This window comes from Mus musculus, chromosome 5 (genome assembly GCF_000001635.26).
Source record: "Mus musculus strain C57BL/6J chromosome 5, GRCm38.p6 C57BL/6J".
NCBI lineage: Eukaryota > Metazoa > Chordata > Mammalia > Rodentia > Muridae > Mus > Mus musculus.
Genome location: NC_000071.6, coordinates 145,191,631 through 145,334,623, shown reverse-complemented (window position 1 = coordinate 145,334,623; position 142,993 = coordinate 145,191,631). Strand labels below are relative to the sequence as shown.

General features: G+C 44.7%; 4 protein-coding genes, 1 long non-coding RNA gene, 1 other non-coding gene and 1 pseudogene across 27 annotated transcripts; 4 read left to right on the top strand and 3 right to left on the bottom strand.

Annotated features, from left to right (window-relative positions):
- Window positions 1-42,383: 42,383 nt before the first annotated feature.
- Zscan25 (zinc finger and SCAN domain containing 25) lies at window positions 42,384-54,173 on the bottom strand. 5 transcript variants are annotated; one of them, NM_001384205.1, is made up of 6 exons: window positions 53,997-54,153; window positions 50,840-51,272; window positions 48,115-48,316; window positions 47,225-47,316; window positions 46,207-46,330; window positions 42,384-44,294 (listed from the first exon to the last, which is right to left on the bottom strand). In NM_001384205.1, the coding sequence occupies exons 4-6, from the start codon at window positions 47,255-47,257 to the stop codon at window positions 43,465-43,467; spliced, it is 987 nt and encodes a 328-aa protein (NP_001371134.1). In that variant the 5' UTR covers window positions 47,258-47,316; window positions 48,115-48,316; window positions 50,840-51,272; window positions 53,997-54,153; the 3' UTR covers window positions 42,384-43,464. The 5 variants fall into 5 exon arrangements, with proteins under 5 accessions (NP_001371134.1, NP_001074900.1, NP_001371136.1 ...); NM_001081431.2 differs by having other exon boundaries at window positions 50,844-51,272; NM_001384207.1 differs by having other exon boundaries at window positions 50,840-51,245.
- Window positions 53,575-55,118, top strand: Gm38740. The gene is made up of 2 exons (XR_868692.2): window positions 53,575-54,235; window positions 55,038-55,118. It is a non-coding gene; the product is annotated as a predicted gene, 38740 (long non-coding RNA).
- Window positions 55,119-67,070: 11,952 nt separating this feature from the next.
- Gm9710 lies at window positions 67,071-68,754 on the top strand (annotated as a pseudogene).
- Window positions 68,755-87,317: 18,563 nt separating this feature from the next.
- On the bottom strand, window positions 87,318-103,029 carry Zfp655 (zinc finger protein 655). 8 transcript variants are annotated; one of them, NM_001363451.1, is made up of 5 exons: window positions 102,793-102,882; window positions 101,022-101,183; window positions 99,233-99,318; window positions 91,600-91,704; window positions 87,318-91,049 (listed from the first exon to the last, which is right to left on the bottom strand). In NM_001363451.1, exon 5 carries the CDS (start codon window positions 90,706-90,708, stop codon window positions 89,665-89,667), a length of 1,044 nt encoding a protein of 347 aa, NP_001350380.1. In that variant the 5' UTR covers window positions 90,709-91,049; window positions 91,600-91,704; window positions 99,233-99,318; window positions 101,022-101,183; window positions 102,793-102,882; the 3' UTR covers window positions 87,318-89,664. The 8 variants fall into 8 exon arrangements, with proteins under 8 accessions (NP_001350380.1, XP_017176603.1, NP_082574.1 ...); NM_001083958.2 differs by lacking the exons at window positions 87,318-91,049; window positions 91,600-91,704 and adding exons at window positions 96,302-97,574; window positions 98,761-98,887; XM_030254832.1 differs by lacking the exons at window positions 87,318-91,049; window positions 91,600-91,704; window positions 102,793-102,882 and adding exons at window positions 96,776-97,574; window positions 98,761-98,887; window positions 102,507-102,786.
- Gm6287 lies at window positions 101,042-104,105 on the top strand. The gene is made up of 2 exons (XR_003955840.1): window positions 101,042-101,190; window positions 102,323-104,105. It is a non-coding gene; the product is annotated as a predicted gene 6287 (transcript).
- An 8,766-nt stretch (window positions 104,106-112,871) lies between these two features.
- Window positions 112,872-130,065, bottom strand: Zkscan5 (zinc finger with KRAB and SCAN domains 5). 10 transcript variants are annotated; one of them, NM_001359188.1, is made up of 6 exons: window positions 128,916-130,065; window positions 126,916-127,061; window positions 122,796-122,878; window positions 121,984-122,119; window positions 115,741-116,337; window positions 112,874-114,571 (listed from the first exon to the last, which is right to left on the bottom strand). In NM_001359188.1, the coding sequence occupies exons 2-6, from the start codon at window positions 127,013-127,015 to the stop codon at window positions 113,475-113,477; spliced, it is 2,013 nt and encodes a 670-aa protein (NP_001346117.1). In that variant the 5' UTR covers window positions 127,016-127,061; window positions 128,916-130,065; the 3' UTR covers window positions 112,874-113,474. The 10 variants fall into 10 exon arrangements, with proteins under 10 accessions (XP_006504885.1, XP_011239312.1, NP_001346117.1 ...); NM_001359189.1 differs by having other exon boundaries at window positions 122,796-122,861; NM_016683.2 differs by having other exon boundaries at window positions 126,916-127,048.
- A 394-nt stretch (window positions 130,066-130,459) lies between these two features.
- On the top strand, window positions 130,460-139,678 carry Zkscan14 (zinc finger with KRAB and SCAN domains 14). Of its 2 annotated transcripts, none has more exons than XM_011241012.3 (3): window positions 130,460-130,716; window positions 135,824-135,947; window positions 138,425-139,664. In XM_011241012.3, exons 2-3 carry the CDS (start codon window positions 135,830-135,832, stop codon window positions 139,468-139,470), a joined length of 1,164 nt encoding a protein of 387 aa, XP_011239314.1. In that variant the 5' UTR covers window positions 130,460-130,716; window positions 135,824-135,829; the 3' UTR covers window positions 139,471-139,664. The 2 variants fall into 2 exon arrangements, with proteins under 2 accessions (XP_011239314.1, NP_075811.2); NM_023322.2 differs by lacking the exon at window positions 130,460-130,716 and adding an exon at window positions 132,742-133,344 and having other exon boundaries at window positions 138,425-139,678.
- The last annotated feature ends 3,315 nt before the right edge of the window (window positions 139,679-142,993 follow it).

Here is a 142,993-nt window from a genome sequence, read left to right as displayed (position 1 = left end):
CTGACACAATATTAAGGGGTTCTAAAAAGGTTTTTAAAACTTCTAAGACCACTAAACATTCTACCACTTGCGGTGAATTTTCATTATATTGTTTGGATACCACTTTACCATTAGCCACATAGGCACCTATGCCAGTTTTTGATCCATCAGTATATACCACAATCCCATTTTTAAGTGGGTTTCTTACTGTTATTTGTGGAAACACAACAGATTGATTTTGGGCAAACTGTAAGATTGGATGCTTTGGATAATGGTTATCTATTTTTCCTGAAAAGGAGGTAACTAAAACTGCCCAATCATTAGATGTGGCTGCCAAGGTTTGAACCTGTGCAGCGGTATAAGGTACAATTAAAAGATATGGACTTTGCCCAAAGTGGGTGATTGCTGCTTTTAGGCCTTTAAGGGCAAGCTGTGCAATTGCATCAGGATACCAATCTATTATTTTAGCTGGGGATACGTTTGGATGGATCCACAACAATGGCCCATTCTGCCACAAAACTGCAGTTGGCAATTGTGCTGTCTTAAAGACACACAAACTGAAAGGCTGCGAATCCTCAATACGTTGTAATTGTGCATTCTGTAAGGCCTTTTCCACTTTTTGTAAGGCCTGGTTAGCAGCTAGAGTAAGAGTCCTAGGGGAGGAGATATGAGGATCTCCTTCTAAAATACTAAACAAAGGCCTTAACTCAGCGGAAGGAATCTTTAAAAAAGGTCTGAGCCAATTAATATCTCCCAACAGCTTTTGAAAATCATTTAAGGTATGGAGGTGATCTCTTCTTATCTCTACCTTTTGGGGCACAATCTTATCTGGGGACACCACAGAGCCCAAGAATTGTCCTGTATCAGAAATTTGGACTTTTTCTGTGGCTATCTGTAAACCCCACTGACTTAAAGTTTTAAGTAGAAAAGGATATGCCTTTTGTAGCATGGTAAGGTCTTTATGGCACAGGAGGATGTCATCCATGTAAAGGAGCAAAATTAAAGAGGGGAATTGTTCCCTCACTGGCAAAAGAGCTTCTTGTACATAAAGTTGACACATAGTAGGACTATTGGACATTCCCTGTGGTAAGACCTTCCATTGATACCTCTTATCAGGTTCCATGTGATTAATAGAGGGGATGGTAAAGGCAAATCTGGGCCTATCCCTTGGACACAAAGGTATAGAAAAGAAACAATCTTTAATATCTATAATGATTAAATTCCAGCCACGTGGTAAGGCGGAAAGTACAGGGAGACCCCTCTGTACTGGGCCAAATAAGTTCATTTGCTCATTAATGGCTCTGAGGTCATGGAGCAGTCTCCACTTTCCTGACTTTTTCTTAATTACAAAAATTGGAGTATTCCAAGGTGAGGTAGAGGGTTCAATATGGCCTAGTTTTAATTGTTCCTCTACCAGTTGAATCACAGCTTCTAGTTTTTCAGAGGATAGGTGCCATTGAGGAACCCACACTGGGTCCCCTGTTTTCCATGGTATGGGTCGTGCTGCCCCAATGGCCGCTAAGGAAAACCCAGACCCTGTCTGTCTTGGTTTCCATTAGGTGAGATGGGCTCTATCCTTCCCTGTTCTTGATGTCCTAACCCTTTTCCTTCTTTATAACCCATCTTTGCCATGATATTTTTTGCTTTAGCTGAATACCCTCCTGATGGGGCGTTTTCATTGGACAAAATAAGGCCCAAATGCTGCATAATATCCCTTCCCCAGAGGTTAACCGGGAGTGGGAGCACATAAGGTATGAATTTCCCTTGCTGCCCTTCAGAGGATTCCCACGTCAAGGCAACGGAGCTTATAGTGGGACATGATTGATATCCTAGGCCCTGTAATGAATGAGATGACTCTGTGGTGGGCCATGCTTTGGGCCACCAATGTGTAGAAATTATACTTTTATCTGCTCCGGTATCAAGGATGCCTTCAAACTCTTTTCCATTAATCTTAAGGCGGAGCTTAGGTCTATCATTTAAAGATACAACCAAATAGGCAGAATCATTTCCTGAGGAGCCCATTTTCTTTATCTCAGGTCCTGCAGATTTCTCCCTGGTATTATCAGGGAGGAGCAGCAGCTGAGCTATCCTATCTCCTTTACTAATAGAAAAAACGCCTTTAGGGCTTGAGCACAGGACCTGTATTTCAGGGGAATGTTGACAATCCATAACTCCAGGGTGGACTACTAAGCCCTGCAAGGTGAGTGAACCTCGGCCGAGAATAAGGCCCATGGTTCCCGGGGGCAAGGATGGTATAGGCTCCACCGGCACCGGCTGAATACTCATTTGAGGCATTAATAGGAAGTCGGAGGCGGCACGCAGGTCCACCCTTGTGGGTCTTCCTGGGTCGTCTCTCTGACTGCTTCCTGGGTCCTGACAAACCGGTTCCCATATCTTTGAGGGCCCTGGGACCGAGGGCCCGATGACCCGTTTTTTGGCACATCAGTTGATTGACTATCAGGTGGGGGAAGAATTCTGCCCTTTATATCCCTCACAGAGCGACACTGGTCAGCTCTATGATAACCCTTGCCACACTTGGAGCAAAGAGTGAGAGTCCCTCCCTGTTTATCTGGAGCTCTGCAATCTTTCTTAAAATGCCCAGGCTTTCCGCAGTTAAAACATGTCCTCTGATCATTTCTGCCCATGGAGCGGTTTTGGGATTGAAGGATGGCAGCCGCTAAACCTGCATTGCTGAGAGGTCCCCCAAGCTCTCGACAGACCCTGAGCCAGTCTTGTAAGCCTTTGTTCTTTCTTGGGGCTATGGCCGCTCGGCACTCCTTTGTGGCTTGCTCGTAGATTAGCTGTTCTATGAGAGGCGCAGCTTGCTCTGACTCTCCAAAAATACGCTCTGCTGCCTCTGTCATTCTGGCCACAAAATCTGAGAAAGATTCCTGAGGTCCCTGGATTATCTTTGTTAACTGACCAGTGGTTTCACCTGCTCGAGAGAGCGCCTTCCAGGCCCTAATAGCCGTGGAAGAAATCTGGGCATAAGCTCCCCAATGGTAGTTTGTCTGATCAGCAGAATAAGCTCCCTGACCCGTTAACAAGTCAAAAGTCCAATCTCTCTGCTCTGGAGTCAAAGCAGCTGCATTTGCTCGGGCCTGCGCCTGTGCAGCTTCGTGCCAAAGCGCTTTCCATTCCATATATTTGCCCATACTAGGGAGAGCGGCTTTTACAACCGTCTGCCAATCAGCAGGCGTTAGTGCCATGCCAGCGAGCCTGTCTAACTGCGCCAAGGTAAAATTAGCATTGGTTCCGTATTTACGAACCGACTCGGCAATTTCCTTAATCTGTACGTATTCTACCGGAGCGTGGACACGCCCACCCTCGGCTCCTTCAAAGACTGGAAATGCCTGTTGTATTTTCTTTTGTTCCTCTCGGGGAATGAATGAGTCTGCGCACTGCCTCTCTGCGCACTGCCTCTCTGCGCACTGCCTCTCTGCGCATTGCTGACGCACTACGGGCTGACGCACTACGCAGGGCGGGGACTCCGCATAGGGCGGGAGTGCACCTGGTAGCCGATTGCCCTGAGGCCAATTAGCAAACTGGCTTTCGCCAGCCGCTTTTGGCTTTTTTCTTGACCAATTAGCTGGCTGGTAATGGGCTGCTTCTTCCTCCCAGTCTGTTTCCTCAGAGGAGGATTCTTCACTTGCTTCAGAGTTACTAAGAGCTGGCTTCCTGAGCTCATCTAGTGACGAGTATCTCCTAGAGACCTCCGCTAATCGATCTTTTTTCTTCTCCCTTTTTCCTCTTTTTCTTCTAATCTCTCTCCAGGTATTCCTACCTAACCTTAACTTTTCCTCGGGTTCAAGACCCTTGGAAAGGCCTGTATACTTATTTTGTGTACCATACTTCCTCTTTGTTCCTACTCTCTCTTCCCGCTTTACTTCTGATAGCTTGTCCTGAATTTCCTCTAGAATTTTCAGCCCTATCTTAATCACTTGATAACATGTGAAAAAGAACAAAAGGGCTCCTAACACCAGAAAAAATTCAAGGCCAAACATACTCACTGGTACTCTCGTTCCCCAGCTGAAAAGTTCTGAATTCATACAGTTGAATCCTTCTTAACAGTCTGCTTTACGGGAACCTTTATCACCGTCGTTCCCCAGCTGATGAGTTCTGAATTCGGCAGTTGAATCCTTCTCAACAGTCTGTGTTACGGGAACCTTTATAAACGTGATCCGCAGTTCTGGTTCCGGAATGAGGGATCTTCCCTGCGCCAGTCCCGAGTTTTTTTCTCGTCCCGGGTTTCGGCACCAATTGTTATTCGACGCGTTCTCACGACCGGCCAGGAAGAACACAACAACCAGAATCTTCTACGGCAAAGCTTTATTGCTTACATCTTATGGGGCCAGAGTGTAAGAAGCAAGAGAGAGCGAAGCAAGAGAGAGAGAAAACGAAACCCCTTTCCTCTTTAAAGAGAACAACAATTGCCTAGGACGCATCACTCCCTGATTGGCTGCAGCCCATGGCCGAGCTGACGTTCACGGGAAAAACAGAGTACAAGTAGTCGTAAATACCCTTGGCTCATGCGCAGACTATTTGTTTACCAACTTAGAACACAGGATGTCAGCGCCATCTTGTGACGGCGAATGTGGGGGCGGCTTCCCACAGTGCCCCCAAGGAATGATTTGACAAATAGCCAAGTTAGATTGAACATTGTTTCCTGGCCTCCACTGGTGTCCCAACATTCTAGTCAATTGTTGAGCCAACCTTGAGCTTTGAATTTCATAAAAATGTTACTTATTCAGATGAAATGCCTCCAGTGGTCATAGAGAGATAGTGAAAGAAATCAGGCATTGCAGTTTACTGGATAAGAGTTAGAAATCTCAGGGCAAGTTCAACAAAGTAAACTTAGAATTTTCATTACAGTCATGTATGGCAGACTACATTAAATAATAGAAAAAAGAAAGTGGGTTGTGATTTAAGAAAGAACTAGGGTAAATACTTAGAATAACAGCTGAGTCACTCCCATATAAAGGAATTTACAATGGCCTAGAAAGAAGGTGGGTTATACAATAGACTAGAATTGGAACTATGGCTAGGGCATGAAGCCGTTGCCCCAGGCTTCTAAGAATGAGCTGATTTTAGATAGGGCTGCTTTTATCTCAGTTGTAAGCACTGCAAAAGTCCCATCTGCACCTTCCTTTCAGCAATTAGCCCCCTGACTTCTTTATTGACAAGTCAAGAACCAATTGGGAACAAGACCTTAGAGACAGGACTTCCCCTTACATCTGTCTATGAAATCTGTTCTTCTAAATGGGCTGCATTGTCCGTTCTCATTGGAAGAATAGCACCTAGCCATGCAGAGCTTTGATATACCAGGGTAGAGGAATAACAGGGGAACCTCCACCCTCTCAGAAAGAAAGGGGAGGAGGAATGGGGGAGTGATTGTAGTGGGGAACTAGGAGGGGGCATCAACCAGGATATAAAGTGAATTCATAAATTAATTAATGGGGGGGGACAAAAGAAGCACCACTACCACCCAGAGCTTCATAGCTACTTTTAACCCTAACTTTAGTGGATCCCTTTTCTGACTTCTTCAGGCAACACACAAACACACACACACACACAAACTGAGCCTTTAAAAAAAGAAAAAGTCATGTCTTCCCAGAAGTCTGGACATAATATTATAGGGAAAACTATTTGTTTATAAAAATGTAAACCTATTATATTTCATCAACCTAACAAAATATTCTCCAAAAATATAAAGCAAACATTCACTTTCTTTTTTTATATTTCTTGAGAATGATATACAAATGTACTATATTTACATCATTTGCACCATTCTCTGTCCCCTCTCCAACTTCCCACGTTACGCCAACCCCTCTCTACTACATACACATACACATACACATACACACATACATACATACATACATACATACATACATACATACATACATACACATATACATATATATGCCAAGTCCATTTAGTGCTGCTTGTGTATACATCAGCTTAGGGATGACCACTTGCAGGTTGTCAACTCTCAGCCCACAAGCCACATGCACTCAGAGTCACTCTGAATGCAGCCCAACACAAAACAATCAACTAATTTAAAACATTTTAAGCTCAGGAGTTGGCGGGGGGATCCAATTTCTTATTACTCAGTTTGTGGTCTCTGGCATGAGTTTTGTAGATGACAACACTGTGTCACAAAGTCAGTCAACTCAACTGTGTGACAGTTTCACCATTAGCACATCCAACTTTTTTCTCTGGACCTATCTCACCCCCAAAACCTTACAAAAATAACACATTATTTTAGAACAGAGTCCCTCAGTTGGCATTTTCCTGTTGACACTTGTCTTCCTTTCATAAGACCCACTTGTGCACTCTACGGTAATAAGGAGGCAAAGTTTGAAGATAACTGTAGAAAATAAATATTTGTTCAAACTCCCCATCGAACTTAATGAATGTTAGTGGTAGCAAGGGGTGCGAAATGAGTGTATGCAAAGGTTCATTTACCAGGATCAAGTGAGTTCACAAGTTAGAGCTCTAGAACATTGACTAAGGGCTTCCTCGATCACAGAATGAATCTGCTGCTAAATGTCGGTAAACACCAATCACTTTGTGTATTTTCTTTACTAACACTTATTGTGCATTGGAAGGGTATGCCATGGTGTGGGTGAGGAGGTCAGAGGGCACTGTTGAGGAGCTAGTTCTTGAAACAAGTGTCTATGGTGTCTACTATTCTCTGTGACTTTTTTTCAAGGGGTTCTGCCAGCCTAGATCAGTTCCTGATACACTAGTCTTATCTCACACTTTTCCCTAGAATCCTGAGACTCTTCTATTTGTCCAAACTGAGTCTCCAATTGCCCTGGATTTGGATACATCTGTCAGAGACCAAGCAGCGAGACGATGTGTGAAAAAGACCACAAAGAGACACTAGGCCAGGGATAGTGATGTAAGAATTTAAGCCCAAAGAGGCAAAGGTAAATGGATCTCTGTGAGTTAAAGGACAGCCTGGTCTACATAGTAAGTTTCAGGATAGCCAGAGATACATAATACAGAGACCCTTTCCTAAAGGGTTGGTTGGGGGGGAAATCAGTGAGAGCCACTGGGTATATAACCCACTGAAAGATGTCTTCAGAGGCACCAAGAGCTTAGGGAAGGTACAAAACATCTGAGGTGCCTGAAAGTGTCAGGGCTCACCAACATGTCCCTCCACATGCTCTACCATAAAATACTAGGGCAGAAGATCAAAGAAAAAGGCATTCCAAGGCTATGAAACAGCCCAGTTTAATTACAACTACTGTCTTGGTTCATTCTGTGTTGATGTCACAAGTTCACTGAGACTGGTGCTTTATTTATCAAGAATAGACAGTGTTAGTGACTGTCACCAAAATGTGATAATGACACAGTGGGTGTGGCAGACACTCAGGAGAGCACAGAGGGAGGTGAGAGCATACAAAAAAAAAGAAGACATGAGACACCTAGGTGAACTGACACAAGGATATTCCAGTTACCACTGGGCAGTGGAGCAGAGTGGGGGCAGAAACTTGACAAAAGAAGAGGAGAGATTGAGAAGGGGGAAGGACTTAAGGGCATATTCATTGTGGCTCATGGGAGAAAACAGTGTTTGTTCCTCTTGAGATTGAAGGAGGAAAAAGAGAATAGACAAGGAAAATGTTCTTTGTTGTAAAAACTGATGTCCTCACAAAGTTCTGTCACCATGGTTTCAGAAGCAGGGTCCTCTCGATGTTACTTTTGTCCTTGGTTTGTTTGAGGGAACTTTGTGTTGTTTTCATTTTTATGCTTCATTTTTTTTATTGTTGAGGTGGGTGGTTTTGCATAATATGTTTATGGGAGGGGCATACACATTCACACAGGTTCACATATGCTACATAGCACAGCACATGTATATGGAGGCCAGTGGCTGTTGTCAGGTGTCTCTCTCCATAGTTCCCCACTACATCTAGGATTTCATCATGAGCCTTGAGCTCAAGAGCCTATCTATTTCATTATGAGCTCTTGCACGCTCCCTGACTCGCCAGCAAGAACAATGCTGCAACAGGATCCTTCCGCACACGTTTATTGGGAGAGCTTGATTACAGAGGCGAAGTGACCCCAAGCCCAGAACTGGTGCTGCTTATATAGGCCTAGGAGAGGCATGTCTCACACCCGGATTGGTTGTGCATAGGTTATGCTTACCACCTCATTTGCATGCCTACATCTGATTGGTTAACTTTTCTCTCATCTGATTGGTTAACTTCTCTCTCATCTGATTGGTTAATTTTGGTTAATTCTCAAAACTTCATCTTGGCAGAAAAAAACTTTACTACCTATGTATGCATGGTGGTCAGTGGTGGACAGCGCCACCCTGCAAAAAATGACTAACATTAGACTGCTGTACTTTTTCTGGTGCAATAATCAAGCCATTATTTTTTAAAGTTTCATTAAGCAAGCCATAAGCTTGCTGTATACTTTCTTCTTCAGGTCCACAAATCACAATATCATCCATGTAATGACAAATTTTTAAGGAGGGGAAACCATCCTTAACTGGTTGCAAAGCTTTCCCTACCTATAACTGACATATGGTAGGGCTATTTGCCATTTCTTGGGGTAATACCTGCCATTGATACCTTTTATCAAGCTCCATATGATTAATAGAAGGCAGGGTAAATGCAAATCTAGGTTTATCTTTCTTATTTAATGGAATGGAAAAGAAACAACCCTTAATATCTACTACTATAATTCTCCAATCCTTAGGTAGAGCTGAGAGTAGGGGGAGTCCTCTTTGTACAGGACCCATAACTTGCATTTGTGAGTTAATGGCTCTTAGGTCATGTAACAATCTCCATTTACCTGACTTCTTTTTTACAACAAAAATAGAGGTATTCCAGGGTAATTGCGTGGGTTCCACATGCCCCAGGTCTAATTGTTCTTGTACTAATTCTTTAGCTGCTTTTAACTTCTCAGAGGGTAAAGGCCACTGAGGCACCCACACCGTGTTCTTCATACACCATGGAATGGGCAAAGGCTCCTCAGCGGCCCCTAGAAAAAACCCAGCCCTTTCTTGTCTGTTTCTTCTGTGGCTTTAACTGGTGAAATTCTATCTTGTAAATTTTTTCCAAGACCTAGTCCAGGTATATATCCCATTCCTTTCATCATTTCTTTGCTTTTCTGAGAGTAATCATTAGTCAGTATAAAGTTCATGGCTGACAACACATCTCTTCCCCATAAGTTTACAGGTAAAGGGAGTACATAAGGTTGAAAAAGCCCTGTCCTTCCTTCTTTATCTTTCCATTGTAAGGATTTTGCACGTATAGTTGGGGTAGCCTCATATCCTAATCCTTGTAAGCTATGTGACGATTGATTAACAGGCCAAGAAGCGGGCCACCAATTACTGGATATAATGCTTTTATCTGCTCCTGTATCCATTATACCTTGAAAGGTTTTTCCTTCTATTTGTAATTGTAAAGTGGGATGATTATCCAAATATAAAGATATGTACTTTCTTTTTAAACCTACTCTTTCTACCCTTTGTACGCTGCTTTTGCATATGACCTGTTTTCTTGGGTTCGTTCATGTTGTTTAGAATGACTCCAACCCTGAGTTTCCAATTTTAAGCTAACTTTCTGTTACAAGCAAAAGGCTGCCTGCCCCTTTAAGAGCCCCATTTGCAATCGGCCCTCAGCAGGGCTTTTTCAGCTGTACTTGACTCCCAGCCACCATGCATCTAACTTATCAGTGTCTGCTGTGCAGACTGAAACTGCTTTTTATATTTTTCAACATGAAACACAGAACAACAATCATTCAATCATCCAAACAAAAACAAACATGAATTGACAGACATATAGACAATTTGGTGCACCACAAACAGACAATAGACAGACCGGGAATAGAACTTGATGTCTCAAAGGGACACAGATATCCTATCCGGAGCTAAAAATATCTCCATAGGAGCCAGAGAGGAAGCAGGACGTCTCCCGTTTTCCTTCTGTCCCTAGGAGGGCTCTGAAATAGCTTATTTTCATTTTTTCTCCTTCTTCTAGGAATTCTGCACAGTGACTGCTTCTAATAGTTACTTCTCTTTCCCTGAGAGCTATCTTTAAGCCTTTGATGAAGGCTGCCTCTTTAGTCAAAGTCCTCGAGAGGAGGGTAACGACTTAATTTTCTGTTCTTCATTTTTATATTATCCTTTGTATCTTTATATTTTATATTATCTTTTGTATCTTTATATTTTAGCTTCCTTTCTTTTTCTCTTTTTATATTTCTTAAGTTACTTATTTTTCCGCGCGCGTCTTCTTTTTCAGTTCTCTCTGTTTCTGATATGCCTTCTTGGTACTCCTGCAAGTTGCTGCCCTTCCTTAACAGCTGGTTCACATTTCTTTTCCTGGATAGACTGACTAGTCTCAGGACAAGCAACACAACCCCAGCAACAATTACCGGACCTACTGTGTAGGAAAGCATACCTCTCAGAGACTCACATTAATTTCTTTATACTTTCAGGTACCACCGTTCCCCAGCTGAAGAGTTCTGAATCCACACAGTCGAATCCTTCTCAACAGTCTGTTTTGCAGGAACACTTTATTACTACCACTCCCCAGCTGAAGAGTTCTGAATCCACACTGGATCCTTCTCAGCAGTCTGTTTTATGGGAACACTTTATTAACTGCTCCTTCCCCGCTATGCAGTTCTCAATCCTCCCTTTAGCAGGGGGTCCTCGCTTGTGCCTGAAGATGTTTCTTTTCCCAGGTTTTCAGCACCACTTCTTGCACGTGCCCTGACTTGCCAGCAAGAACGACGCTGCAACAGGATTCTTCTGCACACGTTTATTGGGAGAGCTTGATTGCAGAGGCGAAGTGACCCCAAGCCCAGAACTGGTGTTGCTTATATAGACCTAAGAGAGGCGTGTCTCACATCCGGATTGGTTGTGCATGGGTTATGCTTACCACCTCATTTGCATGCCTACATCTGATTGGTTAACTTCTCTCTCATCTGATTGGTTAACTTCTCTCTCATCTGATTGGTTAACTTCTCTCTCATCTGATTGGTTAACTTCTCTCTCATCTGATTGGTTAATTTTGGTTAATTCTCAAAACCTCATCTTGGTAGAAAAAACTTTACTGCCTATGTATGTGTGGTGGCCAGTGGTGGCCAGCACCACCCTGCAATGGCACATGTGGCTTCCCACAATGAGCCTTGAGCTCAAGAGCCTATCTAGACTCACTAGCCGTTCTTAACACAGGAATCCTTTCAGGTTCTACCAAATAACTGTAGTATATGAATGGCCTTTTTAGGGGGTCTGGGGTTCTGAATCTTGATCCTCAGGCTCCCACAGTGTGCATTATCCACTGACTCTAGTCCACCTCTTCAGTGGCTGGGTGGCTAGTTGGTACTTGTTTGGCTTTTCATTGGCCAAGGTTTACCATAACTTCAACAACTGTCTTGGGGGGGGAGGGGGTACTGCTGATCTTTAAAATGATATTTATTTGCTCTTGGCTCTTGGGAAAAAAATATATATTACACTATATATATATATATATATATATATATATATCACTCAAGATTACAGTTGAGGCCACAACATCTGCCCTAATACGGTGTAACTGGAACCCCTGTAATCCAAGGACACAGGAACCCCTGACCACCTAGAGGCAGTTTCCTTCCAGTTAGAACCAGTGCCGGGAGCAGACCATGGACACAGGCTCACCAACCACACCTACAACACCCAGAGGAAGCTTGACTCCCAGGTGCTCTGACACACCCAGGATTACAAGTGAGGCCACAACATCTTCCCCAACACCCAGCATAACTGAGATCCCTGGGATGCTGGGATGTAGGAACCCCACCAGCTAGAGGTATGGGTTCCTTCCAATTTGAACCAGTGTCCAGAGCAAACCCAGGGCACAGGCTCACCATCCACTCCTACAACACCCAGAAGAAGCTCAACTCCTAGGTGCTCTGAGACACTCAGGACCACAGAGGAAGCTCCCAGGAGATCTGAAACACCCGGGATCACTGGAGTTCTGACACACGCAAGATCGAGTTGAGGCCACAACATCTGCCCCAACACCCAGTGTAACTGGGACTCCCTCTCCCCCAGGAATAAAGGAAGCAGGAATCCTTGCCCAACCAGTATCATGGGTAATTTCTAGCTTACACATATACCCAGGGCTCTGGCTCCTCCCCCCAACTCCTGTAACACCCAAAGGCAGCTTGACTCCCAGAAGTTCTGACACCTCAGGGTCTCAGGGTCTCAGGGTCTCAGGATCACAGGATCCCAGAATCACAGGATCATAGAGACAGTTGGACTCCCAGGAGTTCTGACACAACCAGGATCACAGGAGGGACAGGCACCAGTCAGAGACAGCAAGGGCAGTTACCACTAGAGATAAGTAGATGGCAAGAGGCAAGTGCAAGACCATAAGCAACAGAAACTAATGCTACTCGACAACATCAGAACCCAATTCTCCCACCACACCAAGCTGTGAATACCCCCAACGCACCTAAAAAGCAAGATTCAGATCTAAAATCCCAGCTCATGAATATGATAGAGGAATTTTAAAAGGATATATATAACTCCATTAAAGAAATACAGGAGGAACACAGGTAAACAAGTAGAAGCCCTTAAAGAGGAAACACATAAATTTCTTAAAGAAATACAGGAAAATAAAATCAAACAGGTGAAGGAGTTGAACAGAACCATCCAGATCTAAAAATGGAAATAGAAACATTAAAGAAAACACAAAGAGAGACAACCCTGGAGTTGGAAAACCTAGGAAAGAGATCCAGTCACAAATCACCAACAGAATACAAGAGATAGAGGAATCTCAGGTAAAGAAGATACGATAGAACACACTGACAGAACAGTGAAAGAAAATACAAAGAGCAAAAAGCTCCTAACTCAAAACATTCAAGAAATCCAGGACACAATGAATAGACTGAACCTAAGAACACTGGGTATAGAAGAAAGTGAAGATTCCTAACTCCAAGGACCAGCAAACATCTTCAACAAAATTATAGAATAGACCTTCCCTAACCTAAAGAAAGAAATGTCCATAAACATACAAGAAGCCTACAGAACACCAAACACATGGGACCAGAAAAGAAATTTCTCCCATCACATAATAATTAAAAACACCAGATGCAAAGGAAAAAGAAAGAATCTTTGGGAAAAGATTCAAGTAAGGGAAAAAAGGTCAAGTAACAGATAAAGGGAAAACCATTAGAATTACACCAGACTTTCAACAGAGACTCTAAAAGCCAGAAGACCTTGGATAGATGTCATACAGACCCTAAGAGAAAAAAAAAATGTCAGCCCAGACTACTACACCAAAACACTCAATAACCATAACCATAGAGGAAGAAACCAAGATATTCCAGGACAAAACAAAATGTAATAATATCTCTCCACCAATTCAGCCTTACAAAGATTAATAGAAAGAAAACCATCAACACAGTGAGGGAAAATACACCCAAGAAAAAGCAAGAAATTAATCTTCTCACAACAAACCCAAAGCAAGAGGACTAAACAAACATAATTCCACCTCTAAAAATAACAGGAAGCAACAATCATAATTAATATCTTAATATCTCTCAATCCTTAATATCTCTCAACATCAATGGACTCAATTCCCCAATAAAAAGACATAAACAAACAGGCTAGACACATAAATAGGACCCAGAGTTTGCTGCATACAAGAAACACATCTCAGTTGCAAAGAAAGTCACTACCTCAAAGTAAAAGGCTAGAAAATTTTTTTTCAAGCAAATGGACCCAAAAAACAAACTGGAATAGCATTCAAGTATCCAATTAAATAGACTTTCAACCAAACCTTATCAAAAAGGATAGAGAAAGACACTACATACTCATCAAAGGAAAAATCTACCAAGAGGAACTCTCAATTGTGAACATCTATGCTCCAAATGTAAGGGCACCCACATTTGTAAAAGAAACATTACTGAATCTCAAAGCACACATTGAACCTTACACAATAATAGTAGGAGACTTTAAACACCAGTCTCAGCAATGAAAAGATCATGGAAACAGAAACTAAACAGGGACAGTGAACCTAATGACTTATGAACCAAATGGATTTCACAGATACCTACAGAACATTTCACCCTAAAACAAAAGAATATAAATTATTCTCAGCACCTCATGGTACCTTCTCCAAAACTGACCATATAAATGACACAAAACAGACCTCAAAAGATATAAGAAGATTGAAATAATCCCATGCATCCTATCAGATCACCACAGACTAAGGCTGGTCTTCAACAACAACAAAAACAACAGAAAGCCCATGAAAGACACATGGACGCTTAACCACTATCTACTCAAAGACAACTTTGTCGGGGGGAAGGTGAAAAAGAAATTAAAGATGTTTTAGAATTTAATGAAAATGAAGGCACAATATACCCAAACTTGTGGGACACAATGAAAGCAGTGCTAAGATAAAAACTCACAGCTCTGAGTGCTACCATAAAGAAATTGGAGACAGTATACACAAGCAGAATAAAAGCACATCTGAAAGTTCTAGAAGAAAAAAAAGCAAATAACCCAAGAAGAGTAGACAGCAGGAAATAATCAAACTCATGGCTGAAATCAATCAAGTAGAAACAAAAAGAATTGTACAAAGAATCCAACAAAACCAGGAACTGGTTCTTTGAGAAAATCAACAAGATAGATAAACCATTAGCCAAACTAACCAGAGGTCACAGAAACAGTATCCAAATTAACAAAATCAGAAATAAAAATGGATACATAACAACAGAAACTGAAGAAATTTTTTAAATTATTAGATCCTGTTACAAAAGCCCATACTCAGCAAAACTAGAAAATATAGATGAAATGTATGATTTTCTAAACAGATACCAGGTACCAACGTTAAATCAGGATCAGATAAACCATCTAAATAGTCCCATAACCCCTAAGTAAATAGAAGCAGTCATTAAAAGTCTACCACCCAAAAAATCCCCAGGACCAGATGGCTTTAGTGCAGAATTCTATCAGATCTTCAAAGAAGACCTAATACCAATACTTCTCAAACTATTTCATAAAATACAAACAGAAGGAACACTACACATACATTCTATGAAGTCACAATTACACTGATACCTAAACCACACAAAGACTGACCCAACAAAGATAGAGAACTTTGGACCAATTTCCCTGATGAATATCAATGCAAAAATACTAAATAAAATTCTTACAAACCGAATCCAAGACAGCAATTCAAATATATGGAGCACAATGAAGGCATCCTACAAACACACAAATATACGCAACACAATGAGGGCATCATATGAACAGGGTTTACAGCACTAAGTGCCTACATCAATACACTGAAGACATCTCATATTAACAACTTAATGAGGGACTTGAAGTCCCTGAAAAAATAAAAACAAACAGGATCCAAGAACCAAGAACCATAGACAGAAAGAGATCATCAAAATCAGGGCGGGACTTAATGAAATAGGAATACATGTGCACAAACTAGAAGTTTAGAATAGAAAGTTGCTAGTAGCCAACCTTGTCTGCAGGGCCATGCACTTGAGATGCTTTAATAAAGAGAAAGTAAAACATAGAGATGAACCCTCACACAGCCTTTATGAGAAAAAGACAAATGTAGACATAGAAAAATGCTAAGACTGAGGTGGTAGGATATGTCCGTAATCCCAGGACTCAGGAGCTAGGGACTGATAGACCTTAGTGAGTTCAAAGCCAACCTAGTTTTCATAACAAGTTGTAGGCCAAGCAGGGCTACACGAGATCTTGTCTTAGAGAGAAAGAGGGGCAGTGGGGATGTATTGAGATTTATAAACCATTTTCTGTGCTCACTCAGGTTACCTAGCACTCTGCGAAGATTTATAAAAATAAACTGCCTCACTTTCATGTCTCTAAGTCACCAGTACTCATATTGCGAAGCAAGGATCATGATTTATCACATGCACTTACAGCCTTTTGAAGGATTGTTAGAAAAAAAAAGAAATTATACATGTTATATATTGAAACTTAAAGTCGTATAATTTGGTTGTACCATGAGATTTGCTGTATGGGAAGTTTAATCCCAAATCTGATGATATAAAGAGATAGTGTGACCTTGAAAGTGGGAGAGCCTGTGGAGAAGCGATTTCTGGACATCCCTGAGCTCTGGCCTCCTATCTTACTCAGGGGACATCCTGAGATTCAGCTCCCTGCTTTCCAGCTGATCAATCCTCAGCCTCAATCACAGTTCCCATCGACTCAAGCATAGTTGGCATGGGTGGCAGACTAAGGCATCTACATGGGGTTTGCTTTTTCTGACTCACAGATCAGGAGTGATGGAGTTGTGGGGGCTTCCATAGAGATTTCCAGGAAAGCCTGCAAGGTCAGACAAATGTTTGCTGCAGAGTTGGATCCCCTAAGGAGAGCCCCAAATAGATGGTGTCTGTGAAAGATATGCAAATAAGGCCAAGGTTGGTACCTAAGAAGAGGCAGGGTGACCTGTAATGTAACATGCCCACCTAGGAAAGCTGCAGTCTGTGTAGCAATCAAGTAAGCAACCATGAAGCCTCTGACAAGCTATGTCATTGAGGCAGAGCTGTCCAGAGCCTTGTGGCTCTGCTGAGGTATGCACAGAGTGTCATTCTTGGAGCCTTAGGATTTAATGCTTTCATTAATAGGTTTCAATCTTGATTCTGACCAATTTCTCCAATCTCTTTTTCTTTTTTTCTTCTTTTTTTAATGTATATGGGGGGAGGTTGTTTGTTTGATTTTCAAAACAGGGTTTGTCGGTGTGCCTTTGACTGTCCTGAAACTCATTCTGCAGACCAGGCTGGCCTTGAACTGAGATCCACCTACTTCCAAGTGATGGGAGTAAAGGAATAAGTATGTCACCACTGCCCAGCAATTTCTCCATTCTCTCAGCCAGCTTCTTCTTTTTATTTATTTTTCATTTTTTTTTATTTATTTATTTATTAATTTATTTATTTATTTATTTTAGTTAGGTAGGTAGGTAGGTAGGTAGTTCGTACATTCTTTTGTTCGTTCATTAGTTAAGTTAGTTTTTCAAAACAGGGTTTCTCTGTGTACCTCTGGCTATCCTGGAACTCTCTCTATAAACCAGACCAGCATTGAACTCAAGATCTGTCTGCCTCTACCCGCCAAGTACTGGGATTAAAGGCATGCACCACCACTGCCTGCTCTATTTCTCCCTTTTTGAATAGGAATGTAACCTACATGTCTGTCCTCTCATTGTCCCTTAAAATATGCCACAACTTGTTTTTCAGATTTCTGTTTGACAGTCAGGCTGTTTGACCCAAGTTTCAGAGGAGACTTTGAACTTAGACGTTTTGAGTAATGTTGCAATGAGACAAGATTTTGGCACAATTGGCAAGAAATGAATGTAGCCCATGTTCTGATATCACATGGACTATAAGGACCAAGGGCAGAATGCTGTGGTTTAGAAGTGGTTTGTTCCTCTGAGAGCCCAGCTCCAGTGTCCCAATGTTAAGAAATAGTGGGACCATTAAGAGATAGAACCTACTGGGCCTAAATTGGACATCTGTATCGATCTCCTCAAAGACTCTGGGAACATCGAAGAAGAGGGGGTACAAAGGTTGCAAAAGCCAGAGGGTAGGAAGGAATGCTATATATGAAATTCCATATTCTGGGCCTGATGAGGCCATTGCACTCATGACATCACAGCGGTTATGATAACCTGTCCAAAACCTGACAGGGCCCATGCACATCCCATCATGGAGAAGGTGGGCTGGGTCTCAGGAGGCCCCACTATTCCCTAAGGGCAGATAGTGGTGGCTGGAGGAGGAGGAGTCACTTTCTTCAGTGCCATTGTAACTAGTAAGTTGCAGTTGCTCCAATAAATATCCTTCCACCCACATTCAGGCAAGAAACTAACCAAACTCAGTGGGTACCACACACAGAAAACAGACACGGAAGTGGGAATCGACTAGTGAGGAAGAAGTGGTTTAGCAGGAGAGGATGAAAGAGGTTAATCAGAGGAATAGGTGACTACAATAAATTACATGCGTGTATGAAATTATCAAGGAACAAAATAGAGATAGATAATATTTTTAAGTATGTTATTGGATCTAATATACATACATGCATATGTTTTCTCACTTATTTTTTTATTTTTGGTGAATTCATGCATTACTACTGTGTTCATATCATTTCTACCCCTTCTTGTCTCTCCTCCAATTATTTCCATGTGTCTTAGTCAGGGTTTCTATTCTTGCACAACATCATGACCAAGAAGTAAGTTGGGGAGGAAAGGGTTTATTCAGCTTACAATTCCATACTGCTGTTCATCACCAAGGAAGTCAGGACTGGAACTCAAGCAGGTCAGGAAGCAGAAGCTGATACAGAGGCCATAGAGGGATGTTCTTTACTGGCTTGCTTCCCTTGGCTTGCTCAGCCTGCTCTCTTATAGAACCAAGACTACCAGCCCAGAGATGGTCCCACCCATAAGGGGCCTTTCCCCCTTGATCACTAATTAAGAAAATGCCTTACAGTTTGATCTCATGGAGGCATTTCCTCAACTGAAGTTCCTTTCTCTGTGATAATTCCAGCTGTGTCAAGTTGACACACAAAACCAGCCAGTACAATTGAACCCTTGTCAACTTGACACACAAACACATCACTATTAAGCCTCAACCCTTACATTCTTATTCATCCCCAAGATCTAAATAACTTTAAAAGTCCCACAGTCTTTACAAATTTTTAAAATTTCAATCTCTCTTAAAATCCAAAGTCTTTTAAAATTCAAAGTCTCTTAACTGTGCGCTCCACTAAAGTAGTTTCTTCCTTCAAGAGGGAAAAATATCAGGGCACAGTCACAATCAAAAGCAAAAATTAAACTCCAACTGTCCAAAGTCTGGGATCCAACTCACGATCTTCTGGGCTCCTCCAAGGGCTTGGGTCACTTCTCCAGCCCTGTTTATTGTAGCACACAGCTTTTCCTCTAGGCTCCTCTAGGCCCATACTCCACTGCTGCTGCTCTTGGTGGTCATCTCATGGTACTGGCATCTCCAAAACACTGCATGAGCCCTTCAGTCCTGGGCCATCAATTGCAACTGAGGCTGCACCTTCACCAATGGCTTTCCATGGCCTCTCACAGTGCTGTTTCTTCAGCCCCAGCTAACCAGAACCACAGAATTTTCCCAATCAAAATAGCAATGGCCCTGAAAAGAGTCTTTCATTTTCCCTCTGAAATTTCACAAGCCAGACCTCCATCTTCTGCACTGTTCTCAACATTATCTTCCAAGCTCCTACACAACATCTGACAGAGCTCTTAACAACGAATGGATCTTCAAGCCCAAAATTCTAAAGTTCTTCCACAGTCCTCCCCAAAACATGGTCAGGTTGTCACAGGAATACCCCACTCCTGGTACCAATTTGTCTTAGTCAGGGTTTCTATTCCTGCACAAACATGACCAAGAAGCAAGTTGGGGAGGAAAGGGTTTATTCAGCTTACAATTACAATTTATCAATTACAATTTATCAATTACAATTGCAGTTTATCACCAAGGAAGTCAGGACTGGAACTCAAACAGGTCAGGAAGCAGAAGCTGATACAGAGGCCATAGAGGGATGTTCTTTACTGGCTTGCTCAGCCTGCTCTCTTATAGAACCAAGACTACCAGCCCAGAGATGGTCCCACCCACAAGGGCCTTTCCCCCTTGATCACCAATTGAGAAAATGCCTTACAGTTGGATCTCTTGGAGGTATTTCCTCAACTGAAGCTCCTTTCTCTGTGATAATTCCAGCTGTGTCAAGTTGACACACAAAACCACCCAGTACACTATGTCCCCCCACAACTCTCTCTCTCAAGTTCATGACCCTGTTTCTCTACAATTATTACACACACACACACACACACACACACACACATATGTCCTACTAAGTCCATGTAGAGTTGCTGGGGTGGATATGTGGTTATGGATGACCACTTCCTATTGGATGACTTATCAATGGGCTCAACCTTGAAGAAGGCTGATTCTTCCTCTCTCAGCAGCCATTGATGGCCTGTAGCTCTTCCTCCAGGTGTGGCCCTTGTGCAACTTCCCCTATCCCTATTGGCAATGTTAGTTGGTCAAATGGGTCTTGTTTAAGCAGTCACACTGTAGTGCATCAACACTATCTAGCGTCAGTCATCCTTGTCCTCTGGCTCTTAAATCTTCCTGCTGCTTCTTCTTCTGCGTTGTTTCCTGAGCCTTAAGTTTAGAGGTTGCATTATGAACATCCAAATTAGGGTTGGGAAATCTGGGGTCACTTACTCTGTGTTTTGACCAGTTGTGGCTCTCTGTAGTGGCCTCCATCTGCTGCAAAAGGAAGTTTCATTGAAGAGGGGTGAAAGCTACACTTAGCTATGGATATAAGCATGCTTACATGATTTGGTGTGATTTGCAATACCACCCTTAGAACATCATCAGTACTGGGAAATGAAAGGATTGGGAGGACAAATAAGTTCCATTTCCAGGATGCCTAAGAACTTCTGCTATGGTTAGTTAAGCTGTGAGGCAACCACAGCTCTTAGAGACTCTGACTTGTCAGCTCCAGAGAAACCAATGTTGCAGACACATAAGCTTAAGCAGGGATGGGGAAAAAAGGTAGGGGCATAGGTTAGATAAATAGTATGGTGACTCATGGGTCCTAAGAGTAAACAAAGGACCAGAGATGGGAAAGCCCCAGGAAGTTAGGCAAGCATGAGACATCAGTGTACTTGCTGTGCCCTACTCCTGCCATGTGAAAGTTTTAGTGGGAATAGAACACCTGACCCAGAAACTCAAGGCAGAATACTTCAGTCTATAGGAAAACAGTCTTTCCTTATTGAAACTCAAATCTAGTTTATTGGCCAGAGAAGTGGTTGAGTGGGTAAAGGAGCTTGATGCTGAGTTTTGATGACCTGAGTTTGATCCCTGAGAACTCACATAGTAGAAAGATTGAAAATATGCCCCCAAGTTGTCCTCTGACCTCTACAGGCATCCCATGGTATTCATGTACATTCTGCATGTTGTAAGCAAGAAACCACTGAAAAGTTTAATAATAATAATAATAATAATACAATAAGCCAGGCAGTTGTGGTCCAAGGCATTATCACAACACTTAGGAGGTGGTAGCAAGCAGATCTCTGTGAATTCCAGGCCAGCCTGGTCTACAGAGTTAGTTAGTTCCAGGACAGCCAGGCCTACATAGAGAAACCCTGCCTCAAAGTAAAATAAAATAAAATAAACCACAACAACAACCACTGTCTTTCTGGCTACCTGCGACAGTAGAGAACAGCACCCATTACAGAAGCTTATTGGATTTTATATGGATGGATGAAGGAGATGGGGCTCAGAAGGTGAAACAGCCGGGTGGTTAGCTAGGGTTTTCACACAGAGGATATGCTTACCAGTGGTGAGGAGTGTTCAGCCAGCTTCTAAGGGCTTCTGAGAAACACTTTAGGCTTCTGCTTCATGAGAAAAACCAGCACAAGTGGGGGGAAAGACATCTCCACAAGCATTACCACTATGGATCCTAATTTGGGAACCTAGTACATGCATGTCTGTGCCCCATGTGCATGCCTGGTGCCCATAAGGGTCAGAATCAGGCATGGAGCCCCAAAACTTAACTTACAGATAACTGTGAACCGCCATGTAGGTTCTTGCAACTGGACCTGAGTCCTCTGCAAGAGCAGCAACTGCTCTTAACCTCTGAGTCATCTCTCAGGCTCCTTAATAAATATTGTATTAGATACTTGTCTGGGGGGGGGGGCTGGTGATGGCTCAGTGGTTAAGAGCACTGACTGCTCTTCCAAAGGTCTTGAGTTCAATTCCCAGCAGTCACATGGTGGCTCACAACCACCTGTAAGGAAATCTGATGGCCTCTTCTGGAGTGTCTGAAGATAGGTACAGTGTACATACATATAATAAATAAATAAATATTTTTTTAAAAAGGATACTTGTCTCATCTCTGTGACAGTGTACCTGTCAGAAGCTACCTGAGGAAGATGTTTGCCTGGTTCGCAATTCCAAAAGGTATAGTTCATAATGGTGGGAAAGCATGGCCACTAGAACAACTTAGTCCATAGTGACAGGAGTCTGTGGCTGGTCACCCAATGGAGGCAGTCAGGAAGCAGAGAGCTAGCCCAGAAACAGAACTGGCTACAACATTCAAGGCCATCTCTTAGTGCCCTATTTCTACCTGCTAACCTCTACATCCCATTGGTTCCTTGACCTCCCAAGATAGCACCACAAACTGAAGACCAAGTGTTTAAATGTGTGTGCCTGAGGATGATGGTTCAGTTGCAGACCATATCATCCAGATAGAAAAACAAATGAATCGTGGTCTCAGGAGAATAGCTTAGTGGGAAAACGTTTGCTGCACAATCACGAAGAGCTGAGTTTAGAGCCCCAGAGCTCATGTAAAAATGGGCATGGTTGTGAAGTGAGATAGAAGGGCCCCTACAGTGAGATAGAAGGCAAAGACAAGAGAACCCCTGGACACTTGTGTGCTGGTTATCCTGGTGTATGCAGTGGTAACAAAGAGTCCTGCCCCCTAAAAACAGGGGGGAAGGTGTGGACCAACACCAGAGATTGGCATCTTCATGTACACTACAGCATTTGTACACCTGCACACATGTACATACACATAATACACATGTGCATGCACACACACAAGTAAAGAATCATTCAGACATGGTGATGCAAGTCTGTAATTCCCAGCATCCAGGAAGGTGAGACAGGAGTATTGTGAGTTCAATTCTGTCTAGACTACATAGTGAATTATGGGATATCTTAGGCTATTGTAGACAATATACAGTATACACATGCCAGTTTGTTGGTCTTAAGAGTTCTTGATTGTACTGAACTTTCAGTAGCAAGAATGTGCTATGAAGGGTTAACATAATCTGGACTATCCAAAATCCAACATCACTTCATGATAAAAGTCATGGAAAGATCAGGAATTCAAGGCCCATACCAGTAGCCAACATCAGAGTAAGTGGAGAGAAGCTGGAAGCAATCCCACTAAAATCAGGGACTAGACAAGGTTGCCCACTTTCTCCCTACCTATTCAATATAGTACTTGAAGGACTAGTCAGAGCAATTCAACAACAAAAGGAGATCAAGGGGATACAAACTGGAAAGGAAGAAGTCAAAATATCACTGTTTGCAGATGATATGATAGTATATATAAGTGACCCTAAAAATTCCACCAGAGAACTCCTAAACCTGATAAACAGCTTCAGCGTAGTGGCTGGATATAAAATTAACTCGAACAAATCAATGGCCTTTCTCTACAGAAAGAATAAATAGGATGAGAAAGAAATTTGGGAAACAACACCTTTCACAATAGTGACAAATAATATAAAATACCTTGGTGTGACTCTAACTAAGGAAGTGAAAGATATGTATAACAAGAACTACAAGTCTCTGAAGAAAGAATTTGAGGAAGATCTCAGAAGATGGAAAGATCTCCCATGTTCATGGATTGGCAGGATTAACATAGTAAAAATGGCTATCCTGCTGAAAGCAATCTACAGATTCAATGCAATCCCCATCAAAATTCCAACTCGATTCTTCACTGAGTTAGAAAGGGCAATTTGCAAATTCATCTGGAATAACAAAAATACCTAGGATAGCAAAAACTATTCTCAACAATAAAAGAACCTCTGGGGGAATCACCATGCCTGACCTCAAGCTGTACTACAGAGCAATTGTGATTTAAAAAAAAAAAAAAACTGCATGGTACTAGTACAGCAACAGACAGGAAGATCAATGGAATAGAATTGAAGACCCAGAAATGAACCCACACACCTATGGTCACTTATTCTTTGACAAGGGAGCTAAAACCATCCAGTGGAAAAAAGACAGCATTTTCAACAAATGGTGCTGGCACAACTGGCGGTTATCATGTAGAAGAATGAGAATTGATCCATTCTTATCTCCTTGTACAAAACTCAAGTCTAAGTGGATCAAAGAACTCCACATAAAACCAGAGACAGTGAAATTTATAAAGGAGAAAGTGGGTTAAACCCTTGAAGATATGGGCACAGGGGAAAAATTCCTAAACAGAACAACAATGCCCTGTGCTGTAAGATCAAGAATCGACAAATGGAACCTCATAAAATTGCAAAGCTTCTGTAAGGCAAAAGATACTGTCAATAAGACAAAAAGGCCACAAACAGATTGGGAAAGAATTTTTTACCAATCTTAAATCTGATAGGGAACTAATATCCAATATATACAAAGAGCCCAAGAAGCTGAACTCCAGAAATTCAAATAACCCCATTAAAAAATGGGGCTCAGAGCTAAACAAAAAATTCTCAACTGAGGAATACCAAAGGGCTGAGATGCACTTGAAAAAAATGTTCAACATCCTTAATCATCAGGGAAATGCAAATCAAAACAACCCTAAGATTCCACCTCACACCAGTCAGAATGGCTAGGATCAAAAATTCAGGTGACAACAGATACTGGTGAGGATGTGGAGAAAGAGGAACACTCCTCCATTTCAGGTGGGATTGCAAGCTTGTTCAACCACTCTGGAAATCAGTCTGACAGTTCCTCAGAAAACTGGACATAGTGCTACCGCTAGATCCAGCAATACCTCTCCTGGGCCTATACCCAGAAGATGTTCCAACTGGTAATAAGGACACATGCTCCACTATGTTCATAGCAGCCCTATTTTTAATAGCCAGAAGCTGGAAACAATTCAGATGTCCCTCAACGAAGGAATGGATACAGAAAATGTGGTACATTTATACAATGGAATACTACTCAGCTATTAAAAACAATGAATTTATGAAATTCTTGGGCAAATGGATGTATCTGGAGGACATCTTCCTGAGTGAAGTAACCGAATCACAAAAGAAGTCACTTGATATGCACTCACTGATAGGTGGATATTAGCCCAGAAACCTAGAATACCCAAGATACAACTTCTAAAACAAGAAAATCAAAAAGGAAGATCAACGTGTGGATACTTCATTCCTCCCTAGAATAGGGAATAAAATATCCATGAAAGGAGTTGCAGAGACAAAGTTTGGAGCTAAGACTAAAGGATGGACCATGCAGAGACTGCCCCACCCGGGGGTCCATTCCATAATCAGCCACCAAACGTGGACACTATTGCATACGCCAGCAAGATTTTGCTGAAGGGACCCTGATATGGATGCCTCCCGTGAGGCTTTGCCAGTGCCTGGAATATACAGAAGTGGATGCTCACAGTCATCTATAGGATGGAACACAGGGCCCCCAATATAGGAGCTAAAGAAAGTACCCAAGAGCTGAAGGGGTCTGCAACCCTATAGATGGAACAACAATATGAACTAATCAGTATCCCAAGAGCTCGTGTCTCTAGCTGCATATGTAGCAGAAGGTGGCCTAGTTGGCCATCATAGGGAAGAGAGGCCCCTTGGTCTTGCAAACTTTATATGCCCCAGTACAGGGGAACGCCAGGGCCAAGAAGTGGGAGTGGGTGGGTAGGGGAACAGGGTGGGGGAGGGTATAGGACACTTTTGGGATAGCATTTGAAATGTAAATGAAGAAAATATCTAATTTTAAAAAGTGGGGGAAAAAACTGGACTGTCCAAGCCCTTCATACTCCAAAGAAATGACTAGAAACTGAGTAAGCAAAATCAGACAAGTGTGTACTCCATATGACGTAGTGCCATAAGTCTCAGGCACTTGAATACAAGATCTTCAGTTGGTGGCTGTTTGGAGAAGATTATTAGATATGGCCTTCTTGGGGAAAATATGCTACTGGAGACAAGCTTTGTGGGTCTCAAGCAATGTGTACCATTGGTCATTCCAGGCTGTTGAGGATTGCTTAGATGCTTTGTCTTAATTCAACTCCCAAAATCACATGGGAATCTACATGTCCAGACACTGAGGGTCCCTGTCCCAAATTGGTCTTTGACTGACAAATAAAGAGCCAGGGTTCAATGGCTGAGCAAGGTGAAAGAGGTGGAGCTTTTAGCATTCCCAGGCAAGAAACGCGGGGAGAAGAATAGGGGATTCGGCCATGAGAGGAGCATAGGATGGACCATGCACCGTGAAGGAACAGGAGGGTGAGACCAGCTGAAATATAGGTGCAAAGGGAATACAACCCCATGGGAGGGTTGCCCTAAAGGAAACAGGACAGCAAAGATAAAATATAGATTTAGAAAGTGTTAACTCAGGAATACCAGAGCGGGGTGTGTGTTAGCCACAGGGAAGTGTCAAAGTGCCCAACCATTGAACTAGTCAAGACATATCAAAATATAAAGGTCGTACGCACACGTGTGTGTGTGTGTGTGTGTGTGTGTGTGTGTGTGTGTGTGTGTGTGTGTGTGTGTGTGTGTGTCTTTCATTCAGGAATCCAGAGAACACCTGCCAGGAGCTCAGAGAAGATTAGCTATTTACCACTACAAAAGCTAAGCTCTCTCTGCTTACTGGCTTGTGGATGGAGATGTGAACTCTCAGCTGCTGCTATAGTGCCATGCCTGCCTGACTGCCTGCTGCCATGTTCCCTTTGATGGTGATAGACTCCTATTCCTCTGGAATCATGAGCTCCAAATAAACCCTTCTTTCTTAAGTTGCCTTTGTCATGATGTGTAGCCTCCCCCAGCCTGAAGCAGGCTGATGCAAACCTTGCTGCCACTGAGGATGAGACCACCTGGGGTGGAGCCTTTTGACCTAGATGGCTCTATTGTTCTGTCACCTGCAGCTGCTCTTCTCCAAGACACTGCTACCTGCTGAGAGGCCCCTGAGATATTCCAGAGGCACATCCTACCCTGCACATCACCTACAAGCTGGCTCCAAACACCAAGAATGGACGGTAGGAATGGGCCTTCCCCCTTTATAAGCACAGTCTCTTAGTAAACTCGCGGGCCTTGATCAGAATGTTGTCTTGGCTTCATTATCTTTTCTCACCGTCTAAGTCTCTTTCAGCCCCGGCCTGCCTTCCAGAAACACCCGGTTCATGTAGGCCGAAGGCCAGCTTACAACAGATTGGTGCCCTGAACCAGGGACCTGGAAATGGCGGGAAAACACTGAGGGAATCGCTGTCTTGTGTGGAGCTCCACGAGAAGGAAAAAAAAAAGATAGTATCGGACACAGTGAGCAACAAGTATTTATGCTAGCGCTGGTTTTAAACTTCATTTTTTAAAGTGTTGCTGGAGGTGCGGTAGGATACGGACTAAGTTGGAACAGTGCTGACCCGGCGCTGATTCCACTTAGGGTGTTGACAGTGAAATATGTGTGGGACTAGAAACTTCAAATCAGGCGGTTGTCCTCAGCTTTTAAGAGCTGCTTCAGGTGAGAGGAATAGGGCTTAAAATACTAAAACAGGCGGTTGTCTGAATAGGGCTTAAAATACTAAAACAGGCTGTTGTCCGCCGTCAAGAACTGCATCAGGCTAGAGGAATAGGGTTTAAAATAATAAAATAAAATAAAATAAAATAAAATAAAATAAAATAAAATAAAATAAAGTGAAATAATGGATTTTGAAATTCTCCCAGAGACAGAGAGAAATCGGGGGATGCCCTGTGTTATTTTCTTGGCCCCTACAGCAGAAGTTCTCTGCCCTCTAGTGTTGTCTAATATCTGGTGCACCAATCCGTTCAGTGTCAATTCATGTGTGTTTTGTCTCATTGTCTGAATGACTGAATGTTCTGTGTTTCATGTTGGAAAATAAAAATGGCTAAGACTTTATCTGCTGGTTCAGCAAAGCAGAGTGACCCACACTTTAGCCAAGAATCAAGCACAGCAAGGGAGCCACTGCTGGAAAAACTGCTTTTAAAGAAAAGGAGCAACCTCTTGGTTCTAAGGCAAATAAGCTGATAGTTTTTTCCTAGAAAATTCTCTGCAATCGTAATTATTGTGTTTAGCAAGTGACAAAGTGCCTTTTTGTCTTATAACTATAGCTAGAAAAAGTAAAATTCTTTGACTGGTCTAAATTTATAAGATTCCTATAACCACTTAATTTGGGTTTTTACTGGTCTTAAAGGTGTAATATGCTCCGCATGTCTTCATCATAGAATATTAGCTTATAAGTTATTGGGTATGATTTAAAAGGTGTTACATTGGTAGCAAGACAGCTTTAAATTGGTAACTCAGGGTTGGAGTCTTTCAAACATGTGGCATAAAGCAGGCCAAAAAACTAGGCCTCTAAGGATACTTCTAGTTGAGATAATATTTAATGTGATTCTTATCCTAAAAGGTAGACTTAAAGATAAGATTTAAAACAATGACTCTTTTATGAAGCATTAAAATTTGCACTGTCATGCATTCATAGGTATAAATTAGCAGCTAAACTTCGTAACATGATAGTGATGTTTTGCTACACACTCCGGTTGAGTCAGCTTGACAGGCTGTGAAGCCTAAAATCCACTCACGAGGCAGAGAGTTTCAAGGAAGCTTACCTCCTGGAGTTTATCCATATACTCATACTCTATTCCCGAGTTAGTCTGGTGTATGGATCTACGAGCTCTCTTTTAATATTTTATTATAAATGCTTTTTAAGATTAAATTCTGTTATAGTTAGTCTCCTCAGTGTTCCAAGATCCCAGAAGCCACCAAGCTTAGAATCCTGCGAGAAGGCAGTAAGGAAGTTAACCTATTCAGTAACTAATTAAGCATTACAATAGACAGAGACAGTGGCTCAACTGGTCTGCAGAAAGAGCCAGGGAATCTCACTGAGATAGAAATCTTCAGTACAGGCTACATTGCATATTAGAAGCAAGTTAGTTGGTAAATTCTTCTGACAAATGGAGATTCTTCAGTTACTTAATAGTTACACTCATTTAAGAATTTAGCAAGGCCTAGAAATTAAGAGGGTTGTGATATTGCATTATTCATGAGGCCTGCAAAGAGCAGAACCCCCTGGTGCTGGCCTTCACAAGGTTCAAAGGTATAACACTGGAGTGTGAAACCCTTGCCTGTCACTAAGCTGACCCTAGGCAGGACTGCTTTATCTTTACTGTAAACATTTACCTGGTTCCTGTAAATCCTTTTGAAGTCATTCCTTTGTTTTGTACCTGGTAACTTCAATGTACCTTGCCTGCTGTGACTTCCGACCCTTGTATTTTCTGTACTATAAAAAGTTTGATGCTCAACCTGACAAATACATTCATTCAGATTCTACACAACCTCTCCTGTGTGCATCTGTCTGTCATCTCATCCAACGCTTTGCCCACCTGCGACTAGAGACCCGTTCCATGCAGACATAGGGACCCAGAGGGTCTGCAGCAATGTTTCTAATATTGATTATAAAGATAATACATTGTTTTAAGATTGGGTTTGCTTTCCCAAAGTTGTAGTTATAGTCTAATATTGCAAAAGAAACTTAAAAATTCTAAAATCTGTCCTCACAGCAAGAGTAACAAAGCTCAGAGCAGCCTCTGTAGGGTTTATATGTCTTTCTTTTGTGTTGCAATCAGTGCCTAGAGAAGTTCTTGCCTGCCCTCAGGGGAATTTCTTGTTAGTTAAAAGAACACTGTTGCAGATCTATCCAGATGTTGTTCTAAATAAAGTTCAAATTCAAAATTTATAAGAGGTCAATCAGGCTGTAGAACTTATGAAGGCATTATAATCTGGCTTGCCTACTTCATGTAAAGTTATTATAGATTTAAAGGTTTGTTTTTCCTTTGCATGGTGATAATTGTAAAGGGTTTGCTTCTAGTGAACTGGTGATCTCTGGAAAAGTTTGCCTCTAGGTATGGCTAATATAGCTTTACATTATGTAAGAAAAAATTTTATTGTCTCTGCTACAATACAAGAAGCTAAGAGTTTGAATCTTTCAGTGTAGAAAATATTTTATTAGCTAATGCCTCTCAAGGGAAATTTACTTCAAATCTTTGCTCTCACACAATGAGCTTTAAAGTTCTGAGGAGTAGCTGTTGCTCCAGAAAAGATTCAGAGGCAATATCTTTATAATATTTAGGGTTTTTACTATAAAGTTGTGGTACAGAAAATCTAAGAACGAAAAATTGATTTGCTTCAAATTTATATTTTCAAAAGCTTCCAGGAGATGTTAATTGGCTAAGACCTCACCTTAAAGTCTTAAAGTGTCTTAAACCTTTGTCGGATGTTATCTTGAGAGACACAAATTAACTGGTAAAGAACAAAAGGCTTTGCAGAAAATAAAGGAAGCTTTTATAATTGTTATCAATTATAATGAATGGTAATTAATTATTAGCTGCTTATTTTAGTTATGGTTATTAAATGTGCCCAAGCAATTCTTTGGCAAGAGAAAACATTAATGTAAAATCATCTTTCTTTGTCTCAAAGCAAAGTTTTAACATCCTATTAGGGCTACTGTGGTGCTAATAAAGAATTGTAAGATAAATTCGTATATTTTAGAAAAACTATTGTGTCTTAAGAACCTGACAAAGTGTCTGTTCCTTGTTCCAAACAGCAATTAAATTAGTTATTGCAGAATATTGGTATTTGACCTATTGCATACCATCATTTTAAATAAAATTGATAATTATTATCCTAAAGATAAGTTGAAAATTTTTTATGCATGCTTTTGAATCTTCTATAAATTCATTCATGCATGCATCCCATTTACTGTGTTTAAAAACAGCCCTTCTATGGGAGAAAAGTATATGTAAATTGGATCACATGCTTATTCTTTTGAGTTTCCTCCTGCTTCAGCACAGATAATTAAATTGTGTGCTGTAGATGGTGTTTTAAAATGTTGAATAATCAAGCTTTAATTTGTATATTTATCAATATATATCTCAGAGCTTACAATTGCTTAAAATTGTTCGTCCCTCAGATACTATAAATTCTCAAATTTGCAATGGTTTATGCATATACAACTCATAAGAAAAAAACGCTGTTCTTTTTAGAAGACTGTTTTATGACATTTAATAAATTGTTCTAGATTGCCTGGACAAGACCCCTTAAGGCAATGCCATGCTAGATTTATATCTCAGGCAAATTACAGCCTTACATAAGAATGATTGGCTATATAATCTCGTTCTTTTTATATTCAAAACATTAATGGCTTGGGATAATATTTTGGTATTTTTAGAGAATGTGCATGTCAAATTGAAAAAAAAATTTTGTTCTTGGTGTCCTCAGATTCTACCTGTTTCCACATAATGGTGTTAATTCTTGAGGACTTATACTTAATCAATTGCTGCAAATGAATGCTCTTATTTCTGATTAATAAATAAATTATGCACATGTGACTATTAACTTTTCAAGCCTTCTAGTTACAACCACTCTTCAAGAGAAACAACTGAAAGTGTAGTCACTGCCCATGTTATATTAAAACAGACTATAACAGTCAAGTATTTGAGATGTTTTGTCAACAATTTAATAATTCTCAAAGACAAGGTATTAAACTATAGCTTCTTTAAAAAACAAAGAAGGGGAGGAATTATCTCCCCATGCACATTATTTAAATCATATTCTTATTTCAAGAAATTTGAAATTTGGATGTCAAAGAATTAACAAATGCCTTATAGTATCTTAAAACTAGACATAATCATGTCTAGGTGAGATGAAAAGGATCTACTTATTGGCATATGGCTTGATCCTGAACAGCTACCCTATTTGGGAAAGGGGAAAGCTTAGGTTCTCTCCACAGAATGCTGCAGAAGCATGACAACTGTCAGAATGATTCGTGTGACAAGCCGACCTATGAGTTCACTGAGTTCCCTGACTGTGGTGACAAGAAAGCTGAATTGGGTATTTGTTTTTGACCCACCTTGCTTGCCTTTGTCCCATATTGGACAAGCTAAGGTGCCTTGCTTCAAGCTTTTTAACCTTATGGGACATAGAACATTAGAGACCGTGGGATCTGACTTAGAAAGATTAATCATAAGAAAGAGTTATAATGATTCTTCTCTTTCCTTCAATGTGACCAGTTATTATAACTCAATCTTGGACTGGTCTAGTAATAATTCCAATATTAGAGATTCCTATTGAAGATAGCTAAAAATCTTAACTACCTAGCAAAATTAACTTGGAGCTTATCCTATCTACATGAGAAACAGCCTTTCTGCTAATTCTCAAAGTCAGCTCCCCCACACCAGGAGGTCAGAGTCTGAGCTTGATTGTTGCTAATTTGCAACTGAATATAGTACCTGTTCTTCCCCAAAGAAGCTTTTATCCTGTTGCTTTTCACTGTCTCGATTTGTTTTACAAGCAGGTCAGTCAACACCTTGCAGCCTGATTTCAGCAAGTGTGCAGCCTCACCTCCAGCAAGCAAGGGTGGCAGAAATTCATCAATATGAAGAAGCATATTCAGTATATATTGTGTCTTTGGTATGATTTGGGAATAAGGTGTGCTATGAGGGCCGGACAGTCAATGATGGGCAACCAGATTTCGGAGCCATATTAATCTAAGACAGAAGTATATGCCAAGAGGCCGTGGTTTGTTAATAATACACCACAGAGCCATGTTTGTGCAAAATAAACACAAACAAGCTGAATATATTCTCCTTGACGGATAAGAATGGCTTGGGAAAGTCTGAGATTTCCTAAAACAGGAGCAGCCACCAGCCACCATAACTCCCAGGCAGGACTATGGAGCATAAATAAATTTTATGTCTTGGTCCAGCTATTTTTATTATATAATCAGGGAGGAAATTGTAGCCTCCCCCAGCCTGAAGCAGGCTGATGCAAACCTTGTTGCCACTGAGAATGAGACCACCTGGGGTGGAGCCTTTTGATCTAGATGGCTCTATTGTTCTGTCACCTGCAGCTGCTCTTCTCCAAGACACTGCTACCTGCTGAGAGGCCCCTGAGATATTGAGGAACATCCTATCCTGCACGTGCCTACAGGCTAGCCTTCCCCCTTTATAAGCACAGTCTCTTAGTAAACTCGCGGGCCTTGATCAGAATGTTGTCTTGGCTTCATTATCTTTTCTCACCGTCTAAGTCTTTTTCAGCCCCAGCCTGCCTTCCAGAAATACCCGGTTCGTGTAGGCCGTGGGCCAGCTTATAACAATAATGTTCATTCACAGCAATAGAGAAGTAACTAAGACACTGTGCCTACATGATACACAACCAATAAGATTCCTGGACACCAAAGTTAAGATGTCAGATTCTGCTGTAGATGTAAATGTCTTCTCCAGTGGACGTGAACCAAGTGTTTCCTTTCTGATGGTCTGTGTTCACTGGAGTATATTTTTACAAACTCCATATGAAAATGAATTTTGTAAGTGAGAAGCTGAAAAGTGGGGGCTGGAGAGATGTCTCAGCAGTTAAGAGCACTTGTGCTCTGCCAGGGACCTGAATTTAGTTCTTAGCATCCATGTTGGTCTACACACATCTGTCTGTAACTTCAGCTCCAGGGCATCTGTCACCCTCTTCTGGCTTCTGTGAGCACCTACATTTCTCTGTGTATACACACACATGAGAGAGAGGGGGGGGGGAGAGAGAGAGAGAGAGAGAGAGAGAGAGAGAGAGAGAGAGAGAGAGAAGAAGAAGGAGGAGGAGGAGGAGGAAGAAGAGGAAGAAGAAGAAGAAGAAGAAGAAGAAGGGAAGGAAGGGAGGGGAGGGGAGAAGAGAGAAGAGAGAGAAGAGAAGAGAAGAGAAGAGAAGAGAAGAGAAGAGAAGAGAAGAGAAGAGAAGAGAAGAGAAGAGAAGAGAAGAGAAATGTTTTGTAAAAAAGCTGAAAGGTTTTTGTTTTGGTGTTTGGCTTGGTTTGGTTTGGTTGGCTTGGTTTGGTTTAGTTTAGTTTGGTTTGGTTTGGTTTGGTTTGGTTTTCTTTTGCTTGGTTCTGAAACAGGGTCTCCTACCTGCACTGGCTTTTAAAAATCACATGTTAAAGGGAATAACCTTGAACTTCTGATTCTCCTGCCTCTACCTCCTGGGTGCTCGGATTCAAGGCATGCACCACCACACCCCAGCTTATGCAGTGCTGAAGATGAAACTTAGACCTTCTCATGGTTCCTAAACATTTTATCAACTGAGCCCCATCTCCAGCTCCTAACATAATCCTTTTCATTTCTCCATGCACTGTGCCTACTGAGAGATCCTTGGGAGGAAGTGCTAAGATAATTGGATGTCAGTGTGTTATTTTCAGGCTCAGTGGGACTGTACAGCCTTCCAGTTGCCTGTGTTACCTCACCTACAGACCTAGATCTTTCTGCAAGCTGTTGCCTTAGACATAAAGGTCCCACTATGGACTCCAGGACACTCTTGGGAGGTATACTCCTCCAGGAAAAAACAGGCAGAGTTGTCAAGTAGGAAGAGAGAGCCTTGTTTAGCTCTAGGGACATGAAATCACAAGGAACAGAAAGTAGTTTACAGGAACCTCCAACATCAGCTGAAGGATACTCTGCCCTTCTTCATCAGCTCTTTGCAGAGGCATGATGCTATTCTAGTTTCACTCTGTTGCTGTATAGAAACATTCTAACCAGAAGCAACTTGGGGAGTAAACGGTTTGGCTTAACACTTCCAGGTCACAATTCATCACTGAAGAAAGTCAGAGCAGGAACCTTGGAGGAACACTGCTTGCTGGCTTGCTCTCTGGCTTGCTTGTTCACAGGATCTCACTTATCTAGTCCTCTTATATTGCCCAAGACCACCTGAATAGGATTGGCACTGCCCAAAGTGGACTACATACTCCTGCATCCACTAGTATCCAAGACAATCTCCCACAGACAAACCCAGAGACCAATCTAATCTAGGCAATTCCTCAACTGAAGCTTTCCTCCCAGATGACTCTACTATGTTTCAAGATGACAATTAAAGCTAACAAGGCCAAATGGGTTTCAGAAGATGGTGCCACATGGTTAAGACACAGGCCACCATTAGTTTCATCCAAAACATATCTGTACAATTAGACTATACATTTGCTCTGTGAATAGTCTCAAGATTCACAGAGGGTCTATGAGTGTAACTTTTCTGAAGAAATGTTGTGGTAAATCTCCAACCCAAATATGCCTCAGCAATGAAAACACAACTCAGTTAATATGAATACATGCTGTGCACCTAGATTGGGCAGATCTACCACTACACTACCATCTTCCACATCTAAGAGACCCCTTAGAACTTGTGGTTTCTCCAGGCCATGTGCTTCTGCTCTGCTTTTCTTCTTCCTCCTCCTCTGCATCCTCTCCCTCTCCATCTTCTGCTCCACTTTCCCTTTTATCTGCCCAATCATCAGCTCTCTTTGTTTTACAAATTAAGGTGGGAAGCAGGTTTACAGGAAATCCCCTGAGTGCTGACTCATTCCTTGTTCCCAGGCCCTCACAGAACAGAATTATCAAATATAATTAGCTCCAGGGCTATCCCCAATAAAGAAAACTTTGAAAAGGACAGGGAGACAGGCAGTGGTGGTGAACACCTTTAACACCAGCGCTCAAAAGGCAGAGACAAGAAGATCTCTGCGTCCAAAGCCTGTGTGGTTTACAGAGTAAGTTCCAGGACAGCCAAGGCTACACACAGAAACCCTGTCTCAAAAAAATGAACAAAAAGAGAGAGAGAAAGGGAAAGTCAAGGAATGGCATGTCAGACTGCACATGCCATGTAGAGAAAATGAAGGGGCAGTTGTAACAGGGTTGTTGGGAAGAAATCATAGCAGATGATCAGTCCAGAACCCATGATACCACTCCAGATCCATCACTCACTCTTTAAAGGACTTTTTTTATTATGTGTATCAGTCTCTGTATGTATTTGTGTGTATATGTGTATGTATATATGCATTGGTATTGTAATATCCAAAATAAATTCAAGACTACCCAGTACCTTTCCTTCAAAAGAACTTTCCAAACTGTACTAGCAGGCCAAGTACAGAGCCAGATAAAAAAGCTGGCTCACTAAACAAATATAACTTAGTGCCTATATCCGGCCCTTACAAATGTATAAAAAGTATGTTATTTCTTTGTTCTGGGTCTCTCCTCTGGCCTGCATGCTGAGAGGGGGTTCCCCAACATGTTAGATAAGTAAAATCCTCATGCATTTTGCAACGATGGTGGTCTCTGTGATCTTTGTGAGTGAGGGTCTTTTGACAAGCTACAACAGTATATGTAAGCATATGTGTGTATGTGTACATATATGTGTGTATTTTTGTGTGTATATGCATGTGTATGTATATATGTGCATGTGTATGTATATGTGCATGCACATGTATTTGTGTGTTTGTGTATGTGTGTGTGTATAGCTGAAATTACAGGCAGTTGTGAGCGATGGGAAGTTGATGCTGGGAACTAAACATGGGGCCTCTGGAAGAGCAGCCAGGACTCTTAAAGAGTGAACTATTGCCCAAGTCCCTTGTCTCTCATTCACATGATTATGAAAGCCACTTGCATTCTTGGTTACCTGGCCTGGGCCTCAGAACTACATATTCTTGGTTTGCATATCCTAGGATTCTGTGAGCCAAACAAAAACTCCAAGATTGCTGACACAGAGGAGACTAAAGGCAGAGCTAGTGACTGATTGACAAGAACAAATGAACTAGCGATGCCACACATGTAGTGCTTCCCCACAGTCTGGCTTGTTAAATATCAGCTAACAGAAACTTGTCACACTTTAGGAATAACACACTGTTAGGAAGAATCCTCAGACCTGTCACATACAGCTGACATTTCTTGAATGGGTTCTGTTTTCTCATAACATGGCTGCCAAAATAGCCATTCCTTTCAAGCCAAGGAAGGCATACCTGTTCCCAGCCTTGCTCCCCAGTTCAGGGGAGCCAATACCTTCAGATATCCTGAGGTACCAGGCACATACATGGACATACACAAAGGCAGGCAAAACATATATATGCACATAAAATAAATAAATTTTAAAATAGATCTTTGTTCAACAAGATAGGGACATCAAGATGCCTTGGTCAAGCCTTGAAGACCTGGATTTGATCCTTAGGATTTAAATGGTGGAAGGGGAGAACCAACTCCTTCAGGTTATTCTCTGACCTACACACGCACGCATGCACGCACGCACACACGCACGCACGTGCGCAAAATAAGTAAGTAAATGCATGTTTTATTTTTTTAATATCTTTTAGATCCACTCCATATTTTATTCCTGCCACACACACACCCATCCACTCTCCAACTGCTCCACACCCCATACCTCCTCCCCAACCCCCTGTCTCCACATGGATGCCCCCACCACCCTCCCCACCTGACCTCTAAACTCCCTCAGCCCTCCAGTTTCTTGAGGGTCAGGTGCATCATCTCTGAATGAACACAGACCTGGCAGTCCTCTGCTGTATATGTTGGGGGCCTCATATCAGCTAGTATATGCTGCCTTTTTGGTAGTCCAGTGTTTGAGAGGTCTCGTGGGTCCAGATTGAGGCTCCTACAGGGTCACCCTTCTCCTCAGCTTCTTTCAGCCTTTCCCTAATTCAACAACAATGGTGTGTACTCACTAATAAGTGGATATTAGCCAAAAAAAAAAAAAAGTACAGAACATCCAAGATACAGTCCACAGAACTCAAAAAGGTCAACAAGCTGAAGTGCCCAAGGGAGGATGCCTCAATCCCACTTGGGAGGGAGAAGAAAGCAATCATAAGTGGGGAGGGAGAGAGGAAGGGAGGGAGGGAGGGAGGGAGGGAGGGAGGGAGGGAGGGAGGAAGGAAGGGAGGGACGGACAGACGGACGGAGAGACCTGGGAGGGACCTGGGAGGAACCTGGGAGGAACCTGGGAGGGAAAGTGGATGGGGGTAGAGCTTGGGGGAAGGGGAACCTGATCTGGTATTGGGTGAGGGAAAAGGACTGAAGCCCTGAGGGCCAGCAGAAAGAATGGAAACAGGCAACCTCGGGAGGTAGAACATTGTGGAGACCCTCCAGAATGCACCAGAGACCTCGGAAGTGAGAGACTCTCAGGACTCAAAGGGAGGGACCTTAAATGAAATGCCTGACAGTAGGGAGAGGAAACTTATAGAGCCTACCTCCAGCAGAAAGTCAGGGCATCAAATGAGGGAGGAGGGCATCCCACAGTCACAACTCTAACCCACAATTGTTTCTGTCTGAAAGAATTACAGGGATGGAAATGGAGAGGAGCTTGAGTAAAAGAAGGTTCAGCAGCAGGCCCAAAGTGGGGTCCAGCTCAAGGGGAAGTCCCAAGGCCTGACACTAAGGCTATGGAATACTCACAAAAAGCGACCTAGCATGCCGAACTCTGGAAGACCCAACAAGCCGCTGACAGTCAGATGCAGATATTTGCACCCAACCAATGGACAGATGTTGTTTTTAACAGCTGAGTAATAGTCCATTGTGTAAATGTACCACACTTCCTTTATACATTCTTGGGCTGAAGGAGATCTAGCTTGTTTCAAGTTTCTGGTTATTACAAATAAAGCTGCCATGAACATAGCTGACTTCCTGTGATTGGATGGAGTGTCCTTTGATTGTATGCCCAGGAGTGACATAGCTGGATCTGGAGGTAGACAAAGTCCCAAATTTTTGAGGAATAGACATACTAATTTCCACAGTAGAGGAGGATTCCCTTGCTCAACATCCTCTCCACCCTGTGCTGTCACTTGTGGTTTTGGTCTTAGCCATTCTGACAGGAGTAAGATGGACTCTCAGAGTCGTTTTGATTCGTTCCCTGATGGCTAAGGATGCTGGCTGTTTTAAGTGCGTCTTGGTCACTGGAGATGCCTCTGTGAGAATTCTGTTTAGATCTGTACTCATTTTTTTATTATTATTATTATTAGATTAGCTTGTTGATACCTAGGTTTGTTTTTTGGTTTGGTTTTTTGTCTTTTTGTTTGTTTGTTTGTTGGTCTGGTTGGTTGGTTGGTTGGTTGGTTGGTTGGTTGGTTTTTGAGACAGGGTTCCTCTGTGCAACAGCGCTAGCTGTAATGGAACTTACTTTATAGGCCAGGCTAACCTCAATGTCTAATTTCAATTCTTTTTTATTTTGGATAGTATCCCTTTGTCAGATGCAGAGTGGGCGAAGACCTTTTCCCATTCTGTAGGCTACCTTTTTGTCCAATTGCTGGTGTCCTTTTCCTTAAAGCTTTTCAGTTTCATGAAGTTCCGTTTATTAATTGCTAATTCCAGTACCTCTGCTATTGGTGTTCTGTTTAGAAAGTTGTCTCCTGTGCCAATGGGTTCAAGGCAATTCCCCACTTTCCCTTTTATCAGGTCCAGTGTATCTAGTTTTATGTTGAGGTATCTGATCCACTTGGATTTGAGTTTTGTTCATGGTGATAGATAATGGATCTAGTCTTCTCCATACCAACATCCAGTTAGATCAGCAACATTTGTTGAAGATGCTTTCTTTTTTTCCATTGTATATTTTTGGCTTATCAAAAATCAGGTGTAGATTTATGTCTGGGTCTTTGGGTTCCATTGATCAATTTATCTGTTTTTATGCAATAGAACAGCTTGAGATCAGGGATGGTGTTACCTCTGGAAATTGGCAGGCAGCCATAGTATTTATTTATTTATTTATTTATTTATTTATTTATTTATTTATTTATTTATTTGAGATAGGTTTTCCTAAATAAATACTATGGCTGCCTGCCAAAAAAATGGAAAATAAAGCCACATTTCAAAGTGAATCAAGTAATATAACTGTTAGCCATTAACACTTTTCTTTGTTGTGTGTACACGTACACACGTTCATGTGTATAGGGATGCAGGTGCATATGTGTATGGGGGCCAGAGATTAGCCTCGGGCGTCATTCCTTATAGAATCCACCTAGTATTTTAAGACAGCAGATCTCATCAGCTTTGAATTCCCTAGCCTGAGAGTCACATGGGTTCTGAGAATTGAATCCAGGTCTCCATACTTGCACAGCAAATACTTTAATGACTTAGCCATCTTCCTCGCCCCTACTTATCTCATTTACAAAACAAACTGGAAAAACAAGTCTCAGTAAAAAGATATCAGGAGGTACCCTGAGGGAAAAAAAACACAGCTTGAAATTGTAACAGCACACCTTGACAAGACACTTCCCCAGCAGCCCACGTTCAAAGCCATGGCACAAGGAATATCCATGCCATTTATAGTTCACACATGTTTGAACAGCAAGGGCCAGAAAAACAGCTCAGCAGGTAGAGGTGCTTGCCACCAAGCCTAATGATCAATAAGTTCTGGGTATTGAACTCACTCTGATTCCTGAAAACTGTCCTCTGACCACTACTCTTACATCCTGGTAAACATTTATGTGCGCGAGCACACACATACACATACACACACACACACACACACACACACACACACACACGCGCGTAAAAATAAAATTCAAATAATTTAACAGCAGCAAAATCCTTTCCTACCAGTAGGTTAATTTGCATATGTTTGTGGTGTCTGGGTGTTCTTTCACCTGTGTGCATGTGGAGACCCAAGGTTGATATTGGATGTCTTCCTCTCTCTATTCACATTACATACCAAGGAGGACCTCTTGATAAACCCAGAGCTAGCTATCTTAATCTGGCTAGCCAGATTGCTCTGGAGACCCAACCTAAGTTCCCACCTCCCACAAACTGGGATAAGAGGCAGAGCAGCCATGCCCAATGGGCTCTTATGTAGGGTGCTAGGGGTCTGAACCCCAATCTCCAAGCCTGCACAGCAAACATTTTCCCTGCTGGGCCACATTCTTAGCCCCAGATTATCATTTTTAAAGAAATCTGTTTTTAATGCTGTAATAAACAGCATTTTACACAGGTATCTTAATTTTCCTAGCCCTCACACACATGGCCTTTGTGAGTACCTGATAGGATGCATGAGCACACATGTATACACAAACACACACACAATTTTTACAAATCTTAATAAAGAGTAGGCATCAGGTCTGCTGTAGTTAGAGGTCATTGTGAGCCACTCACCATGGAGCTGGGACCCAAACTGCCTGTGAGCAGCTCCTCCTGTGACTGCCCCAGAGTAACTGACTGTGACCTGGAGCTATGAGCTAAAATAAATCCTTTTTCCCTTAAGGTTTTTTTTTTTTTTTTTTTTTTTTTTTTTTTTTTTTTCCTGGTCAAGTCATTTGAGCACAGAAACAGAAATGAAACTAGAATGGCTGGTATTCAGGTCCCTGAATGTCTCAGATGACAAGAGTCCAAAATCAGTATTGTAAGATGGGTGGTAAATATAACTCAGGGCAAGAAGCTGACAGGGCTTAAACCCCAACCTTAATCCCAGCACTTGGGGAGCAAAGGTGGGTAGATCTCTGAGATAGAGGCAAGTCTGGGCTACATAGTAAGACCCTATCTTAAAAATACAACAAACAAATGAAAACCCCTCAGACTTAGAGGAATCTGAAGATCAAGTTCATTCACTAAGATGTGACTCCTACAAGCTCAGGGATTTCTTTAAAATGTTATTTACATGTACGCATGTCTCTCCCTGGGTATGCATTTGTGTGCAGAGGAAAGAAGAGCGTGTCTGATCCCCTAGAGCTGGAGTTACAGAAGTTTTAAGTCATTCGGTGTGGGAGCAGGGAATCAAACTCAGGTCTTCTGCAAGAACAATGTCCAGTCATAATGGCCGAACTCTCCAGCCTGCAACACTTTTTGCTCATGTTCATATTTATAAGAGGTTTGTGTATAGGTGAGTGAAGGTGACCAAAGGGGCCAGAAGACAGAAGCCTAGAAGAGTGTGTCAGATCCCCTGGAGGTGCAGTTACAACCTGGTGTGAGCTGCCACCACCTAACCTGTGGGAAGCCACATGTGCCTTTGCACAGTGGCACTGACTACTGCTGGCCACCATGCATAAGTTTGGACAAAAAACCAATGTGTACATATGCAGTAAAGTTTTTTGCAAAGACACTGCCTGGCTCGGGCATGATAATGAGGCTTTGGGAGTATAACCAATCAGATGTGAGACATGCAAATAAGGTATGATAATGAGGCTCTGTGAGGTACAAAGAGAGTAGCCAATCAGATGAGGAACATGCAAATGAGGCTTAGTGCATAACCAATCCGGGTGTGAGACACGCCTCTCCTAGGCCTATATAAGCAGCACCAGTTCTGGGCTCGGGGTCTCTTCGCCTCTGCAATCAAGCTCTCCCAATAAACGTGTGCAGAAGGATCCTGTTGCAGCGTCGTTACTGCTGGAACAGAAACTCTCTTAACCACTAAGCTGTCTTCCCAGCCCTAAGCCCAGGGACAGTCCCTGTTTGATTCACTGGTTCGTCTGCCTTAAGCTTACAGAGCTCCTAGCACACAGTGGGATCTCAATAAACCGAGGATGAATGAGATGAGAATAAAGGTTAGCCAGGCCTGGTGGTGCAGATGTGGAGTTCCAGCCACTCCACAGGATGAAGCAGGAGGGTTCAAGGCCTGAGTGGGCCAAAACGCAACTCCAAGGCCAGCCTGAGCAAAATATCAAGACCTTGCCTCAAAATAAACATTTTTGTGGGGGAAAGGATAGAGCTGGGAATAAAACTCCCATAACATGACTTAGGCCATAGGTTCAAGAGCCTGTGCCCACCCACACACATCCTCACTCTTTCCCTCAGAGGTAGTACATACACTAAAGTTCCGTTAAATATAGAGGATTCATATTAGTTTCTCTTTCAGGTTAATTCACCAGGAATTTACAGGAAAGTTACTAATTGTCTTAAAATATTTTCACGTTTATTCAGTGATCAGTAGCAAAATATTAATTTCCTAGTGGCTGTGGTTAGTGCAAGGAATAATGAGATGGGAAGGCTTTACAGATGAGAGTAGAATGTTCCAGTCCATGACAATAAGGCTGCCAAGAAAGTGACATAAACGAGGCTTTATGAGAGAAGTCCCCTCCTGAGGTGGAGAGTATGTGAGGGCCCACACAGGACAGGCTGGCCCAGGACGGAGTGTGCAGAAGTTCTGGTGTGGCACTTGCAACAACACGTGCTTTGGGATACTTACAAGCTCTGTTCCAGCTTTGCTCACACACTCCACGGTATCATTGGTTCCATTCCCAAGGCATTCTGAGAGCCAGGAGCACAGTAGATGTTTAATAAATATTTGTAAATGAAAGACAGCTGGAGGGAGGGTTGCCTGGGCTAATGATCTCACAGACAAGAAGAGCTTCAAGGCTGGGAACATCCCTCAGTCAGTAGAGTACCTCACCTAGCATGCACAAACCCTGGATTTCATCTCCAACATAACATAAACCAGGCATGGTGGCACATTCCTGCAATCACAGCACTGGGACGGTGGAAACAGGAGAATCAGGCGTTCAAGATCATCTTTAGCTACACAGGTAGTCTGAAACAAGCTTAGATAATATGAGACCTTAGCTCAAAAAAAAAGAGAAAAAACGGAAAAGGGAGAGAGAGGGAAGGAAGAAGGGAGAGAGGGAGGGAGGGAGGGGGGAGGGAGGGGGAGGGAGGGGGAGGGAGGGGAAAGAAAGAAGAAAACAAGCTTCAAGCTGCCTATTTGCAATAAAATTCTGCCTTTTCCTCTAAACTTGCTCAGGAGGTGGGTTCACATCCCCACTGTGGGAGGAAGGATAAGAAAACCTGAAGCTCAGGATAGTGTTTCCCTGTAAGAGGTGAGGGAAACTGTGGGCCTTCTGCCAGCTTCCCCTACATACTCCAGGCTCTGCCCTCCTCCTACTTGAGCACGTTCTGCTGTCCCTCACTGGGCACTGCCCAGACCACTCGGTGCAACACAAGTCGCTCCTATGGCAGAGCTGTTCCCTTAGTAGGCTCACTGCACCGGAGGCTCCTGGCGATGCTGGGTCTTCTGATGACGGTTGAGGATGGACCTCTGGTTGAAGCTGCGGCCGCAGGCTGGGCAGTGATAGGGCTTCTCACCAGTGTGGATCCTCTGGTGTCGCACCAGTCGCTCCCCCTTGCTGAAGCGCTTGCCGCACACCTGGCAGCCATAGGGCTTCTCCCCAGTATGGGCACGCCGGTGCACTGCCAGGTTGGCGTTCCGGCTGAAACTCTTGCCACACTCGCAGGTGTAGGGCTTCTCCCCTGTGTGCGTCCTGCGATGCACCAGCAGATGCTGCCTCCGGCTGAAGCCCTTCCAGCAGTCTGAGCACTTGTAGGGCTTCTCCCCAGTGTGGCTACGCTGGTGCACCTCCAGGTGATGCCTCTGGCTGAAGGTCTTCCAGCACTCGCCACACACATAGGGCCTCTTGCCCAGGTGGGTCCTCTGATGCTTGGTGAGGTATTCCCTCAGGGTGAAACCTTTCCCACACTCCACACAGCCAAAGGATTTTTCTTCTTCATGGGTCCGCTGGTGCCTAACAAGGTTGGAGCTCCGACTAAAGCCTTTTCCACACTCAGGGCACTGGAAAGGCTTCCAGAAAGAATTGTGGGTGTTGAGGGTGTCAGGCAGGGGTACCCCATGCTGAGGAGCAGGAAGCCCAGGCAGACTGGTCCCAGAGCTCCCAGGCTCCTGCTCACAGGTGCCCCCTGGTCCAGGAATCTGGATGTCGGCTTCTCCAAAGCCATCGGAAGTCAACCCAACAAATGCTCTCTTCAGGTCTTCCTGCTGGGGCTTAGCCTCCTTCTCCTTGCTCCCAGCACCTGTGTGACAAAGCAGGTTAACACTGTGGTGATGTCCCATCACACCTCCAATTGCTGCTCTTCATGCCCAGAAACCAGGCACCACCCCAGTCTGTACCTGTTTCTCTGCCAGCTCTGGGACAGTGGTTCTCAACCTTCCTACTGCTGTGCCCTTTAACCCAGTTCCTAATGTATGGTGACCCCTAGCCACAAACTTATTTCATTGATCCTTCAGAACTGTAATTTTGCTGTTACAAATCGTAATGTAAATAAATATCTGATATGAAGGATATCTGATTCTCAACTTCAAACCCACAAGTTGAGGACCACCACTCTAGAGCACTGTCTGACCTTATAGCCCCTAATTCTCTCCCACTTGCAGATGTGAGCAAGCCTAACTCCTTCCACAGGCATGGAGGCAGGTAGAACCAAAGTCCTCTTATTAACCCTTACCCAGGGCTTCCTGCATGTCAGGGACCATGTGAACTAGGTTAGGCTAGGAGGCACAATATAAACTTACCACCACATCCCCAAAACCTTCATAAAACAGAAAGTGACTTCTTTCTGGGGATCTGAAAGACCTATCGGCTGCTATCTCTCCTCTCAAGACCTTCAGGCTGCCTATGGTTATGATACGACCTACACTTCACTAGTATGCTATCTATGGCTCCTTTAATGCCACCCCCCCCCCCTCTAAAGGTGCACTCTCCCACTGGGACACTGTGGTCCTGCTAGCAGAGCATGTCTGAAAACCAGCTCCTCTCTTTCTATCACTGGCCACCTAAGGAACTTGTTGTCCTAGGACTTTGCCTACAAATGCATCCCTTTATCTTGGTGGTGGTGGTGGGATCTTGGCTTTTAGGAATAGAGTCTCACTCTGTAAACCAGGCTGCCCTCAGACTCATGCAATCCTGAATGAGGCCTATATAATCATACCCAGCTTCTTAGTATGTCCCATCAATGGCGCCTCTTCTTTTCCTTTGGTTAACAACCTCAACACCTTTGACTTCCATGAGCCCTGAACGCTGACCTTTCTTTACTCTCACCACCTCCCTGTCCTGATGCTGAACGGCATGACAGATTTTCATACCATCCCACTGAATGTCCTGCTAATTCAGACTTTTACTTCCTTCAAAATCTAACTCAGTAGGGCTGGAGAGATGGCTCAGTGGTTAAGAGCACTTGTGCAACCACCAGACCTGAGTTCAGATCCCGGCATGCACAGATCAAGCCTAGTGTGGTCTCACGCATGACTTTAACACCAGCACTGTGGGTGGTGGAGACAGAAAGATCACTAGGACTGTCAGAGAGCTCCTGCCTCAAAGGAATGAGGCCAAGTGACAAAGGGAAATGCCTGATACCCTCTTCTTTCCTCTGGGCGTGAGCACAGATGTGTGCAGCCATATATGTGTGTGCACAGACAACACACATACACAAATGCAACTTGGTGATTTCTATCCAGATCATCTCCTTACTAACCCTCTGACATCATCAGTCAGCCCTCACTCACTCTACCTACAGTTGTCCACACACGTGCAGGCACACACGTGCAGGCACACTGCATTCTCCCATCCAGCACAGCCACACTCCCACCCTGTCCCAAAGCAAAGCTGCTCCTTCGGGCCTGCATGCAGGGATGCCCAGATCCACACTCCTCTTCTGCTCCTTCCTTTCTCTGCAGCCCTCCATGCCCTTCAGCCATGGGCACACAGCCACTGCCTTGGCATCAACAACCTGCCTGTCACCGCCAGTCACCGCCTTGTGTTTGCTTGCTCCATCCTACTTCCTGTGGTTAGGCCATGTACAAACCAAGCCAGCTTCTCCAAGACTCCACATGCCCACCCTGTTCTGTCAGCAGCACCACGGCTAGGGCAAGACTCTTAAGCTGCAGCTACCAAACTCCTCTCCCTCACCTTGGCCAGCAAAGTCTTACCTGGAAGGACCCCACAATCCTGTGAGTCCACGTATTCTCCAAAGCAGTCAATCTGAGCTGGGGCTACATGCCTCCATTCCTCCTCAGGAAAACCCAAAGTCATGTCTTTAAATGGCCCCAGACCCTGAAACAACAGGAGATTGCTGTCAAGAAAGAGCCCTGGGAGCTAGAGATGGCTCAGCCACTAAGAGCACTCACCACTCTTGTAGAGGACCCATGTTCAGCTCCCACCACACACACACACACACACACACACACACACACACACACACACACACACAGGGCAGCTAATAACTGCCTATAACTCCAGTTCCAGGGGATCCAATGCCATTGTCTGGATAATTGAGTGCACCAGGCAAACATGTGGTACACATACATACATACATGCAGACAAAACATTCATACACATAAAAAATAAAAATAAATTAAAAGAAAAAAGTAAGAATCCTAGGGTTGGTGAAATGGCTCAGTTAAAGGACTAAACTACTTGCTGCTAAGCCAGATGACCCCAGTGCAATCCCTAGAAACAAAATGGTATAAGGAGAGAACTAACTCCAGCCAACTGTCCTCTGACCTCTGCGAGAGCACTGTGGAATACCCCACCTCACATACACTAAATACATTTTCAAAGCAAGGTGGGATAATCTACCAGTAGCATCAAAGAGAGGCTCAGGCAAAGCAAAGACAGAAGGAACTGGACCCTGGATGAGCTGGGAGCACAACTGCCATCTCCCAACAGCTTTAACGCAGGTGACTGACATGCTCAGACCATGAGACTATGGTTCTGCTAGCCCCCACCACCTCAGCATCCAAATGTCACCTGCACTCCCTCCTCAAGCCCCACCTTTAGGCTGTAGGTAAAGCCTGACAATCCAGGCTCTATTCCCCAGAACACACATAAAGGCAGAAGCAGAGAAACAATCACACAGAGCTGCCCTGACTCCCACATATGCAGTGGCTGAACACATGCAAATCCAAAATAAATAAATAAAATCTCCAAACAGGTATGTCAGCTCACCTGGGACGTGGCTGCAAGGAATCCAGCAGCCATCTCTTGGTCTCTGGCACTCACAGAGGGAAGCCCTGGACCCACATGAAGAATGGGCAATGCTGGGCGGAAACAAAACCCACAGAGGGATCAGGGCAGTTGTCTGGCAGCTCAAAGGCACCCCACTCAGACACACCACCTTAGGACCCACAGACCACAGAGAAATACATCAGTACCACAGTGACCCACAGCCAGGAGTTCTGCCTAAGACTGTCCCAGCCCTGTCCCCTCAGAGTTAGGCACACTCCTGAGTCTCTCATAATGACAGTTCTCGTTCTCTTAGGCACACTCCTGAGTCTCTCATAATGACAGTTCTCGTTCTCGCTCTCTCTCTCTCTCTCTCTCTCTCTCTCTCTGGTGGGTGTGGTTTGTTTTCCCATTTAATAGATAAATCTCCCTATCACCAGCACAGTGCCTAGAGGCTCTAGAAGGATGTGAGGAGAAGGAAGAAGAAATGATAGGAGAACACGGTTCTAGACATACCCCAGAAAACTGGTCAAGGTGTAAGAAAGAAAAAAAAAAAAAAATAGCTGGGTGTGGTGGCGCATACCTTTAATCCCAGCACTCAGGAGGCAGAGACAGGAGGATTTCTGAGTTCGAGGCCAGCCTGGTCTACAAAGTGAGTTCCAGGACAACCAGGGCTATACAGAGAAACCCTGTCTCGAAAAATAAAAACAAAAACAAACAAACAAACAAACAAAAACCTTCATCTGCTTTCTACTGGGGCAGAGGAGGTAGCCCATAAAACTCAGAATTGATTGCATCTTGCCCATAACTACTTAGCCCAGCAGTGAGTTTCTGAAAGAATGGTGGGTGGAAGAGACCCACATCTTCACACATCTTCATTCTCTGAGTCTTACCTTGTTCCTGGAAGGCCTGTGTCCCATCTCCAGGGCCCTGGCTCAGCTGTTCTGTGGTGCTTGGGCCTAGGCTCTGAACTCCTTCCCCCTGGGGTATCCCCCACTCAGGTTTGACTTCTACCGGCCCCAGGTGGATGCCTGATTGCCACGATGCTCCGCCAAGGGCTGTGACCAGCTGCTCTCCCTGGGCATGGCATGGAACCTAAGGAGAATCCCCATACCAATTAGAATGAGACCTGCTGGAGGCTATTAAAAAGAGAGCTGAATGAAAACTGAAAAGAAAGCAAGGCTGGGGGTGGGACTCAGTTGGTAGAGCGCTTGCCTAGCATGCATGAAGCCCTGGAGCCCTGGGTTCCAGCCCAGTGCCACGTAAACCCAGTGTGGTGGTCCAAGCCTGTAATCCTAGCACCCAGTAGGGGCAGCAGGATCTTTCGGAGTTCAAAACCAGCCTGGCCTAATTAGTGAGCTACTGTCCAAGCAGGACTACAATAGTAGATCCCCTTTCCAAAAAAAGGATAGAAAAAGGAAGACAGGGAGAGAAAGGGAGGGAGGAGAGAAGAAGGAAAAGCTAAGCTTGCTCTCTCTCTTTTTTTTTTTAAGATGTATTTATTTTATATATATGAGTACACGGTAGCAGTCTTCAGACACACCAGAAGAGGGCGTTAGATCCTATTACAGATGGTTGTGAGCCACCATGTGGTTGCTGGGATTTGAACTCAGGACCTCTGGAAGAGCAGTCAGAGCTCTTAACCACTGAGCCATCTCTCCAGCCCATTAAGCTCTCCCTTTACAAGGCCCTGAGCAACTTTTGTACCAGTCCATGCCATGGGACAACCATCCCTCCACCAGCCTCAACATCTCCAAGTCCAGTGAACAGTATCCCAGGGTTCTTTAGCAACTCACTGCTGGAAAGCACCTTCAGTTACAGAAGCCCAAAGTAAAAGCCGCAAACCCCAAAATGAACTAGCTAATGAGAAATAGCTGCTCCACAGAAAGTGGGATTTTGCTGCCAGTTTCATATTTAAGGGCTAAAGAGATAGCTCAGTGTTAAGAGCACTGGTTGCTCTTTCAGAGGTCCCTGGCTCAATTCCCAGCACCCAGATGGCAGTTAATAACTACCTATAACTCCAGTTCCAGGGGCTCTGGACTCCAGAGGCACTGTATACACATACTACACAGATCTACATACAGGCAAAACACCCATACACATCATTTTTTAAGAAATTAAAAAGATTTTTTTTTCTTTGTTAAGAGACAAATCTTGTCTGTGTAGTCCTGGCTGTTCCAAAACTCAGTCTGTAGACCATGCTGGCCTCTAACTCAGAGATCAGTCTGCCTTTACAAACTCCTAAGCGCTGAGATTAAAGGCGTGCGCCACCATTTTGTAGCTTTAAAAAAAAATTAGAATGTCTGTTTGTTTGTTGTTTTTTCGAGACAGGGTTTCTCTGTGTAGCTCTGGCTGTCCTGGAACTCACTGTGTAGACCAGGGTGGCCTCGAACTCAGAAATCCGCCTGCCTCTGCCTCCCAAGTGCTGGGATTAAAGGTGTCTTTTTTTGTATGTGCGCATGTATGCACTACCTATGCATGCTGCATGCATGTTCACATCCGCGTGGGTGCACATGCATGCACATGTCGCGCACAATGTGTGAAGCCAGTGTGTTCCCTATTGGTCTGCACCTTGTATATTTAGGCAAGGCCTGTCCTGGCATTTCTAACTGGCTGACTTCACCCAGCTGTCTAGGCAGCTCCCTCAGCGGATGCCAACTCAGCTTCCGGAGTGCTGGGATTACAGGTGGACCACGCACCCACCCCCACCCGGTGTTTACACGGGGACTGGGAAACCAAACTCTAGTTCTCATGCGTCTCACCCACTGAACTAGCTCCCCAGCCCTAAAAATACATGTCTTTGATACACCCCACTCTGCTCCTCAACTCCTTTCTGCAACCGCTGAAGCCACAAACTGCTTCTGCCTAAGTGGAGGTCCCTAAGGGTAAGTAAGGAACAGCCTGGTTGCGCCTGACTCCCAGCAGCCTCTGGCAGAAGCACGCATTTTTAGCCTCTTCCCCAAGAGCCTGCAGCGCTTATAGGGGGCCTGGAGACAAGCACGACTGCCTTCACTGGATTTGCAGCGCACTCCAGGTCCCCGATGCCCAAACCACAGTATCAGGCTTTGCTGCCCAGAGACATCGTTCCTAGAGATGGCTTTCTTTAACTTAAGTGTGTATATGGTGGGTGTGAGAGTGTGTGTTTATGCAGGTGTGTGTGCATGTGAGTACATGTGAGTACATGTGAGTACATGTGCCACTGAGCATGTGAGGAAGTCAGAGGACAACTTCCAGTGTTGGTTCTCATCTTCCACCTTATGGTGACCACACTGCTGAGTATGCCTGGCTCCCTGGCCGGCAAGTTTCCAGGGCTCTCCTCTCTCTGCCGCTGGTCTCACTGCTGGGACCACACGTGCATACTACCTTATGTGCCCTGTCTATAGGTCCTGGAGATTTAATCCCAAAGCCTCATGCTTGTACAGGAAGTGCTTACCCACTGAGCCTCTCCTCAACTCCTGAATCTTCTTGCTAAAATGCAGCTACTCTCCAGGAAAGGACCTCTGGGAACTGGGGGACAATGGAGGAGGTCCCATGTCTCATCTATTCCCACCACTTTCTTAACCTCTTCATCTCTGATTCCCACACCAACCGAGGAAGGCCTGGACACCCTCTTCTCACCCACCGCCTTGGCCTCCGTGCTCCCCATCAGCTCCTCCACCATGGCCACCAGAGCCTTGCCGCTGTCTGGGCTGTGTTCCCGGATCCAGGTGTAGAACTCTCGGGGCAGGATGGTGAGGAACTGCTCCAGCACCAGCAGCTCCAGGATCTGCTCTTTGGTGTGCAGCTCCGGCCTCAGCCACCGGCGACAGAGCTCTTGGAGCTCCCTGAGGGCTTCCTGGGGACCAGCAGCCTCTTGGTAGCGGAACTGCCGAAACCTCAACCGAAATGCCTCGGGACTCGAGTCCTCCCCTCCCCTGCCCCATGGCAGCTCCTTCTCCAGTTTGACCACTGGAGCACCCATCTGCTGCTGAGGATCTCCTGCCATCTCCAGACGCTCTTTCAGCATCTTCAAGCTCCGGCAAGGCTGAGGATGACAACAAGGGTGACCCGTCTGAGAAGAGAAGATGCACGGAAGGTCAGCCCATCCATTTCCGGGTCTACACCAGTGACTGTCTGAGAATTCTGACATCTATCATGAAAACCCTATCAACTGGCTTGGGCTTAGATCAGTCAGGGTGGTGACAGTAGAGCAGACAAAATCAAGACAAATTTTTAAGGTTGAAACCAACAAATACACTAGTGGCTTGACTATGACAGTGTCCTCAGGGTAAATACCATGCCATACAGGTTACTGCACTGCTCTTGATTGCCCATCGTAACGAGATGGTAAAACCCTGCAGAAGACACAATACATTTGGACACAGGAAAAAAAAAAAAATCAAGCTGGAGTTGACCTGGCATTTCCTCCATGTTAACTGGTTTTCATAGTGCTGGAAGGCGCTGCACAGGCCACTGGAGGAGAAAAGCCATCACTTTTGGGTACTTCCCAGCAGTGACACTTGTGTGCTCCAGTAAGGAATGGCCTGACAGACAAGACATGCCCACGGAGGGAATTCATACCTGGGATTGTAAACCTGCTCAAAAGCCCATAGCCAGGGAGATTATGAGCCTAAGGGAGAACCTACTACTGCGGTATTTCTAAAACAGACATGATGTCAAGCCACCTTCTAAATATTTATGTCTACACCTATAGATTGGTGCTGCTCTCAGCCTTGGCCAGGGAAGCCTCTGTCTACTTGCAGCTAATGCAGAGACTCAAAACTGGTCAAAGTGCTGAGAATGAGTGATTGTTGAGAGCTCAGCCCTTAATGGGACATCTGTTATCAACACCCCACACAAAGCAAAGGCTCGGGAAACATAGTGCAAGGGGGGACAGAAAGAACCCAGGAGTCAGAAGATGGCAAAAAGAGTTCAGTGAGATGCTATCTTCTGGACACGGCACAGCCATGGCACTTGTGAACTGACTGCAGCCACGCCATTTACACAAGACCCACATAGGATCAACCAGTAAAATCAGCCCTCAGACCAAGAAAAAAGAGGTCGTGAAAATGGGAGGAGATGTTTGAGTGTCCCTTGGAGGGGTGTGAGAGGAGAGTTAGGGCATATATACTCAAGACATAGCATATGCATGTACAAAAATGTCAGACACTGGAAGCTGGAAGAACAGGAAAGGAAAAGAGGATGGAGGGAGGAGAAAGGGAAGAAGGAATGACAGAAAGGAAGCAAATATTACACCAGAAGAAAAAGAGGCGGCAATGCAAACCGTAAAATCAGTCTCGTTTACTTCCAGGGCAGGCAGGCTGTCAAAACAGGCCCCAAGCCCATAGGAAAAAAAAGAGACAGAAAGAATATGCAGGCAGCTATAGCTGACTCCCTCCCAAAACATTGGGGTCTAAAAAGAAAGGTGAGGCTGGAGAGACAGCTCAGCAATTAAAGAGCACTTGCTGTCCTTGCAGAGGACCCAGGTTCACTTCCCAGCACACACATGGTGCTTCACCATGTGTGTGCTTACAGACTGGAGTCTGTAACTCCAGTTCCAGAAAATCTATTGCATCTTCTGGACTCCAGGCATACAGTACACAGACATACATGCAGTAAGGAAAAAAAAAAAAAAAAAACTCATCACATAAAAATAAAAATATGGGCTGAAGAGATGGCTCAGCAGGTAAGAGCACTGACTGCTCTTCCAGAGGTCCTGAGTTCAAATCCCAGCAGCCACATGGTGGCTCACAACCATCTGTAATTAGATCTGATACCCTCTTCTGGCGTGTCTAAAGACAGCTACAGTGTACTTATATATAGTAAATAAACAAATTTAAAAAAAAAAGTTGTGGGCCACTATACTCAGCTATATACATATACGTACACATACACACACACACACACACACACATATATTATACACATGTACGTACACACACACACACATATACATATATCAAAAAAAAAAGGACGAAAGAAAAAGTTGAGTGTACTGGTGCACACCTTTAATTTCAACATTGGGAATAAGAGGCAGGCCGATCTCTATGGGTTTGAAGCCAACCTGCTCTACATTGTGAGTTCCAGGGCAGTCAGAGATACATAGTGAAAACCTGTCTAGAAAAAAAGAAAGATGTAACAGGCCTGTCGTTAGTGGCCTGAGAGGCCAAGGCAGGAGGATGGCGAGATCCAAGCCAACCTGGGTACGATGAAACTGGAAAAGAGGGAGAGCAGAAGAGGATGGAAGGAGGAAAGAGAAAGGGAGGAAAGAATGACAGGTGAGTAGCAAACATAACACCCTAGGAAAAAGAGGCTGCGATGCAGACCGTAAAAAAAAAAAAAAAAACCAGAATCAGTCTTGTTTACTTCCGGGGCAGGCGGGCTGACAAAACAGGCCCCAAGCCCAAAGCAGTAAGGCGCTGTGCTCATTAGCGCAACTAGGGTGCGGCAGGCCACGTCCTTATGTTACATATGGTATTTCTCTGTCCGCCTGTGAAACTGATTCCTCATCTTTCCACCTCTAACACTCATCGTTCTGCTTCATCCAGCTTTCTCGAACGTCCCTGCTACTGTCTAGCTCGGTCCGCCAGTGCCCTGGGGCAAGCGGCCCCCGTGGATCTTCCAGGCCTCTGGCAGACAGAAGGCGCCGCGTGGCTATTCTTCCCATCCCTGTCTTGCATCTGCGTCTAAAAACGCTTAGCGTCCCTTTTCGGAGTCCCAGGGTCAAGGTCTTCCTGCGGGTCCTGGACACCTTAGGCCCCCAGCCTGGCCCGACCGCGACCCGCATGGATCTTACCTGAGATCACCGCTGTGCGTGGAGCCTACGACCCCTGGCCCGCTGCTGCCCCGCCGAGCAGCAGCTTGCTCCGTCCAGCCCCGCCCCGACCCGGCCTGCCCGGGGCCTTGACTGCGCGCTTAGCACCTGCCCAGGCCTGCGCGGACCGGAAGTGGGTGGCGGATGCTGTCAAGCAGGTGCCCTATGGAAAGGGCTGACGTCCGGTTCCTCTCTAGGAAGCTCGGAGGTCCGAGAAGGAGGTATGTCTCTATGGTCGGTCATGGCCACTCCAGGTTCCCATCTCCTGGCTCTATTGCACTTCCATATATATATGGAATAAATAAATAAATATATATTTATTTATTTATTTATTCCATATATATATATTTTAATGAGTCTCTACAAAAAGTAGTTTTTCTGCCCTAGTCTGAGAGATGGATTAGTCTATGTGTAGAAACATAAATATTTTAACATTTGTCTAGGTTTATTTAGTGTGTGTCAGAGGACAACCTGTGGAGTGGGTTCTCTCCTTCCACCACATAGGTCCCAGGAATAGAACTCACACATCGGGCTTGGGGGCATGCACTTTGACCCAATGAGCCATCGCACTGTCCCCAAACATAAATATTTAGAAGGCAATTGGACAATATGTTCTTTTAAGAAAGGTAATAGTTTTAACTGTACCTTGACAATCTAGGATCATCTAGGAAGAGTCTTTTTTTTTTGGGGGGGGGGGGGTCGAGACATGGTTTCTCTGTGTAGCCCTGGCTGTCCTGGAACTCACTCTGTAGACCAGGCTGGCCTCGAACTCAGAAATGCGCCTGCCTCTGCCTCCCGAGTGCTGGAATTAAAGGTGTGTGCCACCACGCCCGACTGGAAGAGTCTTAATAAAGTGTTAGACAATCCCTCCGGGACAGGGTGGCCTGTGGGCATGATGCAGGAAGAGCCAGTCTACTATGGGTGGGTTTGGGTCTTGGACTGTATAAGAAGGGAGATAAACAGTAAGCATACAGATACTAATTCATTTCTCCCTGCTTTTGACTGTGGATACGATGTGACCAGCTTCTTCAAGTTTCTGCTGCCTTGACACCCCTACAATGAGGACTGTAATCTGGAATTGTGAGCCAAAATAAACGGTCTCCCCAAAGCTGTTTCTGCTTGTTTCTTGGTATGTTTGCTTGCTTGCTTGCTTGCTTGCTTGTTTTGTTTGAGACAAGGTCTCTCTATGTAGTTCTGGCTGTTCAGAAACTTGCTGTATAGGTCAGGTTGGCCTTGAACTCAGAGAGATCTGCCTCTGCTTCCCAAATGCTGGGATTAAAATACTGTCAGTACCATGCCTGCCTAATGACTGTATGCTTTTAACTTTCTCATTTTAGTGTACTAACTATTGCAGAATTCCTACAAAACACATGTATACTGGCTTCTCTGGGAAAACAAAGAAACATCTTGTGATAGGAGGGTTGTTTTAGAGCAGCTGACATTTTAGTTAGGCTTAGACATGATTTCCTCTTTCAGGGAAAGACAGGAAACGGTGTTGGAACTAGAGACTGGTGCTCAGGCCAAATATGGTAGTGCATATCATTACTATTAGCACCAAGGAGGCAGAGGCAGGCAGATCCCTATGAGTTCCAGGCCAGCCTGCTCTACAGAGTTCTGGAACAGCCAAAGCTACATAGTAAGACCCAAAATGAAGTAAATTTTTCATTTTGCTTTGGTTTGGGTTTTTGCTCTGCATTTGTTTGTTTGTTTGTTTGTTTGTTTGTTTGTTTTGAAACAAGATTTCTCTGTGTAGCCCTGGATGTTCTGGTTCACTCTGTAGACCAGGCTGGCCTCGAACTCAGAGACCTGCCTGCCTCTGCCTCCTGAGTTAGCCCTGAGGGGTTAAAGGGATGTACCACCATGCCCATTTTAGCGCATAACTCTTTAATATCATTAATTCAAATACCTATTGTGATTATGTTCTTTTTTTAAAAATTCAGTCATTTGAATATTGTAATACATTCTCTCCCATTGACCTCCAGGTTTGGATTTTGAAGAATAGTTCAACATAGTGGTTATTATTATTATAATATTATTATTATTATATATTATTATATATTATAATATCATATATATTATAATATTATAATATAATATTATTATTATTTTAAGAAACTGAAAAAATTTAAAAGGAGAAAAGATAAAAAGAAAATCCTTGAGTAGGCAGCAGTTCAAGGAATTTTGATAGGATCGTATTCCAGTTTCGTTCAGGCAGAATCACGGCCAATACAAAGGAGTGGAGGATTAGCCAAACTTCATGAACCAAAGGCAGCAAAGACCATCAAGGACGGGGAGGTATGCTTAGGAATACTCACACAGATGGAGGAAGAGCAGAGCACGGGTCTTCTGGGGTGATGTTACTGATCCTTCAAGAAACAGGAGGGGTTGGAGAGATGGCTCAGGGGTTAAGAGCACTGACTGCTCTTCCAGAGGTCCTGTGTTCAGTTGGCAGCAACCACACGGTAGCTCATTACCATCTGTAATGGGATTCAATGCCCCTTCTGGTGTGCATGAAGAGGTCAACAGTGTACTCACATACATAAAATAAATAAATAATTTTTTATTTTAAAAAAGGGGGGCTGGAGAGATGGCTCAGCAGTTAAGAGCACTGACTGCTCTTCCAGAGGTTCAGAGTTCAAATCCCAGCAACCACATGGTGGCTCACAACCATCTGTAATGAGATCTGATGCCCTCTTCTGGTGTGTCTGAAGACAGCTACAGTGTACTTATATATAATAAATAAATCTTTAAAAAATAAAATAAACAGCACTCAGGAGGTAGAGGTAGGCAGATTTCTGAGTTCGAGGCCAGCCTGGTCTACAGAGTGAGTTCCAGGACAACCATGGCTACACAAAGAAACCCTGTCTCACAGACTTAGGAGGCAGAAGCAGGTAGATCTCTGTGAGTTTGAGACCAACCTGGTCTACATAGCAAGGACCTTCCTAAAGTAAACAAGCAAGCAAACCAAAGCAAGTACTGTGCCCGACAGCACTCAAAGGGAGACAGGAGGATCAGAAACTCACTCTTGGCTCTATAGCAAGTTAAAGAGCAGCCTGGGCTACATGAGAAATACCCTCCCCAAAAAAAAAAATTTTTTTAAATGGCTCAAGTACCTTCACCATTTTCTAAGTTCAGTGTATTTGCATTACCTCTTAAGTGTTCCCAGGCCTGAGCACATTATCTGCAAGGCACTACCCACAGTTGGTTAGGGCCAAAGTCCACCCTGCTTTGACAGTCAGGATCTCCCCTTAGCTGAGGCTGTGTCTATGCATGTGGGTGCTGAGGGTCCCCTTTGGGTGCTAGGAACTTCAGCCTCACAGAGCAAAACCCTCCTTCACCCCTGCATTGAGCTCTCCTAACTTAGAAATTCTGTGCCTACAACTGTTCCCATCCCACCAACCTAACTGATAATAATTAGCCTCCTCCTAGCTTCCTATTTTCCTCTCATCCCAAGAGAGTAGAGACTCAGAAAATGTCCTTATGGGACCAGCAAGATGATTCTTCAGGTAAAGACACTGACACCAACCCTGATCCTGGGGAGAGCCCATATGATGGACATAGACAACTAATTTCTAAAAGTTATCCTCTGACTTTCAAATGCATGCAACAGTATGTATGCATGAACACGCATGCATGCCGTCATGTAAATATACACACAAGTAAATAAATAGATTCAATTAAAACTTGTAGCCAGTCTGTGATGGCATGCGCTTTTAATCACATCTCTGTGAGTTCCAGATTGCCTAGTCTATAGAGTGAGTTCCAGGACAGTCAGTTCTACACAGAGAGACCCTATCCTGTCTTTAAAAACCACACTGTGGCAGTGAGTTTTGGCTACACGCCTTTGTGCTCCCGGCAGATCACAAGCATACACCAGCCCAGGAGCTATCTTTGGATCCTCAAATGAAAGACACATGCACATTAGCTTATTTTTAAAATGTCTCAGCTACCTCAAAGGCTGGGCACTGCTGAACCTTTCCCTGCTACCCAAGGCCCAATCAGGGAAGTGGCCAGTGGCCACTTACCTGAAATCTCACATGACTGGTTGGCTTTGTCTCCTGCTGCTCCTGTATCCCATCCTTCTTTCCTGAGTCATGGTGGTCTTCCTCTCTGCATCCTACCCAAGAGACTCGAAGGGTCCCAACTTGTGCCCAACAATTAACCACTGGCATCTTTATTGATTGATCAAAAACTGGTTAGGGACAAGGACCTTCAGTGTCTGGGCATGCAGATTCCTTATTGAATCAAGGACATAGAACCAATCTCCAACACCACAAAAAAAAAATTTTTTTTCTTAAAGAAATGTCATTGTAGTCTTGTTAAGTTTTGTTCTCTACCCTCAACTTCTTCTGTCTTGCCTCCTTCCCCATGCCCCAGCCCCTGCATTGCCCTATCTCCCTTCCCTCCCTTCCCAGGTTGCTCCTTACTGGATATGATGCTTCCAACATCTGATATGGGAGCAGTTTCCAAAAAGACCACTAAAAAATACTTCTAGGTCTCCTGGTTCATGAGCCGTACCCAGGAGGGAAAATGGAAAGCAGTGCAAGTAATGCATTTGCAGAGAACCCATGGAGGTCAAGGCCACAGCGATGGCCCACGTGAATCCCCTCATAGCCCTGATGTCTGCAATCAGCACCAACTGTACAAGGGAAATGTGATGGCAGAGTGGGCCAGCCCCAGAGCAAAGAGGATGCCTCTGTGTACCACACAAGCACAGCTCGATCAGTTCATTTTATCATCTCCAGGCCTCTGCAACTGACCTACAACATTCGAGAAATGCCATCTACTGATAGCTCACTGGGGCGTTGTTAGGTATGGTGAGTGGCTTCTCTAAGCACCAATTTCCTCATCTAGAAAAACTGAGAGGCTGGCCAAGGCCCTTCTCACAGCCTCAAATGCACTGCCACTTTAAGTCTTTAGCTCTGTTGCCAGCATGGTGTCTCCTCGCTGCCCTTCTGTGTCAGCTGTTTGCCTTTTGGTTGTAGAACAAGGACCTAGGGGAGACAATGACAGTGAGGTCTCAGGGGCATAGCCAGAGGAAGTTGGAGTTCAAGTGGGGAGGACCCATTGGTCTAAGATGAACCTTTGGCTGAACAGGAGCAGGATTGGAAGGAGGTGTGGAGCAGTGCACCATGTCACCAGACAGTAAACCTGGTAAGGACAAGTGGACTCAGGAACCCCAGCAATTCTCATAATTGAGAATGGTAGGCTTTCAAATCTACACCCGACCAGGTTCCTGTCCTGGAACATGTGCTCACAACACCCATTGAGAGGAATGTGACAATCAGTCATGTACGGCAAGACCAAAGCCCCCCATGTGCAGGTAAGGCATCCCTAACATCTCAAACCTAGCCATACAGAGCATCTGCCTTTAGACCCCAGCCCACCCCAGCCAATAGAGAACATCTGCCTTTAGACCCCCAGCCCACCCTGATATGTTTATAAGTTAAAGTAAGGGCATTAATTGGCAAAGAATGGGATCCTATAACTTGGGATGGAAATATGAGGAGGGACCCTGCTGAAGCTGAAATTTTTGAATCTTCAGATTCTCAAGGGTTTACCTCACCTGAGGAAGTAGTATCCTCAGCCCCAACCCTTGAATTAATGCCTTTTTCACATGAGGAAATTAATCCCTCAGAGTCTGATAAACCAGCAATGACTTTCTCTGAAGAAAAGGCCAGATAAGACAATATTGATGTTTCTCAAGGCCTACCAATAGTTTCTTCTAGACCTATAACCAGACTCAAGGCAAAGCAGGCCCCTAGAGGGGAGGTAGAAAGTGTAGTCCATGAGGAAATGTGCTACACTACTAAGGAGGTTAATGAGTTTGCTAATTCATTCAAGCAGAAGTCTGGGGAATATGTGTGGGACTTGATTTTAAGGGTGTGGGCTCCAAGGTAACAAAGGCCAGGTGGCAGCATTGAATTGCCAAAGACAAGGTGATCATAGTTATTATAATGGACAATGTAGACAAAACAATGTTTATAATGACATAGCCATATAATAACAGCACAGGAGATGTGAAATTTATAATGGCATGACTCATTCAGGCCTTTGGTGGCTAATCAGTCATGGTGTTTCCAGGCATGAAATAGATAGGAAGCCTACTGCATATCTGTTTGATCTGTATAAGCAGAAAATGTCTCAAATATATGAAAGAAAGGCTACCCTGGATCATGACAAAAGGCAGTCTTGGCCAGTGAATCAGTTTCCAGATTGAGCCAGTTTGCAGACCCAGAACCCCTTCAATGGAGGGGTGGCCAGGTTCCCCGGAGGAAGGATCTTGATAAGACACATAAAAGTTTAGATGTTAGCCTTTCTCCAATTCTTTCCCAGAGGGATCTACAACCATTTACAAGGATAACTGTACACTGGGGGAAAGGAAATAATCAGACTTTCCGGGGTCTATTGGATACTAGTTCTGAATTGATGCCATCCCAGAAGATCTCAAGGAACATTGTGGCCCTCCAGTTAAAGTAGGGGCTTATGAAGGACATGTGATTAATGGAGTTTTGACTGATGTCTGACTCACAGCAGGTCCAGTAGGCCCCCGAACACATCCTGTGGTCATTTCCCCAGTTCCAGAATGTATAATTGGGATATACTCAGAAATTGGCAGAATTCTCATATTGGTTCCCTGAACTGTGGAGTGAGGACTATTATGGTTGAAAAGGCTAAATGGAAGCCTTTAGAGTTGCCTCTGCCAAAGAAAAATAGTGAATCAAAAATAGTATCGTATTCCTGGAGTAATTGCAGATATTACTGCCACTATCAAGGACTTGAAAGATGCAGGGGTGGTGGTTCCCACCACATCTCCCTTTAACTCTCCTATCTGGCCAGTGCAGAAAACAGATGGATCATGGAGAATGACAGTTGATTATCGAAAACTAAATCAGGTAGTAACTGCAATTGCAGCTGCTATACCAGATGTAGTTTCATTACTTGGGCAAATTAATACATCTCCTGGTACCTAGTATGCAGTTATTGCTCTAGTAAATGCCTTCTTCTCAGTACCTGTCCATAAGGACCACCAGAAGCAATTTGCTTTCAGTTGGCAAGGCCAACAGTATACCTTCACAGTTTTGCCTCAAGGATAGATTAACTCTCCTGCCCTGTGTCATAACTTAGTTATAAGGGATCTTGATCATTTGTCTCTTCCATAAAATATCACATTGGTGCACTATGTTGATGACATTATGCTGATTGGACCAAGTAAGCAGGAAGTAGCAACCACTTTGGACTCATTGGTAGCACATATGCATATCAGAAGATGGGAAATAAATCCAACCAAAATTCAAGGACCATCTACCTCAGTGACAGTCTTAGGAGTCCAGTGGTGTGGGCTTGCAGAGATTCTACTTCTAAGGTGAAAGATAAGTTATTGCACCCAGCCCCTCCCACCACCAAGAAAGAAACACAGTATTCATTGGGCCTATTTGGATTCTGGAGACAACACATTCCCCACTTGGGTGTGTTACTCAGGCCCATTTACCAAAGCTGCTATATTTGTGTGGGGCCTGTAAGAGGAGAAGGTTCTTCAACAGGTCCAGGCTGCCCTACCACTTGGATCAGCCAAGTGGACCTATCACTATGATCCAGCAGAGCCAATAGTACTTGAGGTGGCAGTGGCAGAGAGAGATGCTGTTTGGAGCTTCTGACAAGGACCTGTAGGTGAATCACAGAAAAGACCTTTGGAACAAAGGTCTATAGACAACTATTCTCCCTTTGAAAAACAGCTCTTGACCTGCTATTGGGCCTTAGTGGAAACTGAACATTTGACAATAGGACACCAAGTTACCTGAACTGCCCATCACGAGCTGGGTGTTATCAGACCCTCCAAGTCATAAAGTAGGACATGCCCAGCAGCAGTCTATTATCAAATTAAAGTGGTATATACGTGATTGGGCCCGAGCAGGTTCTGAAGGAACAAGCAAGTTACATGAAGAAGTTGTTCAAATGCCTATGGTTTCTACTCCTGTTACAATGCCATCTGCTGCCAAGCATGCACCTATAACCTTATGGGGTGTTCCCTATGATTAGCTGACTGAAGAGGAGAAGACTAGGACCTGGTTTGCTGATGGCTCTGCACGTTATGCAGGCACCACGCAGAAGTGGACAGCTGCAGCATTACAACCTCATTCCGGGACAACCCAGAAAGATACAGGTAAAGGAAAACCTTCACAGTGGGCAGAACTTTGGGCAGTACACATGGTATCACAGTTTGTTTGGAAGAAGAAATGGCCATATATATGGTTGCTCACTGACTCATCGGCTGTAGCCAATGGATTGGCTGGATCATCAGGGAATTGGAAAGATCACGATTGGAAAATTGGTGAGAAAGACATCTGGGAAAGAAATATATGGATAGATCACTCCAAATGGGCAAAGGAGGAAAAGATATTTGTGTCCCATGTAAATGCTCACCAAAAGGTTGTGGGAAGCCACATGTGCCGTTGCAGGGTGCCACTGGCTACCGCTGGCCACCATTCATACAAAGGCAGTAAAATTTTTTGCCAAGATGAGGTTTTGAGAATATAACCAATCAGATGAGAGATATGTTAACCAATCCGGGTGTGAGACAGCCTCTCCTAGGCCTATATAAGCAGCACCAGTTCTGGGCTTGGGGCTCTTCGCCTCTGCAATCAAGCTCTCCCAATAAACGTGTGCAGAAGGATCCTGTTGCAGCGTCGTTCTTGCTGGTAGGTCGGGCATGCACAAGAAAAGGTGACTACAGCTGAGGAGAAGTTCAATAATCAATGATTATCAATGTAGATAATATGGCCCATTCTGTGGACAGTCAGTCTCTTTCCCCAGCCATCCCTGTCACTGTTCAATGAGCACAAAAATAAAGTGGCAAAGGTGGACGAGATGGAGGTTATGCTTGGGCTCAGCAACACGGACTTCCACTCACCGAGGTTGACCTGGCTACAGCTGCCGCTGAATGCTAGATCTGCCAACAGCAGAGACAAACACTAAGACCCAGATATGGCACCATTCATCAAGGTGACCAGCCAGAAACCTCATGGCAGGTTGACTACATTGAACCACTTCATCTGTGGAGAAAACATTTTGTTCCTACTGGAGTAGATACTTATTCTGATTGTGTATTTGCCTTTCCTGCAGGTAATGATCCTGCCAAAACCACCATCCTTAGACTTACAGGATGCCTTATCCATCGTCATGGTATTCCACACAGTATTGCTTCTGAACAAGGAGATCGTTTCACAGCCACAGAAGTTCGATAGTGGGCCCACCATCATGGAATCCGCTTGTCTTACTATGTTCCCCATCATTCTGAAGTAGATGGTCTAATAGAAGGATGAAATTGCCTTTTAGGATTTATTTATTTTATTTTATTTTATATGCGTATACTGTCTCTCTCTTCAGAGACACCAGAAGAGGACATCGGATCCCATTACAGATGGTTGTGAGACACCATGTGGTTGCTGGGAATTGAACTTAGGACATCTAGAAGAGCAGACAGTACTCTTAACCCATGAGCCATCCCTCCAGTCCCTGGAATTTCCTTTTGAAGATGCAGTTACAGTGCCAATTAGATGACAGCAGCAAGGACGACTGGGGCAGAGTTCTTCAGAAGGCAGTATATGCTTTAAATCAGCATCTGATATATGGTACAATTTCTCCCATAGCCAGGATCCATGAATCCAGGAATCAAGAGGTAGAAAAAGGAAAAGTTCTACTCACTATCACTCCTAGGGACCCTCTAGAAAATTTTTTGCTTCCTGTCCCCACAACTCTAGGTTCTGCTGCTCTAGACATTTTGGTTCCAGAGGGGGGAGTGCTCCTACCATAAAAAGCCACAACAAACGTTCCATTGAACTGGGATCACAGACCTCCCCCTGTCATTTTGGACTTCTAATGGCCTTAAACCAACAAGCAAAAAAAGAAATAACAGTGTTAGGAGGGATGATAGATCGAGATTACCATGGGGAAATTGGACTGCCTCTCCACAATGGAGGTAAGATGGATTCTGTATGGAATGTAGGAGATCCCTTAGGACGTCTCTTAGTACTACTATGTCCTGTGATTAAAGTCAATGGGAAACTACAACAGCCTAATCCAAGAGAGATGACAAAGAAAGCAGAACCATCAGGAATGAAGTTATGGGTCATTCTTTGTCTTACTTGGGGTTTTACTGCTGTGAACAGACACCATAATCAAGGCAAGTTTTATAAAGGGCAACATTTAATTGAGCTGCTTGTAAGTTCAGAGATTCATTCCATCATCATCATCAAGGTGGGAGCAGGGCAGCATCTAGGCAGGCATTATGCAGGCTGGGCTGAGAGTTCTACATCTACATCTGAAGGTGGCTAGTGGAAGACTGGCTTCCAGGCAGCTATGAGTAGAGTCTTACTGCCCACACCCACAGAGACATACCTTCTCCAAATAGTGCCACATCCTGAGCCAAGCATATACAAACCAACACATTCCATTCCCTGGCCCACCATACACTTGTCCAAACATCTGAGTCTATGGCAGCCATACCTAATCATAGCATAATGCAAAATATGTTTAGTCCAACTTCAAAAGTCTGCATAGTTTATAACAGTCTCAACAATGTTAAAAGTCCAAAGTTCAAAGTCTCTTCTGAGATTCATCCAATCACTTTACTCTAATCCCCAAAGCAAGACAGGAAAGCAGTTGGGCAAACTCCAAACTCTGCATCTTCCTGCCTGAGGTCAAAGCAGTCTTCAGATCTCCAACTTTTTCATCTTTATTGACAGTAACAAACTGCATTCTCCTGGGTTGGTTCCACTTCCTATTAGCAGCTCACCTGGGAGGATACCCCACAGCTCTGGCATCTGAAATGTTTGTTTATCTTGTGGTCTAGAAGGCAAATTCAATGTCCCAGCTTCTCGTTCCAGTGTCTTGGATTCACACATGATCTTTTGTGCTTCTCCAAAGGGCTTATGCCTCTTCTTCAGCTCTGCTCAGGGTGATCCACTCTACTGCCGCTGCTGTTCTTGGGGATCATCCCATACTACTGGCATCTCCAATACACTACGGTCCTCTGCTGCAACTAGGCTTCACTAATAGCCTCTCATAGGCTCTCTTCATGGGGCCAAGCCTCCAATCTTTGCATGACCCCTTCAGTCCTGGTCCATCAACTGTAACTGAGGCTGCACTTTCACCAATGGCTTTCCATGGCCTCTCACAGTGCCAAGCCTCAGCTGCTCTTCAGATGCCTTCATGCCGTCAAAACCAGTACCAACTGGATGACTCTTACACATCACCAAGTACAGCTGCAGCATGAGGTACAACCTTGGCTATCTCTGGAACACAGCCATTTTGTGCTCTCAGAACTTCCCAGAAGATTTCACCTCAGTAATGGTCTCTTCTTTTTTTGTTGTTTTTTGTTTGTTTGTTTGTTTGCTTGCTTGCTTGCTTGCTTGCTTTTGTTTTGTTTTGTTTTTGAGACAAGGTTTCTCTGTGTAGCCCTGGTTGTCCTGGAACTCACTCTGTAGACCAGGCTGGCCTTGAACTCAGAAATCCACCTGCCTCTGCCTCCCAAGTGCTGGGATTAAAGGTGTGTGCCTCTTCTTAATCATCACTAATTTCTTAGCTGCAGCTAACCAGCATCAATTTTCCCAGTAGTCCCTTCAAGTCATAGCCACGGGGCCAAAGCTGCCAAGTTCTGCTGCTTGCTGGGGCTGGAACATGGCCCCGTTGTTCTATGACATTATCACCAGCAAGGCAAGAAAATGATCACTAAGTCATTATGATCACTAAGGCAAGAAAATCTCTTGAGTTCAAAGTCATCTGGGACAAAGCAAGTCCCAGATCCAGGCACGGTAGCACACACCTTTAATCTGGAACACACCTTCTGCTGGAAACCTACATAAGGGCATAGGAAGAAGGAAGATCTACTATCTCTTCTTCATTTGCTTGCCTTGTGGGAATGAGCAACTGCTAGATCCTTGGACTTCCATTCACATCTGCTGCTGACCATTGTTGGGAATTGGACTGCAGACTGGAAGTCATCAACAAATCCCCTTACTATATAGAGACTACGCATAAGTTCTGTAACTCTGGAGAACCCTGACTGATACAGTGGGTGTTTCTATTTTATTTCCCCACGTTCTTGCAAATGCCTACCCTCAAGGCCAGGCATAGAGGTCAACATGCCACCTCACTGCAAACCATCCTTTCAACCAGGATCAGGGGACATCTTTGACCTCTGTGGGCCTGGAGGTAGAGGTTCTGGGATGTGTCCCTTCTGCACCCCACATCCAGATATGCTACTCAATGTGCTTGGGCACAAAAGCACTTTCCTCAGACCTGGGAATAGTCTAATATCCTTGCCCCCTCCCACACTCCTCTGCTATCTGCTCTCCAGCCCAGACTCCTGTCAACTTTGGGTCCTCCAATTCCTTGCCTCTACAAGGATAATAAGGTCGGTCCAGAGCCTGAGGAGTCTAATCCTCTACTAGATGGACTTGTAAGCCACATCTTGGCCCTTCCTGCTGACAACATACACTGGCCATATCCTTTGATAGCTGGCCCTTATGTGTCTGCCCAACTTCATCTATCTAAATACAACCTCAATACTTTCCTGCTTCTGTCCTTTTGCTTACATTGGCTGGAGCCTTGGGCTGACACTCACATCCCCCTGCCCCCCAACACACATCAATTTCATCCCATGAACCTACCTTTCCTTTCATAAAGTTCTTCAAGCACTACCCAGTGGTGGTGGCACACACTTTTAATCCCAGCCCTTGGGAGACACAGGCAGGCAGATCTCTGTGAGTTTGAGGCCTAGCCTGCTTTACAGAACTAGTTCCAGGACAGCCAGAACTACACAGAAAAACCCTGTCTTGAAAAACCTAAGGGGAAAAAAAAACCCTCCAAGACTCCACAGTTCCTATCCCCAGTCCCATGTGCCTCTCTGCACACATGGAATACCTCCACCATCTCCCAGTACTCCAAATCGCTATGTCTTGGTTCCTTTTCAGGGATCTCTCTCCGTGCCTCAAATCATACCTCTGCCTGGATGGTTTTAACCACTCTAAAGAACTGGGCTCTGGGGCTGGTGAGATGGCTCAGTGGGTAAGAGCACCCGACTGCTCTTCCGAAGGTCCGGAGTTCAAATCCCAGCAACCACATGGTGGCTCACAACCATCTGTAACAAGATCTGATGCCCTCTTCTGGAGTGTCTGAAGACAGCTACAATGTACTTACATATAATAAATAAATAAATCTAAAAAAAAAAAAAAAAAAAAAAGAACTGGGCTCTGGGTGAAAACAAGAGACATCTAGTCCTGGGATGGGGTGGGTTTTAGCCACAGGAAGCCCCACACTGGGCTGGATACAAGGCAGTCTTTTCTCTGGTTACACTCTACAGTGGATGCAATTATCATTCTGGGTGGAGGTGGTATTTTTGTATATTGCTCTATACTGCATTCTCCCTCTCCTTCTCCCTCTTCCTCTCCCTCTCCCATATGGGGTGGGGGAACTATAGTAGTTTCAGCCTAGGCCTTGTGAAATGCCCCTGACCTTTTTCAACTTTTTTTCTTCCTCGTTTTTAGAACATGGTCACAAAAAGTTGCTCTGGCAAGCTGTGACCTTGGGACCCTCCTACTACTGCCTTCCAAGCAAATAACATTACAGGCTGGAGCAACCAGGTCCAACCAGACTTCCTTCCTTTTAAAAATTACATTTTAACAGAGAGCCCAGAGAGAAGCAAGATGGCAGACGTGCTGGTGAAAGAAAATTAAAATTCAAGGTCCATGACTCACGTGGCTTGCTAGTTAGGAGGGCTTTTTGGGCCTAGAGCAAAGAACAAAGGCTGTAAAATCATCCCAGGAACCAACTAGCCATTGAGATAAGAAAGGCACACAAAGACAATCTCCAGACAAGCTCAGATGAGTAATGGGCCACCTGCTGATATGGTTTGAGCTTAGCCAGATGCCCTGCCAACCAAGATAAACACCCTCCCTTTAGAGTTACTGTCACATACTGCTCACTGATGTTTAAACTGCCCAATTGTGTGAAGCTGTGCCAATTCTTCCCCTACCCCCACTCTTTTCCTATATAAACCCCTAACTTTTGAGCCTCGTGAACGACACCCCTGTCTCCTGCGTGAGATACGTGTCGGCCCGGAACTCTGTCATTAAACTACCTTGTGTGTTTACATCAAGACGGTCTCTCGTGATTCTTTGGGTGCGCTCCGACTTGGGACTCGAGTGGGGGTTTCCCCACTAGGTGCTTTCACTGGATCTTCACAAATCAGGGGGTGAGGAGTTCTCCATGGATGAGGATGGAGATGAAAGCATCCACAAGCTAAAAGAAAAAGCAAAGAAACGGAAGGGCCGCAGCTTTGGCTCCAAAGAGGGGTCCCGAGCACACATGCAGGAGAACTATGACAGTATGGGGCAGGAGGGCGGTGAACCTGGACCACAGTGCTCTCTTGAAGATTGAATTCTCTTTGTCACTGGAGTCCACGAAGAACCCACTGAAGAAGATATCCATGACAAATTCGCTGAACATGTGGAAATAAAAAGCATCCGCCTTAATTTGGACAGGCACGTGAGATACTGGTAGGAGGATATCTAGTTGAGTATGAAACATACAAAGAGTCTCAGGTTGCCATGGAGGGACTAACTGGCCAAGATTTGATGGGACAGTCAATGTCAACTCATGTTTTGTTTGTAGTCCACCAATGTGCAAGAGGAGAGGAGATGAAAGAATATACAATAGTCCAGACCGGAAACTCCATTGATAAATCATCTGTTTACCAGGTAGTCTCTCTACCAGTCAATTTGGTTATGCTGCCTTGGGTAAACAGGGCTAGGACTGACCTTGTATTTATATTTCATTTCTTACCCTATCTACTTAGTCTTGCCTTTGAGTTTAAGAAAAAATAAATGTTCCATTTTGTTTTCTACAAAAAAAAATTACATTTCAGTGTGTGTGTGAGCATGTGTGTGTGAGTGTATGAGGGTATGTGTGTGAGTATTAGGGTTGTATGTCTGTCTGTCTCTGTGTGTGTGTGTGTGTGTGTGTGTGTGTGTGTGTGTGTGTGTGATGTCATAAAGTACATGTGGTGCATGTGGAGGACAACATAGAGGATTTGATTCTCTTTGACTACAGTGTGGCTCCCAGAAATCAAACTCATGTTGTCAGGCCTGGCATATTGCATGCCTTTATCTACTAAACTGTCTTGCCAGGCTACTGTTTTGCATTAGTGCATATTAACTGTACAAAATGGGTCTCCCTATGACCCTCTCATCTATGTGAATGAGATTGTCAATGAACGTTGACAATTTTCACTTTCTGTCACTTTGTGTTTGAGACAGGGATTCTCTGTGTAGCTCTGGCTGTCCTGAAACTCACTCTGTGGACCAGGCTGGCCTTGAACTCAGAGATCTGCCTGCCCCTTCCTCCCAAGTACTGGAATTAAAGGCGTGTGCCACCACTACTTGGCTACTGTTACCCTCTTTTTTCTTTTTCTTCCCTTCTGTAGGTTTCTGCACTGTTCAAATCTATGTTCGTGTTGTATTTTCTTCAAATCCATCTTCCACATCAAAGAAACAGTTTCATGCCTCTCTTCCAGAGTCTGGCTCATGTTGTATCAAATGCTCACCAGATCCATCCATTTTCCTACATAGCACATGATTTTCTTTCTCTTTCTCTCTTGGTCACTGTTCTACTGCTGTGATTATACACCATAACCAAGACAATTCTTGTTTGTTTGGTTTTTTTAAAGTATTTATTTAATTGGTGGCTGGCTTACAGTTTCAGAGCTTAGTCTATTACCAACATGGTGGGAAGCCTGGCAGGCATGGTACTAGAGCAGTAGTTGACCGCTACATGTTGATCCACATGCAGAGAATGTGAGCCCAGACCTGACACGGTTTTTTGAAATATCAAAGAGTACACTCAGTGACACAGTCCCTCCAACAAGGCCATACATCCCAATCCTTCTAAACCTTTCAAAGAGCTCCCAGGGGACCAGATACTTCTGGACTTCATAGTTGCCTCCATTCCTATGCAGATACCCACTCCCTAGAGTCTAAGCAAGCATTCAGATAACTGAGTTCTTAGGGGCCATCCTTATTCAAACCTCCACAATCTCCATAAGTAACCCATAAAGTTGGGGGGTGTTGTTGTTGTTTGTTTGTTTGTTTGTTTGTTTGTTTGTTTGTTTGTTTTTCAAGACAGGGTTTCTCTGTGTAGCCCTGGTTGTCCTGGAATTCACTTTGTAGACCAGTCTGGCCTTGAACTCAGAAATCCACCTGCCTCTGCCTCCCAAGTGCTGGGATTAAGGCGTGCACCACCACCACCTGGATAAGTTGTTCTTTGTTGTTGTTGTTGTTGTTATTTTAGTTTGTGACAAGGTTCTCTGTGTAGCCCTGGCTAGCCTGGAACTTGCTGTGTTGATCAGGCTGGCCTCTACCTCCTGAGTGCTGGAATCAAAGGCATGCACCGCCACATCCAATATAACTAGTAAGATGTGAAATGCCAGTATCATGGAGCTGGGGCTAAGTTGGAAAAAAGGCTTACCTATATGTATAAGGCCCTAGGTTCAATCTCTAGCACCTCACAGACCATGCACGGTTACAAATACCTTAATCCTTAGGAGATAAAGACCGGAGGATCAGAAATTTAAGGTTACCTAATGTTATGTAGTAAATTAGAGGCCAGCCTGTACTACATGAGATCCTGTTTCAAAAAAAAAAAAAAAAAAGCCCCAGGGCTAGAGATGTGGTTTACTCCCTTTCAGGGCCTGAGAGCTGGGTTCCAAGCCCTCATGACATACAGCACACAACTGCCTATAACTCCAGCTCCGAGGGGACCTGTGACTTCTGGCCTTTACAGGTGCCTCTATTCCTGTGCAGATACCCACCTATACATATTTAAAACAATAAAACGATTTTTAAAAATCTCTTAATAAAACCTGAGGCAGGGCCAGGCAAGGTGGTGCATGCCTTTAATCCCAGGACTTGGGAGACAGAGGGAGGTGGATGTCTGAGTTCGAGGCCAGCCTGGTCTACACTACAGAGTGAGTTCCAGGACAGCCAGGGCTACACAGAGAAACCCTGTCCAAAAAAAAAAAAACAAAAACAAAAACAAAAACAAAAAAACCTTGAGGCAGGATCTGGCTGGACATCTCGCCCTCCCCAAAGAACCAAAGAAGAGGTAGTGTGAATGGACCATAATCGACAGGATGGTCTGTCATCTGTCTGTCTGTCGGTCAAAAGTATACAGCAGGCCTCATCAGTGCATCTGACTTAGCTCAGGCAGTCCAGGTCTTCATTAATGAGATCCCACGATCCCAGAAGGGTTATCTACCCACTTTTGGGTCTCAACTCCCTGAATGTCATCAGCCTCCAGACTCATGCCCTAAGCCTTAGCCACTCTAAGGAAAACAATTTCTTCCTTACCCCCATATCAGCCCACATTCAGAATCTCCCAGGGAAACATTCTGATTGGCCCAGCTAGGGTCACAGTCTCATTTCACTCTGGCTAAGGAGATTAGCAGTGACCCAAGTGGATGATATAAGTAACAGTCCTGTGCCCAGGTGGCTAGGTTCACCTAGGAAGCCAGCACTTCAAACCTTCAATGGATGTGCATGCCCTGGGTGTGCATGCTCAGTGAGTCTTTACACTCATGCAGAGGTCTTCCTTGGTAATCATCACCGTTATTTGAGACAGAATATCTCCCATCATGTAGGCCAATTTGGCCTCAAATTCATAGGGTCTGCTTTCTGTGTACTAGGATTAAAGGTACAGCAAGGGCTTTAACCACTAGGCAATATACCTGAGCCCGGCTCCAATTTTTTTTAACAGTTTTTAAAAACACTTGAGGCCAGGTATGATAGCACTGCTAAAATTAAAGCTCTTGGAAGGTGAATGCAGGAGGATCAGGAGTTGGAGGTCATCCTTGGCCACATAGTGAGGTCCTATCTCAAAACAAACAAAAAATTAAAAGGAAACAGGTTATCCCTCCAAGATACATACATAAATAAATACATTGCAATTAGTTGGTCTTAATTCTGTGTATACGTATGTGTCTACTTGTGGGATGAGGGCATCTGGAGCTGGAACTGTGAGCTGCCAGATGTGGGTTCTGTGGGGTCTGAGAACTGAATCTGGGTCTTCTACAAGAGCAGTCATCAGTCTTATCCACTGAGCCATCTCTCCAGGCTCCTTAGAATAACTGTAATGACACTGCCCAAAACAAGTACTTTCAGAAATTTTGTCCTTCTTTATTTAAATTTACAATGTATAATTTATTTTTTTTCATTTTCTTTTTTTTATATTTTTTATTACATATTTTCCTCAATTACATTTCCAATGCCATCCCAAAAGTCCCCCATACCCCCCCCCACTTCCCTACACACCCATTCCCATTTTTTTGGCCCTGGTGTTCCCCTGTACTGGGGCATATACAGTTTGCATGTCCAATGGGCCTCTCTTTCCAGTGATGGCTGACTAGGCCATCTTTTGATACATATGCAGCTAGAGTCAAGACCTCCGGGGTACTGGTTAGTTCATAATATTGTTCCACCTATAGGGTTGCAGATCCCTTTAGCTCCTTGGGTACTTTCTCTAGCTCCTCCATTGGGAGCCCTGTGATCCATCCAATAGCTGACTGTGAGCATCCACTTCTGTGTTTTCTAGAACCCGGCATAGTCTCACAAGAGGCAGCTACATCTGGGTTCTTTCGATAAAATCTTGCTAGTGTATGCAATGGTGTCAGCGTTTGGAAGCTGATTATGGGGTGGATCCCTGGATATGGCAGTCTCTAGATGGTCCATCCTTTCGTCTCAGCTCCAAACTTTGTCTCTGTAACTCCTTCCATGGGTGTTTTGTTCCCAATTCTAAGGAGGGGCATAGTGTCCACACTTCAGTCTTCTTTCTTCTTGAGTTTCATGTGTTTAGCAAATTGTATCTTATATCTTGGGTATCCTAGGTTTTGGGCTAATATCCACTTATCAGTGAGTACATATTGTGTAAGTTCCTTTGTGAATGTGTTACCTCACTCAGGATGATGCCCTCCAGGTCCATCCATTTGCCTAGGAATTTCATAAATTCATTCCTTTTAATAGCTGAGTAGTACTCCATTGTGTAAATGTACCACATTTTTTTGTATCCATTCCTCTGTTAAGGGGCACCATTTGGAGGTGTGGCCTTGTTGGAATAGGTGTGACCTGGTTGGAGTAGGTGTGTCACTGTGGGTGTGAGCTTAAGACTCTCACCCCAGTTGCCTGGAAGTCAGTCTTCCACTAGCAGCCTTTGGATGAAGATGTAGAACTCTCAGCTCTGCCTGCACCATGCTTGACTAGATACTGCCATGCTCCCACCTTGATGATAAATGGACTGAACCTCTGAACCTGTAAGCCAGCCCCAATTAAATATTGTTTTTTTATACGACTTGCCTTGGTCATGGTGTCTGTTCACAGCAGTAAAACCCTAACTAAGTCACTGTGTGTCTGCCAATGTTCTGACCATTCCTTGAACCCATGTGTGTGCCCACTGATGAAGCCCACTGCCAGGTGTTTGTAATATTGGTTGCTGGGGAAGAGTTGGAAAATCTCCCCAGCAACCACAGCCGGGGCCAATCGGATTTGCTGCACCTGCACCAGACTCTTTCCTTATACCCCTCCCATACCCATTTCTTGAGAAATCACTTTAGAATAGACATTGTTTAGATCTGGAAATCCCCTACTTCCCCCTTCTCCTTTCCCCCCCGAGGGCCTATAAAAACTGGGACCCCTTTCCCCTCGGGATCAACTCCTCTACCCCTGCATGAGATACGAGTCGTCCCCAGAGCTCTGGCTTTCCCCAAATAAAGCCTCGTGTGGTTTGCATCAAGTTTGGACTCTCGTGAGTTCTTGGGGGTCCACTATTATCCCGAGACTTGAATGAGGGTCTCCCTTTGGGGGTCTTTCATTGGGGGCTTGTCCCAGGATTGGCGCGACCACCCACATCTCCGAAGACCCACTTGGAGGTGAGATTTGTTGTCTAAAAATATTTCTGTGAGCCGGCGATGTTCGGTGCTGAAATTTGCAGCCGTGATGTTTCATGAGAAATGGAGACCCGCGCCTCGGGGTGAGGCATGGAGTGCGAACAGCAGATGTGCTGGAATCACCGGCTGCCACTCCTGGGGGATGCCCCGGAGCGAGGGGAAGGACTCCAGGAGTCCATCTGGAGTGGGGAGTGAAGAGTCGGTAGTCTTCCTAGATTGGAGGACTTACGTACTTTCCTGACCTTTTGCATTTCTGAGTTGGTTTTGTCTGTCCATTAGAAGATGGGCATTTGTCAGTGTGTGTGTGTGTGTTTGTGTCTGTTTGGGGCATTTGTCAGTGTGTGTGTGTCTGTGTGTGTGTGTGTGTGTGTGTGTGTGTGTGTTTTGTGTCTATTTTGTGTTTTCTGTGATTTGGACAATGGGACAGACTGTAACAAGCCCCCCCTAAGTTTGACCTTAGACCACTGGACTGAAGTTAGGTCAAGGGCCCATAATCTTTCAGTAGAAATTAAGAAAGGACCTTGGTAGATTTTTGCACCTCCTAGTGGCCGGCTTTTGATGTAGGATAGCCACCAGAGGGGACTTTTAATTTGACTCTTATCTTTGAAGTTAAAGCCATTGTTTTTCAGAGTGGACCTGGGTCCCACCCGGATCAACAGCCTTATATTACTGTCTGGCAGGACCTTGTCCAGAATCCAACATCATGGATCAAACCATGGATTCCCCAGCGTAGGTCAGGCTCCTGAGCCCTGACTCTTCATGAAACAAGAGCAAAACCAAAGATTCCACCTGAAATGGAGCCTCCTCTTCAACCCACAGTTCCCCCCAAGATCTATCCTAATATTGAGGGGCCTCCTGAGTGGCCAGAATCTCCTCCCCATCTGCCCTATCTTCTACCCCCACTGGGTCCCATTCCTGCACAGGTCTCTGCACCCGGCCTTGGGACCGCTGGTGGCCCAGCTGGAGGACCAGCGGCCGGGACCTGGAGCCCAGAGTCCCCCAGCAGATGGAGCTCCTGACACCACTTCTGCTTTTCCTTGGTGAGCTGTGGGCGACCTGCCCATGGACCCACTATCTCTGCAGACCCTACAATATTGGCCTTTTTCATCGGCTGATTTGTAAAATTGCAAAGCTAACCATGCCTCCTTTTCCGAGAATCTGGCCAGCCTGACTGGGCTGATAGAGTCTCTTATGTTTTCTTAATAACCCACTTGAGATGATTGTCAGCAGCTCCTCCAGGTTCTGTTTACCACTGAAGTTAAAGAGCACATTCTCCTGGAGGCTTGGAAAAATGTTCCCAGAGTGAATAGGGTCTCAACCAACCTACCTAATGAGATTAATGCTGGGTTCCTTCTGAACCAGCCAGATTGGAACTACAACATGGCTCAAGGTAGTGAGAAGTTGGCAGTTTACCGCTGGGCTCTGGTCGCGGGTTTAAAGGGAGCACGAGATGCCCCACCAATTTGGCTAAGGTAAGAGGTGATGCAGGGCCCTACCGAGCCCCTGTCTATTTTTCTGGAAAGATTGATGGAAGCTTATAGGCGCTATACTCCTTTTGACCCGACCTCTGAGGGTCAACAAGCCATGGTTGCTATGGCTTTTATAGGGCAATCAGCATCAGATATTAAGAGAAAGTTACAGAGACTAGAAGGATTACATGCCATGGTTTTACAAGATTTAGTCAAGGAGGCAGAAAAGGTGTATCACAAGAGAGAGACAGAGGAATAGAAGAAAGAGAGGGAAAAGCGCAAAGAAGAAGAGAGGGAGAATAAAAGGGATAGAAGACAGGAGAGGAACTTAAGCAGGATATTGGTCGCAGTAGTAGGAGAGCACAGGCCTGAGAATAGACAGACAGCGTACCTGGGCAACAGGGAACCTAGACCTGGAGGAAGAAGATCCGTCCAGAAGACTGTTTTGTTTTTTTGTTTTCTTTTCTTTTCTTTTGGTTTTGTTGTTTGGTTTTTTGTTTTGTTTTGTTTTGTTTTGTTTTTGTTTTGGGGTTTTTTGTTTGGTTTTTTTGTTTTGTTTTTCGAGACAGGGCTTCTCTGTGTAGCCCTGGCTGTCCTAGAACTCACTTTGTAAACCAGGCTGGCCTCGAACTCAGAAATCCGCCTGCCTCTGCCTCCCGAGTGCTGGGATTAAAGGCGTGCACCACCACGCCTGGCTCCAGAAGACTTTAGAGAAGGACCAATGTGCCTATTGCAAAGAAAAAGGACTGTGACTCAAATAACGGCACAGGCTACTCTAAGACAGGTAAAAGAATCTTGGGCACCACTGGGTTCTGCAGACTTTGGATACCTGGGTTTGCAACACTGGCTGCCCCTTGTACCCCCTGACCAAGGAAAGTGGAGAATTCAGATGGACATCAGAATATCTGAGAGGCTTTGAAAATATTAAAGAGGCACTGTTGACTGTGCCAGATCTAACCAAACCCTTCATCCTCTATGTTGATAAGAGGGCAGGGGTGGCCAGAGGAGTTCTTACTCAGGCTCTAGGGTCGTGGAAGAGGCCCGTGGCATATTTGTCTAAGAAGCTGGACCCAGTGGCCAGCGGATGGCCCACATGTTTAAAGGCCATTGCTGCAGTAGCCTTACTCGTTAAATATGCCGACAAGTTAACTTTGAGACAACAAATAACTGTGGTAGCCTCCCACTCTCTTGAAGCATTATCTGCCAGCCCACAGACCAATGCGTGACAAACGCCTGAATGACCCACTACTAGAGTCTGTTGCTGACTGAATGGGTCGTGTTTGCTCCTCCTGCTATCCTTAATCCTGCTACCCTCCGGCCTGAAATGGACAATTCCTCACCCGTTCACTGCTGTGCAGACATCCTTGCGGAAGAAACTGGGATCCATAGTGATCTACGCGACCAGCCGTGGCCAGGCGTTCCAAACTGGTACACAGAAGCAGCTTCCTAGTAGAAGGCCCTTCAGAAGGCTGTTAGGCCCATCAACATCTACACAAATAGCAGTTCTTATAGATACCTTTTCAGGATGGGTGGAGGCCAACCCAACGAAAAAAGAAACTGCCAATGTTGTGGTTAAGAAGATCCTAGAAGAAATTTTTCCACGGTTCAGAATACCTAAGGTAATAGGGTCTGACAATGGACCCGCCTTTGTTGCACAGGTAAGCCAGGAACTGGCCATCCAACTGGGGATTGATTGGAAATTAAATTGTGCTTATAGACCCCAGAGTTCAGGACAGGTAGAAAGGATGAATAGAACTCTAAGAGAGACCTTGACTAAATTGACCTTAGAGACCGGCGGGAATAACTGGACAGCTCTCTTTCCCTTTGCCTTGTTCCCCATCAGGAACACACTGGGAAAATTTAAGCTCACTCCATATGAAATCCTGTACGGGGGGGCCTCTCCCACTCAATGAAGTGGGGAGAGTGTTAGATCCTCTAGAATTTAACCCTGGTCCTCCACTGTTTACACGCATGAAAGCCCTAGAAGTGGTCAGAAACACCACCTGGGAGCAGTTCGAGGCCTACGAACCAGAATTAATGGTACCATACCAGTTCCAGGTGGGAGACGCAGTTCTCATCTGACGACACCGAGCTGGGAATCTAGAACCTCATTGGAAAGGCCCTTACATCGTGCTGCTGACCACCCCCACTGCTGTCAAAGTAGAAGGCATCTCTGCTTAGATTCATGCCTCTCACGTAAAGCGAGCTCCTGAAGAATAAATCTCCTTGGTTGACCACCCTCATCTCTACTCTGATGGGCCCTCTAATAATTTTGCTCTTACTGCTGACATGTGGCCCACTAATTCTTAACAAATTGGTGACCTTTGTTAGAGAAAGGATTGGTGCTGTCCAGCTGTTAGTACTAAGACAACAATACCAGTCTCTGCAGAACCTTGAAGAAGAGATTGCAGTTTAGTTCTAAGATTAGAACTAGTAACTAGAAGAAGCGGGGAATGAAAGATCCTGACAGAATGTAAAAGGTCACAGAAGCCCTGAAATTGGCAAAATAGATTTCATTGTTAGCAGAACTAGCTTCACTGATTTAGAAAAATAGAGGTGCATAATGCTCTAGCCACTCCTTGAACCCGTGTGTGATGGTTTATATATTCTTGGACCAATGGAGGTGGCACCATTTGGAGGTGTGGCCTTGTTGGAATAGGTGTGACCTGGTTGGAGTAGGTGTGTCACTGTGAAGACTCTCACCCCAGTTGCCTGGAAGTTAGTCTTCCACTAGCTGCCTTTGGATGAAGATGTAGAACTCTCAGCTCTGCCTGCACCATGCTTGACTGGATACTGCCATGCTCCCACCTTGATGATAATGGACTGAACCTCTGAACGTGTAAGCCAGCCCCAATTAAATGTTGTTGTTGTTTTGTTTTTTTTTTAATAAGACTTGCCTTGGTCATGGGGTCTGTTCACAGCAGTAAAACCCTAAGTCAGAAGTTGGTACCAGGGACTTGGGTATTGCTGTGATAAACCTGACCATGCTTTTATTTGAAAAAAATGTGGATTTTTGGACATGGATTTGGAACTCAGTGGAATGCTTTAAATGGGGCTTAATGGGTCATTCTAGTAGGAATATGGAAGACTTTGTTGCTGGGAGTAATTTGAACTGTGTTGACTTGGCCCAAGAGATTTCAAAGGAGAATTTCAGTATGTGACATAGACTGTTTTCCTGGTATTTTGGTATTTTGGTATTTTGGGCTACTTTTTTGCCCTTGTCTGAAAAGTCTGCCTGACGGTAAGGTGAAGAGACTTGGATTAATTGCATTAATTGCACTGACAAAGGAAGTTTCAAAAAAGCCCAGCAGAGACTTTGTTCTCTGGTTAAGTCTCACAAAGAGAAGTTTGAACAAGCATAGCAAGCTTAGAAAGGCAAAATATAAAATATATGGTTTGAGTATTAAAGGCATACCAGGAAGTGAAATGGAGCAAAATCCTATGTTCTAGGGAATAACAGATTAAGGGAGTGGGACCATGGGACAAGATTCTACCCAGCTGAATTTAGATCCAGGCATGGTGGTACACACCTTTAACCCCATGAGACAGGCATTCAAGGTCAATCTACAGAGCAAGAACTAGGATAGCCAAGCTTAGGCAGTGAAGGATTTGGAAAACATAAAGCCAGTCATAATGTACTAGTACAAGGGGATCATGTTCTAGTTCCTGTAAGCAGCAGAACTCGGCAGCTTCAGCCATTGGCTCTAGAGTTAGGAATGGAAGGAACTACTGGGAAAATTGATGCTGGTTAGCTGGGTCTAAGAAACTAGCAGTGATTAAGAAGAGACCAGCATCACTGAGTTGAAATCTGGGAGTTGTTTTCTGGGAGCACAAAGAAGCTGTCTTCCAGAGATAGCCAAGGTTGTACCTTGTGCTGCAGCTGAACTTGGTAATGTGTAAGAGCCACCCAGGTGGTACTGGTTTTGAAGGCATGAAGGTGTCATGAAGAACAGCTGAGGCTTGGCACTGTGAGAGGTCATGGAAGGCCATTGGAGAATGTGTAGCCTCAGCTGTAGTTGATGGCCCAGGACTGAAGGGGTTAGGCAAAGGATTTGATGCTTGGCACCATGAAGAGAGCCTATGAGAGGCTATTGGTGAAGCCTAGTTGGAGTGGAATACCCCAGTGTATTGGAGATGTCAGTACCATGGGATGATCACCGAGAACAGCAGCCGTAGTGGAATGGATCAACCTGAGTTTAGAGTGCTACAGAGGGCAGAGCTGAAGATTTGATGCCAGCAGCCCTTAGGAGGAGTCCAAAAGATGAAGTGGAATCCCAGACACTGGAACAAGAAGCTGTAACATTGAAATTGCCTTGGAGACTCAAAGATGTTAAAGATGCTAGAGCCATGGGATACATGCTGAGGAAAGCTGCGAACAGGGAGTGGAACCAGCCCAGGAGAAAGCAGTTTGTTGCAATCAACAAAGATGAAAAAGGAAGGGAGATCTGAAGACTGCTTTGACATCAGCCATGGAGATGCAGAGTTTGGAGTTTGCCCAGCTGGTTTCCTGCCTTGCTTTGAAGATTACAGTTAATTAGTTGGATGAATCTCAGAAGAGCCCTTGAACTTTGTACTTTTAACACTGTTGAGACTGCTATAGACTATGAGGACTTTGAAAGTTGGACTGAATGCATTTGCATTATGCTATGTTTAAGTATGGTCCCCATAGACTCATGTTTTTGAACAAGTCTATGAGGGCCAGGGAGTGGAATGTGATGGTTTGTATATTCTTGGACCAATGGAGGTGGCACCATTTGGAGGTGTGGCCTTGTTGGAATAGGTGTGACCTGGTTGAAGTAGGTGTGTCACTGTGGGTGTGGGCTTAAGACTCTCACCCCAGTTGCCTGGAAGTCAGTCTTCCACTAGCAGCCTTTGGATGAAGATGTAGAACTCTCAGCTCTGCCTGCACCATGCTTGACTGGATACTGCCATGCTCCCACCTTGATGATAAATGGACTGAACCTCTGAACCTGTAAGCCAGCCCCAATTAAATATTGTTTTTTTATACGACTTGCCTTGGTCATGGTGTCTGTTCACAGCAGTAAAACCCTAAGTCACCGTGTGTCTGACAATGTTCTGACCATTCCTTGAACCCATGTGTGTGCCCACTGATGAAGCCCACTGCCAGGTGTTTGTAATATTGGTTGCTGGGGAAGAGTTGGGAAATCTCCCCAGCAACCACAGCCGGGGCCAATCAGAGTTGCTGCACCTGCACCAGACTCTTTCCTTATACCCCTCCCATACCCATTTCTTGAGAAATTGTTTTTGAATAGACATTGTTTAGATCTGGAAATCCCCTACTTCCCCCTTCTCCTTTCCCCCCTGAGGGCCTATAAAAACTGGGGGCCCTTTCCCCTCGGGGTCAACTCCTCTACCCCTGCATGGGATACAAGTTGTCCCCAGAGCTCTGGCTTTCCCCGAATAAAGCCTCGTGTGGTTTGCATCAAGTTTGGACTCTCGTGAGTTCTTGGGGGTCCGCTATTATCCCAAGACTTGAGTGAGGATCTCCCTTCAGGGTCTTTCACTATCTAGCCAATGCTTCTTTTAGGTTTAAGACAAGGTCTTATGTAGTCCAGGATGGCTTTGAACTCACTATGTATTCAAGAATACCTTGAATTTCTGATCCTCCTGCCGCCACCTTCCTAGTGCTGGGATGGAATTCAGCATCGTCTCTGCAGCAGCCCAGCACTCTGCTGACTCAACAGCCCCAGCCCTACACCCTCCTCTAATGGCAAAAATATTTACAGTAAGTACTTTAAAACGCAGGAGGCTTAAAAATAATTTTAACTGGGCTGGAGAGACGGCTGAGCAGTTAAAGAGTACTGACTGCTCTTCCAGAGGTCCTAAGTTCAATTCCCAGCAACCACATGGTGGCTCAAAACCATTTGTAATGGGATGCCCTCTTCTGGTGTGTCTCATATATATATAATAAATAAATATTTAAAAATGTATAATAATTTTAATTATATGTCACACTGTTCAAATGTCTCAGGCTAGGATAAGATTTTGGTTAGTTGGGTTTAAAATAGAGCCTTTTTTGGTATCAAATCTTGAATGTGCTAGTACATGCCTTTAATCCCAGCACTCAGAAATCAGAGGCTGATCTCGGTGTTCAAGACCAGCATGGTCCAAAAAAGAAAGAAAGAAAAAAAAAAAAAAGAGTTGTTGTTCATTTTTTTCCCTTACCTAAACATGAAATAAATATCTATTTGTCTTTAGGAAAGTGTGACAGAAAATTTTAAGTGTTATCCTTGCTGGACTAAAGCTTATACAGATAGTCAGCACATTGTTTTTTCTGAATGTGTTTGTGAAGATGATTCTAGAAGGGAAAATCATTTAAACCCATAAACTATCTAAAGATCTGCTCTCACAAATACCAGAGGTATAGCAGTTCACTGAAGGTCTAAAGGCCTGCTAGAATCTGAACTGTGTGGCTGAGGAGTGTGGGTTAAATCTTTCGTATCGTGCTGGTGAGATGGCTCAGCGGTTAAGAGCACTGGCTGCTCTTCCAGAGGTCATGAGTTCAATTCCCAGTAACCACATGGTGGCTTACAACCATCTATAGGGGGATATGATTCCCTCTTCAGACAGGCGAATATATATGCAACAGAGCACTCATACATTAAATAAAAAAAATTTTTTTTAAATCTTTCGTATCTCTCTGGAAGAACAGATAACTATACCACAAAGATAAGCCATCTAGGTCAGCTTCTCCCTTTTAGTCTGGCAAGGCTCCCACTCCGGGGATGGACTCCAGTGGCATCACTCAGGGGGTTCTCCATGGGCTGGGACCCATCTTAGAAGATACTGATCCAAAGCAGAGATCTCCTATAAAAATAAACTTTAAAAACAGCTCAAGAACTGTATATGGTTTGTGCACACAAGTCCAGGAGTAAGGAGGCTGAGGCAGAAAGTTCATGAGTTTCTGGCTGACCCGAGTTACAAAGTAAATTCCAGGCCAGTGTTGGCTGCACAGTGACCCTGTCTCAAACTTAAAACAACACCCACACCCACTAATGGGTATGTAGTTATTTCAGACAAGGGTGTAAAAGTGAGGGAAGCTACCAACCCACTCCTGAGGAAGCTGTCAAAAGCTTTCTCAATTACCCTCAGTGGGATACAACCAAACAGAACCAGACACCTCCAACCAAGACACAGGAACACAGGAACACAGGCCCAAGACCCACCCCCAGAAGTCCTCCCACCAGGCGAGCACTGCCCAGACACAGCACTCACTGGCTCACCATACCCAACTCCTGACAGATAATGCTCATCCTCCAACATTGTCCAGATCTGGAGCCCTGGGATGGGGCAAAATCCCCCTGTACTTCCAGGCCCCACCGAGGCAGCTCAGAGGTCCATCTCAATGACGCCTTGTCAAGGTGCCAGACCCGGAATGGAATGCTTTGGGTGTCCACAGTCTTCACCTATGAGCTTCTATACCCACCACCTTTGCTGGATCTGGAGTCTGGTTTACAGTCAGCTTCCTCTTTGTCATGGCCCCAAGTAAGCCCTGTCAGTCCTCCCCTCAATTCCCTAGCCCCATAACCATCCACCTCGGCAATCACAAGGCCAAGCTATTCGCGCTGGCTGCACTCCATAGGCCTGTTCTTTACCCAGCCCCTCCCAGACCTACCTGAAGAAAGATTTCCAGCTGCTTCCGGTGAGTGAAATAGGATGAAAAGCCTTAGAGCAAGTCAGATACCCTACTTCTTAAGTGATGAAGCAGGGGAGAAAGGGGAAGGCAAGAAAAGGTGAATTGTTCACATTTATTGTGCAGAAACAACAGCTCCCAGCTGTTGGGTGCTTCAACTAACCTGTTACTAGTCCTCACGCCCCTCTTACTATTTTACATGCCTACCACAAAGCAGCACAAAAAGCATGCGTTGAACTGTGCAATTCAAACCAAAGCCCAGGCACATAACAAGCCCCCTGTAACAAAGGCAGTGGGGGCCGGGCAACGTGAGCAGAAGAGGCAGCTTTATATTCTAAAACTCATGCTGACGATTTACAAACGTGGGTGAAATGCAAAGGGATCATTCTTTTCAAAGTCAAAACTGAATGGAAAACATAACAGTGCTGGGGGTTTACGTGTTTTGTTTTGACCACTTGAAAAAAATCTATTTTAGTCTCAGATTAATCACCGACTCATATTCTGAAGGGAGGACACAGATGTTACGAGACAGATGCGAGTTTGGTAACTCCAACAGGAGGCAGTACCTATTCTTTAGACAGGTCTCTGAACGTAGGATCTCCATACTCTAGACCAATGGTTTCCAACCTTCCTAGTGCAATGACCCTTTAATACCATTCCTCATGTTGTGGTGACACCCAACCATAAAACTTTGTTCCTATTTTAGAACTGTTATTTGCCTGTTATGAATCAAAATGTAAATTACCTGATATGCAGGATATCTGATATATGACCCTCAAAGTGGTCATGCTCCATAGGTTGAGAAAAACTACAAGTTTCTCACAACTAAATTAATTCTTCTGTGAATGAATTGGTTTTCATCTGTGTTTATATTAACCTGGGGATCTTACTTTTGGGTTTTTGTTTTTCGAGACAGGGTTTCTCTGTATAGCCCTGGCTGTCCTGAAACTCATTTTGTAGACAAGGCTGGCCTTGAACTCAGAAATCCGCCTGCCTCTGCCTCCCAAGTGCTGGGATTAAAGGTGTGCGCCACCATGCCTGGCTTTTTTTATGTGTATGGTATATCGCCTATATGTATTACATGTGTGCAGTGACCATAAATCAGGATTCCCAGGGACTGAACCTGGGTCCCCCAGGAAATAAAGTCCTCTTAGTCACTAAGCCCTCTTCCAAGACCCACTTTTAAAAATGTAAAATGTAAAGTTGTGTTTGAGTGTGACTGTGCATGGCAGGACTGTAGAGGCTCAAGGGTAACTTGTAGAAGTCTGACCTCTCCTTCCTCCATGTGGAGTCCAGTGATGGAACTAGGTTCATCAGGCGGGGCAGCAAGCAGCCTTACCTACTGAGCCATTTCACTGGCCTCACAAACTAACTTTTTGAGCACTTGCTAGTGGCTGCTACCTTTTACATTTACCTTTCACTATGTCTTTATTGTATAGCAAGTTGCATAAAATCCAAGGGACACTTTTGAGTTGAGCAAAGCCCACGTATGTCTACTTCCAAAGCACTGCATTAATAACCCACAGTCCTCTTGAATCCAGATTAATTTGATTAGATCAATTTGCTATGTTGGCTAGTACGGATACCATACACAGAACAACTAGGTAAGATGGATGGATGGAGCTGTTTTTTCAAATGTGGCAATGACATACTTTGCTAAAGTAACTAACTGGGGACTCCATCTAACTACCATAAACCTGGGTGGAGATGGAAATGTAGCTTATTAGTATAGCATTTGCCTAGTGAAGCTTGGATTCAATGCCAGGTGGAGACTTACATTCATTTTCTAGGGTAAGGATTTTTCCCCCCTCTATAGATTTCCCTTATTCAGCACTTTCAAATGCCATACTCTTGCCACTTTCTGGTTAGATCAGGCTGTTTCACGTGGATTTACGCCTACTACTGTAAATGTACTCACAGTAGGGGATGTCATAGGCCCAAGAACCTAGTATTGCTTACAAAACAGTCATGTTGTCAAAGTATCGTGTGTTCAAGGAATTTAAAAAAAAAAAAGTATTCAATTCCCAGCACTTGCAGCTCACTATTGACTAACTCCAGCTTCTGCCCTTCACAAACATTGCATGCAAAAAAAAAAAAAAAAAAAAAAAAAAATTAAAAAAAGGCTGGGCGTGGTGGCGCACGCCTTTAATCCCAGGACTCAAGACTCAGGAGGCAGAGGCAGGCGGATTTCTGAGTTCGAGGCCAGCCTGGTCTACAGTGAGTTCCAGGACAGCCAGGGCTATACAGAGAAACCCTGTCTTGGGAAAAAAAAAAAAAAAAAATTAAACATTGCATGCACATGATGCACAGACAACATGCAAGCAAAAACACTAACACATACACAAAAAATTCTACCTTTAATCCCAACCCCAGGAGACAGAAAGGGTGGGTGTATCAGAGTTCCGGTAGTATAGTGAGACCTTGTCATTAAAAAAGTAAATCAATCCTATTTTCATTGTGGTTTGAATGGAAATGGTCCCATACAGCTCCCGTATTTGGATGTTTGGTTGCCTGTTTGTAGGTAATTTAGGGAAGATGATGATGAGGCCTTGGTGGTACCTCACTGAGGGAGGGAGGGGATGGATGGCGCTTTGAGGCTTCAAAAGCACGTTCTCAGCTCAGCTCCTCTGCTTCCTGCCTGTAGATCAGGATGTAAGCTCTGAGCTACACGCCTGGTCTTACCTGCAGCCCTGCTCCCCACCATGATGATCATGGACATAGATCTGAAACTGTAAGCAAGCCTCCAGTTAAACATCTCCTTCTCTAAGTTAAATAAAGACGCTCATTTATATATAAATAAGCGATGGACCTCTTCTAACACTCAACCAGGGCTCCCTAGATTTTTAAGTTTTTCACATACCCAGGAATCAAGCCTGCTTCTTCCTGTTACTTACTTTGCTTCAGGTCAAAAGTTCTATGTCCACTGGCTAGTTTGGCTAACAGAAAATGCTAAGAACAAATTTAGAATGCTGAGGAATAGGGAAACTAAACTAATGACGGGACAGGGATGTATGGGCAGGAGATAGAAAATCTGAGGGTTTGACCTGCTAATCAGTAATCATCAATTACTTTTTTTAAAAAATTAAGCCAGGCAGTGGTGGCGCACGCCTTTAATCCCAGCACTCGGGAGGCAGAGGCAGGCGGATTTCTGAGTTCGAGGCCAGCCTGGTCTACAGAGTGAGTTCCAGGACAGCCAGGGCTACACAGAGAAACCCTGTCTCAAAAAAAAAAAAAAAAAAAAAAAAAAAAATTAAGATATGAGACACTCTCTTCTGCTGGGTGGTGACACATGCCTTTTAGCACCAGCACTTAAGAGACAGGTGAACTACAACCTGGGATATACAGAGAAATCCTATCTTAAAACTAAACCAAGCCAAACCAACTCTGACATCAGCTCTGGAAGCCAGTAGGATCAGCGGGAGCTAACAATACTAATACCATAGGAAGAACTTCAAAAAACCCTGTAACCTGAGAATCAGCCATATCAGACCCTGAGACATTAGAACTGTGGTGAAAACCAAGCTTGAAGATGTACATAAAAGCGTGCATGCAGGTAAATGAAAACAAATGAATTAACTGCTCAGCTCATTCCTTTCCCTCCCCCAAGACCGAAGGCTTAATAAAAACTCATACTTTTATTAGAACTAAATATCTACTTGGACTGACAAGTTACTTCAAAAACTATTTTGGCATTCTTTTTTACTTTACCTACCCAAAACATTCTCATAGCTCTACCGAAACTACAAATGTTTGATTTTATGTACTGAAGCATCCCAACTGAACCAACATTCAATCCTGGGGCTAGAGAGCTGGTTCAGCAGTTATGAACATTGTCTTCTCTTGCAGAGAATGGAGTGATTCTAGAACCCACATGGTGGCTCAAATCTTTTTTTCAGGGGACTTGATGTCCTCTTCTAGCTTCTATGGACTCCAGGCACGCACATAATGTACATACATATGCAGCCAAAACACTCATAAACATTTAGAATAAATAAATCTAAAATACAAAACTACTCAATCCTAACTGGCTGCAGAGGACTACGGAAAGGCAAGCTAGGCATCAGTAGAGAGCGAACCACTCTTGTGAGTATCGCAGAGGAGCTAGAGGCAGGCATGGTGAAGAGTCCCAAGGTGCCCAGTGCTTCTTTCTGCCTGGGACCTGCAGACTTGGCTCAAAACAAAGAGTCTACGAGCACTGAACACACCTTTATTCAAGTAGAAGTACAAAAGCACGTTCCAAACCCAAATGCATACGTGGGGTTTTTACAGATTCTGCTACTTAGGAATGAATCAAATCCTCTGCCTCAGTCACTGGAAGTGACTATTGGTCTCTATAAGTAAGAATATACATGTTCGACAGGGACAAAAAACCATGCATTTTTCATTTGCTTTTACATTTAGATCAATTTGATATATGTTGATTTTCTTGTCCTGATGAGACACTACGCTTGCTGATGGCAAAGAAGTAAAATACAGTGGTGGGACTACCCTAGAGGTCAGCCACAAGATTTACAGTGAGCAGCATATTTTATATACTGGTTGAGGATCCCTAGTGAACATTATGACATCTGAACTATGAAAGCCTCAACTGCTTGATTGACAACTAGAATTTGAAATAACACTTTTCTTATTCACAAGATGTTACAAATTTTAAGATGAAAATGCTTCACATCATGTAAAAAATCATGAACTCTGTGGCATCGGGCAGGGACCCTGGACTCAACACCTGTGACCACTTCTGTAAATCAAAAGAGCCATGATCCTTTATATGGCCTGCAGATTCTATTAAAATACAAAAATAAAATCCAGGCACAGGAGCGCATGCCTATAATCCCAGCTATTTGGGAGGCAGGAAATTGTGTGAACCCAGGAATTCAAGACCAGCCTGGGCAACAAAGACTGCATCCCAACACAAAAGTATGGCAATGCACAAATAATTATGCACAAAGCTTTATGCTTCAAAATACTACCCTGGCTTGATGAAGGGAGTGGAGGAGGGAACAGATAAAGAAGCAATCCTAATGATTAAGGTTTTACCAGGAACGGACCTGCCACTCTCTTGAAATACTGTCTAGATACATCACTAACAGCAATATCTTTATTGGAAGGCTGTATATCCTTATTCTGATTTGTGTGTTCTTTGTTTCCCTATCAAAAGCAGACCTGAGCATTTTGTTGGCCTTCAATATAGGCATATAAAAGAATTCTAAACATACACATACATGCAAAGTAGGCACTGAATGAATGTAGCTAGGCCAACAGGAGTCTTACTGGCTCCCTGATGTCCTTGTCATCTCATTAGAGGGCTGTGGATGCAAACAAGGCAGCTAAAAACTTGGACATCACTTGCAAATGTTTGGGTGCCTGCCACAAACTCAGGAAGACTGAATCCTCCAAACGTATGGATGGCTGATGTGGAAGTAACTCTTTATCAGCTGGTGAGAAGCTAACACCAGAACATCATTTAAGGATGCCTAAGAGAACGCAGAAATCAACAGGAAGCCAAGGGTGTGGCTATAGAAACAATAGTCTGTAGGGTCCTCAGAAAAGAATAGGCCTGAGTCTCCTTTGGAGAGTACTCTGGCCAGAACAGAGAAGGCTCATTGAGCTACTCTCCAGAAGCTATGTCAACACTGGCACATTAACAGCATTCTAGGTAAACTGTGAATAAGAATCCATTTCAAAGAAGAAAAATGTTTTAATGTGTATCGGCCAAATTAAAATAAATTCACTCAAATGAGTTCTATAATAAAATACTTGTACCTTCTTAGAATACTTATTAAAGGATACTGTGAGAAAATGACTTCGTTTCCCAATTATCTTCTGGATTCAGTTATTCAGCAGTAAAAAAGACTGAGACTAAATAGTAATAATTACACAGAGAAGTAAGCATTTTCTAATACTTTGATACTGGATAAGGCCTGGAAAATAGAGTGGTTAAATTTCACCGTTTGCATTATATCAGTCTCATCTGGTGCAGATGTTTTGATCTTAGCATTTGCATAACAATCAGACTCACATCTGGTACATTCTGATGACAGATGGACTCCTGCTCACAGATCTGCCACATTTACTATATCCAAATAATTTCTTGGGTATAGACTATTTCTGGGTATAGTTTCCTCGATGTGATCAAGCACTGGGGTATGACTTGAGTTTCCTCACATACACACCTATGTCTTCACAGGCTTTATGCATGGCACAAATTTGACACTGAACCAACAAGGTAGTTGACTGATGGCTTTTTCACATTTGACAGTGGAATTTTACTCCAGTACAAATTCCCCAACTGTGACTAAGGTATGAAAATAATCTGAAGAATGTATCATATTCTATATATTCTAGCACTGATTTACAGGAACCAATGAAGAATTTAACACCAAAAATAAGAAAAAATAAAAAACCTTCCCAATGTTCATCACATTCAGCGGGTTTCTCTCTGGTTATCAATTCTCTGATGCCGACCACGGAATAAGCTATGACTGAAGACATCATAGCATTCAGTACATATGTGACTTTCCCTGGTCTCAGTTCTCACATATTGAATGAGGCCTGAACTTGACTAAATGTCTCCCCAAGTTCACTGCATTCATAAGGTTTCTCTTTGGTATGGACCCTTTCATGTTGGATGAGGTGTGCTCTCTGACTGAAGTTCTCTTCCCATGCATCACAATCAAAGACTCTCTCTCTAATGGGAACTTCTTGTTGCAGAGTAAGATCAGAACTGTGACTGAAACTTTCCTCATAATTGTTGTATTCGTATGATTTCTCTTTCCTGTGCATTTTGTGATGCTGAATAAGGCATGAGGTTTGGCTGAAAGATTTCCCACACTCATTACATTCATGCAGTTTCTCTCCTGTGTGAATTCTTTGATGCTGAATAAGATGGGAATTCAATCTAAAGTCTTTCCCACATTCGTTACATGAGTAGGGCTTTTCTTGGAAACGAATTCCTTGTTGTTTAACATAGGCCAGCCCACATTCATCATATTCATAGGACTTCTCTTGATGATGTAGTCTCTGATGTTCAACTAAGTATGAGGTGTGGCAGAAGTCACTGCCACACACGGTACATTTACAGGACATGTCCTTATGTGTTCTCTGATGCTGAGTAAGATGCACACTTCGGCTGAAGACTCTTTCACAGGTTCCACACTTGTAAGACTTGGCTTTGGCATGACCCTTCTTATGTTGAAGCACATCTGAGCTCTGGCTACAAGACTTATCAGGTGCATCACAGGACTTATCAGACGCTTCACATTTGTAGGATTTCTCTCTGGTGTGTATTCTTTTGTGTCGACTAAGACTTGAGCTCTGACTGAAAGATTTCTCACATTCCTTACATTTGTAGGGTTTCTCTCTTGTGTGAATTCTCTGATGTCTAGTAAGAGCTGAGGCCTGATGGAAGGTTTTCCCACAAGTATCACATTTATAGGATCTGTCGGTGGTAGGCATGCTCTCCCACTTATTAAGGTGGGACAGATCCATTAAGCTTTCCTTATAGTCAGTACTCTGAAAATTCTCTGTTAGATTTATTGGTTCTTGTTCACCAACTGCTGGGTTCTGGTTGAAGTTCATGTCATATTTACTGTCATCAGTGGTCTGTATTCTAAGAACTCTCTGATCTGTATCAAGTGTGGAGTCTAGACTGAAGCTTTTTTCAGGTTCAGTGTTCTTCTCACTGCTGAAAGTCTTCTTGCTGATTGTTATTTGTCTAAACTCTCTCTCCAGAAAGAGAAATTTTCTTAGAATCTCCTGGAGTCTTTCTAATCTGTCCTCAGACTTATAAACCTCTCTGGTTTCAGGAACTTGAGCAATATCTTGTTTGAATTTTCCTACTCTCACTTTGTATGAATGTACTTCTTCTGAAATTTTCCGCTTAGGAATCAACAGCTTGTTTTCTTCTCTGGTCTCTCCATCTAATACAATATAAATAAAAAATACAAATGTAATCTATACCCTGTGCTTAAAAAAATATAAATAAAAATAAGAGGAAAACTAAATAATGTACTATCCTCAAAAATAAGCAAATTCTATTTACTTCCAAACAAAAAATAGCAGATGTAAAGGCACAACAGGAGCAAGGAAGGATGGAAATGGATCAAGGGGAGATAGAAACAGGCTATTTCAGCAAGACAGACAACAGCCAGTAAGATATTTCAAAGGAACAAACATAAAAATGGGTTGTAAGACTTGGCTTTGGCATGACCCTTCTTATGTTGAAGCACATCTGAGCTCTGGCTACAAGACTTATCAGGTGCATCACAGGATTTATCAGATGTGCTGTAACTTGAATTAGGACCTAGCACAATTTGTATGAAAGAAATTAAACTGTAGAGACAGGCAGACGCTGTCTCCACTCCAGAATGGCAAAGCTCTGTGTGTTGAGTATGAGCTCAGCCAGAGCTTGGCTCAACCCCTGGAGATTACTTTTGCACTGATTCCTCTGACAGAGTCCGCCTTACTCACCTGAACAGTCACCTCTTATGACTTCTCTATTCTTAGACTCCAGATCAAAGACTTGTAGATCTTGCTCCCGCTCAGAGATTCCATCAGGCTTCGAAATTGGAAATCCTGCTCACAGAGAAGGAAATGGAATATGGCAATTTATCCCCAGATGCTACACTGCCCTCTTTTCTTTTTAGTAACGTGACCATTACTAAATGTAACCAAACTTATACAGAAGATAAGTTCTGGAAAGACATTTGTCAGGAAGACCTGGAGAATGAAGAGGATGACTAGGGCGTCTGAGTTGAGATCCGTACTCTGGTAAAAGGTTTGCTAAGGGAAGAGTTTGTAACTTGGAAGCAGCATCTTTTATTTAAATACAGATTGGTGAATTCATGCATGGCTGGATACCTGTCTTCACAGAAGTTATCATTAGTACTATGGTAGCCAATGGTACAGTGTTGGCATCAAACCTTGTCGACGAGTATCAAATGGCATTCTGAAAATGAAATGCAAGCCCCTGCTATATAATAAGTTAAAATATAGCAGCAAATCAGTAATAAATGAATAAATTTAGCAAAATCCTGTAAGACACACAAGTTTAATAAAGAACACCAAAACAGGGAATTATTTCTGGTTCTTTAGCACAGTAAGAAAAATGGTTGAAACAATTTACAATATAATTCTAATTAATATTAAGATTTTTTTAATTAAGGTGTTTGTTTGGTTGGTTGGTTTGGTTTTTTCGAGACAGGGTTTCTCTGTGTAGCCCTGGCTGTCCTGGAACTCACTCTGTAGATCAGGCTGGCCTCAAACTCAGAAATCCGCCTGCCTCTAGCTCCCAAGTGCTGGGATCAAAGGCGTGCGCCACCACGACCGGTGACAATATTAAGGTTTTTAACCCCCCCAACAAATTACTTCAAGGGATGGACAGATGGCTTAATTAAAAGGACTTAACTGCTCTGGCAGGAGTAAGTTTGGTTCCCAATATCCACATGGCAGCTCATACTGGCTGTAACTCGAGCTCCAGGGAATCTGAAATCCTCTTCTGGCCTCCCTGGGCACTTGCACTCATGTGACATATAAACACTCAGTACATACATATAGTTAAAGAGGACTGCCCTGATCTACATAGCAGCCAGAACTACATAAAAATATACTGTCCCAAAAAACAAAATTACTGAAGAGATGAAAATGCTTATTTACTCTGATCCGACGACTGCATATCATATTTAATTATCATAATGTTCCAGGAACCTTACAAATATTTTGACTTTCTTTAAAGAAAAATAGAACCAATATGCTTCAGTGAATATGGGAAAAAAGGGTATGCCACATCTTCACACCAGAATTAGCATACACTTTACTCAACAAGCATTTATGGGATGCCTCTTGTATAAAAAAATCAGTGGATAGAGAGCCCTAGCAAAAGGGTCAACCCATCTCAAACAATTAAAGAACCACATATTCTTAATATAAAGGCAGCAATAAACACTACTACCACATGCTACAGTGAAGTAAGTATAGTAAAAGTACACGTAAAACAAACTTTCTAATGCCAAGAGGGCTACTTACATCTCCGCCTGTGTGTGTGTGTGTATGTCTGTGTGTGTGTGTGTGTGTGTGTGTGTGTGTGTGTGTCTGTCTGTCTGTCTGTCTGTCTGTCTATCTATCTGTCTTGAGACAGGATATCACTTTGTAGACCATGCTGGGCAGAAACTCATAGAGCCCAGGCTTTTCTCAAATAGGACAAACCTGCTCTCAGACTTGAGCAGCTCAACTTCTTTTAATGCTAAAGCAACAGGGAGCCTGCTAAGTAAACAGAATTTTGATGTTTTTAAAACCAAAGGGTTCTATATGCACCGAGCAGAGAAAGTATCAAGGAGCATATATGCAATGGTTGGCTCCAGTCCTTCATCTCCAAAAGTCTATCTATACACCACGTATCTAGCTTATTTCTTGTTCCCATTATCCTGGCATGTTACCACATAATGAATGTTTACAGAGTCTTAAAAACAGTGTAAAGAGCAGTTAAGGACTGGAGAGATGGCTCAGTGGTTAAGAACACTGACTGCTCTTCCAGAGGTCCTGAGTTCAAATTCCAGCAACCACATGGTGGCTCACAACCATCTGTAATGGGATCCGATTTCCTCTTCTGGTGTGTCTGAAGACAACTACAGTGTACTTAGATATAAATCTTTAAAAAAAAAATAGATAGATAGATAGGTAGGTAGGTAGGTAGGTAGATAAGACAGACAGACAGCTTGCCTGACTGACTGGTCTGTAGGGTGAGTTCCTTCCCAGATAGCCAGGGCTACATCAAGAAACCCTCTCTGGAAAAGCAAAACAAATCTAGTTGGAAACTTCCATTTTGCTAGCTAGCATTCATGCCAGAAGGTGCTATGCAGGATATGGGGAGGAAACATCAATGGTCTTATCCCAACTACGAACCCTTCAAGCTACAATAGTGTCTGACCATTATGGGAATAAGGAAGCACTTCCTGATTGGATTTGAGGCCCAAACAGGAGATTTGAGGCCTGATACGATTAACCTGGTCAAAAGTACACAACTGGAAAGATTATAGATAGGTCCTACTTCTGTTTTGCTCAAAGGATATGGTGTCAAACTGGCTCCTAAATATACTTATACCAAAAAATTAGTGCTGCTTTTCAGCTGTGGTAAGAGAAGGTTCTATATGAAGAAGCATATAGGACAATGGTTAACGCAGACTAACGGCTCAAAGAGCTGAGAACAAGTTCCTTTTGAGTGCTTAGCCCTAAAGAGACCACCTCTATCACCCCTTCTATGACTCAAGGAACATTACAGAAAGGGTGGGGGGAAGGGGTTTGAAATAAAAGCCATTGCTTTCATGAGCTCACAGCAGCAGTGAGCCTGGACACATCAACATTCCAATATGGATAAGGAAAGGAGTCAGCGCCACCTCTCCCTGGCTCAGTGGCTGGGAGTGCTGGTTGCTCTTCCAGACTGGGGTTCAATTCCCAGCACCCACATGGCGGCTCACAACCTTAAATTAACTCCAGTTCCAGGGTATTAGACATCCTCACAGATACATGGAGGCAAAACACCAATGAACACTATAACAAAATATTTTAAATTAATCTCAGGCATTATCACCACTAATAATGATCCGCCAGCACTAATAATACAGCCAGCACTTCTTTTGAACAACATACTTAAAAATAGCTTACAGAGTGCTAATTTTATACCTGTCAACATAACAGCTACCCAATTTTATAAAAAAGGCATTCAGAGACTGGAGAGATGGCTCAGATGCTAAGAGTACTTGTTGCTTTTGGAGAGGACCCCAGTTTGACTCCCAGTACTCATGGTGGTGCACAACTCACTATAACTCCAGTTCTAAAGTATTCAACACCCTCTTCTGACCTCCACAGGCACCAACCATGAACACGGTACAAATACACTCAAGCAAAACAGACATAAAATAAAATAATCTAAAAAATATGTTTTAAGGGCAATGGGCTGGAAAATATGGACCTTGGGAAAATCAGTAAGATATGAACAGATTCATGGATGACATTCACTGTTTCTGAATCCCAGCTGAGGTTTAAGTAGTCAACCACCTTTTGGACACTTAACTTGGGTCTTTTGTGTCAGAAGAAAGTACTGCTAAGCTTCATTAGAACAGCTGCCTCCACACATAAGGCTTGGGGTTTACATCCCTGGCATGATAAATTAATATTCACAGTGTAAAATGTGATATGAGGTCGGTTTGTGGTGGTGCAAGCCTTTAATCTCAGCACCTGGAAGGCAGAGGCAAGCGGATCTCTAAATATATGAGGCCAGACTGGTCTATAGAGTGAGTTCCAGGACAGCCAGAGCTACATAGAGAACCTGTCTCAAGGGGGAAAAAAAAAGTCATGAGGGTCAGGCCTGGTGATGAAGGATACCTGTTTTTCATTTGGTTTCCTTTGTTTTTGAGACAAAGTCTCACTGTATAGCTCTGGCTTGCCTTAACCTTAGAAAGATACATCTGCCTCTTCTTCCCAAGTGCTGGGATTAATTCTGTGCATCACCACACCTGGCCCAGCCCATACCTCTAATGCCAGCACTCAGGAGGAAGCCTGGTTAGTCTATACGAGTTACAGAATGCCTGGTTTAAAAACAAACGAACCCAAGACTTTTAATGTCATACATGATTGGACCTACTGTGCTACAGGCAGAGAGGCAGGTCCCAAGCCTAACTTCTCAGAGCCTCAAGTTCCTCTGTGGCCAGTGAGCGGACTTAGTAAAGGAGCTAACGACCTGGATTCAACCCCCAGAGCCCACACAGCACAAAGAGAGAACTGACTAGAAAGTCATCCTCTGACCTCAACATGCAAGCTGTGGTGTGCACACTCCCTTTGAATTAATAAAGAATGTAACTTTTTAAAATTTTTTTGCTTTGCTTTGTTTTTTGCTTTTGAGATAAAGTGTCTCTGTGTAGCCTTGGCTGTCCTGGAACTCAATACAGATTAGGCTGGCCTCAAGCTCAAGATCTGCTTGCTCCTGTCTCCCTCGTGCCAGGCTTAAAGGCTTTAAAGGAAGCTATTTATTTAAAGAGTAACATCCTCTGCTTACTGTTGAGTTATAGCAAGGATTAAACGAGATATGCATAGCATGTGGTACGAACAGAAAGGAGTCATGACAGTAAGACATATTCTATGGAAATTACTGTTGTCTCCAAGACATCAAGCATTTTGTAAACTCAGCCATTTATTTATTTACTGCTGCCTAGTGCAAACATTTAATCAAGGGACTACTCTTTTGGTGCCTGTGATAAATACAAATACAGCCATGGGAAATACATGAATTGGAAAAAAGAGACTAAGCCATGGACTGAATTATAAAGGTCTTATGTTTAACCCCAAACACTAAATAAAATTAGTAAACACTTAATTTAACCTTACATTTCAAATGAAGTATGGTGGACCCACAAAGATAAAATGAATTCCCAAGGATGTTAAAACAGTTGCTAAGGATGTGCTGGCTCAGTCACAAAAGCAAGCTGGGTAGTGTAGGAGGGTTTCTTATAGTTTATGCGGGTATGCATGTATGTGTGTCCTTTGTGTGTGAAAAGATGACAAGATAAAATGAGGTAAAGTTCCACTTGGTAGAATATTATAAGCTTGAGTTAAAATACTACAAAATTTCTTTACTACAAAAAGTACACAAGTGAACTGTTGGAAATTCTGTATTAGGTAAAATTAACAGTAGTTTACAATTATATAGATCATTTTACAATTTACAAAGCTTTTAAAAATACATCCATTTTGATGCCCTGAACTATTTAGTTTCTGTCCCCCCTACTTCCCCTCTATCAAAGACAGCATTAAGAACACTTAATAGGAAAGGTAATATAAATACAGCAATTGGTTTGGTACCACAACAAATCAGGTACAAGAAGACAGGACTTTAAAGGAAGAAAAAAATGATACCAAACATGAGAGAAGTCTGGGGGTCACACAAGTGAGAGGTCACACAGTGAGGCATCACAGTGGGCAGGCTATACTTACTGCTAGAAAGAGCACACAGCATCTGATCCCTACTCTAAAATAACAGGAAAAGATGGCAACTGAAAAGAGTGAGCTTTGTGGCATTTCACACAAGTAGCTGACCACCAAGTGTGGTTTATGAATGAACGGAGTTCCAAATGCACGTGATCATAAGGAAGGCTTCCATGTTAGAGATTCACCAAATGTCACTTAGGGAGGGAGCAGCAACTTTACATAATGGTGGCATCCCAAGGAACATATGTTCCATCAACCAAGTATGATATCTTACAATCTTGGAAAAGGAGTTTCCGTGCTGGGATGAGCACTCCCGATGGAAAGCCGATCCCTGGGCCATCTCTTGGTGATTCCTGCCGTAAGGACTGCAAGTGTTTCTCCAGAGAAAGCACTTGCCTGGGTATGACTCAGGGCTGGGCAGGAATTCACACAATGAATCCGGGTGGTGGGAAGGCGGAGAAGTATGCCTATAAAGATCAAAGAGCCAGGAATGGAAAACATACTAAAAACCTTCCCAATGAGCCAATGAGTAAACTGTCTCCCACATGTAAGAAAATGTCTTAAATCTAGCATGTAATCAGGAAAATTAAAAAAAAAAAAAAAAACAAACAAAAAAAAAAAAAACAAAAAATAGGTGGGGAAGGGGGCGGAGGTTATAGATGTAAATACACAAAGAGTGTATGCAAGATCAAAGACAGGCTAAAAAACTGCAGTGAGGGCAGCAGACAAGATGACAAAGCTCAAGGAGACTGCCAACAGCCCTGTCCCTCCTCAGGGGTATTTCTCAACAACACTATAGGTTGCCTAATCTCAGGTATCCTTAAAATAAGGAATCGTAATTTAAGAATTTAGCCTAGGGTTGGAGAGATGGCTCAGTGGTTAAGAGCACTGACTGCACTTCCAGAGGTCCTGAGTTCAAATCCCAGCACCCACATGGTGGTGCACAACCATCTGTAATGAGAGCTGATGCGCTCTTCTGGTGTGTCTGAAGACAGCAGGGGACATCCTGAGCCTTCTGGTGCTGGGTTACGGTTACTTGGATCACCACCTAGGTGATGCACTCCAATGGCAGACAGTGAGTCCCACCTTTAAATGAAGTCTCTCAAACCTGCCTGTTTGGAGAAGAGTTTGAGAATCTCAAAAAAGTGAGACTCATCATCAAGAGAGATTTTAGCCTGTCTTTTAAATGTATTTCTTTAATGGAAAATATCTCAGATACACAAAGGGATCAGAACAGAGTCCAGCTAGGGGTTGGGAAGATCCTTATGACTATTTAAAGGGGGGGGGGGGAGGGAGAAGAGAGAGGGGAGAGAGAGAGGGGAGAGAGAGGAAGGGGAAGAGGGGAGAGAGGAGAGAAAAGAAAAGAAAGGGAGAATTTAGCCAAAGCACAACCAAGTTTCTCTTTCCTAACAGGAAACTGATGTCCCACAAAAGCAAGAAGTACAAACTGGGGATAAGGATAACGGTCTCCTCCTGATAACCCAAAGTAACCTTCAATTTACCTCCACCCCCACCCCCAAGGAAAGGACCTTAAAGATGGAGGGCTGAGAGGTTCTGTGTTAACTGGGCACACTCTACTGACTACCTAAAAAACCTCACACCTACTCAGAAAGAAATCCAAACAGGTAAGTTGATCAACAGGAGGGTCCTTACCCAGTGAGACCACGTTTCCATAATTCTCTAACATCACTTCTCTGTAGAGCTCCCTCTGAACAGGGTCCAGGCATCCCCACTCCTCTCGTGTAAGATGCACAGCCACATCCTCGAATGTCACAAACTCCTGAAATAATAATTCTGGCTGCTCTCAGGAATGGGCTACTATAGCACCATGGCCAGAGAATGAACATGACACAGAGGACGTCTAGTAGCTGTTTATGTTGGGGAGGAGAGAGAACAGACTAGAACTTAAGAGAACAAATCCCATGAGTGCCCATCACAGTCTCATGGACAAAGATGATAGTGGAGATGGAAAAATTCTATCTGTCAAATCCAGGTCTCTGAAAATGATCTGTTCCCAAATTGCTACTGAAAAGACTCCAGGCAAGGGTTAACAGATGGGGTGAAAGAGAGGCCACACTCAAGCAACGAGAAACCCTGAGGAAAAGCAGAGGGTCCCTCAGCTCACCTGGTACCTGGCTGTCAGGAGCGCAGCTGCCTGGTCTCCTGGGCTTCCCTCATGGGGAAGAGCAGGCACCTGGGGAACAGGTGGAGCTGAGGGAGGAGAAAGGAGCCAAGAGTGAGAGCAGCCCCTCCACAGGGCTCCCTTTTCAGAACACTTCTCCTGCCCAAGGTATGTCTGTTGCATCCTCCTTCACGTCAGTGTTCCAGTAAAGTCAACATTTACCAGGTCTCAGGTATGCCCACTCCTCCTTGGGAGCTGCTCCTACTTACACAGACTGAGGACTGTAATATGGACTTTACTAGGAATCGCACTTAATCCTCATGGCATGACATTCCTTCTATAGAAGGGCAAGCATTATACCTGTTGTGATGAGCAAAGCAAAACAGACAGACAGACAGACAGCATTTCCTGGCCAGCCTGGGTTACAGAGTGAAAAATGTGGTCTCAAAAACCAGAAACAAGAGCAAAAAGAAGCCTGAAGACATAGCTCAGTTGGTGGAGTGCTTGCTTGGCATGCATGATGCTCTGGGTTTGATCCCCAGCACCATCTAGTGGGCAAGGTGTCACACAACTGTAATCTCAGCACCTAGGTGGATATAGAAGGATCAGAAGTTCAGTCACCAAGGCATAGCAGTCCAATGCCAACCTGCTCTACATTAAGGCTCTGAAGAAGAGTTGAAGGGGACTGGGTGTGGTGGTGTAAGCCTTTAATGCCAGCACTCAGGAGGTGGAAGCAGGTGGATCTCTTTGACTTTAAGGCCAGACTGGCCTAGCAAATTCCAGGACAACCAGGGCTATGCAGAGAGACCCAAACAACACAAAAAAGTTGAAGGATTTGATGATAGGGCCAGGGTCTTCAGCAAACTTCTGACATTTTTCCAGATACCATTTACTATAAACATCATTCTGCCTTCATGTTATTATTGGGCACTATTTCTGCAAGCTATTGTGTGCGGCTTGTAGAAACAAAAACAGTCATGTTTCCTCACAATCCTTTACACCCTCCAACAATGTCCCACACAGTACCCTCCACATAATGGTACTCCATCTGTGTTGCTGACATACAAGTTCCTTCAGGCACTGGTGCTGATCTATAAGAACTACGACATAGTTCTTACATAATAAAACCAGCAGCTAAGTATGATGCTGTATGCCTACATTCCCAATGTAGCTGGGGGGCCGAGACAAGATTCATTCAAATCATGGGCCGCATAGTACTAGGCCAGCCAGGGCTACCTATACATTAGCAGGATCCTATTTCAAGGGGAGGAAACACTTACCTATTTAATATATGTATGTGAATAGATAGTTAATATGATGTAACATCTGTGCATGTAAAGAGACACTGTGTTCAAACAGGAAATTAAATGGTTGCTTTCTTGACCAAAATTGGATTATTCACGAACACTGAAGTTGCAAAAGAATGGCAGGTAGCAAATCACACTAGATCACCAGGAGAGGAGGCAGACTGAAGAGAACCCAGGGAGTCCCCGAGGCCTGCGTTAGGTAAGCTAGTGAGACATGGCAAAAGCAGCCTTTGTTAGAAGTCATTCTGGTTGTGGTGTCTGCAGTGAAGCTCATATTCTCAAGGCCAGAGCAGGGTGATGGGCGGATTACAGACAGGCTAGCTACCCTAACCACAGGGCCCAAGCCAAGGACTCACACCTGCCACGCCCTTCCAGTTCTTCCACTAAGGCCCACCTTCTTATTCAAGACCCTGGCCTCTCTCATGTCAGGCCAGGGCCCCTTACTATTCCCATTCTCCTTGAAGAAAGTGTGGTCTCTGCCTTACCCCCACTGAATCCCTGCTCCATGTCCGTGTCCTGCAGAAACCGAAGCTCTGGGGAAAGACATTCAGACTGGTTCTCCAAAGGCTGGAAGTGGCCCCTGGGTGACTCTGCGGCTTCTTGGGATGTTACCTCCTCCATCCCTGTTCAGGGGACAATGACCATCACTGCAGGGTGAGAGTGAGAAGAACTGCTTAGTAAGTTAAAATGTCCCATAATCTCATATTCTCAGGACTTGGCAAACTATTCTATATATGATAGACTTTGTTAAAAAGACATTTTTTTAAAGCTAGTGTTTCTCTGTGCAACAAAGCCCTGGCTGTCCTGGATGCTCTTTGAAGACCAGGCTGGCCTCAGACTCACAGAGACTTGCCTAAGGGTTGGGATTAAAGACCAGCACCACCACACTCAGCTAAAAGCAGACTTTAAAAAAAAAAAAAAAAAACCAGCCTGAAGGTGGTAGTACAAGCCTTTAATTCCAGCACTGGTGAGGCAGAAGCAGGTAGACACGAGTTTGGAGCTAACCTGATCTACATTCCAAGACAGCCAGTGCCTCAGAAAGAAACCCTGTCTAGAAACCCAGCCCCACTAGATTTTAGTTGTCACAGTCCACAGACTTAAGTTTCTCTAAATGTAATTAAGTAAAGTGCATGGTAATTAGGGCCCAAGAAGGGTTTAAAACCTAAAAAGTTACCAAAATAAACAAAAAGAAAAACACAGAAGCAGGAGATGCCTGTAATTTAAGGGTAGAGTACTTCCTAGTATGCACAAGGCCCTACCTTCAATCCATAACAACCTCCCCCTTCACAAAAAAACAAACATGAGTACCATTCGGTTTCAAAACTTAAAACCCAAACAGGAAGGTGTAAGAATTCGATATTACTCAGACTCTACTGAACAATCCCAAATCTGTGGTTTAAAATATATGTGTGTGTGTGTGTGTGTGTGTGTGTGTATCGCTGGGCGTGTAATCCCAGCTCTCGGAAGATTTAGACAGGAGGTTCAGAAGTTCAAGGTTAGCCTCAAAGCTGTCTTTTAAAAACCCAAACCAAAACAACAACAACAACAACAACAACAAAATAGCTACCATTAAAAGAATTTTTTTCAACACAGTACAACTGCGTAAACCTTTCCATGGAGCGTCCTAAGTAATTTAGAGGCTCAAGCTGAGACCCAGTGAAACACGCCAGATAAGATTACTCATTGTTTTTCTCAAAAGCAGGCCCCTTAGGAATCATGTGGTAAGCGGTAAGGCCGTTCTGCATTACTCAATGGGCCCCGATGAATAATGATACAACTCACTTAGGAGACAGACCCTTAGGGCAGGCTGGTCGAGCCACCTGCGCGCAGCACGAGGGAGGGCTGCGAGGAGCCTGGTGTCCTTCAGATCCAAGGACGAGCCCGGGTTCCGTCCACCGTCCACCGTCCACCGCCCTCCGCCAGGCTCCCGGCCCGTCCGCAGGCCTCGCCCAGAGCCACCCTCCGCCTACCTCTCTCTTGGGCAAAGGTTCGGTCCCCAGAGGGCGAAGCGGGCCACAAGACCGAGCTGCCACCCGGGCCCGGCCACTGGGTTCGCACCACGGGGCCACCCCGGCTCCCCGGGCTCCGCGACGAACCCGGGAAGAGGGGAAAACAGGGCCGCGAGCCCGGCCTTCCGCGCGCCCCAGCTCCGGGAACAGCCGTCAGCCCGCACGCGGCGCCTCCTGCGCGTCCGCCCCGCGGGCCAAACAAGCGGTCGCTCCCACGGCGACGCGACAACGGTTCCCCGGGACTCACCCAGGTGGAGAGGCGGGCCTGGAGACTGTCCCGTCACGGAGGCGCTCCTCGCTCAGCTGCACCAGCCTGTCCGGGGCCACTCTCTCGACTGCCAGAAGGCTGACGCCTTACGTCACTTCCGGCGACGGAAGTCCACGGGAGGGCGGTCCCGGGTGAGGTTCCCGGATGAAGAGCAGGGGTGAGGGTGTCCCGGGTCGAGCTGTCAGCTGACGGACACGGGATGCGGTCTCGTGGGTGGGGTCCGCAGCATCGCTAGATAAGGCCTTAGTTGCTGTTGTGCTTCGCTTTCTCGAGGTCGCACAGCCCTCCCTGCTGATTAGGGCGCATCTTACACCAGGAGGGCGACAGAGGTTGGGAAAGAACTCCCGACTCCTCCCGGGCCGCAAGAGCGTGCAGGAGGATTCCTAAGCAGAAGATGAAATACCACCCTCGTGTCTAATACTGGTTTGGTCCGGCTTTATTTCTCCTAGGAAGTGCCTGACCCCAAATTGCCCACAGAAAGGGACATACTAGGTGTTGCCCTGCCTGGAAGGGACAAACGTTTTCCCCAAGAGGATTCGCCCAAGGTCACCAAGATTTTCCTGTCAGGCCCTACTTTGAGTCCCACCCTTTCCTTCATGTTTGATTCTTTGCCTACCATGAGGTGAGCAACTTCTTCCAACAGGAGTTCTTCGCTGTGTGCAGCTTCACTGTAGACACAAAGGGAGCAAGTTTAACTGAGAACTGTTTGAAACTGTGACACAAAAATCTCTCCTCAAGCTTGATTATCTCAACTATTTTTGCAATAGTAGATGCAAAGCCAAGACTCCCATAATTTTGTTCCCCTGGAAATTAGTGAAGCTCAGAATCTTGTAATTTACAATCTTATAATTATCTAGTATTAGGAACAACTGCTACATAAATCAAATATTTTAAAATACTGCCCAAGGGCTGAAGACGTGGCTCAGTGTTGAAGAGCACTGTTGCACTTCCAGAGTACAAAGGTTCGCTAAGTTCCCAGAACTCAAACTGTGGCTAACAACCCTGTCACTAGGTTCTAGAGGTGGATCTAATGCCCTCTGACCATGGGAGACGCTGACCACCCCAGGTGAACATATATGCATGCAGGCAAAGGATACACATATAAAAAATTATTTGGCTTGGAGAAATGGCTTACCAAGTAAAAGCCCTAACTGTTCTTGCAAAGGACCGGAGCTCAGTTCCTAGTTCCCACGGTGGCTCACAACCAGTGTAACTCCAAATCCAGAGGGTTGGATGGTCTCTCTTGGGCTCCTGTCACACATTTGGCACAGTGCACACATATGCACACACATACACACACAAAATAAAAATAAATCTTAAGGGAAAAAAAAACTGCCCACAACAGGTGTGGTAGCCTATGTGGTGGTCTATACCTGACAGGTGGATCTCTGTGAGTTCCCAGACTAGTCTACATAGTGAGTTCTACACTATCCGGGGCTACATACACCCTGATCAAAAAAAAATTTTTTGAGGATTTATTTATTTTATGTATATGAGTATACTGTAGCTGTCTTCAGACACAGCGGAAGAGGGTGTCAGATCTCATTACAGATGACTATAAACCACCATGTGGTTCCTCGGATTTGAACTCAGGACCTCTGGAAGGGCAGTCAGTGCTCTTAACCACTGAGCCATCTCACCAGACCCCAAAATTTTTTTTAATTAAAAAAAAAAGAAGAAGAAGAAAAGAAAGGAGGAGGAAAGAAGAAAGAAACCAGGGCTCAGGGCTCATAATAGGGTTTTTTAAAATGTCTGTGTGTATCTCAGACAGTGGTGGTGCACATATTTAATCCCAGCACCCTGGAGGCAGGAGGGAGACCTCTGAATTCCAGGACAGCCTGGTCTACAGAGTGAGTTCCAAGACTGTAGAAAGAATTCTGGAATTTTGGTTTCTTTAAACATACAGGGGGAGGGGGGAGGGGGGAGGGTGGTGGGGGTGGGAGAGAGAGAGAGAGATTATAAAAATGTCTTTTCATTTTAATCCCAGGTGTGGGGATATAGGGCTGCTTCAAACTGGTCACAACAGCTGACTGTGGTTTGCCTTGGGCTCTAGCAAAAGCATAGTTTTGCCAGCTGCAGGTAGTTTCTGCAATTGTGAGACATTTGAAATTCTGGCTACTTTCATAGGGTATATAAATGCTAGGGCCCCACTAGGCATGGTTGGTTGTTGGTCACTCAGGTAGGTTGGTTGTGGTTTGTTAGTAGTTGTGCCCAAGGAAGAAACAAGAAGAAAGATAGAGTTCCGTGAATCTAACTTCTCTCTGGCCACCCTATCTTTCTCTCTCGCCTATGGAGTGACAAGGGGTGAAACTGGGGCCAGGGATAAAGAGTGTAAAAAAGAAGAACCCAGCCGCGCAGTGGTGGCGCATGCCTTTAATCCCCAGCACTTGGGAGGCAGAGGCAGATGGATTTCTGAGTTCGAGGCCAGCCTGATCTACAGAGGGAGTTCCAGGACAGCCAGGGCTATACAGAGAAACCCTGTCTCTAAAAAACAAAAATACATACATACATACATACATACATACCATTTAAAAACCAGGGCTGGTGAGATGACTCTGATTAAGAGCACTGACTGCTCTTCCAAAGGACATGAGTTCAAATCCCAACAACCACATGGTGGCTCATAACCATCTGTAATGACATCTGACACCCTCTTCTGGAGTGTCTGAAGACAGCTACAGTGTACTTATATATAATAAAATAAATAAATCTTTTTTAAAAATTATAAAACCAAAACAAAAGTGTGTGTGTGTGTGTGTGTGTGTGTGTGTGTGTGTGTGCGCGCGCGCGCACGTGTATATGCCAGAGGCCGACACTGTCACTAGGCCTTATTTCTCAGGCACTTGCCACTGCCCCAGAGCTCACTGATTAGGGTAGGCTCACAGCAAGCCCCAGGGATCTTCCTGCCTCTCCCTCTCCAGTACTGGGATAATGAGCACAGGCTATCACCTGGCTGTTTTTTGGTTTTTGTTCTTGTTTTGTTTTGTTTTGTTTTGTTTTAAAGACTGGGTCTATGTAGCCCTGGCTGAACTGGAACTCATAGATCTGCCTGCCTCTGCCTCCTAAGTGTACGTGTTGGGATAAAAGGTGTGTGCCACCACACACAATTGGTCTTCTCCGTTCTTTTTTCTTGAATAATGTGGGTTCTGGAGATTGACGTCTGGTAGGTATGTCCCTGTAAACTTTATCAACTGAGCCATCTCCCCAGCTGCCATTCTGTTTCATCTCCAACCCCTGCCCCTCTTTCCTGCTGCTCGGCTTCCCAGAATCAGTGCTTCTACTCTCCTGGTTTCTAATTCTGGGGAGGAAGCCTTTTGTTGGAGACAGGGTCGCACTCTGTAGTAGCCCAGGCTATCCTAGAATGACCTTAGTGGCCTTAACTCAAGATCTTTCTTCTCTGCTTCCTAAGTGCTAGACTTATGGAAGTGTACCTCCATACTGGGAAGAAAGTGAGTCCTAATATTGACATTGATACTACCTTCCTGGTCTCAAGGTTTATTTGGGCCATTTGGCATATGTCATGATTCTAGCTCCCGAGATAATGTTTATGAAATTTCCCTTGCTCTCAAAAAACAGTAATGGGAGCGACATCGTGGTTTTTAGCTCCTCAAATGTCTTTGAAATGATACAGCAGCTAAGACAGCAGAGCTTCAAGCATGGGCAGCCTCACCAGCAAAAGCAAGTGGCTGTGTCCCACGGACAGATCAAAAATGACAGGACTAGCTTGACTCAGAGGCTGACACTTGTAATCAATCCCACCACTCAGGCAGCTGCAACATCAAGATTGCCGTGTTTGAGGCCAATTAGGGAATATGTAGTGAATCCTAGGCCAGCCTGGGTTATAGTGAAACTGTCTCAAAGGTAAAATGGAGTCAGGGAATTTCAGCAAGATGACTCAGCATGAGAGAAGGACTTGCACGCAGGCCTGAAGACCTGAGTTCGTTACCAGGTTCCATAAGGAGAGAAATGACTCTTTTTTGTTTGTTTGTTTGTTTGTTTGTTTGTTCTTTCATTCTAGACAGCTTCTCTATGTAGTTCTGGTTGCCCTAAAACTCACTCTGTAAACCAGGCTGGTCTTGAACTCAGAGATCTGCCTGCCTCTGCCTCTCAAGTTCTGGGATTAAAGGTTTGGAACACTACTGCCCAGCTGAGAAATGACTCTTGAGAGTCAATATAAAAATGCGTTCAACAGGACTGGAGAGACGACTCAAAGGTAAAGATTGCTGGCTGCTCTTCCAGAGGTCCCGAGTTCAATTCTCAGCAACCACATGGTGTGGCTCATAACTGTTGAGGCCCACTCCTTTTAACATAACTGCAGCCATTTTGTATTCAGTCTCCATTTTGCTCATACGGTGACATTAAGTTCAGGTTCTCAGCCTCTACTTCCTGAAGAAATTATCCACAGCTGACACTGAAGAATGCTTCTAATAAGCCACAAATTATGGTTGAGTCACTTGTATCCTTGAAGTGCCAGGGAAATGTTAGTGGTCTCCCAAAACAGACAGGAGCCAATCTGATGCAACTCACAGCAGAGTCTTTATTCTATTCCAGCTAGCTTGTCCCCGACCCCCAACCCCCAACGCTCCACTATCACACAGGATGGTTTTGGTGGTGGGGGAGCCCCAAATGTCTATAGGGCCAAGGCTTTACAGTAAGCAGCAACTGGGGAATATGTGTGCAAGCATCTAATTAGAAAGCTACTGTGTCCTTTAACATAATTGGCTGGTGCTGGGAGCCATACCATAAACTTGACTTCTGCTCCCCTCTGCATTGGTGGTCGTTAGGAAGGGAGTGGGCTTGTAACCTGGGGGTGCAGGATTGTTGGGGGGAATAGCCTGGAGACACTGGTCTTGTTGAGTGTGTAACCTGGAAACTCTGGTCTTGTTGGGGATTAGCCTAGAGACTGGAGCTAGGCTCAGGTTTTGTTGAAGGACAACTTGGAAACCAATGTTAAGTACCAGCCTATTCGTTTACCTGAGTTTAAATGTAGGTGAGGTTCTCTAAAATGGAGTCTGAATTTAAAAGATTTGGCCTCACACCCTGTTATCTCAATGTTCTGAAATTCCCCTGTTCACCACCTGTCCACCACCCTTCTTACCTCACTCAGGAGGTGAACAATCAGTTTAAAGGTTAGCTAATGATACTTTATCTAGTTAGACAGAAATGTTGAAACACTTCACTGCTTGCCTTCCAACTTTTGAACCCGTTTGTTTTTTCATTTAAAAAGCCTGTCCTGAGGTCAGACTGGTGCCACAATTAGGTTTTTCCTTCTCATGGACCTGGATATCCAGTTTAAAGGTGTGTGTTCAATAAACTGTTCTATCTAGCTTAACTGAGATTGGTGTATGTGTGGTTTGTGTGGCAACTCTCAGACCCCAACAATAACGATCTATACATCTGTAATCGAATCTGGTGTCCTCTTCTGGTGTGCAGGCATACATGAAGGCAAAATGAATGAATGAATGAATGAATGAGTGAATGAATGAATGAATGAATGAAAAAATGGAATGGACAGCCAGGTGTAGTGCATGCCTTTAATCCCAGCACTCCAGAGGTCTAAAAGATTTCCTGGTCAGCCAGGGCTACATAGTGAGAGCCTGTGTCTGGGGGAAGGAGAGGGAATATGTGTTTGTGAGTTGAGTGCAGGTGCCCAAGGAGGCCTGAAGAGAGTGATAAGATCTCCTGGAGCTGCAGTTACTGCATTCATGAGCCACCTTACAAGGGTGCTAGGAACTGCACTCAGATCCCCCCCTAAAAGCAGTATATACTCTTAACCATTAAGCCATCTTTCTAGCCTTTGGCAGAGTAATTTTATCACAGTAAAGTAACTAAGACAGGTTCTTAGCACGATATATTTAATATTAGTTTCTCTCCTAATCAAAATGATATTAATGGACCAAGGGTTTAGGGATGTAGACGTAGTGATGAGTTTTGGCTAAGCCAGTCATCCCTTCATACTTGGAATATTCCTGACCAAGCCTAGAGCACTGTATTATATTGCTACACAATCAAACATCCTTCTGCTTCTATGAGAGTTAAGAAAGATCAAGCAGCTTGTAAAGAGGTAAATTGCCTTTGAAGTCCATTCCAGAACAAACGTGTTCTTCTTCAGTTTGTGGTTCCTCCTTCATGTCCCCTAATTTACTATTTGACATATTATCCCTATCCTCTGAGCTCACTACTCACAAAGCAAGTATAGTTTCCTTATTTTCCACTCCTTTTTTTTTTTTTTTTTTTTTTTTCGAGACAGGGTTTCTCTGTATAGCCTTGGCTGTCCTGGAACTCACTCTGTAGACCAGGCTGGCCTCGAACTCAGAAATCCGCCTGCCTCTGCCTCCCCGGTGCTGGGATCAAAGGTGTGCGCCACCGCCACCGCCACCGCCACCACCACCCGGCTATTTTTCACTCTTACATCATTCTGATTTCAAGGTGTATCATCTCATAAGGGACTGGGAAGGTTTGTCACAGGATATTTGATCACACTGTGCCCCCCAAGATTGTGTTATTTGCTAAAAATAGCTATTTCTTTTTTTTTTAAGATTTATTTATTATTATATATAAGTACACTGTAGTTGTCTTCAGACACACCAGAAGAGGGCTTCAGGTATCATTATGGATGGTTGTGAGCCACCATGTGGTTGCTAGGATTTGAACTCAGGACCTCTGGAAGAACAGTCAGTGCTCTTAACCGTTGAGCCATCTCTCCAGTCCAATAGCTATTTCTAGTTGTGGTGTGGCCAGCCAGGTCTACAAAGTGAGTTCCAGGACAGCCAGAGCTATACAGAGAAACCCTGTCTCGAAAAACCAAAAAAAGAAAGAAAGAAAGAAAGCAAGAAAGAAAGAAAGAAGGAAGGAAGGAAGGAAGGAAGGAAGGAAGGAAGGAAGGAAGGAAGCAATCAAAACAATTCAGGAGAGGCTGAGAGAGAGAATCCACATTGAATCAGTCCAGCTTGTTGAGTTGAACCAGCCAGCCAGAGCTAAAAAAAAAAAAAAAAGAACTAGGAAGGAGTGAGTTTATCCAGCAGCAAGTCTCAGAGGCTGAAAACATTCTAGGCCTAGGTTAGATTGTACAGAGGCGAGGCCTAGGTTAGCTGATGGAGCAGTAAGCCTCCAAGACAACAGCTACTACAGAATAAAAACTACCTTTATACAGGTTGGTGTGTGTGTGTGTGTGTGTGTGTGTGTGTGTGTGTGTGTGTTGGTTGTTGTTGCTGTTGTTCCTTCTAGAATTTCTCTATTTCTCTTTTCTCCTTAATGTTCCAAAGCTACTCTCTCTGGCAAAGGTGTAACATGTTTTGGGACAAGGGTAGAAAAATGATAACTTCTTTAAGTCAAGTTAAAGAGGAAGGTGTTGGAGAAATGGCTCCACAATTAAAAGCACTTAATATTCTTGCAGAGGACCTGAGTTCAGTTTCCAGCACCCATGTCAGGTGGCTCATACCTATCTATAACCCAGCTCTAGGGGATCTGACACCTTCTTCTGACCATGTGCACCCCATTATAGATACACACTCGCGTGAGAGCACGCACACTTTAAATAAATCTTTAAAAAAAAACAAAACAAAAAACAATTAGCCAGGTTGGAGAGGTGGCTCAGGAGTTAAAAGCACCAACAGAGGTCCTGAGTTCAATTCCCAGCAACCACATGGTGGCTCACAACCATCTGTAATGGGATCTGATGCCCTCTTCTGGTATGTCTGAAGACAGCTACAGTGTACTCATATACATAAAATAAATAAACTTAAAAAAAAAAAAAACCAATTAGCCAAAGAACAAAAGTAGGATATGGGACAAGCACAAGGCAGGATGGAGTGTCAATCATCCACCGAAGCCCAGGCAACCTGCTGAGCCAGACACAGATCTGGGCTGGGATCCACTTACCTGACTCCCACCCATATGCTTGTATTGTAAGAGTAAGGGGCCAGCAAGAGGAAGCTTCGAGCATTTCTCTTTATTATGGAGTACACACCTACCTGGGTAAATAGCCACAGGCCACTTCAGGGTGGCAGTGGGGATGGGAGTTGGGGGAGTATTTTTCTGTATGCACGCTATCCTGCTGTACTCTTCCTTGAAGGAACTAGCCTCCAGTCTCTGACCAGTGTATAAGTATGTAAGTATAGCTGCAAAGGACCCATCAATCACCCGACCTCACCCGACCTCACTCAGTGACACGACAGAGTCCTCATTGCCTCACAGTGAGTGCCAGGCCCACCGATGGCACCAACTGTCTTAGACTAAGTAGCGCCAGAGACGGGGGTTCAGAGTCATGTGACTATGGGCGTGTTCCCCAAGAAGAGCCGTTGAGGAATGGAACGAAAGAGAACAGGAGAGGGCAAGTCTGGGGAGACGGTCCAGTGAATAAAGTGCATGTAGCACAAACTTGACATAAGCGTTGACTTCAGAGCCTCAGAGAAGTCTTTTAAAAAGCCAGGTGCAGTGACACAAGTAGCTGTAATCCCATACTAGGAGGTAGGAGACAGGGACAGGAGAATGGGAGGACTCTTCAGAGCCAGCTAGCCTAGCACATACAGCAGTGGAAAACAAGCAAGACCCCATCCCAAACAAGGTGAAAGGCGAGGTTGTCCTCTGACCTCCATACACCCACACTGGTATGTGCGCATGCAGATCCCACTTGAAGACAAAGGGCATCAAGCATGAGGGTGAGTCTGATAGAATCAGACTTTGGCTTGATCCACAGCAGGGTTTGGTGAGCTCAGACAGCAGCTGTTTGCCTGTGGGGCAGATGAGTCAGACTTTTATAGATCACATCAGTCACTGGCCAGGGGCACAGAGGGGAGAAGTCCTGGGTGAGGCAATTGCAGGCGGGACAATCAGCAGAGCGCTTAGTAGGTAATGCGGAGTGGAGCTTGGAAAGGGGGAGGGGCTGGTGATACAGCTCAGTTGGTATTCTAAAACACATGAAACCTTGGGCTTGATCCCTAGGACCACATAAACTCTGGCATGGTGGTACATAGCTGTGATCCCAACACAGGGAGGCAGAGTCAGAAGGATCAATTCAAAGTCATCTTCTATTATATGATACCAGCCTGGGTATTTATACCATCACTCTGTGAATAGGTACCCAAGAGCCAAATTCTTTCATTAAAGTCGATGCCCACCTTATCGGTACACTAAACCCGCCTTTCTTCTCTGTCCTCTCAAAGCCCCTCTCCCATAACCTATGTGACTGGCTGACCAGCACCATCATTTCTCATAAATGTACAAAATAAATCTTAGAGCTGGCCGTGGTGGCACACGCCTTTAATCCCAGCACTCGGGAGGCAGAGGCAGGCGGATTTCTGAGTTCGAGGCCAGCCTGGTCTACAAAGTGAGTTCCAGGACAGCCAAGGCTATACAGAGAAACCCTGTCTTGAAAAAGGAAAGAGAGAGAGAGAGAGAGAGAGAGAGAGAGAGAGAGAGAGAGAATTAAAATTTTAAACAAATTTTTTGTTGTTGTTCCCACCTCCCAACCTCACTTTTTTTGTTGTTTTGTTTGTTTGTTTGTTTTGTTTTTGAGACAGGGTTTCTCTGTGTAGCCCAGGTTGTCCTGGAACTCACTTTGTAGACCAGGTTGTCCTGGAACTGAGACCCACCTGCCTCTGCCTCCTGAGTGCTGAAATTAAAGGTGTGGGCCACCACTGCACCAGTGACTCCACTTTGTTTTCTGAGACAAAGTCTCATTGGATGTCCAGGAATTTCCTATATAGACCAGGCTGGCTCAAACCTCGGCGATATGCCACCCAACTAAGTCAGAGTCTTAGAAATACCATGTGTGTTTGTGCTGGGTGTGCCGTGGCACACGTGGAGGTCGGAGGCCAGCTTGCAGAAGTCAGTTCCCCCTTCTGCTATTCGGCTTCTATGGGTCAAACCTGTCAAGACGTGGTGGCCAGCTCTCGCTGACCTGACCCTCAAGGACTGACTAACTCTGTTGCTAGTAGGATCGAACTGAAAAGAAGGCTGTGTTTCACAAAGAAGCCGTAGACTGGCGGTGTCAGCAAGACCACACCCCCATCCATCCTCTGAACCCCAATTTTACCAAAGAGAGAAACCTCAAGTCAGCTTCTTTTCAAACGTTTTAATAAACAGGATGGGACAATGGCTAGAGTACTCCAGTGGCTGGGGCAGTCGTGTCCAGAGATGTACCAAGATGGGCTTCACGCGGAAGAGTTCCTTTGGAGGGACGACTCTCTGAGTAGCTATGCTGTTGAGGTGGAAACTACAAATGAGCTTATGTCTACTGCACTCATGACTCTTTGTTATTTTTCTGAGCTTCAAATAAACAATGCCATGTCAAGACTTTCCTTTATCCACAGGACCCAGAGGTGTCTGTCTGTCTGTCTGTCTCTCACCCAGGGGTCTCACTATGTAGATCTGGCTGGCCTGGAACTTGCTATGTAAACCAGATGTTTGCCTGTCTCTCCCTCCCGAGGCATACAGGTGAGCACCGCCGTGCCTAGCCAGAGGTTCCGAGCGTAAAGATGCTATCGGAGCACCTGGGATGCTCCAGTGTCCCTGAAGGCTAAGCTCTACCTGACAGGGCTTCCCCTCGTCTGTAGGTCTGATGGTTAAGATGGCTAAGATGCTGTTACACATATGAGAGCCATGGAAGGCTTCTCTAAAGCCAGGCCGCTTCCCAACAGACTCCTGTATGCTTCAGGTGCTTATGGATCTGTCCTCTCGTGGCTACGCAGATGTTTGAAGAGGCTACAGCTCCAACTGAAACTCATTCCACACTCCTTACACTGGAGGGGCTTCTCGCCGGTGTGGATTCTCTGATGTTGACTGAGATGGGACTTCAGACTGAAGCCCCTTCCACACTCATTGCACTGATGGGATTTCCCACTGGGGCAGCTTTTCTGTTGCTGTTTTATGTGCGGACACTGGCAGGTGCTGTCCCTGCATGCGTCGCATTTCTGGGGTTTCTCCGCAGAGTGAGTTCTGTAATGCTGAATGAGGTCAGAACTGTAACTGAAGGCTTTGCCGCAGGAGTCGCACTGGTAAGGCTGCTCCTGTAACTCCAGCTTCTTATCTTTGATCACCGTCAGGTTCCAGCTGTAGGCCTCCTCGCAGATACCGTTCTTCTCGCTCTTCTGGCCCACATGGAGCACTTGGTGTTCAAGGAGGCTGACGTACTGGAAAAAGATCTCACCACACTCGTGACACTGGTGTGACTTGTCTCTAGAGTGGAGTCGGAGGTGCCCGGCGAGATGCGAACGCCTCCCGAAGCCCTTCCCACACTCGTTGCACTTGAAGGGCCTCTCCCTGCTGTGCACACTCTGGTGTTGAACGAGGTGGGACCTCACTCGGAAGGCTTTCCCACATAAGTGACAGGCATAGGGCTTCTCGCCCGTGTGAACGCGGTGATGTTGAGTGAGGTGGACACGTTGGTTGTAGCTCTTCCCACACTCCTCGCACCTGAATGGTTTCTCCCCAGTATGGATTCTCCGATGCTGAATGAGGTGCGCGCTCTGGATGAAGCTTTTCCCGCACTCGTTACATTGGTGTGGCCTCTCTCCTGGAGACGACTTCTTGTGGACATAGCTGAACTCATTGCAGTCTGTCCTCTTTGAAGAGGACTGCCCTAGGGTTTCTTTCATGACAACCCCCTGCTGTCCATCCTGGTGTTCACAGCCCTCACTGTGACCTTCAGCCTGGCAAGCATTCCTTTGGACTTCTCCCGATAGTTCCAGGTCTGCTTCTGAAAGTCCTGGAATTTGCTTAATGTTTAGTTTAGTGTTCTTACTTCTTCTGTCGCTGCCTAAAAGAGGACCAAACACAAAGTTCATCAGCTCCTTTTCAGGAGAAGAATAAGAACAAGGCTAAGCTCTGCCTAACAGGGCTTCCCCTTTTTTTTATTTATTATTTGTCAAAAATAAATAAATAAATAAATAACCAAACCAAACCAAACCAAAACAACAAAAACAAAAAATAAAAAACACCCTAGTGTAACAAGAGGAAGAAAAGGGGACATATGGATGTACTAATGCCAACAGCAATGGAGAGAACGTTAGTATTGAGCCAATGGAAGGAATAAGACAAAAAGTAAAACAAGAAGACAGAGGGAGAGACTTACTGGGTCAGGAAGAGCTATAACCCCAACAGCTGTGGGGCTGAGGCAGGAGGATATTGGGTTTGAGGGTAGCCTATACTACATTGAGTTCAAGGCCAGCCTTCCTGGGCTGGGCTGGGGAGAAGGTAGAGAGCCAGGAGAAGTGACCCATTCCCGTAGTCCACTAGTTGGGAGCCTGAGACAAGAGGCTCACAAATTGGAGGCCAGTCCGGGCTACAAAGCAATCTTAACGTTCAGAAGATGGAGGCAGAAGGATCAGAATTCCAGTGTTAAGACTGCACATAGTCACCGGGCAGTGGTGGTGCAGCACTCGGGAGGCAGAGGCAGGTAGATTTCTGAGTTCTAGGCCAGCCTGGTCTACAGAGTGAGTTCCTGGACAGTCAGGGCTATACAGAGAAACTCTGTCTGGAAAAACCAAGAGAGAGAGAGAGAGAGAGAGAGAGAGAGAAAGACTACACACAGTCTAAGGCTAGTCTGGGATAAATGAGATGCTATCTACAAAGAGAAGGAAATAATTAATGTTTTAAAATTTAAGTTTAAATTAAGAATAAAATAAGCTATAATCTTTGCCCATTACCACAACTCATCTGGTTTTTGTTGTTGCCGTTTTTTTTAGTTTGCTTTTGTTTGGTGGTTATTGTTTGAGGCCAGGCCTCACTATATAGCTCTTGCTGGTCTAGAACTAAGTACACAGGACTAGTTCAGAAGTCACAGTCCTCCTGCCTGCCCTTGCTGCCCGACAGCTAAACTGCGGGCCGAGCACCACCACGCCCAGCCCATCTGGTCTCCCTTCCTAAGCTAGTCAGTGAAGGCCTGCCTCTAGCCACTCCTGGAACGTGCGTGCTCCCCAGACGTACATCTTTGGGATTTCTCTCTGAAGTGGCGCTTCAGATGCTCGATCAGATGCGAGTGCCGCCCAAAGCTCTTCCCGCACTCGTTACAGCCATACGGCCTCTCCCCGCTGTGCACGCTGTGATGCTGCACCAGATGGGAGCTCACACGGAAGGCTTTCCCGCACACCTGACACTTGTAGGGCTTCTCGCCGGTGTGGACTCTCTGGTGCTGAGTGAGGTGAACCCGCTGGTTGTAGCTTTTTCCACACTCCCCACATTTAAACGGTTTCTCTCCAGTGTGGATCCTCCGGTGCTGAATGAAGTTTGAGGCTTGGAGGAAAAACTTCCCGCAGTCACCACATCTGTGGCCTCGTTCGCCATTCGATTTCTGCTTCCGGTTAACATCCGGACCTGAGCGCAGAGGTCTTTTCTGCCTTGGATTCCCCGAAGTGGGATTCACCTGCCACCTCGGCACCATGTCCTTCAGGTCGCTGACTTCGCCGGACTCTGGACGCTGAACACCATTCTTTTCCGTGCGTTCTGCGGCCACCCAGTGTGGGTCAGCTGCATCGGAGACCTGCTGCACCGTGAACTCTAAGTTGCCCTCCTTGGGCTCGTAATCTGAAATGAGAGAAGGGAAACAGGCCAATTAGCTAGTCCCCACATCCCGAGCAAGGGACAGAGGGACACAGTTAGTGAGACCACCTATGTGTTAGGAATGCATGGCTTTGGAAAATGACGATACCTGAAAGCAAGGCTTTAGAAAACAGGGATAGGACACACCTCAATGCAGAAGGCTGTGGTATAGCTCAGTTGGTATAGTGTTAGTCAAGCTACGGGAAGCCCCAGGTTCCACCTCCAGTTGTGGCAGGGCACACCTGTAACCCCTACACCTCCAGGTAGAGGCAGAAGGATCAAAAGTTCAAGGTCATCCTTGGCTACACGGAGTTTGAGGCCAGCCTGAGATGCATGAGCCCCTGATAAAAGAAAGTGAGAAAGGGGGGGTGGGGGGGGGAGGAAGGGAAGGCGGCTGCGAGGGCAGCTGCAAGCCACCATGGCTTGTTTACACAGAGCTGGGCGTGGACCCCAGACCTTTGTACATGTTAAGCAAGCACTCTACCAACTAGACTACAGATGCAGTCTTCAAATTATTTACTCGTTGTTTAAAGTCACTTTCAAATGTGATGAGGTTGTTTGTTTGTTTGTTTGTTTGTTTTAAATTCTGGCCATGTAGGCTACCATCAGAAATTGGCAGGCATGAAAATGAGAGGATGTGGCCTTCTTAAGAATTATTTATTTACTGTTATATATGTGAGTACACTGCAGCTGTCTTCAAATACACCAGAAGAGTATAACAGATCCCATTACAAATGGTTGTGAGTCACCATGTAGTTGCTGGGAACTGAACTCAGGATCTTTGGAAGAGCAGCCAGTGCTTTTATTTATTTATTTATTTATTTATTTTTAAAGATTTATTTATTGTTATATGTAAGTACACTGTAGCTGTCTTCAGACACAGCAGAGGAGGGTATCAGATCTCATTACAGATGGTTGTGAGCCACCATGTGGTTGCTGGGATTTGAACTCAGGATCTTAGGAAGAGCAGTCAGTGCTCATAACCGCTGAGCCATCTCTCCAGCCCAGGCCTTCTTAAGAAGAAGTGTGAACAGGGTGGGAACCCCTGAGAATGGTCAATGTGGGGAATTATGGTAAAGTTGTAAGGGTGGTGGCACAGGCCTGCAATCCCTGATACTTGACAGGCTAAAGTGGAAGGACGATCGGCACATACAAGGGCACATATAGATTAGTAGAACGCAAGAGGTCCTGATTTCAACCCGCAGTACCACAAAGAATAAAAGAAAAACATCAGAAATTAAGAGTAGTGTAGTTAATACGCAGAGTAAACAAGTATGACTGGATTTGAACTCACAACCCTGCCTGAAACCCAAATGGGTACCCAAGGCACACATATACACTACATGCTCTCAAACATGCCTCTGATAACTCATAAGCGCCTCTATAAGTTACGCTAGTTAGGTTTAAATTACACAAGCGTTCTAACTTAAAAGAGAGACAACAAAGAAGATATTTGCATTAATTATAATACTGATTTTTAAAAAATTAATGTGTATCTGAGTATGACACATGTGTACAGGTGAAGACTACCTCAGGTGCCCTGAAATTGGAGTTATGGGCAGTTGTGAGCTGCCTGGCATCGTGCTGGAACCCCACACAGGTGCTCTAAAAGGCTGTGAGTGCTCCTCCCCAGAAGCCATGGTCCCAGCCCAAAATACAGCTCTTTGTTTTTTGGGTTTTTTTTTGTTTTGTTTTGTTTTGGTTTGGTTTTTTTGGTTTTTTGAGACAGGGTTTCTCTGTATAGCCCTGGCTGTCCTGGAACTCACTCTGTAGACCAGGCTGGCCTCGATCTCAGAAATCCACCTGCCTCTGCCTCCTGAGTGCTAGGATTAAAGGCATGTGCCACCACGCCCGGCTGTTTTTTTTTTTTTTAAGATGTATTTATTTATTATATGTAAGTACACTGTACCTTCCCTCAGACACCCCAGAAGAGGGTGTCAGATCTCATTACAGATGGTTGTGAGCCACCATGTGGTTGCTGGGATTTGAACTCAGGACCATTGGAAGAGGCGTCAGTGCTCTTAACTGCTGAGCCATCTCACCAGCCCCAAGATATATTTATTTTTTTATGTATGAGTACTCTCTCTTCATATACAGCTGCATGCCAGAAGAGGGCATCAGCTCATATTACAGATGGTTGTGAGCCACCATGTGGTTGCTGGGAATTGAACTCAGGACCTTTGGAAGAGCAGACAGTGTTCTTAACTCCAGCCCAAAATACAGCGTTTTTAATGTATAATCAATTCATTGAGATGAGACTACCGCTAAGATCTCAACAAATTGATGAGCAGAACACATGCACAAACAAATCAAACTAAAGGAAATCCAGGGAGGGGCTGGTGAGATGGTCCAGTGGGCAGAGGCAGAGGCTGCCATGCCTGACCACCTGAGCTTGTTCCCTGGAACCCACAGGTTGGAAGGAGAGAACCGACTCCTACAGAGTGTCCTCTGACCTCCATATGTGTGCTGGGACGCATGCACACCACCCCTTGCTCCTGGTTAAGGGGTAGGCTGGTCCAGGACTTTCCCTGAGGCCCTGACATATTTTGTTCCTTGCCTAAAACCAGGGACTGGCTTGTCAAGGCCGGTAACAGCCTGGGGCCAGGGCCTTGGGGAGCTGAAGTTTTCTGGATCCTGAGAATTCAGCTTCTGCCCCCTTGAAGGGTTAGGGTCATGAGTCCCCAGGCTACCGAGCAGTAGGTCTATGTGCAGCTGAGACATCCTACACTCCCTTTGTGCGGCTCTGCTTGACTTGACTTCCTGCTGACTCTGTCCCATCGTATGGGGACAAAGGTTCTGCTGACTCTGTCCCATTTTTCCTCCAGCAAGCTGTAAATAAGATGGCATTTTTCTTTTCTTTTTTTTTTTTTTTTGTTTTTTTTTTTGTTGTTGTTGTTGTTTTTTGGTCTGAGACAGGGTTTCTCTGTGTAGCCTTGGCTGTCCTGGAACTCACTCTGTAGACCAGGCTGGCCTCAACCTCAGAAATCCGCCTGCCTCTGCCTCCCGAGTGCTGGGAGTAAAGGCGTGCGCCACCACGGCCGGACAAGATGGCGTATTTCTTAACAAACTTCCGTGAGCCATCATCTTGTGCAAGACCTCCTGATCCCAAGCTTTCCTGTCTTCTTTATTTTCGCATCCCATGGTCCTCCCTCTGAGGTCCCTGTCACTGAAGAATGACCCATTGATTCAGGTCAACCCCCCAAAAATAAGTAAATGCAAAAGGGGGGTGGACTGGTGATATGAGAATGGAAATGGAAAATGCACGAGGAAAAAGGCCACAAAGAAGTAATGACAGGGTTGGAGAGATGGCTCAGCGGTTAAGAGCACTGGCTGCGCCTCCAGAGGTCCTGAGTTGAATTCCCAGGAACCACATGGTGGCTCATGTATACTGGGATCTGATGCCCTCTTCTGGCATGCAGGTGTACATGCAGATAGAGTACTCCTATATGAAGGAGGAAGAGGAGGAGGAGGAGGACAATGACAACGACAACTAATGCCATTGAGATACAGTAGTCACCACTTATACTAAAGAAACACTCAGCAAAGTCCCATATGTTCTCATGGTCAATCTTCACTGTCACCTAGGAAACAAACGTCTGCATGTGTAAGGTGCTTCCGGAAGGTTGGACAGAGGAGGGAAGACCCGCCTTGAGCGTGTGTGGCACACACCCTGGGCTAGGGTTTTGAACTGTATAGAACTCCCTCTGCTTCCTGGCTGTGGAGGTGGTGTGACCGGCGCCTCATACAGCTGCTGCCAGGCCTTCCTTGCCATGATGGGCTTCCTTCTGAAACTGTGAGCCCAAATAAACACTTCTCCCCTTAGGAGGCTTCTTTTTGAAGATCTTGTTCCAGAAATGAAAAAAGTAATGGAGACAGCAGGTTTTTCTTGAATAAGAATTATTCTATTAAGAATTACCCTGGGCTAGAGAGATGGCTCAGCGGTTAAGAGCGCTGACCACTCGAGCATGCCCTGTTTTTGCAATGGACTGGAGTTTGGTTCCTGGCCTCCACATTAGGTGGCTCACAACTACTTGTAGCTCAGGTGGGATGAGAGGCCCTTTTCTGGCACCAGGCACACACGTGGTTCATGTACATACATATAGGCATTCAGACATAAAAATGTAATTAAAAAAATATTACTGCCGAAATTTTGCATCACTGGGTGTGGTGGTAACCACCTTTAGTTATAACACTTTAGGAGTCAGAAAAGCCAATCTCTGTTAGTTTGAAGGCAGCATGATATACATAGTACGTTCTAGGCCATCTACAGTTACACGGAGAGACTCTAACTAGAAAACAAAAACAAAACAAAACCCACAAAATAACTACAACAACAACAACAATTTAGCATCTTCTAGATTGTTAAGCTGGGTTTATTAACTCCAGCATTTGGAAGACTGAAGCAGGAGGATCAGCAATTCAAGGCCACTTGGGTATATATATTGAGACTGTCTCAAAAAAACAGAAACAGGCAGAGAAGATAGCTCAGAAGTTAAGAGTATTGGTTGCTCTTACAGGGGGCATGAGTTGTGAGCACATGGTGACTTACAAGTAGCTATAACTCCAGTATAGCACCCTCTTGCGGCCTCCATAGGTACCCAGCATGCACATGGTACACACGCATACATGCAAGCAAAACACACATATAAAATAAAATAATCTCATAGAACAAAAACAGGGCTGGTAACTTGACTCATCAGATAAAGCCACTTGACTTGCAGGCCCGACAGCCTAAGGTTGATCCCTAAACATAAAGGTGGTTAAACAGAGATGATTCAAAGTTGTCCTTTGCCAGGTGGGATAGCTCACACCTTTAATTCCAGCATTCGGGAGGCAGAAGCAGGTGGATTTCTGTGACTTTGAAGCCAGCCCGGTCTACGAACCAAGTCCAGGCCAATCAGAGCTACAAAGTGAGATCCTGGTCTCAGAAGAAAAAAGAAGTTGTCCTATGACTTCTATATAATGGTATGCAAACACATCGCATATATACACACTAATAAACAAGTAAAAAATATAAAAACTATCTCCCCCATACTAATAGTCTTAATCACACTCTGATTAAGTTAGAAATATTTGCAAACACGTGTTGATTTACTTTCAAAGGTTATAAGGTAAAGGACCAGAGAGATGGCTCAGCAGTTGAGAGCATTGGCTGCTCTTGCTGAGGACCCAGGCTTGATTCCCAGCAACCACATGGTGGCTCGTAAGTCTCCAGTTTCAGAGGATTCAACACTCTCTTCTGGACATCAGGCATTCACATGGTGCACACACATGAAGGCAAGCACTCATAAATACAAAACAAGATAAAAAAAAATTCAAACGATTATAAAGTAAAGCTATAGCGATTAAAGCATGCATGAGTCGGGGGCTGGAGAGATGGCTCAGTGGTTAAGAGCACTGGCTGCTCTTCCAGAGGTCCTGAGTTCAAATCCCAGCAACCACATGGTGGCTCACAACCATCTATAACAGGATCTGATGACCTCCTCTGTGGTGTCTGAAGACAGCTACAGTGCACTTGCATACATAAAATAAATTTTAAAAAACCATGCATAGGTGACGGACATGCTACACAAACTCTTTACAAGATAACAAAACTGGTGAGTCCCCCCCAGGCAGGTGGACAGCTCTTACCCACAGGAGTGGTACTCTCACAATCCTCCTTTCTGCTGTCCCTACCGAGAGACTTCTGGGACTGGTCCAAATGTGCCCATTCCTCCAGGATGAAGGACACAGCTACATCAGCCACATCTTCAGTTTTCACCAACTTCTGAAATGGGAGATCTCTGCTAAATTCCCACTCCCTGTATGCAAATGAGGGCAAAACCTGGGAGCACTAAGTCAGAAACCAGGGGAGAGACCGTGCACCCACAGGGCAGGTATTAATCATAAAGGAAAAGGCCTGAGGGAATGAACAGGAGGTGTCAACTACAGGCAGGCCTGGCAACTAGGTAAATACATCTGCTAAACATGGTGTCACAACCTAGAATCTCCAGGCAAGTACGTCTCAATGAGGGAATGTCTGGATTACGTCAGCCTGTAGACAGCCCTGTGAGGAATCTTTTCCTAATTAAAGGAATAATTTGGGAAGACCCAGCCTACTGTGGGCGGTATCATTCCCTAGGTTAGGTTCCTAGATTGAGTAAGAGGAGAGGGGGAGGGGAGGGGGAGAGAGCAAGAGCAAGAGGGAGCTGAGTCAGCACCCACTGATTTTTCTCTGGTCTGGATTGTGGGTATGATGTGACAGGTGACCACTTGTCTCAAGTTCTCGCCACCCTGATTTCTGTGATTCACTGAGACCTAGAGGGAGCTAAAATAAACCCTTCCTTCCATAAGCTGTGTTCGTCAGGGTATTTTCACAGTAACCAGTAACAACTAGGACAGAAGGGGATGGAGGCTGAGAAGGGGTACGTATTCTCACGAAGGGCAGAAGAGTGCTAGCTCACCTGGGGCCCATCTGAGAGGAGTGAATCTGTCAGCTCCTGGCTGTCCTTCAGGGGAACGGAAGAAACCTGGAGAACAGGAAGGGCTGAGCGTGGAAAAAAGGAATAAGTGAGAGTATCTGGTCAGGTTCACAGTGCTGTCGTGCCCCACCTTTGCCTGAGGACCTGAGGCACCCAAGCTAAGTTCACCTTGGCTCTCAGGAGCCTTGCCATTCTGGGCCTGTGCTCCCCTCTCTTCCAAAACACCAGACCAGCTGGGCATGGTGGTGCATACCTTTAATCCTAGTGCTCAAGAGACAGAGGCCAGCGGATCTCTGAGTTCGAAGCCAACCAGGGACACTTAGTGAGACACGCCCCCTCCCACCTCCCTCTCTCCCATCAACTCCCCCTGTCTAGAAACAAAATCTTAGTCTCCTGCTTTAGTCAAGCTAATCCCTCCTGGGCTATCCCTCAGTAACAGAGGCACTCAACTGTGCTTAGGGGAAACCTACACTCCCCAGACTTTCACAGGTTTTTAATGTGCTGACAAGTTACCTTCAGATCTCAGCACAGGGCAGATTCTGTCTTCCTCTAATGCCTGGACTAACCAGATCCTCCTGCCTCAGCTTCCCAAGTAGCTGGTATCACAGGTATGTGCCACTGTACCCTGCAGTATGGACTGGTCTATTGACAAGGCCTAATGAACAAACACAGTTTAGTTTTTTAGTTTTTCTTATTAACCAACTTAAGATGATTTTAAGAGTAGGATTAAAGCCAAGCGTGGCTGAGCATACCTTTTAATACCAGCACTTAGGTGACAGAGGTAGGCAGGAGGATCTCAGTGAGTTCAAGGCCTACTTGGTTGACATAGTGAATTTCAATACAGCCACAATAGAGCTACATAATAAGACCCTGTCTCAAAAACAGAGAGAGAGAGAGAGAGAGAGAGAGGCTTCCTAAAGAACAAAAAAGAAATTGTTTTACAACTAGAATGACGCTTATCACATGTAACAATTCTTTAAGATTTATTTTTATTTTATATGTAAAGGTACGGTGCCTCCACGTTACATGCATGCACGGCCCACAGAGGTCAGAAAAGGGCATCAGATCCCATTGGAATTAGAGTTACAGACAGTTGTAAACGGCCATGTGGATCCTGGGAAGCAAACCTGGATCCTCTAGGAAGAGAGCAACCAGCTGACTCTTCACCACATCAGCCCCATATGTAGTATGCTCCATCTCAGCACGGGTTGACAAGTGACTTGCCGTGAGCGTCCACATGGACACTAAGAGAAACCCACTAAGCATTGTTTATTCACCGTTCCCAGCAAGGCCACAGAGGATACAGTGGTAAGAATGGAAGCTCACTGGATGCTGCTCTGTCAACTTGACACAAGCTGGGGGTCATCTAGGAAGAAGGCCTCTTAATTGAGAGAATGCCTCCATAAGCAAGACTATAGGGTATTTCTCCATTGATGACTGAAGCGAGAGGGCCTGGGTCACTGTGGGCAGTGCCACCCCTGGCCTGGTGGTCCTAGGTGCCATAAGAAGGCAGGCTGAATAAGCCCTGAGGGGCAAGTCAGCAAGCAGCACTCGTGCCCAGCCTCTGCTGCAGCTCTCGCTTCCAGGTTCCTGCCCAGACTTCTCTGGACAATGGACTCCAAGCTATAAGATGAAATAAACCCTTTCCTCTCCAAGTTGTTTTTGCCTATGGTGTTTCATCACAGCAAGAGAAAGCTAATTAAAACAAGAAATTGGGCTGGGTGGTGATAATGAACAGCTTTAATCCTAGCACTCAGGAGGCAGAAGGAGGTAGATCTCTGTGAGTTCAAGGCCAGCCTGGTCTTAAGAGAGAATTTCAGGACAGCCAAGCAACACAGTGAGACTCCCATCTTGAAAAACAAAATAAGCAAGCAAACAAACAAACAAAAACCCCAAACAACAACAACTAAAAACCCCTCAAACCAGGAAATCAGAACCAGGAGTGGGGTACTGGTATGACAGACCTGACTATGTTAAAAGAACTATGGAATTCTTGATCAGTATTGAATCATTTAACACAAAGAACTTTCCCAAGTGATGTTTCCCAACAAGATCTTGGATAATCCCATTATTCCAAAAGGACAGTCTTGCATAATAGTGATCTTTAGGGCTAGAGAGATGGCTCAGCAGTTAAGAGCACTGATTGCTCTTCTAGAGGTCCTGAGTTCAATTCCCAGCAACCACATGGTGGCTCACAACCATCTATAATGGAATTCAAAACCCTCCTCTCACCAGAGGAGAATGACAGTGTACTTACATACATAAAATAAACAAATCTTTCTTTTAAAAAGTAATCTTGCCGGGTAGTGGCGCACGCCTTTAATCCCAGCACTCGGGAGGTAGAGGCAGGCAGGTTTCTGGGTTAGAGGCCAGCCTGGATAGCCAGAGCTATACAGAGAAACCCTGTCTCGAAAAACTGAACAATAAACAAACAAACAAACAAAAAAACCAAAAACCAAAAAAAAACCAAAAAACCCAAACAATTAAACAAACAAACATGGTGTGGGGCTGTAGAGATGACTCAATGACTAAAAACACATACATTTCTTGTAGAGGACCAGAGTTCAGTTCCCAGCACCTACATCAGACAGTTCACAAGCACCTGTAATCCAATGCCTTTTCTGACCTCTGCAGGTAATGCATGCACATGGTATACATATATATGCAAGGAAAACATTCGTGTGTGTCTCTGTGTGTGTATAGTCCCTATACTTGTTGCAGAAAATATTAAAAAAAGAACCGCCATGTTCCCGCTCCATCCAGCTACTCTCTATCTGCTGGCCAACTCTCCACCAGCCAGAGTTCTGTTCTCTTCGCTGCCACACCAGCCCCACACAATGGCCATCCACCCCGAGGTCAGCCGCCACAACACCCAGCAACCCCGTAAAAAAAAAAACAAAAAACAAAAAACAAAGAACTCTAGAAGCTTATAATTAACAATTATAATTTATATATCAGATTTATATATCAATAAATTCTCAATTCACAAGATGCCAATACGATAATTTCAAAACCAATTGATAATGATAAAAGCTGCCCACCTAGATCAGACAAATTATCCCAATTATTCTATTCTTTATGATATCATATCTACCTGTGGCTATTTAAAACCACGCAGAATCTGCATCTTCATGTCCGTCGGTCTCCATCTTGCCCTCCCCACCCCCCAGCTCTCTTGTCCTCTCTGCCTCTCTAACTCTTAGCTCCGTCTCCCTTTTCCGTGTCTAATCACAGGCCTCCTGCTGCACTACTGTAGTCTCCCCTCCCCTAGCCTGAAACCTGCTTGCTCAGGGGTGGAGCTTCCTGCTCATTCGTTCTGCCACGCCCACTGCTGGAACCTGCAGAGCCTCACACGTGCACCTTTCTACTGGACCAGAGATTATTCGGCGGGAATCGGGTCCCCTCCCCCTTCCTTCATAACTGAGTGTCGCAACAGTAAAATTTGAGCTTTGATCAGAATAACTGTCTTGGCTACATTTCTTTCTCTCGCCACCTAGCCCCTCTTCTCTTCCAGGTTTTCAAAATGCCTTTCCAGGCTAGAACCCAGGTTGTGGTCTGCTGGCCGGACACAACACACTACTATTTAAATAGATCAGACAGGGAAAACCTTGCCCCATATACTTAGCAACATCATCTTCATTATCGCTTTTGCCATACTTCTGCTTTTGGAGGGGGTGCTGGAAATGAAATGGAACTAAGGGTAAACTCTACCACCAAGCTATGCCCTGACCCTATTATAGCGTTCTTAGTTTTGTTTTTGAGACAGGGTGTCAAGCAGCCCAGCCTCAAACTTGCAACATAGCCAGGACGACCTTGCTGATCCTCCTGCCTCCACCTCCTGTGTTGGGATCGCAGGTGTGCTCCAGCATGGTTTACAGGGCACTGGCAATGGAACTCATAGCTTGCGCTCTAGGCGAGCACACTGCCAACGGACCCATATTCCCAGGGCCCTTTTCTGGATTTAGAATGAAAGTCCAGCATATAGTCAGTCCTCTCAGGGGAGCCCCCCAGTCCACACTCCAGGCCCTCCTTGCCCATGTGACCAGAGTCCCCATCTTCTAGTCACATTGACTACTGACTGCACTGAACGGATGAGCCTCACCATTTTCTTCCAGAAGATTCTGTGACTCTCGCTCGGGCTGGGCCTCCACAGGTAGACACTGGTGACTGAAGGACTCCTGCGTGGCTCCGGGTGGTACCATCTTCTGAGGAAGTACTTCGGGACTTGTGGCAATCTAACAACCACAACTACAACCAATCAGCAAAATTACAGATGGGGATGGGAAAGAATCCATTAGAGTCCATTAGACTGCCACCTGTCCCCTGGTCCAACACTCACCTTGTGTCTACAATGAGCCAATTAAGCAGCAGTTTAAGTATGGTTTATTCCTACTGGGAAAAGACTTCCATGAGACATACCCACATGCAAATACTTCGTCTTGAACTTCATGTTACATGGGAAAAAAACCCACAGCTACAGGACAGAACGGATGCGCTCCATCTTAGCCTGAGAGGCTAAGGGAAGTGATCATTCCGTAAACACCTGAACGAGGTTAAGAAACTGCTGGAGAGTTGACTCTGAGGTTAAGAGCATTGGCTGCTCTTCCTGAGGACCAGTGTTAAGTTCCCAGCACCTACGTAGTAGCTCACAACCATATGTCACTCCAGTTCCAGGAGATCTGACACCCTCTTCTGACCGCAGTGGGCCACGGGCATACATGTGGTATATATACTTACATACATTCAGGCAAAAGTTGCATACACATAAAATAAATCAAATTTTTTAAAAGAAGAAGAAGATGCTAGAGAGATGGCTCAGTGGCTAAGAGCGCTTTTGCAGAGGATCCAAGTTCGGTTCTCAATAAACACAGTAGTTGGCTCACAACTGTCTGTAACTTCAGCTTTAGGGAACCCAATGCCTTCTTCTGGCTTCTGAGGGTATCAGCACAAGCAAACACATAGTTTAAAATAAAATAAAATAAAATAGGACTAAAGAAGTGGCTCAGCTGTTTATAGAGCATTTGTTGCTCCTGCAGAGGACCTGGGTTCAATTCCTAGCACCCACATGGGCGGCTCACAACCATCTACAACTCTAGCTCCAAGGGACATTAACGCCCTTATCGAGGCTCCACGGGCACATACATACCTGCAGGCAGAACACTTATACATACACAATAAATAATTCTTTTTTGGGGGGGGGGTCGAGACAGGGTTTCTCTGTATAGCCCTGGCTGTCCTAGAACTCACTTTGTAGACCAAGCTGGCCTCGAACTCAGAAATCCACCTGCCTCTGTCTCCCGAGTGCTGGGATTAAAGGCATGCGCCACCATGCCCAGCTACAATAAATAATTCTAAAAATCTAAAATCTTTTTTTTTAAGTTGCTGAAGTAGTGGTATAGCTATGTGTGAGAAAATAGCTGAAGCCATATTAAAGGCAGTACATCAGAACACATTCTAAATGAAGCAGTCTGTCAAAAAGCGAGTTTAAAACAGACTGAGGAAAGGTTTTCAAAAACTGCAGTGAAGAAAGGATTCTAAAAGCATGAAACCCAGAAACCAGGAAATAAAGAGTTAACCTGGGGGCTGGAGAGATGGCTCAGCAGTTAAGAGCACTGACTGCTCTTCCAGAGGTCCTGAATTCAATTCCCACCAACCACATGGTGGCTCACAACCATCTGTAATGGGATCTGATGCCCTCCTCTGGTGTGTCTGGAGACAGCTATGATGTACTCACATAAATGGAATAAAAGGGTAAAAAGAAAAGAAACACAAGTAGGGAACGTGAGCTTAATTTTCAAAGAAGAAGGGCAGGAGTAGGAAGAAACACATTATTCTTTAAAACTCATTACATGTTGGGTACAGTGGCACACGCCTTTCATCCTAGCATTTGGAGGGGCGGGGCAGACACAGGTGGATCTCTGTGAGTTCGAGTCTACATAGAGATCTCTGGTCTACATAGTGAAATCCAGAACACCCAAGGATACATAGTGGGGCTGTCTCAAAAACAACAGCAAAGCCAGAATATGAACGACTGAAGCACCACAGGGCTAAGACTGCATGGCAGCTCCTTCCTCACTGTCCCCGTTTCCTCTTGCAACGCACCTGTTGTCTGCGCTCCTCCAGCTCTCTCTGGATACTCTCTATCACAGCCACGGCTTCTTCCCCACTCTCGGGGTGATGCTCTCTCACCCAGGCCTGAAACTCTTCAGGCAGGATGGTGAGGAACTGCTCCAGCACCAGCAGCTCCAGGATCTGCTCTTTGGTGTGCAGCTCCGGCCTCAGCCACTCACAACAGAGAACCCGGAGCTGGCTGAGAGCATCGCGGGGTCCTGCTGCCTCATGGTACTGGAAGTGCTTGAAGCGCTGGTAAAAAGTCTCAAGCACTGGCCGGTTGTATCCCTGCATCCAGGAGCAGTCCTCTTCTTCTACTTTCACTATGAGAAGGTCTGCTTGCTCTTGCGAAGTCTCAGCGGGAGGCTCTAAGTGTATAACTGCCCTGGATTCTGTCATTATCATTCCAACTGAAGAGTCTCTAGACTCTAGCCCGTTACACTAACCCGATTTGTTCTCTGCTCTTCTAAAGGGCACTTTTTGTAGTGAACAACCTTACTGGAATGTCTGGAATTATTATTAGCTAAGAGAGGTGGCAACGACGTCATCTAGACTAAAGAAAAACCACTCAACAAAGTCATTCACTTTAAGATATAGAGAAGTTAGTCATCACTTCTCCCATAAAACAGCTAATAGCGACTACGTCCAGATTTTAATAACGTAAAAAAAAAAAAGGCCATTAAAAAGTGACATCAGGCCCAACTTAAAACAGTTTTAAAAATGAGAAAGTCCATATCTCATATAAATAACGGGACAAAATTATTCCAGACGGAGTCGTTTCTTCTCTCGATCATAAGCCAAACTGAAGTCAGTATAGGAATGAAACCCATTAAAATGGTCATATCTCATTCTGGCTTTCAAGCCATAAGAGCTTGATAGATAAACGAAAGACTTCATTAGTTCTATGAGAAGTACGGTTATACTAAAAAATTTGGACCTGGATTCTTTGTAATAGCTCCTGACCTGGAGACAGAGACCAGCCGGGTCAAGGTTAGGGACAGGACTCCAGTGTGGACACAATGTCCTACCAGCTCCTCTCCAGTCTTTAAGTCCCGGGGACCCAAAGATCAAACTCCCCGCAGCCCAGGCTTGGAAGATGGAGTTCTCACAAGCCAAGAGAGAGGCAAGTCCGACACTTTCCAACAGTTCATCGCCGGAAGTAACCAAGTACGAGCTTCAGCCATAAATCCCACCCCCAAGAGCGCTTCCGCAGCCTCTCTAGGAATCCCGGAGGTCCTAGCAGCACAGCGGGAAGGAGGAGCTACTCCTGAGCCCGCCCCCTTGTGGAGCTGACCAATCAGTCACCCTCAAGCAAGAGGCTACAAGAGCCTGGGGAAAATAGAGCTAATCTATTTCCCACCCCCAAAACCAGAGCATGGGCTTAGCTCAAGGGTAGGAATCTAGGGGGCCGGTCGGGGAAAACAAACAAACAAAATAGGTCCACCCTCTCTCTCCTCTGATTGGTCGAGCACAGCCTCACCCACCCACCCACCGCAGCACTCTGGAATTGAAGTAGGTCTGCACCATCCTGGCCACTTTTCTAAACACGCAAAGATTCTTTATTGCCCTAGAGTGGCTGAGGCTCTCGGGACTACATCTCCCAAGGAGCTGCGCGCGAAGTCTAGCCAATATGGCTGTGGCTCTCTGTCTCCAGGGCTTATTAATATGCTGCCGGGGAGGCAGACCTGACTGGCTCCGTGATAGAGGCTCTTACTGCCAAGCCTGATGACATGAGCTGATCCCTGGACTTGAGACATCCAAAAATTGTCCTTTGACTTCCACAGCTCTCCATGTAAGCCCCTTCCCCGCAGGCATTAGGTAATTTTTTAATGTTAAAGGGCATCAGGGTGTCTAGTCCGAAAGTTATATCAATTAATTGTTCGTATTTTTTTTCTATTGCTTCTGCACTTGACTAGCTTTTGAAAAACAAAACAAGCCGCGCGGTGGTGGCGCACGCCTTTAATCCCAGCACTTGGGAGGCAGAGGCAGGTGGATTTCTGAGTTCAAGGCCAGCCTGGTCTACAAAGTGAGTTCCAGGACAGGCAGGGCTACACAGAGAAACCCTGTCAAGAAAGGAAGGAAGGAAGGAAGGAAGGAAGGAAGGAAGGGAGGAAGGAAGGAAGGAAGGAAGGAAGGAAGGAAGGAAGGAAGGGAAAGAAAGAGACAAAACGAATGCAGCAGAGGGAAGAAAGAGAGAGAAAAAGGAAGAAAAAAAGAGAAAAACAAAACAAACAAAACGAATGCAGCAGAGGGAAAAAAGCGCCTGTTGCTGTATCGGCTGAAAAGCTGAAAGATGCGCCCAGAGCATGGCAGCCAGGCGGCTGGGGAGAAACAATAGTTTGAAGACAGAAGTTTTGCTTAAAGCCTGTTACCCTAAATTGTAAATCCCATTTTAAATTATCTACCCCTCTCTTGAGGCGTTTTCATCATTTTCCAAGTCCTTCGAATACTGGTAGTATCAGAGAACCTGTTGTCACACTTCAGGGGCCCACCAAAACAGACTACCGTGGAATTGCAACCCCTGCCATCAGTGGAAGACCTAGTTACAGAACTAAGGTCACAACACTGGGGGCGGAGGGAAGGGCATCTCTCAAATCCACGACTGAAGCAAACTGTATTTTGAGGTGTACCCGGGACTGTCTAGCGGGCCATCTCACTCTAAATCACTCCTGTGGTTCACAACCTTCAGTAATTCTAGTTCTAGGGTATCCGATGCCCTCTTTCTGGCCTCTGGCTGGCCCGGAACTCTCGTAGGCCAGGCTTCCCTAGAACTCACAGAGACCCGCCTGCCTCTACCTTCTGAGTTCTGAAATTAAAGGTGTGTGCCACTAATGCACTTCAAATTATTTGTTTGTTTTTTCAGGCAGGGTTTCTCTATGTAACCCTGGCTACCCTAGAATTTCTCTCTAGACCAGGCTGGCCTCAAACTGAGAGATTTTCCTGCCTCTGCCTCCTGAGTGATGGAGTTTTTTGTTTTTTAACGTGTACAGTGTCTTGCCTGAATTATATCTATGCATCACAAGTGTGCCTACTGGCCACAGGATGCCAGAAGAGGGCAGTCAGATCTCTTGGGATTAGAGTAAGTGTGCTTGTTCCTGTGGTGTCAGAACTAAACTCTGGTTCTCTGGGGTGTTTTTGGTTTTGGTTTAACGTGATTTATTTATTTTACCTGTCTGTTGTGGCACAAGGTTTTAAATCCAGAACTGGGGAGGCAGAGGCAGGCAGATCTCTGTGAGTTCGAGGCCAGTCTAGTTCCCAGAGCTAGTTTCCATAGCCGGGACTATACAAAAAAACCCTGTCTCAAAGAGTCAAAAACAATTTTTAAGTAATTAAAAGAAAAATATACATGTGTATATAGATAGATAGATGTAGATATAGATATAGTTTTACTTTATTTATGGCTGTTTGACCTGCACCATGTTGTGGGAGCCAGTAATTAAACCTAGATCCTCTAAAAGAGCAGCCTGTGTCTTTAACCGCTGAACCATCTCACCAATCCATCTTTTTTTTAAAATTTATTTATTTATATTTATTTTTTTCAAGACAATTTTTTTCTCTGTGTAGGACCCCCTATCTATCTAATCCATCCATCCATCCATCCATCCATCCATCCATCCATCCATCCATCCATCCATCCATCCATCCATCCATCCATCCATCCATCCATCCAATCTGTCATGACTGTCATGACGTGGCCTGCGGCCCCTTTAGTAAAATAAGAAAGGCGAACCATAGAGATGCATCTTAGTCCTCCAGGGCGCTTAGAAAGACCTTACGCAGGCGAGGCCTCTTCCCAGAGGCGGGGTTAATTACGCACTTCCGCTTCGGTTTGTTTTTCTGTCACCTGCCGAAATGAGAACTGAGAAGACCGGGTTCGCGTGTGTGCTGTGTCCGTAGTGGCCTTTTCTGGGCCTCGTTTTTGGAAGAGGGTAGCACTCCGCCTCGGTTTCAGAAAAGGTCCGTGAAGTCATTGGGCTTTGCTCTTCTAGAAAACAAGCTCGACCTGGACGGTCCAGAGGCTCCAATGGCTGCAGGCTCTGGGGTCGTCCCGCCACCTCTCGGTGCTGGGCTTTGTACGGTGAAGGTGGAGGAGGACTCTCCGGGGAATCAGGAGTCCTCCGGTTCCGGAGATTGGCAGAACCCCGAAACTTCTCGAAAACAATTCAGGCAGTTGCGCTACCAGGAAGTGGCCGGCCCTGAGGAGGCGCTGAGCCGACTTTGGGAGCTCTGTCGGAGGTGGCTGAGGCCCGAGCTGCTCTCCAAGGAGCAGATCATGGAGCTGTTGGTGCTGGAGCAATTCCTCACCATCCTGCCCCAGGAGCTCCAGGCCTACGTGCGGGACCACAGCCCTGAAAGTGGGGAGGAGGCTGCGGCCTTGGCGCGGACTCTGCAAAGAGCACTGGATCGGGCCTCTCCGCAGGTGAGACTCGAGTGGACTCTGCATGGCACCAGAGAGATGGCTTAGTGTTTAAGACCCTGAGCTGCTCTTCCAGAGAATGAACTCAGTTCCCAGGACCCCATATAGAGGGGGCTCACAACCATCTGTAGCTCTAGCTTCAAGTGATCTGATGCCATGTTCTAGGCATCTGCATTAACGTGCCCGCGTGCCCAGTCGTGATGATTCAGAGAATACAGCCTGGTTGTCTACACACACACACTTTGAATGAGAATGGCCCCTATATTTGAATATGTTAGGTCCATGAGAAGGCACCTTGGAAAAAATAAATACTCTTGATACTTATTACTGGTTTTGAGATACAGTTTGATTTTTTTTTTTCTTAAAGGTAGAGTCTCACTGTGTGTCCCTATCTGACTTGAACTCATTATATATTATACCAGACTGACCTTTAACTCACAGAGATCCACTTTTACTGTACCTCCAAAGTTCAGGGATTAAAGGTGTGGACCATCATTCCTAGCTTAATTGAAACAGAGCTCGCGTGTGCCTTTTAGAATACAATCTACAATCATTGTCAGTGTAAAAAGTCTAGTTTCTTTTTATTTTTGTTTCCTGTGTGTGACTATGTGTATGAGTGTATGCCACACGTGTAGGGGTGATCAAGGAGCACAGAACAAGGTAGTAGACCCCTGGAACTGGAATCACGTGCTGTTGTATGTTGCCTAATGTGGGTACTGGGCACGTAACACAGGTCAGTCTTCTAGAGAAACAGGAAGCACTCTTCTGATTCATCTCTCCTGCTCGTGAAAAGCTAATCTCAAAATATTCTTTAGATCCTCCCCACAAAATGCCATTTTATACTTTAGCTATGTTTTTCCATCTCAGCACGAGGGACATTTGGGTGAATGCTTAGTTGTTAGGGGCAGACATTCAAGCACTTCAGATTTTGGGATCTTGGGTTTCGAAAATGCTGGAGCACCGATTTCATTCCTGACTGAACTGTGAGATACTCTGAAATTGTGAACAGTACATACGGCTCACTGTGACTTAATGGGTCAGAAGTTGAGTCCATGCTCAGCTGAATTCATTGTTCCTGGGCTTGGGGTAAGGCAGAGCACCACTACAGAAGGGTCTGCCGGAGCACATATGTTCACTTCCTGGCTGTGAGGAAGCAGAGTGGGGATGCAGAAAGGTGTCAGGGCAAGCTAGAGCTCTCAGGACATTCCTCTGCATCTTCCACCTAGAATGTCTCTCCCTCGTCCCCAGTTGAATTAGGATCTTATGTAGCCCAGGCTGGCCTAGAACAGCCCACTATGTAGAGGGAAGAGTATGACCCTAGCATTTCTGACCCTCCTGCCTCTACTTACTGAACTCTAGGATTATAAGTATTTGCTGTCACATCTGGTTTATGTGGTCCTGGGGACTGAGCTCAGCTTTGTGCATGACAGACCAGTCAGTAGTCTTAAACTGAGCCACATTCCAGTTTTAATTGCCACTTTGGTAAGCCACAGTGATAGAACTCGAATATTTCACCCTTGCCTTCCCTAGACTGTCATAGATGATCCACAGAAAGTTTTTCAAGGTTATAGGAGGAACCAGGTAGCACATGCCTTTAATCCCAGCACTTGTGAGGCAGGGCTACACAGAGAAATCCTGTCTCAAAAAACAAACAAACAAACAAAAAAACAAAAAACACAAAACCTAACCAAAGACATTATATGTGGCCTTCTAGTGAGAATCTTGAGTCTGTATGGATGTGACACCTGGTGGCCTATAGCTTAGTCTGGAAATAGGAGGTGAGACCTTCGGGAGGCAAAAAGGATTCTGAGATAGTGCCAGGTGTGAGAGATTTCCCCGGGGAAGATTTGACAAGATGGACACATAGTACCTCAGCACAGGTAACCAACCTCTCGGCAGAATATACATTAGAAGAAATGGACTAATGTAAGTTATGATCTAGTCAGAGAAGAGCCTAGCTATATGGCCAAGGTATTTGTGAATGTATTTTGGGTCTGAATTTATTTCAGATTAAACTTCTACAGAGAATGGCAACTCTCCTCACTGCTGTGAGTAGAGCAAATTGAGGGAAAGGCTTGTTGAAGAAGAGCTACAGTCTGAGGTCAGGAAAGCGTGGCAGGGGGAGTGGCTGGCCACCTTGCTTCAAGGTTAGCAGTCAGGAGGTGGATGCTAGCGTTCCCTTGCTGCCTTCTTTCTGTTCATACAGTCCAGGGCTGACCTTCCCTCCACAGTCAAAGCTGTCTGGAAATGCTCGCACAGGTCAGTCTGGAAGCTTACTTTTGGGTGATTCTAAATCCAGCCAGGTTGGCACTGAAGATGGTCAGTAGCAGGTCCCTTGGTACCCAGTTGACACAGCATCTGTGGTTTGTTACTTGACTCTCTCACACTAACTCCTTCCACTCTAGAGTCCAGCTTCCCCTTAGACTAGTGGCAGTGTTTGCAATGACAGCAAGTGCTAAATGGAGATCTTATGCTATTATAGGGTTTTATGACCTTCAAGGATGTGGCTGAATCTCTGACCTGGGAAGAGTGGGAACAGCTGGCTGCAGCTCGGAAAGGTTTCTGTGAAGAGAGCACAAAGGACGCTGGGAGCACAGTTGTGCCTGGTAAGTGCTGTTCTCTGATGAGTTGTCGAGTGCATGGCTTGGGAAGCTGCTCTAGTTTTCTCCCAGTTGCTGTGAGGGAACATTCTGACCAAAAGCAGCTTAGGGCAGGAAAGCGTCACAGTTCATCACTGAGACAAGTCGACGCAGGGACCTGAAAGCAGGCTACATAAGATCCTGATTCAATTGGGGGTAGGGGAGAGACATCCTAGGTGGAAGATGCAGAGGAATGTCCTGAGAGCTCTAGCTTGCCCTGACACCTTTCTGCATCCCCACTCTGCTTCCTCACAGCCAGGAAGTGAACATATGTGCTCCGGCAGACCCTTCTGTAGTGGTGCTCTGCCTTACCCCAAGCCCAGGAACAATGAATTCAGCTGAGCATGGACTCAACTTCTGACCCATTAAATCACAGTGAATCTTTTGTTCCTTAAGTTGTCTTAGGTATCTGTCACAGTGACAAACTGACTTAAACAGCATTATAAGGAAGAACAGTAGGAGCCATGGAGGACACTGTCGAAGGCTGGTTTAGCCTCGGATAGCATTCTTTTTCTGAACAACAGCTTGTTTTGGGTTCTGTTTCTTTCCTTTTTCTTTCCTTTCTTTCTTTCTCTCTTTCTTTCTTTCTTTCTTTCTTTCTTTCTTTCTTTCTTTCTTTCTTTCTTTTTTGTCTTTTCATCTTTAACTTTATTTGTCTTGTGTGTGTGTGTGTGTACATGTGCCACTGTGCTTGTGTGGAGATCAAAAGACAAACTTGTGGAAAGAAGTTTTCTCTTACTACATTGTATGGTGAGGATCATCAAACTTAAGCTGTTAGGCTCGCTATAGGTGCATTTACTCACTGAGTGGTCTCTGCAGCCCCATCATCCAGCTGTCATATGTAGTTCGAGACCTTCTTGCTGAGGGATGGTACCTCCCACAATGGGTTGACGTGTTCTGCATCATAGTAATCCCCCACAAAGAGCCCACAGGCCAGTCTGATCTAGGGGTGCTTCAGTTGAGGCTTTCCTTCCATGGGCTATGTCAGGTTGACAGTTTTTGCAAAGCAGGGTTAGTAGCTGAGGTCTCTATGATCTGTGAGCTAGTTTGCCATTCACAAACATGGGTTAAGAGCCTTAGAAGTTCTTTTGTGACTTAGGCTGGGTTTTTCTGTTCTCTATTTTATTTTGTGTACATATGTTTGTTTCTAATAATTTTTGTTGTGTTTTTGAGACAGGGTCTCACTGTAACTCTCCTGGTCTGGAAGTTACTATGTAGCCCAGGCTGTTTGGACTCAGAGATCTCCCTGCCTTGGCCTTCAGAGTGCTGGGATTCAGGATATGTGCCGCTACACCTGGCCCTCAATAACTTTTGGTTAGCCGGGCGTGGTGGCGCACGCCTTTAATCCCAGCACTCGGGAGGCAGAGGCAGGCGTATTTCTGAGTTCGAGGCCAGCCTGGTCTACAAAGTGAGCTCCAGGACAGCCAGGGCTATACAGAGAAACCCTGTCTCGAAAAACCAAAAAAAAAAAAAAAAAAAATAACTTTTGGTTGTAGTTGTTGTTTTTGTTTTTGTTTTTTCGAGACAGGGTTTCTCTGTGTGGCCCTGGCTGTCCTGGAACTCACTTTGTAGACCAGGCTGGCCTTGAACTCAGAAATCCGCCTGCCTCTGCCTCCTGAGTGCTGGGATTAAAGGCATGCGCCACCACACCCGGCTCAACTTTTTAGTTGTTCTTTAATCATATATATATATATGATGTACTTTGATTAGAATCAACCCCCATTCCTCTCTTATCCCTTCCCCTCCTCTGGACCCCTTCTTCCCCAAATGTTCCCTCCGACATTCCAGTTTGTGGTGTTTTGTTTTAATTAAGGCTGCATGTGCAGGAGTGTGGGGTAGTTTCTCAAAGCACAGGCAACTTGACAATGGCTACATCTTGAAGAAAAATCATTTTGACTCCCTCAGCAGTGATTAATGACCCACAGTCTCTCAGCTAGAGGTGGGATCTCATCTGCCCCTCCCCATCTGTATGTGTTTGTGTGGGTGGACATGCATATAGAGGTTTATATGTAGAGGCCAGAGGACAATTTGTATGCACCTTCACCCAATGCTAGGCTGAACTGGCATTGGAACCTTGCCTTCATATGTTGGCATCACCAGCTATGCCCGTTATAGCTTATCTGGGGTGATTTTCTCATATTAACCCAGCCCACATTCATGGGATGAAGGCTATCAGCCTGTTCTGATATCCTTTCTGTGTCTACCTCCTATTGTAGCTGTGCAATAGGACTAGGGAGGAATGCCTTGGTAGCTGTAGGCACAAGTACAGAAAGAAAGCTTTTGACTGGACAGGCAAAGTGCATACCCCTGCTGGGCTCAGTTCCACATAGAGAGTCTGGAGGAGGACACCTAGAAGCCTGCTAGAGGCACTTCCTTTACCAGCATTTTCTATTTCACTGTCACACAGGCGTGAGATAATAGCAGCTTTTATTTTCATGTTTCAGGCTTGGAAACACGAACTGTGAACACAGATGTGATTCTAAAGCAGGAAATTTTAAAGGAGGCAGAGCCACAGGCATGGCTACAAGAAGTATCCCAGGGAATGGTCCCAGCACTTACCAAATGTGGTGACCCCTCTGAGGACTGGGAAGAAAAGCTGCCAAAAGCTGCTGTACTGCTGCAGCTCCAGGGTTCTGAAGAGCAAGGACGCACTGCCATCCCGCTTCTCATCGGTGTGTCCAGAGAGGAAAGGGACTCTAAAAACAATGAGTCTGAGAACAGTGGCAGTTCTGTCCTTGGTCAGCACATCCAGACAGCAGAAGGACTGGGCACCAACAGTCAGTGTGGGGATGACCACAAACAAGGTTTCCATGTGAAATGCCATTCAGTGAAGCCCCACAGCTCTGTGGACAGTGCTGTAGGGCTTCTTGAGACCCAGAGGCAGTTCCAGGAAGACAAACCTTACAAATGTGATAGCTGTGAGAAGGGCTTCAGACAGCGCTCGGACCTCTTCAAACACCAGAGAATCCACACAGGTGAGAAGCCCTATCAGTGCCAAGAGTGTGGGAAACGCTTTAGTCAGAGCGCTGCCCTCGTTAAGCACCAGCGGACACACACAGGTGAGAAGCCATATGCATGCCCAGAATGCGGGGAGTGCTTCAGGCAGAGCTCACATCTGAGTCGGCATCAGAGAACCCATGCCAGTGAGAAGTACTATAAATGTGAGGAGTGTGGGGAGATCGTTCATGTTTCCAGCCTGTTCAGACATCAGAGACTACACAGAGGGGAGAGACCATACAAGTGTGGAGACTGTGAGAAGAGCTTCAGACAGCGCTCAGACCTCTTCAAGCACCAGAGAACCCACACAGGAGAGAAGCCCTATGCGTGTGTCGTCTGCGGGAGAAGATTCAGTCAGAGCGCCACCCTCATTAAACACCAGAGAACTCACACAGGAGAAAAACCGTATAAATGTTTTCAATGTGGTGAAAGATTTAGACAGAGTACACACCTTGTCCGACACCAAAGAATCCATCAAAATTCAGTCTCCTAGCTTCCATGTGTCTCTGCGTGACTCACGTGGCTTTTGTTGTTGCTACTGTTGAGAAAAGGTCTCACTGTGTAGCCCTGGCTATCTGGCAGTAGCTATGTGGACCAGGCTGGCCACAAACTCAAGAGGTCATCCTGCCTCTGGCTTTACCTCCTGTATGTTGAGATTAAAGGTGCCCACCACCTTCCCCAACATGACTTTTGTTGTGATTGTTCAGTTGTTTCTTTGTCTCGAGGGTGCATTGTCGTTTGGGACATCTCAGTCACTTACAGATTTCCTTAGGCCTCACACACACAAGACAGTAGGTCTCGTTTGAACCTTTCTGTTTGGTTGGTTTTTGAGACAGGATCTCATTATGTCTCACAGGACAACTTGAAGGAGTTGGTTTCCTTCTAACTACCTGTAGGTACCAGGGATGACCTCAGGTCATTATGCTTGGCATCATTGTCTTTACCCACTGAGATATCTCACTGGCCCAATTATGTTTTCAAGTTTTATATATACACACACACAAACTGCAGAGGAGGGAGAAGGAATATAGGGAACTTTCCAAAGATGAATGGGGCCATGTTTGAGATGTCTAATGATAAGGGTTAAAGGGCAGGGTCGATGGCTCAGCAGTTAAGGTGACAAATACCCCGAGTTTGAGCCCCAGAAACACCATACCCATCTATAGCTATAATCTTTTTCTGAGGTCTCTCATGAGACAGAAGGAAGTGGTCCAGGAGGACATCCTTGGGGTCTTCAAAAGGAGAAGACTGAGTACTGAAGCACTTGAATCCTATGGCGTCAGGCGTAAGGGGGTGGTTCAGAGCATAATGGTGTTTGCTACCGAGTCCGACAACCTGAATTCCATCCCCAAGACCAACATGGTAAAGGGAAGAACTGATACTCAAAAGGTTTCCTCTAACCTCATACATGCTATGCCACATACATGCCTCACCCCCACACTAAATCTTTTTTAAAATGCCCAAGACCTGGGACATGATTCCACTTTGCTTTGAAGCCGTATTATTGGAGTTATCCCTAGTGCTGAAAGATTCCACTGTGTGTACCAAGATAATGCAGTGGAGCCCCAGGCCTTGACCATACATGTGCTTCTAGGACCTCCAGAAATGCTCAGGAGAGCTTTATAGCTCAGTGCTAAAACCTTTGCCTCCCATGCACAAGGCCCTAAGTCCAATGACTCCAACATCTCAACAAAACAAAATGAAAATTGTTTTGTGACCTTTTGTTTCAGACAAAGACTCTTTAGCCTGGGCTGGTTTCAAACTCACAGTGATCCTCTTGCCTAAGGCTTTCAAGTCCTGGGATTGTTGCAGTGTGCCACTCTATCCAGCTTTCCCATGAGACTAAACATGCAAGTGGCTGGAAGGTGGCCTATAATTGTATTAGTGACAACTCTAAGCATAATGGATTCATCCTTTCATGAACACAAAGCAGTAGATAAATGGGACCCTTGAATGAGACTCCTCTCTTGCTTCCCCTCTGCCCCAAGACAGAGTCTGGGTAGCCCTGGCTGGCGTGGAACTCGTCCTGTAGACCAGGCTGATCTTGAGGGGAGGTCCACCTGCCTCTGTCTCCCGAGTGCTGGGGTCAAAGGCCTGTGACACCCACTGCCTCCTTCTCTCTTGCTCATTAAAATCTTGAAAAGTCAAAAGCATTCAGAGCTGAACTCTTGATACTGGCTCTACACTCAACTCTAAATACAGGCAGACTCAAGCATTCTGAGGCGAAGCAGGGTTTGGTGGTAAACACCTGTAATCCTAGCACTTGGGAACTTGACATAAGAAATGTTGGGCTGGTGTAGATCTTTGGTCCAAGATAGAATCACTTAAGACACTAAGATGATGACCCATGTGGGACCACCCAGCCCCTTCAGGGAAATGGTAACTGAGCCGACTACAGCCCCCTTCTATACTAATAGCTAGAGTGCCCTGCTCCCCTTCCAAAAACCCAGAAATGAGCACAACTTGGACTATAGGAGGATTTCTGGTGGTTAGATAAAAGCCACCATTCCTTAGGAACGGTAAAAAGAATTGTGACTATTCCACAGTGAATAGCAGGTAAAAGGAATCGGGAAGCCCAGTTTTCTGTCAAAAGGAGTCATTTTCCTTACCTTTGGCATTTACCAGCATATCAAAATGCATGCTGGCCTCCAGTCTCTCAATATCACAAATACCCATTACACACAGCAAAGGCCATGTTATAGCATTCTGGCTCTTTTCATCTTCTCTATGCTTCTCCCTTTAGCTCCTGGACTCCCCCCACCCCTCCAGCGAATCATTCTTATAAGCCTGCTATTCTCACTCCCACCCTACCCCATGCTCTCACTCTTAGATTGCTCTGACCATGTCCAGTCAGATGCCCATGTTAAGTCTACTTCTCTCTGCTCTTCCAGATGCCTCTGGCTGTTCCCTCTCACTCATATTTACAATAAACATCCCCTCTCCTGGGGGCTGGAGAGATGACTCAGTGGTTAAGAGCACCGACTACTCTTCCAAAAGTCCTGAGTTCAAATCCCAGCAACCACATGGTGGCTCACAACCACATGTAATGAGATCTGACGCCCTCTTCTGGCGCATCTGAAGACAGCTACAGTGTACTTACGTATAATAAATAAATAAATCTTTAAAAAAAAATCCCCTTTCCTTATGGGGGCTGGAGAGATGGCTCATCTGTTAAGAGCACTATCTGCTCTTTCAGAGGACCCAGGTTTCATTACCACAAATCACATAGGAATTCACTACTGTCTTTCTAACTTCAGCTCCAGGGGATCCAATGACCTCTTTTGACTTCAGTGGGCCCTGCATGCATGTGGTACACAGACATATATGTAGGCAAAACACCCATGTACATAAAAATAATTTTAAAAACCTTCACCTTAATTATACCATGGAGTGGTTATGTCAGTTTATACAGGCAGTGCACACATATAATTCCCATACATGAGTTGTCACTGCTAAAAGTTTCAGGCCAACCCAAAACATATACTGATTTCCAGGCTAGACTAACTCTGTTATTGCATACAGTCTTGCTGTATTTCAGGCCCAAATTTGGGAATTAATGGCAAGATAATGCCTGTAGCTATATAGTAGTCTGACTTTGGCGCTAACATGGCTTAAATCTAATACTTCTGATTTTGGGTCAAAAAAACTACCTTTACGAGCTTTAGAAAATACCCATTTAAGCAGGTGTCAGCTGTGGAGGCGTGTTTGCAATCATCATGGAAACCACTTAAGCATGTGGAGTGGAACTTCAGAGGGATTTGGGGGTCAGAGCAGTGAATAGCAAGTAAAAGGGACTGGGGAGGGTTAAAACAAATGTTCCTATTCAAGGCTTCTCTGCTTTTCTTTCTTTTCAGCATTGGGAATGGAACCAGAGCCTTAAGCACTCCGGGACTGAGCCACACCCCTAAGCCTCTCATTCCTCATGAGAGATCCAAAAGTAGAAGGCAAAAAGTCAAAAGGTCCCTTTTCTCTTTTGTCCTTTGCTTCCGCCTGGGATAGGTCTCAAAATGCTCTAC

Coding starts and splice junctions, on each gene's coding strand:
- Zscan25 (NM_001081431.2), bottom strand. CDS start 51,227: ATGCTGAAAGAGCGTCTGGAGATGGCAGGAGATCCTCAGCAGCAGATG. Junction 47,317..48,114: donor ACAGGCCTTCCAGGAACAAG/GTAAGACTCAGA, acceptor GTTTCCGCCCAG/CATTGCCCATTCTTCATGTG. Junction 44,295..46,206: donor GGATTGTGGGGTCCTTCCAG/GTAAGACTTTGC, acceptor TTTGTCACACAG/GTGCTGGGAGCAAGGAGAAG.
- Zfp655 (XM_017321114.2), bottom strand. CDS start 101,157: ATGGAGGAGGTAACATCCCAAGAAGCCGCAGAGTCACCCAGGGGCCAC. Junction 91,705..101,021: donor GGAGCAGGGATTCAGTGGGG/GTAAGGCAGAGA, acceptor CTCTGTGAGCAG/GATTTCCAATTTCGAAGCCT. Junction 91,050..91,599: donor CATAAGAGGTGACTGTTCAG/GTGAGTAAGGCG, acceptor ATATTGTATTAG/ATGGAGAGACCAGAGAAGAA.
- Zkscan14 (NM_023322.2), top strand. CDS start 132,949: ATGGCTGCAGGCTCTGGGGTCGTCCCGCCACCTCTCGGTGCTGGGCTT. Junction 133,345..135,823: donor TGGATCGGGCCTCTCCGCAG/GTGAGACTCGAG, acceptor ATGCTATTATAG/GGTTTTATGACCTTCAAGGA. Junction 135,948..138,424: donor TGGGAGCACAGTTGTGCCTG/GTAAGTGCTGTT, acceptor TTCATGTTTCAG/GCTTGGAAACACGAACTGTG.
- Zkscan5 (NM_016683.2), bottom strand. CDS start 129,329: ATGATAATGACAGAATCCAGGGCAGTTATACACTTAGAGCCTCCCGCT. Junction 127,049..128,915: donor TGGAGGAGCGCAGACAACAG/GTGCGTTGCAAG, acceptor TGTGGTTGTTAG/ATTGCCACAAGTCCCGAAGT. Junction 114,572..115,740: donor CAGAGAGAAATCCCAAAGAT/GTACGTCTGGGG, acceptor GTCCTCTTTTAG/GCAGCGACAGAAGAAGTAAG.